At 37.2% G+C, this 133,695-nt stretch overlaps 1 protein-coding gene across 1 annotated transcript; it reads left to right on the top strand.

Annotated features, from left to right (window-relative positions):
• The first annotated feature begins 16,606 nt into the window (after positions 1 to 16,606).
• Positions 16,607 to 101,774, top strand: ENPP3 (ectonucleotide pyrophosphatase/phosphodiesterase 3). The gene is made up of 25 exons (XM_066373215.1): positions 16,607 to 16,750; positions 20,503 to 20,578; positions 26,825 to 26,947; positions 28,991 to 29,116; positions 32,302 to 32,362; positions 36,905 to 37,002; positions 41,667 to 41,746; positions 43,758 to 43,877; positions 44,428 to 44,537; positions 45,867 to 45,932; positions 46,641 to 46,713; positions 59,229 to 59,337; positions 60,988 to 61,116; positions 61,500 to 61,531; positions 66,334 to 66,461; positions 73,049 to 73,115; positions 75,677 to 75,764; positions 77,203 to 77,381; positions 79,613 to 79,664; positions 80,755 to 80,909; positions 89,032 to 89,167; positions 91,641 to 91,718; positions 92,599 to 92,731; positions 94,349 to 94,505; positions 101,520 to 101,774. Exons 1-25 carry the CDS (start codon positions 16,670 to 16,672, stop codon positions 101,688 to 101,690), a joined length of 2,628 nt encoding a protein of 875 aa, XP_066229312.1. The 5' UTR covers positions 16,607 to 16,669; the 3' UTR covers positions 101,691 to 101,774.
• Positions 101,775 to 133,695: the final 31,921 nt, after the last annotated feature.

The following is a 133,695-nucleotide window of genomic DNA, read 5'->3' as shown; positions in this document are numbered from 1 at the left end:
TTTAAATCATGCTTGCTGATGCTTTATTCATTGAATAAAAATTGACCATTCCTGCCCTGGCCAGATGGCTCAGTTGGTTGGGGCATCCTCCCAAGGCACTGAGGTTGTTGGTTCCCCCCCGCCCCCCGGTCAGGGCACATGAAGGAGCAGTTTGATGTTTCTGTCCCCCTCTCTCTCCCTTCCACACTCTCTAGCATCAACAAATAAAAATTTAAAAATATTGACCATTTTTAGAACTTCTTAATAAAATTTCTGATATTAATTTTAAATTTCTTTTCTTATTTATTGATGTTAGAGAGAGAGAGAAAGGGAGAGAGAGAGAGAAGAATCCATCTGTTGTTTCACTTATTTATGCATTCATTGGTTAATTCTTATATGTGCCTTGACCAGGGATGGAACCTGCAGCCTTGAGGTATAGGAAAGACGCTCTAACCAACTGAGCAACCCGGCCAGGGCCCCTGAAATTAATATTTAAAATTGATGTATAATCTATATACGATAAAATGAGTAGTTTTTTGAAATGCATAAATTTTAAATGTACAAGTTTGTGAATTTTGATAAGTGATCACATTTGTTTAATCATACCACTGTCAAGGTCTGCAATATGTCTGTCACCTCAGAAACTTTATGTGGTCTCTCTGCACTCAACCCTCCCCTCAGCAGCAAACACTTTTTTAATTTATGTAACGATTAACTAGTTTGCATGTGTTTGAAGTTTATATAATTGGAATCACACAGGATGGTATCCAGCTTCTTTTACACATTATATTTTGAGATCCACCATCTGTATTATTCCATTTTATGAATATAATACAGATTACTTATTGAGTCACCACTTGGTAGTGAGGACTTATAAGAACTTTAGTTTCATAACTTGTGAAACAATATTTGGATCTTCCTTTTACATATTGTGGGTGAAAAAAAGGGCTTCTATGTAAAGTGAGTACCTGTACCTCACAAGCTGATCTGATTATAAATTCCTAACTGGAAAGGTCATGATGGGTAGTCATGTCCCAGGCCTATAACTTTTATTTTTAATTATTAACTAACTTATTTATTTATTTATTATATTTTTTATTATTATTATTTTTTTGTATTTTTCTGAAGCTGGAAACGGGGAGAGACAGTCAGACAGACTCCCGCATGCGCCTGACCGGGATCCACCCGGCACGCCCACCAGGGGCGATGCTCTGCCCACCAGGGGGCGATGCTCTGCCCCTCCGGGGCATCGCTCTGCCGCGACCAGAGCCACTCTAGCGCCTGGGGCAGAGGCCAGGGAGCCATCCCCAGCGCCTGGGCCATCTTTGCTCCAATGGAGCCTTGGCTGTAGGAGGGGAAGAGAGAGACAGAGAGGAAGGAGGGGGGGTGGAGAAGCAAATGGGCTCTTCTCCTATGTGCCCTGGCCGGGAATCGAACCCGGGTCCCCCGCACGCCAGGCCGACGCTCTACCACTGAGCCAACCGGCCAGGGCCTTAACTAACTTATTTATTAATTTGAAAGAGAAAAGGAAGCATCATTCTCTTGTTCCACTTACTTATGAATTCATTGGTTGGTTCTTGTATGTACCCTGACTGTGTACTGACGTTGCAATTTTTGCACAAGATGACACTCTAATCACCTGAGCTACCCTGCCAGGGCTATAACTTCTTCTTCTTCTTCTTTTTTTTTTTGAAAGTAGCATCAACTTGTTGTTTCAGTTGTTTGTACACACATTGTTTGCTTCTTATACATTCCCTGACCAAAGATCGAGCCTGTGACCTCGGCATTTCACGACTACTCTCTATGCAGGATGGCTCTATCCACTGCACCACTGGCCAAAGCAGGGCTGTAACTTCTTTAACAAAAGGTTTTAAGTTAGACCTGTCCATTGTTCTTGTGTATCTAGGCTAAGATATATTTGAAATACCAGAAATAATACCTCTGGGAGGGAGTATCAACCCTCGAAAGAGCATATAATCTTGTGAACCATCCTGTAACCCAATCTCTACGCTGGTTTTTCCTACATTCGTGTAATTTTTCTTATGTTCCCTTCTTAATTTCAAATGCATAAACAAAGCTGCAAAACTAACTTTCTTCTGGTGTATGTCAACTTGTAAAAATTCTCTACAGATTTGGTCTTTTCTTTTTTTCATGGATTGAGTTTAGAGAGACAGAGAGGAAGTAAGAGAAAAAGACACGGCATATGTCATCAGTTTGGCTTGAATAAATTTTTATAGAAATTCTCTACAGGCTTGGCTATTTCTTACGTTGACAATTTTGAGCTCTGGGGCTGCTCTATGGAGCGTACCTGTGCCTTTTTGAGCCCCAAAGCTGCCTGCAGAACGAGCAGCACCCTTTATGCTGATTGTACTATTTGATAAGCTGTACTCCTTGCACCGCTACTAAATAACACTCTCTGTACTGTAACTGTGTGATCACAGACAGCCTTTCGGTTCCACAGGCCTGGGTTGACTTGGACTCGATGGCTGCTTAATCATATATTAACCATTATTTTCACTTCACCACCCCAGATGCTTGATCACTGAGTCAGCCAACCATTGAAAGTCCAGTGGCCCCCACTAGTCAGAAAACAAAAGATATAAGTTTATGAACTTATTACCTCTAGCAACCCATCTATTTGATCAACAGCTCCTTTTAAGTTTTGCCTTTGTAAACCCCTGCCCTATCCTCTCCGCTTTGGAGAGCATACTAGGTTCATACTAAGGGGAAAAAATCATTATCTGAATAAACTCTTTACATTTTTTTAAAAATATGTCTATATCCCCAGACTTTTTTTTTTACTGTGGATATTTATTTTATTTTCAATTTTTAACTGTTGTGTGTAAAGGTGTTATGGACATTCTCAAATTCCTTTAGACATATCCTCTTTTCCATTCAGTAAACCCCTTGGGGCAGAATTTTTGGGTCAGATGGTAAGTATATGTTTAACTAAAAGCTGCCAAACAGTTCCTCCAAATAGCATTAGCATTTTTACATTCTAATTCTACTAATGTAGAATTTGCGTTTCACTTGTTCCACATCCTTGTCAACAGTTGGTGTCAACTTTATTCCTTTAGCTTTTCTAATGGGAGTACAGATTCTTAGTGACTTTTTTTTTGTAGAGCATGCTGTCGACACAAGTACATCCAAATTTTTAGGGTTTTATTTTTGGGAGGATCAAATAATGTATGGTTTCAGTCACATTATTATTTGATTTTGTAAAGAGTTTTTACAAGCATTTACTTGAGCCAAAGGGTACATCTGGAGGCAGGATAGAAATAGACTGAAATAAGTGCTTCAGACAGTAACAGTTTTCACTTTCTTGTGTGCTTTCGAAATTAAGGCGGAAGATAAGGAAGGTGACAGGAAGGTGGAGACGGCAAGGCAGCGGGGATCAGATGACAAAATGGTCCAGATCATGTATCTCTTGAAGGTGTTCACACTTTTAGAGGGACGGGCCTGAATGGTGGTCACTTGTTAGAAGTGAGATCTGAACACAACAAAACCAACAACAAAATATAGAAGTGGAGCCTGAAAAAAAGGTATTTCAAAAGTGTGTTAATCTAGATGCACAGAAAAAATGGGCAGCGCTTGCTTAAGGCAAAGATAAGACATTAAGTAGAGAAGTCACACGCCCGGGGTGTGACTACTCATTATGACCTGCCCAGTTAGGAATTTATGAATGTTGGGTCAGGTCCAGGACCCCTCACCAAAAGCCTCAACTAGCCAGGTGGATCTTTAGGTGACCCAGTGCCCAGGCAGTTCCCGTAGCACTGCACCTGAGCAATCTTGATTGATGTCTTACCTCCTCCTGGCCCTCGGACAGTCTGCCAGTTAGTCACCTTCCCCCCTTCACTTACTGAGCAATCTATTGCTGTCCATTACTCACTACCCCCTCCATTGTTTAATTCTTCCATTGTTTAACTGCTATTGGTAATGGAAGTTTTCCCCCTACAGCGAGAAATACAGCCAAACTCAGTCCTACATAGGCTGAGGCTTTTCACCCTCTCGCTGCTGACACCACGAGGGTCTTAGCCCATCTGTTCACAGATGCATAAGTAAATTTCTTATGAAACTCATCAGTACTTGTGCGTCCCTCCTTTGGTGACCTAACAATGAGCAATTCATTTTGTGAGGTTACTTACCACAGAACCCCTTTTCTCATCCATAATATGAAGTACACGTCTTTTATTAGATGTACGTATAGTGAATGCTTCCTCCCTTTCTTGGCTTGCTTTTTCATTATCTTAAATAATGTCTTTAATAGTAGAAATTTAAAATTTGGACAAAGTACAATTTATTTCTAAAATCTTATCATTATTATTTTAGTAGCTTCTGAAAATGCTAGAATGAATTGATATATTTGCAATGAATAAATAAATAAAATATTGAAATTGTTAAGAAAGGTGTGGGTAGTATGCTGGGTACTGTGTTCTGAAGAGATAAGAAGCTGTCTTATGAAATCACTGACAAAATGAAAATCTCGTTGACTAAGATATCAGGGTTCATTGGTTTTTGAAGAGGGCAATCTTGACCTAGTGCTGGGGAGTAAGCCATTGCATAAGGATGGTAGGAATAGGCTAGAGGATGGTATTAGGGATTAAGGTCCTTGCTTCACTGAAGAATAAGAATGTTGGAAGCCAGTTCTATCTGGGTTTGAGAACAAGAAGGAAACTAACAGAACAGTTTCTCTGAGGTAAGGGCTAAAGATGGTGACCATAAAAGAAATGGAGATGACACAATAACTAGAAAAGTCTATTAAGCACCTATGTCAAGTTTGCTGGTGACCTGAATCTATGTATGTAGTTGCAGTTACACACACACACACACACACACACACACACTCACACTATTAATATAATATTAATTCTTTTTGTTGTTATAATTTTTCAAAGTACTGCTCACAAAAATCAGAGGATATTTTATCGCTTCATATTTATTTTGAAATATCCTCTGATTTTTGTGAGCAGCATATATATGTGTGTGTTAAAAGATGACTGAGTGTCGGACCTGTGGTGGTGCAGTGGATAAAGCGTCGACCTGGAAATGCTGAGGTCGCCGGTTTGAAACCTTGGGCTTGCCTGGTCAAGGCACATATGGGAGTTGATGCTTCTGGCTCCTTCCCCCTTCTCTCTCTCTGTCTCTCTCTCCTCTCTCTCTCCTCTCTAAAAATGAATAAATAAATAAATAAAAAGATGACTGATTCTCCAAAGCTCTTATTAAAAATATAATAGTCCTTGGCCCTGGCCGGTTCGCTCAGTGGTAGAGCGTCGGCCTGGCGTGCAGGAGTCCTGGGTTCGATTTCCGGCCAGGGCACACAGGAGAAGCGCCCATCTGCTTCTCCACCCCTCCCCCTCTCCTTCCTCTCTGTCTCTTTCTTCCCCTCCCGCAGCAGCCGAGGCTCCATTGGAGCAAAGATGGCCCGGGCACTGGGGATGGCTCCTTGGCCTCTGCCTCAGGCGCTGGAGTGGCTCTGGTCGCAACAGAGTGACGCCCCGGGGGGGGCAGAGCATCGCCCCCTGGTGGGCAGAGCATCGCCCCTGGTGGGCGTGCCGGGTGGATCCCGGTGGGGCGCATGCAGGAGTCTGTCTGACTGCCTCCCCGTTTCCAGCTTCGGAAAAATGAAAACAACAACAACAACAACAACAACAAAAATATATAATAGTCCTCTACCTAAATACTCCCCACCTTCAGCTCTCCCTAGAAGTTACTATTGTACTTTCAATTCTTTTTCTAAATAACGTTCTACCCCACTATCTCTTGCTGTTTCAGTTTTAGGGATTATATATTGACTTTTGTGGACAAAAAAGGTGCTCTAATAAATCATAAATTCCTAACTTCCCGGTGACTTGTTTGAAACTTTTTCTTAAATTTATCAATTTTAGAAAGAAAGGAAGGTAGGGGGAGAGAAAGAGAGATTGACATTAATTTGTTGTTCTACTTATTTCTGCATTCATTGATTAGTTCTTATATGTGCCCTGCCTGGGATTGAACCTATATATTGGGAGGTTGCTCTAATCAACTGAATTACCCAGCTAGGGCATGACTTCTTTAGTGAAAGGTTTTTAAGCCAGCTCTGTTCATTGTTCTTGTGCATCTAGGTTGACACGCCTTTGAAATGTCAGAAGCAATACTCCTGGTTAACCGCTATTAAGAAGCAAGTAAAATAAACAAACAAACAAACAAACAAACAAATAAATAAATGCATGAAGAAAAAAAGGAAGCATGTAGCCTTGTAGTTCAATCTCTGCCTTGCTTTCTCCCACCTTCATATAATCTTCCTTATATGCCCTCCTTCAAATTTCAAATACATGCAAAAGATTACAAAACAATCTCTCAAGCTCTTTAGATCTTGCTTCTGGAAACTGTCAGTTTGGGTTCAAATAAACTCATAAAAAGTCTTCACAGGTTTGGACATTTCTTACGTCAATACTTCTTACAATGTAAAATGAGTACTCAGTGTTCCCGCACACATCTCACATTTCCTCCTCCATCCATTCATGTATCAGAACTTGTTGGTTACATAATTACAGACTATTTATATTGTTTTGACTCTAGCTATTATTTACACATTCACAACACAGTGCTTTGTGATTCCATTTTCCTTTTCCATCCAACTTACTGTTTTGTTTTGGGAGTTAATATTTGTCTAATGTTTTTTCTTTGCCTAGTTTTGAATGTGCCTATCGCTAATTCATCCGAAAACCTCTGCCTGAGGTGTTAATCTCCTCTCAGGAAGTTCGGACACATAAAACATGCCCTAATTTTATCTTCCTCTTGGGATATCCCTTGGAACCCCTGCCCTCCTCTTCCTGTCGGGACCGGCTGTTTCCTAAACCGACTTCATGGCTACCATCCACGGACAGGGTCTGCTGATTCTCTTTTGTTCTCTCCTGTCTACAACTTTTGTTTGCTCAGTTTCGTGCCTTCCTCTTCCTCAATTTACCCCCTTGTTTGAAGATGGAGGAATGCATATTTTACATTAACTTCCTCAAAAAGACTATTTTTCTCCCAACATTTTATTTTGAAACAATTTAAACATAGAGAAAATTGAAAGAATTTTACAAATACGTACTGTAAACATTTTGCAACATCTGTTTTTCTGTCTCTTCTCTCTACTAATCGAATCTCTAAGTGAACTGTTTGAAAATTATTTACAGACATCATAACTCCGCCTCTAAATACTTCATCATGCAACTTCTAAAAGTCATACATATAGAACATGACTTTTTTTGTTGTTGTTGTATTTTTCTGAAGTTGGAAACAGGGAGGCAGTCAGACAGACTCCCGCATGCGCCTGACCGGGATCCACCCGGAACACCCACTAGGGGGCGATGCTCTGCCCATCTGGGGCATCGCTCTGTTGCAACCAGAGCCATTCTAGCGCCTGAGGCAGATGCCACAGAGCCATCCTCAGCGGCCGGGTCAACTTTGCTCCAATGGAGCCTTGGCTGCGGGAGGGGAAGAGAGAGACAGAGAGGAAGGAGAGGGGGAGGAGTGGAGAAACAGATAGACGCTTCTCCTGTGTGCCCTGGCCAGGAATCGAACCTGGGACTCCTGCACACCAGGCCAACTCTCTACCACTGAGCCAACCGGCCAGGGCCTAGAACCTGACTTTTATAACCAAGGTACACTTACCACACTCTGAAAATTTAGCATCAATACAATTCTCCTATCTGAAATATATCTGATGAATGCAGATATATTGGGGTGATGAATCCACAATACAATATACAGATAATGTATTATAGTATTTTATACCTGAAATCTATATAATTCCATTAGTCACTGTCATCCCAATTTAAGCTATATAGAAAACATATACATGCATATATATATACATATACATAAACATAAACATATATACATAAACATATATGCAAATAAATTCTGTGTATAATTTCAAATGTCCCACACAGACATTGCCCCAAAGCTTATCCAGGCAAGTGCATAAAACATTGGCAGAAACTATGCTGTAAACACAATTAGCATGGGTGATAGGACACATGCTCCTGCTACTCAACTATAGTGCTTGAGCTACTTATTTTTGTTTTTGTTTTTGAGAGAGAGAGGGAGTGAGAGGAAGATAGGTAGGGAGAGAGAGGGTAATAGGATCAACTTATACAGTAGTTGCTATCACTTTAGTTGTGCATTGATTGCTTCTCGTACATACCTTGATCAGGGCCAAGGCAGTGCCCCCTTGTTCAAGCCAGCTGGCCAGTGACTATGGGCTTTTCACACCAGAGACCTTTGGGCTCAAGCTGGCGAGCTTTGGGATTGTGTGGATGATTCTCTTGCTCAAGCCAGTGATGCTGCATTGCCAGGCTCATGCTCAGAGCTAGCAACCTTGGGGCTTTGAATCAGCAACCCCAGTGTTCTGGGTTGACACTTTATCCACTGCACCATCACCAGGCAGGCTTGAGTTAATTTTTAAGTCATGTAATTTTTACTAGAAATGTTACCTTTTAAGGTACTGTAATGGGCTGACTTCATATTCAAATGTTGAATTCCTAAACCCCAGTAACCCAGAATGTAACTATATTTGGAAATAGAATCTTTAAGAAGGTCATTAAGTTAAAATGAGGTTATTAGGGTGGGTCTTGATCTAATATGACTGGTGTACTTATGAAAAGAGAAGATTGTGACAGACAGGCACTAGACAGGTGAACACACAGAGTGACAACTGTGTGAAGACACAGGAAAAGAAAGCTATTTGCAAGTCAAGCATAGAGGCCTTTAGTAGAAACCAACCCTTGCCCTGGTTGGGTATCTCAGTTGTTTAGAGTGTAGTTCTGATATGCCAACATTATGAGTTCAGTCCCCAGTCAGGCCCATACAAGAATCAGTCAATGAATGCATACATAAGTATAATAATAAATCAATGTTTTTCTCTCTCAAAACAAAACAAACACACACACACAACAACAACAACAACTAGGAGGGAGGGAACCAACTCTTAATTTTAGACTTCTCACTTCCAGAAACGTGAGAAAATAAATTTATGTTATTTAGGCCACCCAGTCTTGAATGCCTTATTATGGCAGTCCTAGAAAACTGCTATAGATACTTTTTTGAATTTCCTTAAAAAATCTTATTATTTTCTCCTCCATTCCACTGGTACTTCATTAATATGTCTAGTAAAGCCCAAATCATATGTTATTATGGTTAGTAATGTCTCTTCTACCAGACTAAAGCTGTTTAGAGTAGCAAATACAGAAACTAAACATTTTTGTATTTAGACCAGGCATAAAATCTGGGGTTTGGTGATACTCAGTTATTATTTGTTAGTCTGGGTTGAATAAAGCCTCTAGAGTCCCATCATTTCATGGGTGCGGCTTTCTTTGAGGAAATAGCTATTTCTGAAATATTAGATGTAGAGAAAACATTTGGATCAGACACAAATTTATACCTCTGAGGTTATTATAATTTATAACAATTTGTTTTATTAGACATTTATAAGGTAAATTTAGACCTCCAAGATTATTTCTGAAACCACTGAATAACTTATTCAGCAGTTGTTCACTGAATGTCCTTTAGGTGCTGGCCATTGTGCTAGACACTGGAACAAAATGGAAAACGTGAACTAACCTACGCATTGTCCCCATGGAGTGGACGTGCCAAAGGGGTTCCAAGGTTCTGGCAAATAACCCAGTTCCTGTCAGGGTTCAAAGAAGTACAACGAACCCACAACCTGTACCTTCATGAAGTGGCACTTGTGGGACCCAGCCTTGGTGAACTCAGGTAGCATGGTGGCAACATGGTTTTAGGATGACTCTTCTGGAAATATCCCTAGAAGTTGAATTGTGAATGAGGCCTAAATGAGAACATTAAAAAGAAGAGTCTTCTAACCTTGAAAAATTTGGGGAAATAAATTTCTGAGTTGTGAATGAACAAGAAAAAACTGCTAAAGTCTAACACCAGTTGGGCAGATTGCTGCACTTGAAGACAAGTGAGAGAAGCATCCTCCGGGATCCAGAGACAACTTTAGAAATGTTCATTGTTCAGTAGAAAACCATTGTAATGCCACAGGAGACACCAAATCAAGTTTCTGATTTTATGAATCATTGAAGGTACTCATTGATGGTTCCAGTGACAAGGCAATGCGGGTTTCTTTGGTTAAATACATTAGTTGCCAAGTTTTGAAACTTGGAAGAATTGAGGGAGTAGTAGATCAGGGATCAACAATACTGCAAAGTGCCAGTTAGTAAATATTTTAAACTTTGTGGGCCAAGAGGCAACATCAATGATATTATGAAGGTATGTGTATGAAGTCAAAGATGTGTGTATTATATAGTAAGAGAGAAAACAATTTTTCACAAATTTCATTGATAAAATTCAAAATGTAATAATGGAGTATCCTTTTTTCCCCCTATTATTATATTTTCCCAGGGTTGGTGGATAATATTTTAATTGAGGATCAAAATTTACTGTTCTTTATCTCCATGTTGATTATAAATGGCATCCATGTTGATAAAAAATGAGATTTTTATAAATCTCAACTTGGAAAATGTTATTCACATATGTAGGTTCTGCAAAATACATCGGCATAAAAGCCTTAACTCTACCGTTTGTATGTTTAGTAACCCAGCCACTTTACTTATATTTCAACTCCAGGAACTTGGTCCTAGTCCGTGCCAAGACTCTGCCTTGTCTCTTTCTTTATACCATTGCTTCTAGGCCCTGCTTTGCCATTGCCAACACCAGTCCCACCCAAGCAGCTAGTTCTAGATTCAGTTTCAATGCTGGATCTCCACTTGCCAAGAACTAGCATCTGTTCTTCTTAAACCAGCTGCCTACCTGGTCAGATTTCTGCTTGCAAGGCATGCTTGTCAATCTCCCTGTAGGTTTTTCTGCCTTTTTCTCATGAGGGGCTCTTTTCTGTAGTTGGCCACCTGCCCACCCAAGCCTGATAGGCTATTTGAGATCTCCGTGCTTTGATTGACTCCTTCCTGCTGCTGGACCTGAGCCTACTATCCCCCCATTCAGTCTACATCCCCCCATGAGCCTACATCACCCCATTCAGTGTGTCTAGGTCCTCTGAACTTTCCCACTCTGGCTTATCCAATTATTTTCCATTTCTAGTGCTAGAACAAGAAAGGAAAAATTTATGAGATTTAAGGAAGTAGATGTTAGCAGGCCCCTGAAGCTTTCCCGAGACAGCAAGGAGTGAGTTTTCTGTGATTTTAGAAATGTTTCTTGAATTCTGTGGACACAGCTGTCTTGTAGAATATGAGAAATGTTTATAATTGGTGGGGGATGCAATGGAACAGTAGTAGCTGCCCTTCGGAGCACAGATGTGCTGGGTCATTACACACTAAAATATGCAGAGTGAAGGTTTCAGAACCCAGAAGGTGCAGATTGTTCTAAAGTTAATGGGGAAAGAATCATGAGGCTTCCAAGGTTCAAGTAACTTAGAAAGTGTAGGTTCAGATCCAGGTGACACAGGCAGTCTATTCTAAGGTCTAAATTGCACGGTGGGTGTGGATTTGACTGGTGTCCAATGCTCAGGTGAACTGAGAGGAATAGGTTTCTAAGACTTGAAAGACTCAAAAGAGGTTGGGGTTTAGGGTTCAGTTAGAGGAGTTTTTATATCAGAAAATATGACTAAAAACTGGGCAATGCCAACATCTCTGCTGTACGTTAGGTAGATTCTCTGAGATTTACTCACATCAAGACCTGAAAGACTAAGATATTTCTCCATTACATTATTCAAAGCTTAGTAATTTAGAGATATTATGAGATCATCTAAAAAATGAAGAGTTTGTTGTCAAGAGTCAATTAGCTTGTATATTGCAAGGTAAGACTATCAGAGGCCTCATGACTTTTTAATTTAATGTTTGTGTGTGTGTGCTCTCAGGATTGAATGGAAGTGAAGGACATTCTGGCAGTGTGGAAGGTAATGAATTATATAGTAAAAATATAGAGTCAGAGTCAGTGGTACCCTGGAAAACAGAGCTGGTATTGAATCAAGTGACATCTTAGAGAGTACCAAGAAGCATCATCTCAAAGTGCTGCTGGGGTATCAGATAAACATTCTGAAGTTCAGGTATAGCAAGTACTACAAAAAAATATCAAGGTGAGATGTTAAAAAATCAAGAAGACAGTCAGATGCCAGAACAGATTCTGGAGGTCCAAGGAAGATGGAGAGGTCAGAAATGAAGCAAAGTCTTAAAGAGAAGGAAAAATGTGAGGTGTTCAAGGAGCATGTCAGTCTGTGTTCTCCAGAGAAAGAGAAGCAGGAGAGACAGAGATGGCGATAGAGAGAGGTGAGAGTGCGAGAGGGAGAAGAATTGTCACACTTGATTGTGGTGGCTGGGCTGACAAGTCCCGAATCCATAAGGCAGGCTAAAGCTGTGGTGTTGAGACAGTTTATTTTTCTTTGGCATATTGTTATTGTTCTTAAGGCCCTCAACTGATTGGATAAGGCCTACCCACATTATTGAGGGTAATCACTTTTGCTTCTTGTAGATCTTACCACAATCTGTACTGAAACAGCAACATCCCAGATTAGTGTTTGATTAAATAACTGGTTACTAGAGCCTATCCAATTCCACACACAAAACTAATCATCACACAGGTAAAGGAAGGTAAAGCAGGAGCGCTGAGAACCAGAGTCAAGTCAGACTAGGTAGGTTGTCATAAGTGCAAATAGGCAATTAGACCCCAGAGACCCCCCCAAAATGAAGATGTGTGTCAGGTGACTAGAAAAATAGCTGAAAATCTTAGGAATCTCTTAAATTTGGGACAAATTGTTATGGAAGCTTGGCCTTCCTTTGAGACAGTCGATATGACACAACAACAATAATCACAGAATAACAGTCTAATGACCCTGAAGTGGGAGCTTGAAGACCTGATGACACCCCTCTCTTCTGAGGTATCACTAACCAAGGAGATATCGGGCAAGTGGTCAGGCACCCCTGGGGTCCTCTCACTGTACCTATGAAATGGGCAAGCTTGAGCATAATCCGGAGTGAATGTTTGCAGAAGAGAATTCAAAAGTGCATAACCCACTAAAAGCAGGGTTTATAATGACCTGACCACATAAAATCACTTAGGGATAGTTAATAAATACTACTGTCTTAGCTCCAGAATTAAAAAACAAACAAACACAAAACAAACAAACAAACAAACAAACAAAAAACTACTTTGTGTGCTTCTAAATTAATCCAGTTTGGAGAACAACTTGCCGAAGGTATTCAATTATGTTTTTGTTCATTTGTGGTATTTAAAGACCTGGTAGTCCATGGTGGTCCAAGAAAAGAAGTTTGAAAAATTCTGAATTAGGTTACCTTTATGGAATCTTCTATTTTTAAAACTACTTTCTTCTACTACAGCAACTAATGCAGATGTTCCCACTGGTTCGGCTCAGGTGCAGTTGATGAAGTGGAGGTGTTCTGGAATGAGGAAGTGAAAGGGGAAGAATAGCACAAACCTTCAAAGTCATAAAAGGAAACATGTCTCTTATGCTGCAAATTTTTCCCTTAGGGAGAAATAACAGAAAAACTTCAATTACAGGAAAAAATAATTTGGACATGATTTTTAAGAAATAACCTTAATGTTTAGAGAGAGACAGACAGACAGACAGGGACAGAAATGAAGGGAGAGAGATGAGAAGCATCAACTCATAGTTGTGGCACTTTTAGTTGTTCATTGACTGATTTCTCTTATGTGCCTTGACTGGGGGGCTCCAGCCAAGCCAGTGATCCCTTGCTCAAGTCAGTGATCTTGGGCTCAAGCCAGTGAGCCCACACTCAAGCCTGTAACCTTGGGGTTTTGAACCTGGATCTTCTGCGTCCCAGGCCAATGCTCTATCCACTGCACCACAGCCTGGTCAAGGGGAAATAGCCTTAATGTTTATACATCATTAGATATTAGGATAGATTCTTAATTTTTTTAACTGCTTTTAGAGTTAGAATTGCTTAGAACAGTGTTTTCTAAAGGGTATGCTACAGCACCCAATATTTTTATCATCTTCACTTTATGAAACACTTCTCAAGTTTTATTTGTCCAAGAAGTTTATCATAGGACTAATTTTCTGTGGAATCACACTTTGAGAATTACTGCCTTCAGGTCATTTAAACTATGAGATCTTAACACTCACCATTTATTATAATTCTCTTTGGCTGCTCTGCTATTAATACAGGTTCATTTGTTCTTTCTTTCTTTTTTTTTTCCTTAAGTGAGAAACGGGGAGGTAGAGACAGACTTCCGCATGTGCTCCAACCAGGATCCACCCAGCAAGCCCCCTACCTGGTAATGCTCTGCCCATCTGAGGCGCTATTTTAGTGCCTGAGATGAGGCCATGGAGCCATCCTCAGCACCCAGGGGCCAACTTGTTCCAACTGAGGCAATGCTGTGGAAGGGAAGAGAGAGATAGAGAGTGAGAAAGTAGGGTGGGAGGAGTGTAGAAGTAAATGGTCGCTTCTCCTGTATGCCTTGACCATGAATCAAACCCAGGACATCTGTATGCCTAGCTGAAGCTCTACAGGTGAGCCAACCAGTGAGGGCCAGGTTCTTTCATGATAAGCGCAGGTATCTATACAAATTTAAAAAGCCTGTTTAACTAGTTAATAAAAATAGCCTTGTATATGGGAGTTAAAGGACTTGCATTCCAGTTCCACTTTGGCATTGAGTAAATATTTGATTTCGGATAAATGAGATCCATCATTTAAATAAACAGAGCCTTATTATAGTCATCTACAAAGTAAGGTAAAATATTTGTACAGGATATTGTCAAGTTTGACATGAGATGATGTGTATAAAACATGTCAAATTGTAAACAGTGTAAAGTGCTAGACATAATTATCACATAATTAAGTACTTACATATAGGTGTAGCAGAGTTGGAATTACTACTATGGTTAAAGTACATCGGAGATGAAAATTGAAACCAACATGAGATATCATCACTTCACATCTGTCAGCATGGCTATCATCAATAAATCAACAAACAGCAAGTGCTGGTGAGAACGTGGAAAAAGGAACCCACATGCCCTGTTGGTGAGAATGCAGACTAGTACAGTCATTATGGAAAACAGTATAAAATTCCCTCCCTCCAAATTAAAAATGGAATAGCCTTTTGACGCAGCAATTCCATTTTGGAGAATATATCTGAAGAAACCCCAAACACTAATTTGAAAGAATTTATGCAATCTTATCTTCCTTTCAGCATTGTTTACAATAGCCAAGATCTGGAAACAGCCCGAGTACCCATCAGTAGATGAGTGGATAAAAAAGCAGTGGTACATTTACACAATGGAATACTACCCGGCTATAAAAAAAATAAGGAAATCTTACCTTTTGTGACAGCTTGGATGGACCTCCAGATTATTATGCTAAGTGAAATAAGCCAGTATGAGAGAGATAAATACCATATGATCTCTCTTATATGTGGAATCTATTGAACAAAATAAACTGACAAACAAAACAGAGATGAAGGCATGGCTATGTGAAGCAGACTGACAGCTGTCAGAGGGGCGGGTGGTTGAAGGGGGCTGGATGAAAAAAGGTAAAAGGATTAAGCAAAAAGAAACTCCATATATAAACATAGATAATAGTGCAGTGGTGACAGCCAGAGGGAAAGGAAGGTGGGGGTAAGTGGAGTGGGCAAAGTGGGGGATGGGGACAGAAAGAGACTGCTTGCTGGGCTCAGTTGGTGCACAATGCTATGAGCAGATGATGCTCTGTTAAGTTGTACATTGAAACCTGTATGATTTTGTGTACAAATGTTACTCCAATAAATTTAATTTAAAAAGTACATTAAACTTAATTTTTTCCCCCCGAAGTTAGAAGCAGGGAGACCAACCAGGCATGCCCACCAGGGGGCAATTCTCTGCCCATCTGGGACACCACTCTGTTGTGGCTAAACTATTTTAGCGCCTGAGGGGGAGGCCATGGAGCCATCCCTAGCGCCCCGGCCAACTTTGCTCCAATGGAGCCTTGGCTGTGGGAAAGGAAGAGAGAGACAGGGAGGAAGGAGAGGGGGAAGGGTGGAGAAGCAGATGGGTGCTTCTCCTGTGTGCCCTGACCAGGAATCAAACCCGGGACATCCACACGCCGGGGCCAACACTCTACTGCTGAGCAACTGGCTAGGGCCTAAATTTAATTATTTTAAAATTTATTATTATTATTTTTTTTAAAGAGGGAGATGAGGGAGAAAGAGAAGAAGGGAAAGAGAGGTATCAACAGAGAAACCTCAGTTTGTTGCCTCACCCATTCATGCATTCACAGTTGATTCCTGTGTGTGCCCTGCCGGGGTTAGAACCCGCCACCTCGGTGTATCAGGAGGATGCTCTAAGAGTCTAAGTGACTGAACTACCTGGCCAGAAAAAAACAATAGTACATTTTTAATGTTAGTTTTCCACTATAACATAAAGTTTTATTTAAATATTGAAACTCCTTGGATTTTCTGTAAAGAGGCCTATTGATTTTTTCTTTCTTTCTTTCTTTCTTTTTTTTTTTTTGAAGGCACCATTATCTACAGTCTACTGGAAATAAACTTTCATATCTCAACATCATTGTTACTTCAACTTTTTTTCTTCTCTCTTGACTGTCCAATCACTAACGGGCTGTGATCTTCCCAAACAGTTAAAAGTCAGTCACTTGTAACTCAAACAGTTTCTCTTTGCCAGACTAGAAAAAGGAAGGAGCAGGCTGTCTCTGCTAAAACAGGTTTCTGCAGCTAGCAAACAATGGATTCTCTGCTGACTACACAAATGGAAGAAGAAACTGTTAAGAAGAGCACTGTTAAGAAATATAAAATAATTTGTATTGTAAGTACAGTTTATTTTTTATTTTCATTTGACTTTATTGTAGTTTTGTGTCGAATACTAACTGTGTACTTCCTATTTATATTTTTGTGTTACTATTTAAGTGTAAAGTTTTAAGTAACTGTGTTCAGTTTTATGAGCAGTCTCTGGCAGTTAGCATTTTTAATCATATTTTACAAGTAAAAAAGTTTTAACAACAAAAAATAAACTCTCTTATTTTTCTTTTTTATTGAATTTATTGGGGTGACCCTGCTTAACAAATTATACAGGTTCAGGTGAAACAAATGGGTATTTAATCAACCTAAGAAGTCGGGATCTGTGGCCAAACACTGTGGCATTTCTTGTAGTATGATAATAATTACTTCCCAAGTTGCATTTTTATTGCATGAATATTTTAAGAGCATAAAGTGAGAAATTAGAAATCACTGCATCTTACATTCTTTGTTGGACTACTGATTTTATCCTGTTTTACTTTCTTCCTAGAGTTAGTCTCTTTTGCCTGTTTTCTTTCTTTTTCTTTCCTGTAAAAAAAAAAAAAAGAAAAAAGAAAAAAGAAAGAAAAGAAATAGAGAAAGAAGCAAAAGAAAAAGTTTTTCTTGAGTTTATTACACTCCTCTTTTCTTTATACCATCAAACTTTCAGGAAAAGGGGAGCTCTCTCTATTGCCTTGGTTTTCTTACTGCTCCACCATTCCCTGTCCTCTGGGCTTTTTTTACGGTACTGAAGTCACCCTTTTAAAGTCAGTCCTCCCGTGTCCTACTCTTGAGTCTTCATAACAGTACACAGATATCGCTGAGTATTTTCTCATTTTGAATTATTCTTTCCTTTTGTTTCCATCGTGGCATTAAAATTCCCATTCTTATGACTTTTCTCCTTCTCTGCATTCTTGGTTGACATCTTTCTATTCCATGCATAAGTCTTTCACCAGATCTTATCTGAAGATCTCGGAACAGTCTCATCTTCTTGTAAGAGTCATATTCTCAGCTGAGAATTCCAAGCCAGGTCCCCAGCTTTGATCTCTCCCTGAGTTTCTGTCATGTAAGTTCAAGTGCCTGCTTTGTGGCTCCTCATCTAGTGTGCCAGGCGGGAACCAATGGCATAATTTTACCGCAACTGTCCTGCTGCGGTTTTCTCCCAAATTCCCTAACTTTAGTTAATGTCACCACCATTGTTTCAAGGAATAAGTAAAACAGTGTGTGGAGGCATTGAGCCCAGTGATTATAATAAAATGAATCCTCAAGGTATTTTATTTATTTACCATCCTTGTGAGAACTTGGGAGCGACTCTTTTAGCTCTTATGCCATTCATTATATTTATCATATTTTATAAACTCAGGAAACTATAAATTCCTAGGGAGCAAAATTTATGTGCTGTTTATACCTTTTTGTATCCTTCTAGTGGTTTACTAGTAAATATAATAGAAGCTCAATACTTTATAACCATAGTCTCATGTTTCCAAATTTTAACATGTTTCATTTAAAAAATGTTAAGGTATCTACTGTGTTTTCAGTCAAGCTAAAGCCAAATGTTGAATTTTCCATTTCTGGAGTCCACTCTTCACTTTGTAGATAGCATAAGAGGGTGTAAGATATATATGCACCTCATCATCAAGAAGCTTATTCAGAATTAACATATTTAAAGTAAATAATTACACAAGATTAAAAATGAACTTTCTTACTCTCAAGTTTACAGAACAATGCAGAGAGCGAGCCATAGATACACAGAACAAGTACAAAGTCAGCTGGCTCTTGTTTATTTCTCCAGCAGGTTTGAATTGCCAAAGACTAAAGATAAGATGTACACCGCAATATATCAATATATCAACTTGTAAATCTATGAGGCAAGAGGTTTACCGTAGGACAGTTTCTTAGTGTTTTGTGTCTTTGTCGTATTCCTACTCTTGCTCACGGTGGCTTTTGAGCATCATAACAAGGAACTAAGTGCTAATGATGTTAGTTAATAACTATTTCTGTTCACCTTTTCCTCTCCATCTTCTGCACTGAATTAACACCCACTAGAAGGTTACTGACCCTAGGGTGAACTTGAAGACTTCATATGAAAATTGTTTTCATAATCTTTTAATATTTTCCCCTAATTGTTGACTTCACTTCTATTGTAGAAGTTAGATATATTGATTTTTAGCTCATTTTCAGAATGCAAACAAACAACAACAAAAAACAATCGTTTAGGCAGGTCTTCATTAGCTAAGCAAATGTTGATGTTGTGGGGTTTCTACTTTTTTTAAAAAACTTTAGTGAGAGGAGGGGAGGCAGAGACAGACTCCTGCATGTGCCCTGATGGGGATCCACCTGGCATGCCCACTAGGGGGCGATGCTCTGCCTATCTGGGGTTCTTGCTCCTTTGCAACTGGAACCATTTTTTTTAGCACCTGAGGTGACCATGAAGCTATCCTCAGCATTCCGGGCTAACTTGCTCTAATTGAGCCATGGCTGCAAGAGGGAAGAAGAAGAAGAGAGAGAGAGAAGTAAGGGGGGGGGGGGAGAGGGAGAGCTTCTCCTGTGTGCCCTGGCCGAGAATTGAACCTGGGACTTCCACATGCCAGGCCAATGCTTTACCACTGGGTTGTGTTTTTTTTTCTTTCATCAAAGTGATTTGTAAAAACAAACAAACAAACAAACAAACAAACAAAAACTACAGCAAAGGTTGTTGTTATTGTGCAATACTGCACTTTCCTATGTGATCTGTGCATCTGTTGCATTCATATTCTTTATGGCAATATGCATTATTCAGGCTCTATCATCCAGCATGCTTATCATTAGACTTAATGGATGGGGAAAGAGGTGAGTGGGAAGAATTCTCTTTAATTATATCACAATTTAACTCCAGTCATAGCATAAAGTCCACTACATTGAAGAGCTTTGTCAGCAGCAGTAATAATGAATGACACAAAATCTTTGATCACCCAGCTTCCAAGTTATCCTAAGTCATTTTGTTTAATCTGTAGATCAAAGCAATTTATGTACCAGCTACTTATTTGGACACTATATTTTTTTACATATGTTAAAGAGTTTCATTATCCTCTGATGGACAGAGTAGGGGGGGACACCTGCATATAAGAATGAGGTAGTTAACAATTTAACAGTTTTGACAGGTTTTTAGATCAATGATCTTCAAGCAAATGTCTAATTAAGAAAGAAAAATAAGCAAGGTAAATTGTTCCCATGGTTTCATGTGTTTAACTTAATTTGGGATTAGGCTAATTGGGATTAAAGTATTTAAATATAAAGATCTGTAATAAATGGCATTTTAAAATTCTTACCAAACCTTTTTCTTATTGTCGGGCATTAAAATTATGTAGTTCTATTATTGTGGAATCTGGTATCATATTAACCAGAATGCTGTGTGCCCTTAAAATTCACTGAGGGAGGCAGCTATCTGGATCTTTGTACACTGCTCACAAACACTGAGAGATCCCGGAACGTGCAGATACTCCAGGACTTTCAGCCTTTTGTACAGTGCATTTTCACCAATGAAATAAAAGCTGGTTTTGCATCTCATTTGCAAAATCAAACAACTTTCTTTGACTTGTTTGCTTTTCTGATGTTCTTGTTCAATAATAAAAAATAATCACATCTTTCTTTTTTCTATCACTTCATATTCATTTTGAAATATCTCTTAATTTTTGTGAGCAGTATATATATATATATATACACACACACACACATATATATATATATATATATATATATATATATATTTAAATTGTAAAGGTCACTTTTCATTTTTTGTAATAGGTTCTTCTCGTTTTGTTGGTGATTGTGACACTTGGATTAGGCCTGAAGCTTGGACTTAGGCAACTAGACGAGCAAGGTATACCCCTCAGCGTTTTCTCAAACATTTATTTCTTTTTTTCTCCTCATCTTCACCTGTTAATACCTGTACTCTACTCTCCCCTGGGGCCTTTCTCCCTTACAGGTAGCAGTCTCCCCTAAGTGTTCTTTCTCCCAACTCCACTTATCTGGAGCCACATCTGTGATTAGCATTACTGTCATTGCTGAACCTTACTCTTTGCCCTCCTTCCTCTACTCCTTTGAAAGACATATCATTCCAGTATTTTATCCTTATTTTTCCTTACCTTTATAGAGGACTTTGAACACTGGATCAAAGACTCCTGCCCTAACTCCAGCTCTAATCATTAATATCTGACAATAAACTTGGCATTAAGTCTTTATTGCTCCCTTCCTAGAACCTGCTACCTTTCCTGCATCATCATGTCACATGTGTATTGCTCTATCCCTGAAATCTCATGGTTTTTTGTTGAGTCAGTGCCACGTTCTTGAAATGTAGTTCAGAATAACAGATTCACATTTTTTTCTTTCATAAGAGACAAAGAAAAAATAAGAGATACATTTCCCAAAATATCAAAACACTTCACACCTCTTTTGCCATATGTCATTAGTCTGAACAGTAAATAATTAATTTACAAGTGATTATATATAAAAAGTACTTTTTATATTTTTGTTATGTATTGTTTTGGTGCTTTTACCAAGGGGAAGTATGAGGTCAAATGTTAAGTAATTTAATCCTCTTTTAATTTGGTTGATTAACTTCTAGTTTGACTCTAGTGGAGCAAGTTGTATCACTTCCTCATGAGGGAGATGGTTGGTGAGGTTAACTGACACTTTTCCAGTTGTGTTTTCACTTAAGAATTAACAAAAGCTTAGTACCTTTAGGGTAACGTGGAAACACAGTGTGACCAAAGAAGTGGACATTACCTGCAAAATCACTGTCTTTTTTGATCACTTGGCTATTGTGTTTCAACTCTAGTGGTATTATTCTGACGTTAGTGCACACAGGTAGGCATCATCTCTTGGTTATTTTATTGTACAAATTACAAATTAATGGCAAGAGGCATATAGAAATCTCTGAACAAAATCTCCAGCTCTTTGACTTTCTTCCTTCCATACTTCACCTACAGTTATTCTGTATTCATTTTCTCTTATCTCAGTCTATCAGCCCTTATGTGCATCACTCCCTTCCCCTCCCACCCAGGACACTGGTCCTTAACTCCAGCCCTTCTTTGCCAGTGTCCTTAACATAATCATCCCTTCATTCATTTACCACATCTGTCCCCTAATCCTCAACCCTGAACCATTTTCACCATTCTCTGCTCCAATTAATCCACTTGTTCTGGGCAATATATTATGTCTAGTGTTAGTTTTTAAAGTATTTTTTTTTCTAGTTTGAGTTTGTATGTGTTCTTACCAATTTATTGTTTTATGTGCACACACTATTTACTCATCCTCTTAACAATTGAGCACTGACTATGTGCTAGATACTAATATAATTAATGTAATTCTAGGTACTAGTCTAGTTAATGTTATTCAAATACAGTGGTAAAGAAACAAAAATCCTTCTGAGAGTTTACATACTAGCAGGGAAAACAGACAATAAAAATATAAGTCAGTAAAATATATATCTATAATATGATGAGAAAAGTGCTAATAAATAAATAAAACTATAAAGAAGAATTACAAAGTCAGGCTGGTGTAGAGCATGGTGTGAAATAACTTTTGAGTAAAGAGCTGAAGGAAGTGAGAACCAGGATATTTTGTAAAAAAAAAAAACAACAACCCAACATTCCAGTCAAGAGAAAACAACAAGTGAAAAAGCCTAAAGCAGGGGACAAGTTCCAGTTCAAGAATAACAAGGAGGACATTGAGTTAGAACTAAGAGGACTAGAGGAAGGGTAGTCATAAAATGAAATTAACTGAAGAGGAGCTAGATCAAAGAGGAAGGGTGAATAGGTCAAGGTATGGTCTTCAGCTTTCTTTCTGAGTGTGAGGGGAAGTAACTGGAGGTTTTAAGCAGAGAAAATGGCATGCTATGGCTTTCTTTTCATCATGATTACATAAGTGGCTATATCATTAATAAATGGCAGAGTGGGCTGACCTGTGGTGGCGCCATAGATAAAGCACGACCTAGAATGCTGAGGTCGCTGGTTCGAAACCCTGAGTTTGCTCAGTCAAGGCAAATACAAGAAGCAATAATAAGGTGATGCTTCCCTTCCTTCTCTCTCTCTTTTTCTAAAATCAACAAATAAAGTCTTAAAAAAATAAATGGCAAAATGAAACTATGAGAGACCATAGGAAATACTTACAATAATACAGAAAAGCTTTATGTCTTGAACTAGGGCAGTGGTTCTCAAACTTTTTGAAGTTGGGGCACATTTAAAATCCTACAAATAATTGTAGGTGCACTGTATACAAATTTCTGAGAAGTATGTTATAATAATTAAGTCAAATATTAAAGAAAAAATATATAAAGTCCAAGTGTGCTTTTATGGTAATTAAATGAAATAAATATGACAAAATTAAATTTATTCTGACATTAAAAAACATTTTTATGTTACATTTTTTGAGTTATGCTTTTTAGAATTCATAAAAGAGAGGGGTTAAAAAATAAAAAAAAGACAAGAAAGTTACCTTTTTAAATATATAGATACATTTTTAGTAAGATTTAGTAAATTCAGCAGGTCCTGGTGCGAATGTGTTAAGTATTTTTATTCTTGTGTCTATGAGAAACATGAGCCTAGCAATTTCTTGTCCTAGCAATTTCTTAAATGTTTGGGCATATATTTGAAAGGCAAACAATACATTGAAGAATTCCTCTCTTTTTACTCTTAATTATGTTGAGTGCAGAAAACTCCCACCATACATATCATCTTAACTTTACAGCAAACAAAGGATGGAAGAAACTTGCCTCCAGTCTTTCTGGGGACTATGGGGGGTAGTATAAACAATCCAGCACCACAGTTTAACAGCCTTTTGCAACCTAATCAGGCAAGTGAGGTGGGGGGTTGGGCAGACTGTCAGCTTACAGCCAATTCCCCAAACCTCTGTCCCCCCAAAATCTAAACTGCAAAAACCCTGTTGGTTTTCTGGTCCCCAACAGGCACATATTTCTCTGGAATACTATAGAGTGAACCAGTGCACACTGGTGCACACTTTGAGAACCACTGGAAAGGGGTAATAGTATTGTAACTGATGATACGTAGTTGGATTCTGGATATGTTTTTATGGGCTAGACAGATTTTATTGATTCACTGGATATGGAGTGGGAGAGGAGTTATGAATGACCTCAAGACTTTTGGCATGAATATCTGAAAATATGGCATTTTCATAATTAGATTGAGAAACAGTAGAAGAAGCTGGTTTGGGGAGAATATTAGTTTTGGATATGTTCAATTTGTAATATCTAGTAGATGTCCAAGTAAAAAAGTCAAGAAGATAGTTGGATATATGAGGCTGACCTTAGAGGGGAAGTCTTGGATGGACATACAATATGGTGGTTATCAGCATCATGTGTGGGATTTAAAGCAATTTGACTGAGGTATGCTAACCTTAAAGAATTAGGGAGATGAAGAGAAAAAAACAGAAGACTAGGAAGCAGTGACCAAGAATGCAGGAGGAAAGACACATGATTGTTGTATCTTGGAAGTCATATATGGAAAGTGTTTCAAAGGAGGAGAGTGAATGTAAAAAGGTAAAGGCCTTTTATGTAAATTGTACATAAACTTTAAAAAATTTATTTATTCACTTATTTTATTTACTGATTTGAGACAGAGAGAGAGGTAGAAAGAGACTAACATTGATTTGTTGTTCCACTTATTCATGCATTCATTGGTTGATTCTTGTATGTGCCTGGGCCAGGAATTGAATTCACAACTTTGGCTTATCAGGTTAATGCTCTAACTACTGCTTTCTAACCTGGCCAGGGAAGTACATAAACTTCTTTTTTCTTATGTTCTCACTGAATATTTTTAAAGATTCATCTAAATTAATATAGATGCATTTATTCAAATGTGTCTATCTATTTACTATGTAGTACTTTTTTACTTGTATCCAACATGGCATTTGACCTATGCCTTCTCCCAGTGTTGGGAACGCATGTTGACTTTAGTTCCTAATACTATATAAATTCTGTAGGTTCTCTTATGGACCTGTGTGAGGTTTGCTTTGTCATATATTTAAGAATTGTATTCATGAATCTTAGGGTTTACATTTTAATTTGAATAAGTAGTCTGAGATGATTGCTTTTTAGTTTACCTTACTCTCTTTCACCAGGCATTCCCACCAACCCTTGGAATTATTTGGCTCTAATTTTTGGCAGTATAAAGTTGGATATAGAGTGAAATCTTTTAGTTCAATTTTTGTTTCTCTGTCCTGCTGCTCCAATATGTGTTGGTTGATCTCTTGGTTTGTTTGATGTATTACCATCAGTGTTTCCATAGTCTCCCCATTGTACTGAATATTACTATTATTTTATTTTATTATTTTTTGTGACAGAGACAGAGAGACAGAGAGAGGGACAGATAGGGACAGACAGTCAGGAGGGAGAGAGATGAAAAGCATTAATTCTTCCTTGCAACTTCTTAGTTGTTCATTGATTGTTTTTTCATATGTGCCTTGACTGGGGAGCTACAGCAGAGTGAGTGACCCCTTGGTCAAGCCAGCAACCTTTGTGTTCAAGCTAGCGACCTTTGTACTCAAGCCAGGGACCATAGGGTCATGTCTATGATCCCACATTCAAGCCAGTGACCTCGTCCTCAAGCTGGTGAGCCCACACTTAAGCTGGATGAACCCATGCTCAAGCCGGTGACCTCAAGGTTTCGAACCTGGGTCCTCTGTATCCCAGTATGATGCTCTATCCACTGTGCCACTGTCTGGTCAGGCTCTTATATTTTTTGGATCTCTCTCTCTCTCTCTTTCTCTCTTTTTTACTACCTCATTTTGCTAAAGAACATCACTCAGTAGCTTCTTATAATAAGATGTATGCCACATATAACTTGAATTCTTGACCATCTAAAGACATTTTTATCATCCTAACCTAACACTTGATAGTTTGGATAGATATTGAATTCTAAGATGAAAATAACTCCTCTTTAAACATTTGAAGACATTATTTCCCTATCTTCTAGTTTCCAGTATTGCTTTTAAGAAATTTAATACCATCTGACTTGTGATCCTTTATAAATTGCCTAAGAACCTTCTCCAGAAGCTTTTAAGATCTCTATCCTTATTGATTCATTAGTGTGAGTTTTTCCCTGAGAAATTTGGTGGGCAATTTTGAGGTAATAATTATGCTTTTCAATTCTGGGAAATTTTATAATATGATTTTCTTAATAACATCATCTCCATTTTCTTTGTTTTTACTTCTTTTGGCATTACCTTCTTGTTTTAAGGTCAATTAAGTAGTAGCTTTAATTACATTCACAAAGCCCCTTTGCCATGTAAGACAATATATTCACAGTCTCAGGAATTAGGGGGAAGGGATCTTTTTAGGAACCATAATTCTTCCTGCCATGCTTTTCTAATGAATTTTTTATCACTGCCTTCACATTTTTATTTTGAAGAGCATCCTGAATGTTATTTTTCCTTTTTAAATTATAGCTTCCTTTTTTATTTTATGGATGCAATATCTTCTGTTTTCTGAGGCTCTCAATATTAAGTGTACATGTGTGTGTGTTTGTGTGTGTGTGTTTAACTATTATGCTCCCTACATTGCTTCATTTTCAACTAAGCTTTTTCTTCTTTTCTCTTGTTTGCTTTGGTCTTTGTCTTTATAGTGGTTGTTATTCTTCTATCTCAAATGTCTAGTAACCATCTATTGACATTGAAGTGTAAGACTTCTTCATCTTTTCTCATCAGCCATCTTCTATGTCATTCTCTGTGATGAAATCGACTCCTCCTAAATTCCTTCAGATTGTGATTCTTTATTCTATAATGGGAGGTGGAGTGGATGTAGTCACTGCTCCGTATCCAGACTTTCAATCAATTCCATTATATTTATATTTATCCTCTGCCTTTCCTTCCTATCCTCACTTAATAGTAGCTGTTGTCACTGAGTCTGGAATCGCTCTGGGGTCCTGGGGAAAAATCACTCATTATATTTATCATTATTTATCACTGCACGGACAAATCCACAATAAAAATAATTTATATTTCTGTCTGTCCTAGTCTGTGCTAGGTACTTCTTCTATGTGCTTCTTTGGTCTAGCTGTGAGATATTGGTTAACTTCTGAGTATTGGCTTCATTATTTTCTTCACTTGACAGGCAGCTGCAGGAGAAAATGCTTTGATTCTTCATATAGAGCACTGGATGGCTGCCGGTGCGACAAGGGATGCAAAGACCGAGGCAACTGCTGCTGGGATTTTGAAGACACCTGTGTGGAATCAAGTATGAATTTCGAGAACAAGTTCATTATCATGTTGGTTGTTCTGTCATTAATGCATATCCAGATGCTCACCACACACCCTTGTATATTAGTTTGCTAGGGTTATCACAACAAAGCACCAAGAACTGGGCAGCTTACAAAATGAGAGTTCATTTTCTCACAGTTCTGGAGGCTAGAAGTTCAAGATCTAGGTGTTGGCAGGGTTGGTTCCTTCTGAAGGCTGTGAGGGAGAATTCGTCCCATGACCCTGTTCGAGTTTCTGAGACTTGCCAGCGACCTTTGGAATCCATAGGTCTGTGGCAGCCTAACTCAAAGCTCTGCCTTTAGCATCATGTGGCACTCTCTCTGTGGCTTCACGTCTTCCCTCTGTGTATTTCTGTGTCCAAGTTCCTCCTTTTCATATGAATATCAGTTTACCTTGATCATCTGCAAAGATCCTTTTCCAAGGAAGGTCACATTCATAGTCATGGGGTGAGAACTTCAAGTTTTTTGGGGGGTAGAGTGGGAGGGTGGACACAATTCAACTCATAACACCTTGTGTACAGGGTCTATTATCCTTTCCCGCTTTACAATTGTAAGCACAGAGTCCACACTTTAGTTAATTGAAGTTGAGGAATGGCCGTTTTCAGCAGATGAAATGCAGTATAATTACGTAAGTTGCAGTGGAGTTCTGCTGTGACTCACTGTGTTCCCCCATGTATAAGATGATCCCATGTATAAGATGCACCTTAATTTTAGGGCCCATAATTTGAAAAAAAAAAAAAAATATATATATATATATATATATATTACATAAAGTTATTGAACTCAAATTTATTCATCATAAAGTTCATATAACTCCTCATCACTGTCAAAACTCCCATCCACTAGCTTGTCCTCATCTGTGTCTGATGACAAATCATTGTCTTCAAGAATGAGCTCAAAAACAAGTGCGAAAAGCGGGAAATGCAAGTAAAAAAACCAACAACCACTGTATAAGATGCACCCAATTTTTAGACCCCAAATTTTTTCCCCCAAAAAGTGCGTCTTATACAAGGGGGAATATGGTAAATTAATCCTCTTATTTAGTTTCATTCTCAAATTTCAGGCGCATAAGACTTATTTGGAAAGCTGGTGATTCTTGGCAATTCTGATGCAGTGCGCCACAGAACACGGCTAGGGAATCACTGTTCTCTCAGTGGAATGTTTACTTTCTGAAAGAATTTAAAGAAGGTGGAGGGGAGGGTCTAGTGGTTTGAGAAGAGGAAAGACAAGAACAGTGGAGCTCCTTACTTTATGCCTTCTGAAAAGAGTAAGAGGGGGAGGAATAACCTCGTCCAGATAAGATTGTATCCCCTTCACTTAATTGCCCCAAATGTTTGCTTTCTAAATAATGGGGAGTGGCGAACTCAATGCTTAAGGGAAGCACACAGCACTCATCCACTGAACATATTTGTCTTAAGCACAGGGCTGATGTGGATTTTAGTCACTGTTTCCTAGCTGGTGTTACCAGGAAGCAGCTGCAGTCCAGCCCCTTGTTGTTCTTGAATAGAGGTTTATTTAACTATCTCACGCATGAATGCTTAGCCTGGGGAAACACCCGCGGCAATTAGGGCGCTGACCTACCATTCCTGTGGTGCTCATTTAGGCGGTCCCCTGACCTGCCTGCATTCCTACAGACCTGACTGTGTTCCTATTACTTCTGTTGTCACTGGACTTTCCTTGCTGCTTGTCCTTAAACAAAGCGGGGCCAAACTGCTCTTGGGTGACAACAATCACTCAGGCAGTAGTTCTCTACCTTGGCTAGGGTACCTATCCTTGGGTGGTAACAGGGCCGGTGTTCAGAGTTCCTCCAAACTCAGAGGCGTACCTGCTAAGTAAACCGGAGCTGCAGCTTACAAAGCTGCAGTCCTCTCTGCCACCCGTCCCTGAAGAAGCTAAGTGGTGGGTGGGTCCTCATTTGTATTATGTATTTCATTTATTAATGCAGAGAAACCAAGAATTTGACTGTACAATAACATAGGGGTTAAGTTAAATGATCAGAACCAAACTGTGTAACTTTACAGCCCGAATCTGGACATGCAATACATTCCGCTGTGGGGAGAGCAGACTAGAATCTAGCCTTTGCTCTTGTTCAGACGACTGTTTGCAGAAGAAGGACTGCTGTGCTGACTACAAGAGTGTTTGCCAAGGTAAGCAGAAGAGGTTGACACATTGTCCTTTGTGAGTTTAGTGACCCTAGAACTGGCCTCGGCTGCAAAAAATTAAAACAAGCCAGAGAGGTACACCATATAGAAAAAAAGACAATCTGTGTTTACTATGGAAAGCAGTGTGGTTTGTCCACCACAGAGGAAGGGCGCTCAGAACATAGATGTCATAGGAGAGAAGAGAAAGCATACAGTTCTGCATCTGTCTGTAAGGCAAGGTCTTCTCCAGCCCATGACTATGCTAGACAAGCTTGTGGTTTGAGACAGCAGGTGGCAGATCCTATAAATTAAAACATCATAAAGAGGTTATTTGGCCCAAATATCCATTTGTGAAACCAATGTTATTGTTGAAACAACTGTGTCCTGAGTGGTTAAACTACTGATTTAGGACCCTCATGAGTTCATGCAAGCCAAGATTAGAGATTAGAATCCAGGTTATTCAACACCTGATTCTATCTGCTTGTCACTTTATAAGTGATGTCATTTTTTTTTAAATTACCAATCACTTGAACATCTGATTGGATTTCCAAAAATGCACATATACACACAGCAAAAAATGCTTCAAGCTTTAAATCCTCTTTTTCATAACACCATTCCCAAGTGAGCCAACTAACTTATACTTTTAATATTTTTAGATAAAAAAGAGATTAGGTTGAATTTTGACATTTTTAAATTGGAGGAAAAAGTTGAAATAGAAACATTAACTATATAATCCCTTAATAGAAAATAAATTTTATACTAATAGATGAATCAGTTTTTATATAAAGTATAATTGAAAATCAGCTAAAAAGGGCAATCAAAAAGGGAAATATATATAATCCTTAAATGGGATTTCTGTTTTTAAATGATAATTGTTTGGTATTTTTGAAATAGTGTTTGATATAATGATACCATTAAAAATTCCTCTAAATTCACAAAGGCAAGTGCAATTTCTAGTTAGCTTATTTCTCTAATAAATACACTGACCATATTGTCTCTGACCTCTATCCTCTCCTGATATCAACCCCAATTTTACAACTCAACTTTCTATCTAAAGACTAATTCTTAGGTCATATGATAATTTTTTTCTACTGAATTCATTGCATAATATTACACAATTTCACAGAAACAGAAGTAATGGTTGTAGGAAGTATTAAAGTTTACCATTACTACTAACTGGTTACTTTGATAGAGATAATCATTTTAGTTTATTTTTAAAACAAAAGTAAATATTTTCTCACTCTAAGGATTAACACATTATATTTAATGATGTTCAATGATTCTTGCCAAAATTATATCCTGAAACAGTTGTTTGAGGGGATTTTAATAACTTTTTTGTGTATGAAATCAGCTGGTCACTTTTTAAGTTTAAAATTTTCTAAACTTTATGATAAATTTCTAACATATGAGGCAGAGAAGAGTATAATGTTTTTCCATATATTCATTGTCTAGCTTCAGCAGTAATCAACTCCTGGCCAATCTTGTCTAATTGACAAGTATATTTTTCAAAAAGATGAAAACACATATCTCATGGGAATGTAAAGTGAACATAGAGTGTTAAGATTGCTCAAAGGGAATCAAAGAAAATATATATGAGACCGAAAGAATATTGGAATAAAATGACTAAAACTGTAAGTTTTAGTTTTAATTTAAATTTTTTTTCTTCTTTTTAAATTAAATTTTGTTAGATGACACTGTTTAACATAGTTATACAGGTTTCAGATGCCCAATTCTATAACAAATCTGTGTACACCATATTGTGTGTTCACCATCTTCCCCCAGAAAACTGTAACTTTTTTTTTTAAACTATAACTTTTGATGGGACAGAAATGATTTGCATTTCCATGGGACAGTTCATGTGCTATCAAACAATAATCAATTATATTGCTGTTAGTTTTTTACCAGTTAATTGCTAGTCTTATTAAGTTGTAAAATGAATAGTAAAGAATAAGCTAGATATTCGTATCTACTGCTAGGTAACTGGATAATCTATATGTGGGCTTTTTAGATAATTTCCAGTGTGACATTGAAATAAAATTTAGTGAGCAGTCTTATTTTCAAGTTTTGATTTTTTTTTCTTAGCAAAATATACTCTTTATTTTCCCCAAGTGAATTCTAGAGTTAATATAATTCATCTAAATATTTTTAATATGTATCTAAAAAAGATGAGGGTTTAACAAAATTACGATGTAATTAACATATCTAAAACATAGTTACTATCATTTGTCATCAAATAGCCATCAAACAAAATATTTTGTTTGTTTCATAAGACTTATTAAAAAGATTGTTTGAAGTATGATCCAAATAGATCCAGACATAGAAACTGGCTAGTATTTCACATCCTCTGAACAGTCATTTTTTTCCCTTTGCAATTTACATTTTGGAGAAATGAAGTGATTTGTTTTGTCGAGTTTTCCGGCCTGGGTGTTGTAGATTGTATCCTCTGTGATAGGCAGTTTGCCATCCCCTATATCTGCTGCAAACTAGTAGTTAGAACATGAAGGCTGTTCAGAGTCAGGTGCAGTTTACTTTGTAAGTATACTTCAGGGATGGTGGTATTATGTCCATCAAGAGGCCCATCTGGTCTACTGTTTCTTTTGGGAAAGATGTTAGCTATTGACAATCACTGCCTAATCCCATTAGGAGTTGCAAAGTATGACATTTATATTCTATCATTTATACGTTATTAATTAGCTAGAATGTTCCATAAATAAAAACATATATGGTATAACACTTATTTTTAGTTAAGATCTTAAGTATTTGTTTAATTTCCCCCAATTTATATAAATTGTTTTTACTGTCTCCTTTTCTGTTTTTTTTTTAATTGTATATCTATGTCTATTAAGCTCAATTTTTTTTCTAATAGAAAAAAATATTGTCCTTGAGGGTAAAAATACTACTAATAAAAGAAAAGGAAATTGTTCCTTTCTGAAAGCTAAAGGAATCTCTTTTGTTTTTCTTGGTAAAGATAGGCTTCCTGGTATTCAGTTAGTGCAGATTACTGATCTGTGCAAATCACTAGAGGCACTGACCTTACCAACATGTAAAATAGCACGTAACATGTTCTGGAAGAATTTACTCATTGGAGTGACACGAATTGCAGTTTGGAAAGATCATGTCCCCTGATCATTTGTTTCTCTTTTCTTGTCTGTGGCACAGCAGTCTAAAGATTTGGATCTTATGCTTTTCAGGAGAAACCCCATGGGTGAAAGAACAGTGTGGCACAGCCCAGACGCCTCAGTGTCCAGAAGGGTGAGCATGACATGGAGAATGCGTTCCTCTTTAACACATGGCACGTGGGAATGGAGCTGAGAGGCAGGATGAAATTTCTTTTACTCTGTTTACATTTCAAGCCAAAATAGTTAACAAAAGATCAGATTCTTTGTGATTCAAATTCATAAGTGACTTCTGTTCACTCTATTGTTTACAAAGCATTTTTATATTAACTTACTACATTTGTGTCAAAAAATGCCTGAACATTTGGTTGAAGTATTTATACTAACATTTCCAAGGTCCTATGGTCAGGACTAGAATTTAGATCTGAATTACTTTAGCCAGAACTCTTTTCTTTTCTTTTTTTTTTTTTTTTTTGTATTTTTCTGAAGCTGGAAACGGGGAGAGACAGTCAGACAGACTCCCACATGCGCCCGACCGGGATCCACCCGGCATGCCCACCAGGGGGCGATGTTCTGCCCCTCTGGGGCGTCGCTCTGTTGCAACCAGAGCCACTCTAGCGCCTGGGGCAGAGGCCAAGGAGCCATCCCCAGTCCCCGGGCCATCTTTGCTCCAATGGAGCCTTGGCTGCGGGAGGGAAAGAGAGAGACAGAGAGGAAGGAGGGAGGGGGGAGAAGCAAATGGGCGCTTCTCCTATGTGCCCTGGCCAGGAATCGAACCCGGGTCCCCCGCACGCCAGGCCTACGCTCTACCGCTGAGCCAACCGGCCAGGGCCCAGAACTCTTTTCTGTTAACATCTCGACACCTCAAAGTTATTGTTATTGAGGGAAAGGGAAGAGATTTGTCCACAGGAGGCCTCACAATGAGAGGTGAACCTTGAAGAATAGATGAGGAGGACTTGGTCAGGTGGGCACGGGTGATGAACGTATGAGGTGACACCCCTCACTCTCTCCTCTCCGTGCACCTCCTCCACTCTGTTATGACGGCGGCTTCTCCAGCTGTGCAGCCTTGGACACCCGCCCCACATCGCCTCCCAGGCAGGCTGGATTTTCCCTTTCCTTCAGTTGCCCCTTCTGCCCTTGACCTGCCTCACTCCTCTGGCCCTAGCAGTGGGAGGATGTCAGTGAGGTAGAAGATGGAGAAGGGAATATCCAGCTATTGGAGGAATCAGTGGAGGCATTTTAGATAGCTTTATTTCATTTTTTAAAAGTGTGTGTATCTACACACCGTATTCTTGTGCCACGCCGCTTTGGTCAGCCCAGCCTGCAGATCCAGCTGCCCTCTTCAGCAGCTTCTCAGTGTAACAGCAACACATTTGGAATGAAAAAAAAAAAAAAAAGACTTGAGTTTGAGTCTTGGCTTTGTCTGTGGGACTTTGCACTAGTTACTTCTCTGAGCTTCATCTATCAAATTGGAATAATAATAATAATACTGATAATGATAATGATAGTAAAGTTCAGGAGATTTCATGTGAGAATTATCAACAAAATATCATCTAGCCTATAGAAATGTTTTATCAGTTTATGTGAGCCAAAAGTTAGAGGACATTTCCGGAAGCAAAATCTCGATAGGTTGAGAAAATGTTCCAGAAAATGACAGTTTTGCAGCTTATTTTATACATTAGAATGAAAGGATAGGATGTAAGGAAGGTTACAAGAAATCCACTGGTGGTAGATTAAGGAGGTAGGAGCTTTGGATAAAACGCAAACTGGAGAAACACATACTTCTTTTCCATTGGTGGGAACAGGGTAGTTAATAATTGACATTTAGAGCACATAGTGATCTAGGTCCAGTGTACGAACAAGGTCCAGTGGTCTTGAGCTCTGGGCCTGTGGTTGTGCCTTTGAGGGGTCTAGAAAAGAAAATTATTCTGACATTTCAAAGATACTGTATTTTCCTATGTATAAGACACGCTTTTTTTTGAGGTCTAAAAACTGGGTGCGTGTTATACAGTGGTTGTAGAATTTTTAACTTGCATTTCCTGCTTTATTTGTGCTTGTTTTGGGGCTCATTGTTGAAGACGGTGATTCGTCCTCAGACACAGATGGGGACAAGCTAATGGATGGGACTTTTGACAGTGATGATGAGTTGTATAAATTTTATGAGGAATAAAACTTTATGTAATACATTTTTTTTCAAATTTCAAGCTCCAAAATTAAAGTGTGTTTTATACATGAGGAAATACGTTATGTAACCCGAAAGCTTAAGAACAATGCACAGGGTTCACAAGGTAAAGACTGACCTCTGCTAAGAAAGCAATAGGCCTGGAATGTGACTACCTGATAAAACCGGCTCAGTTAGGAAATAGTAATGAGATCTCCCTGTGTGGTTACTTTGGTCACTGTGCTTGTCAGACATTTATTTGTTGTTCCACTTATTTATGCATTCAGTGGTTGATTCTTGTATGTGACCTGACTGGCGATTGAACCTGCAACCTTGGTGTATTGGGACAACACTCTAACCAACTGAACAACTGGCCAGGGATCCCCAATTTTCTATTTTTACTTTTGAGATATAACTCATAGACATTGAAATGTTCACATTTATGAGTACTGTGTAATGAGATTTGGAAATTCAGAAACCTCTACAATCCCCAGACACAGAATATTTCCAAGATACAGAATATTTCTATTACTCCAAAAAGGTGCTTCATGTCATGATTTCTATCACCATAGATTTCTATTCTTAAATATTAGATAAATGGAATTATACCATGTTCTCTTGTGGGTTTTTTGTGTATATTTTTTCTTAACCCAATATTGTTGAGATTCATAAATGTTATTATTGCATGGATCATATCTCTCACATGGGCCTTTGTACAGCATGTTTTTCTTGCTTAAAACATTGGTTCTATGTTCTTTTTATATTATTTTTATTTGTTCTTTAAGGCTTGGTTTACATATCATATCTCCTGGAGAACCTACTCTAACTTTACAAAGATTAAATCTGACATCTTTTTATGTACTTGAATTCTAGCCCTGTACTCAATTCTAGCCCTTAGTCACTCTTGTTTACTTATCAATTTCATCCTCTATGAGAGCTATAATTCCTTTGCACTTTTATTCTCAATGTAAATGATTAATTTTTAAAATAAATTCATATTCTGGGAAGGCAAATAAACCTGTTTTCCAAACTCTCCTCACAGTCTCCTTTACAATGTGGAATTAGATGGCTCTGCTACTATTTTTTCTAGCTTCCCTCAAACACATTGAAAAAAACTGAAATTACTTTTCTTATTTTTGGCTGGTACCAGCATTCAGAATTTTCTTTTTAATAATATTGGGTGTTTGTCAGAATACTTAAAGACTTACTCTAACTAAATTTCTTGGAAAAGTCTGTTTTGTTCAAAAATTTCAAACTCTGAGATTAGAGTGGAAAATAATTTCCACATACTCACTTGCATGCACTCTATTTGAAATTTTAAACAAGTTTTCTGTGTTCATAATTGCTATTCTTAAGAGTCCTCAATTGGAATCCAAAAGACAGTAGAATAATTTCAACTTTAATAATTTTTGAGTTTGAGCATTGAATTCAGTAACCATTGCTTTTGTCTCCTTAGACAAAGCCAGGACCGTGAGAAATCCTGGCTCTGTACTCAATTCTAGCCCTTAGTCACTCTTGTTTACTTATCAATTTCATCCTCTATGAGAGCTATAATTCCTTTGCACTTTTATTCTCAATGTAAATGATTAATTTTTAAAATAAATCATTCTGGCAACTCTCTTTCTGGCTTTTAATGTTAGTGGTTTGTTATAGCCTAGGACCTCTCAAAATCCTGATGACTTTACTGCATGATATCTATTTTCATACGTGTTGGCTCCTCCTTTCTTCTTTTGTAGCGTGTTCATCTTTTTATTTTGATTTGTTTTGTATTTAAATATATCTTCTCCTCGATGGAAATCTGTTCATGAAATCTGTTCAATATAGATCCTCATTTCTGGTCATATTTTGTTAATGCTTTGCTTGCATGCTGGTAACATTTATTGTAAAACAACATTTAATTAGCCCCATGTATATCTACCATTGTAAAATACTAAATATATTTGAGGTGATGCAGTGTATTAATGTGCTATGTTGTAATGATTCCAAATTATTGGGGAGTGGGTTAGGGTCAAGTTTTGAGAGGTTGAGTAAATGCTTAGGGTTTAATAGTAAAGAATGAAGTTGACAATTGAATTTAAGTCTTTCTGAGGCCAAAACCCTTCTCTTTCCTCCTTAGCACACTGCCTGCTATGTCATAAGCTTTCAGGGCTAGAGAAATTTCATACATGGTATGCCTGAGTGTCATAGGTAGCCAATGTCAAGAAGTAATTAGAAATAAAGAAGGTTAGCCAAACTTATTTGAACTCTAGAACTCGAAAGGTAGTAGATCTCAAAGTTGAAAGTCCCAGATAATTTATGTAATACTGTGTTTTTTTTAAAAAAAGTCCATATTATTAGATTACTAAAATATAAGTACTGATTGTTAATGGAAATAACAATTTTAAAAAGAAAAAGAAAAACTTAACCTAGAATTGTTTTATCCTAAGAATTTTTTAAATTTAGAGAATTGTAAATATTACAGGAAAATGTTTTTTTACAATCAAAATAATGAACTAATTTTTCGTTTTCCATTTTTAGATTTGACCTGCCACCAGTTATTTTGTTTTCCATGGATGGATTTAGAGCTGAATATTTACAGACATGGAGTACTCTAATGCCTAATATTGATAAAATGAGTAAGTCTTCTACAATAGGAGGCATGCAAATGACAAGGACACCTAGTTAGTCAGTCTCCAGATGGTGCAACTCTCTTTCTGGCTTTTAATGTTAGTGGTTTGTTTTAGCCTAGGACCTCTCAAAATCCTGATGACTTTACTGCATGATATCTATTTTCATACGTGTTGGCTCCTCCTTTCTTCTTTTGTAGCGTGTTCATCTTTTTATTTTGATTTGTTTTGTATTTAAATATATCTTCTCCTCGATGGAAATCTGTTCATGTTTATTGTCTCAAAAGCAGCATTGATCAGACCTACTGGGTCATGGCAAGACAGATATAACTAGGAAAGATAGGATCTTAAAGAGGCCTGAGTAGACTGGACAGAGCCAACACCTACCAGTACTCCATCCAGTAGCTGAACATTCCAGTATCTGTGTCTGGTTCTGCAATGAAAGTACCTGGACCCTGGCTTTACCAGTTACTAGTTGTGAGACCACGGGCAAGTTGTCTCACCTATTGGTGCCCTTGTCTCTTCATCTGTAGAAGGGTCACTTCTACTGAGAGAATATGTATGTAGTGTACATTAGATGATTTTACCTAGTTTGTTGAGAGTTTTGTCATGAAAGGGTGTTGAATTTTATCAAACATTTTTCTGCATATATTATCATGTGACTTTTATCCTGCATTCCCTTAATATGCTGTATCACATTAATTGATTTTTATTATGTTGAAACATTCATATAGCCCAGAGATAAATGCCACTTAGTCATGGTATATGATTCATTTAATGTGATGTTGAATCCAGTTTGCTAGCGTTGTTGAAGATTGTTATGTCTGTGTTCATCAGTGATACTGGCCTGTAGTTTTATTTTCTTGTGGTGTCCTTGTCTGACTTTGGTATCAGGGTAGTGCTGATACCATAAATTGAGTTTGGAAGTGGTTCCTTCTCTCTAGTTTTTTGAGAGAGTTTGAAAATGACAGGCATTAATTGTTCTTTAAATATTTGTTAGAGTTTGCCACTGTGCCTCTGTGCTTTTCTTTGTTGGAATGTTTTTGATTATTGATAAAATTTTCTTACTAGTTATAGGCCTGTTCAGACTTTCTGTTTCTTCATGATTCAGTTTTGGTAAGTTGTTGTTTTTAGAAATTTATTCTTTTCTTCTAGGTTATCCCCATTGTGGAGTATAATTGTTTATAGTAGTCATTTATAATCTTTTTTATTTCTGGGTATTGGTTGAAGTGTTCCCTCTTTAATTTCTGATTTCATTGAAAAATAAATTTTTGCTTGAGCTGTGGTGGTGCAGTGGATAAAGCATCGACCTAAAACACTGAGGTGGCGGGTTCGAAATCCTGGGCTTGCTCAGTCAAGGCGTGTATATAGGAGTTGATGCTTCCTGCTCCTTCCCCCCTTCTCTCTCTCTTCTCCCTAAAATGAATAAATAAAGTCTTAAAAAATATTTTAAAAGAAAAATAGATTTTATTTCATAGAAATTTGTAGCTATTTAAAGATATATTGTATTTTTGGAGTTGATATTGTTTAATTTTGTTCAGTCTTTTGAAACTACTAAAATTGTTTTTAATCTATTTTACTTATTTCTTCTATAATATTAATTGTTTTTTCTTCTTTATTTTTCTTCTGGTTTTGTTTGTTTGTTTGTGTTTTGTAGTGCACATTTTAGAGAGAGAGGCAGGCAGACAGACAGGAAAGGAAAGAGATGAGAAGAATCAACTCATAGTTGTGGCACTTTAGTTGTTTATTGATTGCTTTTCAATGTGCTTTGACAGGGGGAGGGGAAAGGATAGTGGCTCCAGAAGAGCCAGTGACTCCTTGCTCAAGCCAGTGACCATGGGCTCAAACCGGCAACCTTTGGGCTTAAGCCAGCAGCCATGGGATCATGTCAATGATCTCATGCTCAAGCCGGTGACCTCAGGATTTTGTACCTAGGACCTCAGTGTCATAGGTCAAGGCTCTATCCACTGCTCCACCACTGGTCAGGATGGTTTTCTTTTTTTTTTCTGAGGTGTAAAGTTAGGTTATTTGAAGTTTCTTTTTTTTTTAAATGCAGGTGTTTATTACTATAAACTTCCATTCTAGTACTACTTTTGCTGCAATCTTTATAGTCTTCAGTTGTTTTACCTACTTATCCATTTAGTCTCTATTCTTTCTTATAGTTCATAGCTTCTATGGATATATGTTTACCTCATTTATATTTTCAAATATTTTGGTTGGTGCTTTGATTTAAAAATTGTTTTCTTAAGGAGTAAACTATGCAAATGATAAACTTTTAAAAATGCATTAAAGAGTTTATAGTAAAAAAAAAAACCCAACCAACCAACAACTACAAAACTCTCTTTTTCTAAGTCTTCCTAGTTTTTCTCTGGAGAAGCAACTACTCTTGTTGATTTATTGTGTGTTCTTCCAGAGTTATTCTATTTCATCCTAATTTAGATTCCTAACATCTGGAAAAAAGCAGTGGTAAAAGATCTTGTATTCTGTAAGTTCTATAATAGCTCTGGTTCAAAGGCAGGGGATCCAAAATGGTGGTCTGAGTCTGTGCTAGTCAGGAGGTGTGTCCAGTATAAGACACTTGAACTAAAGAAGTGTCATATTTTCACATTATACATACCATAGTTTGTATTTTATTTAATACTCTGCCTTTAGGCATTTAGGAATTTGATTGTGTCAGTCTTGGCTGGGTAGCTCAGTTTTGTCCTGATACATCAAGGTTGCAGGTTTAATCCCTGGTCACGTAACATACAAGAATCAACCAATAAATGCATAAATAAGTGGAACAACAATTCAGTGTTTGTCTTTCTTTCTCCCTTCCTCTTTCTTTAAATGCAATAAATATTTTTAAAAAAATTGACCATGTCACTCATGTACAAGGAAATAAAAACAGAAACTGACTTAATCTCTTTGTTTATTGTATGATGTTTTTCCCCACTTAAATTATTTTAATTATATAAGTGGATTATATCTTCTTTCATTTTCTAATCATATAACTTCTTTTTTTATATATATTTTTTAAATTTGTTTTTATTTATTCATTTTAGAGAGGAGGGGGGAGAGAGAGAGAGAGAGAGAGAGAGAAGGGGGAGGAGCAGGAAGCATCAACTCCCATATGTGCCTTGACCAGGCAAGCCCAGGGTTTTGAACCGGCAACCTCAGTGTTTCCAGGTTGACGCTTTATCCACTGCGCTACCACAGGTCAGGCTAATCATATAACTTCTTAACAATATTAGATGTGTCTTTCCGTGAGTGAGGATAAGATTTCTCTATTGGCAGTATTGACTAAAAAAAAAAAAAGGCATTTTACTCTTTAATTATACCTTCTGAGTAGTTCCTAGAGCAGCCCTCAAACTTAAGTATATCTTGGGTTGCTTATTAAAAATGTAGATTTTCTTTTTGAGCTCCTTTTTCCTCACTTTCCACCCAACCCTTCATCCCCAGCAGGCCTTACTTAATAGGCTTGATATGGATCCCAAGAAAATTCTGAAAGAAGAAGTTCCTGGATCATATCGAAACATTGAACTAGAGGCTGTGAAGGAGACTAACTCCAAACATATCTGAGAAAACATTCATTATTTCAAGCTGCAAAGTTTGTTAGTTTCTGGACAACAATCATTTGCACTTTTTTATTGTGACCTAAGTAGAACCTATTATGGTGAAGCTTTCTTTTAGAATAGAGTCGGCAGGATTTTAGTATGAAAAACGTCTTATACTTCACTGCTACAGAGGAAATAGCAAAGCTCTAATGGTTCTGACCTCCTTCAGCAGGGTTATTACACAAAAAGAAAACAACAGGACAATTGAAAGCAAAATTAATGCCATGCTTTGTGAAAAACATATTACAGGAAACTTCACTTACCAAATGGAAACTGTACTGAAAATAATTAGCTCATTTTGTAAACATTACTATGTGACATGGGCTTATTCATTTATACAAGTCAAATTCCATTTTAGTTACCAAATAGTTGTGTTGACTTTTGTTACATTGGATACTTTACATATAAGAACTATTAGCTGAGATGTAAATGTTATATAAAAACTCCAATGTAATGATTTGGGCCAGAAAGAGGAGAGCAGCAAAAGCAAACAAAGCTGCTGTGTATAATTTAAATGTTTAGCTCAGTGTATAATTTGAATGTTTAGCTTAGTAAGTTGTGGCCCATGGGCCAAATCCAGCCTACCCTACCCATTTTTGTATAATCTGCTGAATGCTAATAATTGTTTTAAATTTTTGAATGGTTAAGAAAGAGAATATTTTGTGTAAAGTAAAATTTATGTAAAATTCAAATTTCATTAGCCATAAATAAAGTGTTATTGGACCACGGCCATGCTTATTTGTTTTATCTTGTCCGTGGATGCTTTTGGGTCTCAAGAGCAGAGTCTGAGCTGTGGCAATAGGGGTCATAGGGACTTGAAAAGAATAATATATTTGTTATCTGGCTCTTTACAGAAAAAATATTTTGTGGATTTTTGACTTAGCTCAATCCTTTCTTAAAAATAAACATTTTTTGGAATAGAGGAATTCTAGGCATCAGAATTTCAACCTCTGCCACCTTCAATCCACTTGTTAGTTTTCTATTCCTCTGGGAAAGTTTTCTGTTCAGATTTTTAGTTATCCAAATAACTTCTGAGGCAGTAACAACTCCTTAATTTCTCACTCTATGTTGTTGCAGAAACATGTGGGATTCATTCAAAATACCTGAGATCTGTCTATCCAACCAAGACCTTTCCCAACCATTACAGCATTGTCACGGTAAGTGCTTGGCCCTTGGAAGACGGACAGGCCACAAACAGGCAACTGACCACACGACCAAACACGCTTAGATAGAACCGGGAGAGTCCATGACCCACAGTTTACAAGCACACGTGGTTATATTTTGTGGCATAATTCAGACTAGGAAGGATCAGCATGAGGCCAATCCAGTGGTAGGAGGTGATAACTTTGAGTGAGTTATCAAAAGTGAGTCTAGGGACTAGGGTAACTCACTTTTGTCAGAGGCCTGGTAGCCTCTTGGCCATGAGAAATCTCATTCTCCTCTGATCTTTTGATTGCTCTGCACTTATCTGAAGGTCTGCTGGGAATGGTAGGCAATAAGTGAGGACAGTCACTTTGATGTGGAAAAGTTTTTCTTTCCTAGTCCTTTCATTATATTTAACTTGATAAAGTTTCTGTTTCATAAATAAATTAATACTGGTTATATTTAGATAAAGCAAGTAAATTGTCTTCAATATATGAAAAGACATAGTGAAATGATCAAAATGAACTCAAGGGAAAATTAAGTTATTTGACATTTATAGATTTAGAACACTTCTTAAAGAGACCTCTGCCTCAGCCTTTATTGCCAAAGCCATAACTGAGTTTTTTACTCTTTTGCATTTAGTCTTTCATTGCTGTAGTACAGTAATTATACATTATTCAAATTATAATCCTTAGGTAATTATATGTGTGTATGTGTACACATATATGTGTTATATATTTACAGAGCTTATATGTGCAGATTCACCTACTTGTTAAAAGCTTTTTGAATCCCAAATCAGTACTTGTGATACATTCAGTCATTTGAAAGCATTCATAGAGCAGCAAAAAATTCGAGTTGCCCAGCTCATGTGTTCCCAGCTGAGGTCTAGCAAGGTGACACCCCGACTCCTTGTTTTAGCTCTCAGACTGTAAACACTGTTTTCAGAGTCTGTTGTCTACTTAGTGCCATGTTTTTTGCATGTTTGTGCTTTTTGTTGGTATTTTGCTGTTTAAAATGTCCTTCAAGTGTGGTGCTGAAATGCTGTTAGGGTTCCTAAGAGCAAGAAGGCGGGATGCATCTTACAGAGAAAACATGTATGTTAAATAAGCTTCTTTCAAGCATGAGTTATTGTGAACAACAATACATATTAAATAATATATATTTAAACAGAAATAAACATAAAGCAAGATTAAGTATTGATCAGTAGACAAAACTGTTGTGACCAGAGCCTCACAGGAACCTAACCTTGTAGTTTCCCTAAGAGCAATGGCATAGTTATTTAGTGTTGACAACAACTTCATACAACACACTGCCATGAATAAAAAAAAAATCGACTGTGTATATATAAAAATATTCATCAGAATATATAATATATACATTTGTGTATATATAGATAAGAAAGTATATATTATAATTGCTATTGATTGACTAAATATATGTATTCATATTCATATGTATTAATGTTCTGAAATATCTGAAAGTTATTAAAACTGCATGGGATATCATAGATATTCAATGAAAATGTGTAGAATGATTAAATAAATATTTGATTGGATTGAAAAGGATAATTGAATTGATGGATGGATGGAAGGGAAGATGACTAGAGACTTGGAAGGCTTTCTTTTAATATGCTAGTAACATACTTCAATCCATTAGGCAGGGGAATTTGATACTTAAAAGTTTCTATGTAGTAAATTTCTTGATATTATTGTCAATATAACCAGTTGTTCATCTTTACTGTAATTTGAGAAACCTTAATTAACAAATAGTTATTAATCACACAAGGGTTATAGTAATACCATCAACACAAACCATCTAACTAATATCATTCATTTGTTGCTATGGGTCATGGTGGAAATAGATATATATTGTGAGATCAGATTCAGGGGTTTTATATTAGAATGTATAGACATTCTTCCAAATCATGAGCTCTAGATCTTTGCTATTTCAATTTAGATATTTCAACTTAGATATAATAGTATATGTTATTTTATCTTAAATCCTGTTTTGAAATTCTTATTTTAGGGCTTATATCCGGAATCACATGGCATCATTGACAACAATATGTATGATGTAAACCTCAACAAGAACTTTTCACTTTCTTCAAAGGAGAAAGACGACCCAGCGTGGTGGAAAGGGCAACCAGTATGTAGCATTCCACACATGCCACCAGCCACCAACATAGCCTCCATTTCCCAGGGAGAGGGTATCCCTCTCCTCTCCTGGCTTTGAGCTTTACATTATCTTTCCAATTTTAAGGATGGGGAAGGTGCGAGGTAGGGGGGAGAATTAACCTCTATTTATAATCTTTTAAATGTTTATGATTGTTCAACTAAATGACCTTCTGGTGAATCTTGGATTTTGTATTTATAAACGTATCAATCTAGAAACTACTTGGAAAGATTATTTGTTATTTTTCCTCCCTCATTCTATTTTGTAATTCTTTAAAAGGAAAAGAGAAACTATAAGTTTACCAATTTGAAAAAAAATGATCTTCTTTCTTACCATCTTACTATATTTTTGATTTTTCAGGTGGATCCCTGGATAATTATATTTTTTAACTGCAACAGAGACACATTTTAACAACTAATTAAAATGTGAAGCTCTTAATATCATGTGGTTTTTCATAAGTGGCACCATTTCTACTCAAACTGAATGTCCTCTTGACTTGTACTTAAATTTTCTCTTCTTATAGATCTGGCTGACAGCAATGTATCAAGGCTTAAAAGCTGGAACCTACTTTTGGCCAGGATCAGAAGTGGCTATAAATGGCTCCTTTCCTACCATATATGTACCTTACAACAGGTAGTGAAACCCTTGCAGATATGACCCCATTTCAACAAGAATGATTAGCATCTTTTTTTTTCTTTTTCAGTTTTAATCTTGATGGTGATTCTGTACTTCCAGTCTGGGAGCCCAAATTCTCAAAGTCATCATTGATTTCTCCTCTTACTCTCCTCATCCAGTCTGTCAGTAAATGCTTGTAGCTCTGATAGAAAATATGTGCTGTCTGAGAACTTTGTATCACTCCAACATTAGCACTCTGGTTTGAGCTGTCATCATCTTTGGCCTTATTATTTTTGTTGCCTCTTTATGTCTCCCTGCTTCTATGTTCTTGTCCACTAAAAACTATTCTCAATCTACCAGCATGAATCTGCTTAAAAAAACAAAACAAAACAAAACAAAAAAAACAAACAAAAACAGACAGGTCCATCCAACTATAATACTCTTTTGCACCTAAAACTTGGAAGGCCCCCTTTTCATTCCGAGTAAAAGCCTCCAGGCCCCTAGGTGGTGTGTATGACTGCACTGTTCCTCATCCCACCCCTCAGACCTCCTCTCTCACTACTTCCCTGGTGCTCACTCTGCTTGAGCCTCACTGCCCTTCTCAGTGGGCCTGAGGACGCAAGGCTTGCTGCCGCTGTTGGGGCTTTGAGCTGCTGTTCCTTCCATCAGAGGTCATCTCACTCCTTGCGTCTCCCTGGCTTGTTCCCGCACTTCTTTCAGGCCATTGCTCAGCAATTACCTTCTCAATTTTGTCTTAGTCTGATCACACTGAGATTTGAAATTCCAAACCACCCCACCTGCTCATCTCTCTCTGCTCATCTCTCTCTTTTTTGTAGCATTTTATTTTTAGTACAATATATAATTTATGTATGAAGTTTCTTGTTTATTATTTGTCTTCTTCTGAGAGAATGTGATCTCAAGGAAGAAAAACATCTTTGACTTGCTCTCTCCTCAATTCTGTTCAACATGGACAAAAAGTGTTTGACAACAGAAGTTTATAGAAATGTACAAAAGAAAGAAAGAAATATAGAAAAGAAACTAAATGAATGGATACTAATTACTGATCTTTTATTTTATACTTGGGGGAAAATTAAAGGACATAAAGATGAGAAGGAAAGAAAACTATACTGAATTTATAGCGAGGCTATAAATTTTGTTTTGTATTTCTATATGAGTTTAATTAAGAACAGGAATCCCTTTCAGTAATACTGAAACCCTATCTGTATTTTAATTATATTTGAACACAAAATGGATATCTAAAACTATTAACTTGCCTTTCTGATAAGTATCTAATAGTATTATTCCTGATTTGATTAATTTAAAAAAATTATTTATTCCACTTTGCAGTAGTGTCCCATTCGAAAAGAGGATCTCTACATTGTTAAAATGGCTGGACCTGCCCAAAGCCGAAAGGTAACATCAGAGGAGTGTGGACACAGTGGGATCTTTCTGGGTATAAGATAAAAATTATTTCTTTACTTTAGTGACCATCTTTGAAAAAGAAACGATATTTTCTTGTAATTGGCACTTTCAAAGAATTACTCCTGAGTGCAGTTGACTTTTTGCTCTTGAGAATTGGTTGACATTGTGGGACGATAGAGAGAGAGCAGAAGCTATATCACAGAACCAGCTGTGGACTGAGAGCAGAGTGTGAGTGGGCCTGAAACTCAGGCTTCAGCACTGACTCCGGGAGCCCACAGTGCCAGCACAAGGTCGTAGCAACAGGCTGGAGGTAGGGCATCGGGAGGGAGCTCCAGGTCAATAGTGCATCAGAACCAGACGAGGAAGGGATGACCAGAGTGGGCGAGCAGAGCCAACGGAAAGTGAGAAACCTGGAACTATAAATGGTTGAGGCATACCAAGGCGTCTTAACAGCAAGAACAGACAGATCTTTTTGTTACTGAGTCAGATCTACACTTCCATCTGGAAAGTCTTATTTAATTTCCATTTGGAGATTATCCCTGCTGGGGCCAAGTGGAACCTCTGGACCTGGATGAATAGAAGAAAGCCAGAGAAAATAAGAAGAAAAATGCCACAAAGTTCTAGATTTACAAAATTCCCAAATCCAACCTATCGTTTATGCCAAATTAATGTCTTTCTGTGTTTTAATTTCACCCTAAGACCCAGTTTTTATACACTATATGTGGAGCAGCCTGACTCTGCAGGACATAGAGCTGGACCAGTCAGTGCCCAAGTAAGTAGTTTGTTTCTTTGTTTATTTTAATATATAAATGTCAAATCATAAAACAAAGTGGTATTCTTTAATTCCTACTGCATACAAATATATTTCATATATACATGAGAAGATAAAAATAGTTAATTCTGAAAAGACTATCTGCCTTATTTTCTTCAAAATAGTTAAACATCTAAAAAGGGTATCAAGCCTGACCAGGTGGTGGTACAGTGGATGGAACATCACCCTGGGATGCAGAGGACTCAGGTTCAAAACCCTAAGGTAGCCAGCTTAAGCTCAGGCTCACCAGCTTGAGCTCAGGGTTGCTGGCTTGAGTGCGGGATCATAGACATGACCCCATGGTCACTGGCTTGAGGTCCAAGGTAGCTGGCTTAAGCCCAATGCTGTTGGCTTGAGCAAGAGGTCACTCACTCTGCTGTAGCCCCCTGGTCAAGGTACATATGAGAAAGCAATCAATAAACAACTAAGGAGCCGCAATGAAGAATTAATGCTTATCATCTTTCTCTCTCCCTCTCTGTCCCTCTCTGTCTCTCTCGCTAAAAAAAAAAAAAATCAACCTTATTAACCACATTTTGGTTCATTTAGTAAACAGTTATTGAATACTTAGATGTAGCACTGTTATTTCATGTGATGAAAACATCAAGGCTAGATATTGCATGGGCAAAATTCAACATGTTTTTTTTGTTTTTGTTTTTGTTTTTTTTTTTTATAAATAATTTTATTTTTTTAATGGGGTGACATCAATAAATCAGGATACATATATTCAAAGATAACAAGTCCAGGTTATCTTGTCGTTCAATTTTGTTGCATACCCAACACCCAAAGTCAGATTGTCCTCTGTCACCTTCTATCTTGTTTTCTTTATGCCCCTCCCCCTCCCCTTTCCCTCTTCTTTTCCCCCCTCCCCCCCGTAACCACCACACTCTTATCAATGTCTCTTAGTTTCACTTTTATGTCCCACCTACGTATGGAATAATGCAGTTCCTGGTTTTTTCTGATTTACTTATTTCACTTCGTATCATGTTATCAAGATCCCACCATTTTGCTGTAAATGTTCCGATGTCATCATTTCTTATGGCTGAGTAGTATTCCATAGTGTATATGTGCCACTTCTTCTTTATCCAGTCATCTATTGACGGGCTTTTTGGTTGTTTCCATGTCCTGGCCACTGTGAACAATGCTGCAATGAACATGGGGCTGCATGTGTCTTTACGTATCAATGTTTCTGAGTTTTTGGGGTATATACCCAGTAGAGGGATTGCTGGGTCATAAGGTAGTTCTATTTTCAGTTTTTTGAGGAACCACCATACTTTCTTCCATAATGGTTGTACTACTTTACATTCCCACCAACAGTGGATGAGGGTTCCTTTTTCTCCACAGCCTCTCCAACATTTGCTATTACCTGTCTTGCTAATAATAGCTTATCGAACAGGTGTGAGGTGGTATTTCATTGCAGTTTTGATTTGCATTTCTCTAATAGCTAAAGAAGATGAGCATCTTTTCATATATCTGTTGACCATTTGTATTTCTTCCTGGGAGAAGTGTCTGTTCATATCCTCTTCCCATTTTTTTATTGGATTGTTTGTTGTTGAGTTTTATGAGTTCTTTGTATATTTTGGATATTAGGCCCTTATCTGAGCTGTTGTTTGAAAATATCATTTCCCATTTAGTTGGCTTTCTGTTTATTTTGTTATCAGTTTCTCTTGCTGAGCAAAAACTTCTTAGTCTGATGTAGTCCCATTCATTAATTTTTGCCTTCATTTCTCTTGCCTGTGGAGTCAAATTCATAAAATGCTCTTTAAAACCCAGGTCCATGAGTTGAGTACCTATGTCTTCTTCTATGTACTTAATTGTTTCAGGTCTTATGTTTAGATCTTTGATCCATTTTGAGTTAATTTTAGTACAGGGGGACAAACTGTAGTCCAGTTTCATTCTTTTGCATGTGGCTTTCCAGTTTTCCCAGCACCATTTATTGAAGAGGCTTTCTTTTCTCCATTGTGTGTTGTTGGCCCCTTTATCAAAAAATTATTTGACTATATATATGTGGTTTTATTTCTGGACTTTCTATTCTGTTCCATTGGTCTGAGTGTCTATTTTTCTGCCAATACCATGCTGTTTTGATTGTCGTGGCCCTATAATACAGTTTGAAGTCAGGTATTGTAATGCCCCCAGCTTCATTCTTTTTCTTTAGGATTGTTTTGGCTATTCGGGGTTTTTTATAGTTCCATATAAATCTGATGATTTTTTGCTCTATTTCTTTAAAAAAAGTCATTGGAAGTTTGATGGGAATTGCATTAAATTTGTATGTTGCTTTGGGTAATATAGCCATCTTGATTATATTTATTCTTCCTAGCCAAGAACAAGGTATATTCTTCCATCTCATTATATCTTTTTTGATTTCCCTTAACAATGGTTTATAGTTTTCATTATATAAGTCCTTTACATTCTTTGTTATGTTTATTCCTAGGTATTTTATTTTTTTTGTTGCAATCGTGAAGGGGATTATTCTTTTGAGTTCGTTCTCAATTGTTTCATTGTTGGCATATAGAAAGGCTATTGACTTCTGTATGTTAATTTTGTATCCTGCGACCTTACTGTATTGGTTTATTGTTTCTAGTAGTCTTTTTGTGGATTCTTTGGGGTTTTCGATGTATAGGATCATATCATCTGCAAAAAGTGATACCTTTACTTCTTCTTTTCCGATATGGATGCCTTTTATTTCTTTGTCTTGTCTGATTGCTCTGGCTAGAACCTCTAGTACCACATTAAATAAGAGTGGAGAGAGTGGACAACCCTGTCTTGTTCCTGATTTAAGGGGGAAAGCCTTCAGTTTAGTGCCATTTCATATGATGTTAGCTGATGGTTTATCATATATGGCCTTTATCATGTTGGGATATTTTCCTTCTATACCCATTTTGTTGAGAGTCTTAAACATAAAATTGTGTTGTATTTTATCAAAAGCCTTTTCTGCATCTATTGATAAGATCATGTGGTTTTTGTTCTTTGTTTTGTTGATATGGTGTATTACGTTAACCGTTTTATTTATGTTGAACCATCCTTGAGATTCTGGGATGAATCCCACTTGATCATGATGTATTATTTTTTTAATATGTTGTATTCGATTTGCTAGTATTTTGTTTAGTATTTTAGCATCTGTATTCATTAGAGATATTGGTCTGTAGTTTTCTTTCTTTGTGCCATCCTTGCCTTGTTTTGGTATGAGGGTTATGTTGGCCTCATAAAATGTGTTTGGAAGTATTGCTTCTTCTTCAATTTTTTGGAAGACTTTCAGTAGAATAGGAACCAAGTCTTCTTTGAATGTTTGATAAAATTCGCTGGTATAGCCGTCAGGGCCTGGACTTTTATTTTTGGGGAGGTTTTTAATGGTTTTTTCTATTTCTTCTCTACTGATAGGTCTGTTTAGGCTTTCTGCTTCTTCTTGACTCAGTCTAGGAAGGTTGTATTGTTCTAGGAATTTATCCATTTCTTCTAGGTTGTTGAATTTAGTGGCATAAAGTTTTTCATAGTATTCTACAATAATTCTTTGTATATCTACGGTGTCCGTGGTGATTTCTCCTCTTTCATTTTGGATTTTGTTTATATGAGTTCTTTCTCTTTTTTCCTTGGTAAGTCTTGCCAAGGGTTTGTCAATTTTGTTGATCTTTTCAAAGAACCAGCTCCTTGTTCTATTAATTTTTTCTATAGTTTTTCTGTTCTCTAATTCATTTATTTCTGCTCTGATTTTTATTATCTCCTTTCTTCGGCTGTTTTTGGGTTTTCTTTGTTCTTCTTTTTCTAGTTCCTTAAGGTGTGAAGTTAAGTGGTTCACTTGGGCTCTCTCTTGTTTGTTCATATATGCCTGAAGTGATATGAACTTCCCTCTTATCACTGCTTTTGCTGCATCCCATAGATTCTGATATGTCGTATTGTCATTTTCATTAGTCTGTATATATCTTTTGATCTCTGCACTTATTTCTTCTTTGACCCATTCATTTTTTAAAAGTATGTTGTTTAGTTTCCACATTTTTTTTTTTTTTTACAGAGACAGAGAGTGAGTCAGAGAGAGGGATAGACAGGGACAGACAGACAGGAAAGTTTCCACATTTTTGTGGGATTTTTTTCCTCTTTTTTGCAGTTGAATTCTAGTTTCAAGGCTTTATGATCAGAAAATATGCTTGGTACAACTTCGATTTTTCTGAACTTGCTGATGTTGTTTTTGTGGCCCAACATATGGTCAATTCTTGAGAATGATCCATGTACACTGGAGAAAAATGTATACTCAGTCACTTTGGGATGAAATGTCCTGTAGATGTCTATCATATCCAGGTGCTCTAGTGTTTTGTTTAAGGCCACTATGTCTTTGTTGATTCTCTGTTTGGATGACCGATTTAGAGCCGTCAGCGGTGTATTGAGGTCTCCAAGTATGATTGTATTTTTGTCAGTTTTTGTTTTTTGTTTTTTGGTTTTTTTTGTTTTGTTTTTTATTTTTATTTTATTTTTTTTATTTTTCTGAAGCTGGAAACAGGGAGAGAGTCAGACAGACTCCCGCATGCGCCCGACCGGGATCCACCCGGCACGCCCACCAGGGGCGATGCTCTGCCCACCAGGGGGCGATGCTCTGCCCATCCTGGGCGTCGCCATGTTGCGACCAGAGCCACTCTAGCGCCTGAGGCAGAGGCCACAGAGCCATCCCCAGCGCCCGGGCCATCTTTGCTCCAATGGAGCCTTGGCTGCGGGAGGGGAAGAGAGAGACAGAGAGGAAAGCGCGGCGGAGGGGTGGAGAAGCAAATGAGCGCTTCTCCTGTGTGCCCTGGCCGGGAATCGAACCCGGGTCCTCCGCACGCTAGGCCGACGCTCTACCGCTGAGCCAACCGGCCAGGGCTGTCAGTTTTTGTTTTAAGATCAATAAGTAGCTGTCTTATATATTTTGGTACTCCTTGGTTTGGTGCATTTATATTAAGAATTGTTATGTCTTCTTGATTCAGTGTCCCCTTAGCCATTATGTAATGGCCATTTTTGTCTCTGAGTACTTTTGCTGTCTTGTAGTCAGCATTATCAGATATGAGTATTGCTACACCTGCTTTTTTTTGGATGTTATTTGCTTGGAGTATTGTTTTCCAGCCTTTCACTTTGAATTTGTTTTTATCCTTGTTACTTAGATGAGTTTCCTGTAGGCAGCATACAGTTGGATTTTCTTTTTTAATCCATTCTGCTACTCTGTGCCTTTTTATTGGTGAGTTTAATCCATTTACATTTAGTGTAATTATTGATACTTGTGAGTTCCCTATTGCCATTTTATATCTTGCTTTCTGTTAGTTTTGTGTCTTGTTTGATCCTTCTCTTTCATTTTTCTATCTTTTGTTTTTATTTGGTTGTATTCCATACATCTTTCCTCTGTTGCTATCTTTTTTATCTCATGTGCTTCTGTGGTGGTTTTTTCAATGGTGGTTACCTTTGAGTAATGAAAAGGGTCACTACCCTGTTCATTGTAGCGAACTATTTTGTGAGTACTTTTGCACTCCATCGTCCTTTGCTACTGTTAATCTCCATCTTTTCCCCCTCTTTCTTTTTGTTGTTGTCACAGTTTAAATTTGGTTTTATTGTGTTCTTCTTGGAGCTTTTACTTGTGGCTCTGTTTTTTTTTTTGTTCTTTGTATCTGATTGGAGAACCCCCTTTAGTAATTCCTGGAGTGGGGGTTTTCTGATGATAAATTCCCTCATCTTTTCTGTATCTGTGAATGTTTTTATTTCTCCTTCATATTTGAAGGATAGCTTTGATGGGTATAGTATTCGTGGCTGAAAGTTCCTCTCTTTCAGGACTTTAAATATTGGGGTCCACTCTCTTCTAGCTTGTAGAGTTTCTGCTGAGAAATTTGATGATAATCTAATGGGCCTTCCTTTATATGTTGTATTCTTCTTTTCCCTGGCTGCCTTGAGAATTTTTTCTTTGCTGTTGGTTTGTGTCAATTTCATTATGATATGCCTTGGAGTAGGTTTGTTGGGGTTAAGAAAACTCGGAGTTCTGTTTGCTTCTTGAACTTGAGGCTTTAGTTCTTTCCACAGGCTTGGGAAGTTCTCATCTATTATTTGTTTGAGTATGTTCTCCATTCCATTTTCTCTCTCTTCTCCCTCTGATATACCTATTATTCTTATGTTATTCTTTTTGATGGAGTCAGATAATTCTTGTAGGGCTATCTCATTTTTTAAAATTTTTGAGTCTCTTTCTTCTTCTCTCTGTTGTGCCTTAAGTTGCTTGTCTTCTATTTCACTAATCCTCTCTTCTATCTGACCTGTTCTATTAGCTAAGCTTGTTACTTCGTTTTTCAGCTCGTGAATTGAGTTTTTCATCTCTGTTTGATTTGTTTTTATAGTTTCAATTTCCTTGGACATATATTCTTTGTGTTCATTGAGTTGTTTTCTGAGCTCCCTAAATTGCCTTTCTGTGTTTTCTTGTATTTCTCGGAGGATTTTTAGGATTTCTATCTTGAATTCTCTGTCATTTAGCTTTAAGGTTTCCAATATATTAAATTTTTTTTCCATAGATTTTTCCTCATCTAGCTGTGTTACCTCTCTTTCTTTTGTATCCATGATATTTGATTTTCTCTTCCTTAATGGCATCTGAGGGTGGTTTTGTTGATAGTATTAATGAGATTTAATAAAGAATAAAAAGTTAAAAAAATAAAAAATCGAAAAGAGTTGTTTTTTTTTTTAAAAAAAAAATTAATAATGAAATAAAGAAAAATAAAATAAAATAAAAATTTAAAAAAAAAGAAAATTATTCCCCCCCTCCTTTTTTCCTCTCCTCTCCTCTCCCCTCTTTCTTGAGAAAATCTTATGGTGAACTGTGAATTATAACAAACAATGCCTGTAATGGAGGGTCTGAATTGGGGAAAAGTAATAAAGGGGCAAAAAAAAGAAAAAAAAAAGAAAAAAGAAGGGGGTATGGACCCACAAAAAGCAAATAAGGAAAAAATTTGGGTCAAGAATAAAATGATTTGCTTTTAGGTGTTGGTTGACTAAGAGTTATGATGAGAGGAATAAGAGGGAAACAGAAAAATGGGGGGACAAATTAAAAAATTACTATTGTATTTAGTGGAACAAGAACTAGATAAAATGGAGAGCCAGGGATGGGAGCACTGCTAGTGAGTTAAAAAGGTGAAGTAAAAAACCCCCAAAATGCCACAAACATAAGTTTGAGTCCCAGATGAGATAATTTGTTTGTTAGTGAGGTTTGAATGAGAGGAGATGTAAAGGAGAAAGGAAGAAACTAATATAGAGGGAGAAAAGAAAGAGAGCGAGAGGAAAAAAGAGGGAACCACTAAAAGGAGAAAAAAGAGGAGAGAGAGAGAGAGAGAGAGAGTTAAGGGTTTTGGAGTGCAACCCTCATAGAGAGAAAGGAAGAGGAGAGAAAAGATATTGGGGGATGTAACACTTATGGGTAGTGTAGTTCAAGGAGAGGAGAGAGTAAGACCAGCAGAGAGTTAATTGGCCAAATTGGAGGAGGAAAAAAAATATCAAGAATGAAGATAAGAGAAACAGACGAACAAATATAATAAAATGGGATAGGTTATAGAGTCTGCAGATTATTCTTGATTTTGAGAAGTTATCTTCTTGCTTTTTCTTTTCTCTCCCTCTTCCTGGTCGGTGACTCTGTACCCCGGGTTCTGCCCCTTTGGCATGCTCAGGTAGAGGTTTGCAGTTGATAAGTCTCTATGGCGATGTCATGTATTGTGCTTTAGTCTCGTTGGCAGTCGAGGCTCATTAGCATTTATAGGCTCCGACAGTGAGAGAGTCTGTGTTCCTGGAGCCTTTCTCCTAGTCTTTCCTTCCTCAATTAGTAGCCTGATAATCCAGCTATGGGGTTGCTGCTGCCTCTGCCTGGATAGTAAGAGGCTCAAAGAGCTGGCAACTCCCCACTCTATTTCTACTCAGCACAGGGCTCTGGGTAAGGCTCAGTCAGTCAGAGCTGCTAGCATATTCAGGCATGGTTTCCGCCCACTCAAAGACCTCTGGCTCTGCCACTCTGTCCGGTAACACAGGCGGGCGCCCACTTCTGGGGCGCTTGGAGGAAACTCTCGTTCACTATCTGCGCGCGCAGACCAGGATATCCTGGCAGCAGTCTCACGCTCTGAGTGAAACCCCCAACCGCAATGAAAAGTTCCTACGTTGGAATTGGCTCTTGCTCCGTCCCTGTGCACAGCTTTTGCAAGGTGCTGGGGCGGCCCGAGATTCTGCTTTGGCCCACACAAAGGCCCCTGACTCTGCCCCTCTGTGCGATAACACGGGCGCACACTGCCGAGGCACTCGGAGGAATCTCTCGCTATCTGCGCGCCCAGACCAGGATATCAGCCCGGCCGCCGCGTTTCCCTCTGAGTGAATCCCCTACCAGCACGGAAAAGTTCCACCATTGGAATTAGTTCTCACTCCATCCCGTGCATGGCTTTCCCAGGGCGCTGGGGCTGCCCAGAGATTCCACTTTCGGCCCACACAAAGGCCTCTGACTCTGCCTCTCTGTGGGGTAACACGGGCACCCACTCCCGGGGTTTAGGAAGAAATCTCTCACCCACAATCTGCGCGTGCCGACCAGGAGATCAGGTAAAATGGCTGCCCCGTTTGTCTTTCTTTGTTTCGGTTTGGCGCGAGTGTTAGCTTGTATTGCCCGGTTGCCACAGGAACAGTTTTTCCTCGGCTTGGATCTCCATGCCACAGCCTGGTTCGGCCGTTTGTGCCACAGCCTGGATCTATTCACCCCCTTTGCCCTCCTCAGTTTCTATATTCACAGATCCCAGAGAAAGCCGCCCTGTTTAGGTTAGCGAGGAAGGTGGAGCATTTCTTACTCCCTATTTCCTTCGGGGTTTGGTTATATATTTAGCCAATTTTTCGCTCGACCATACCTTCGGGTGTATTGCGAAACATCTGGAGGCTCCAAGGATAGGTTTTTCTGTTTCTGGTTGAAGATCTTGTTGAGTTTTGGGGGATATTTATCCGTATTGCTTCCTACCCCGCCATTACTCTGATGTCATCATCTCCTCAACATGTTAATGTAACCCATTTCACATGAAGTCATCTGCAAGTCCATGGTGGGTTAACCAGCTGTCTATTCATGCCCAACACCCATTTATAAATACCTTGGGATTGGAGCTAATATATTATTGCCTCAGGCAGAGTTATTCCCTTCCTGGTCTTCCATTGTAATTGAAGTAACCTTTTTTAACATTAGTTCATTCACTATCTAAACTATTCTGTTAAGCTTTTACTACAGAAATATAGTTCAATGTTACTTAAAAATAAAAAAAGGTGGTCTCTCTTCTAAAATCCACTGATGTAAAGCTGTAAAAGCCCTCATGAATATGGCATGTCCCCCCACTGTGGAAACTCATTTAACAATTGTCCTCAATTGGAACGCAAGCATATTTATTCTGGCAGCATGACTTGGCTCTTTATCAAAAATGCCTTTTCTCTTCCTTTCCATTAAGCCAAAATGATTTCTAATTTAAGGCCCAGCTCATTCTTACCACTTGAACCCTTTGTCTCTTTGTATTCCAATACCACTCTAAACGGTAGCACAGGATTTAACACTTAATCAGGTTATTCTGACAGTGAATGGCTCAGTAACTATCTGAAGCATATTTACTTTTTCTCCTTTACTATTTTAATTGTTATCCATATCTGATATAATTCATCACTTTAGAAAGTATGCTATAATCTCTATTTATCTGACCCTTATAGTTGACTTAATTTTAGGCACCATTTTTTCTTTTAATCAGTGCTCTAGTTTAGCACCCCCAAAAATGTTTTAAGTATAATTATGAAAAGTGCTGCAAAGGAAAAAAAACCAAGGTGCCACGAGAGGTCTTTGAGGAGGTCCTAAACGAGCTGTGTGGGATGAGGGCTGGGGCTGGTTAGAAGGTTCTCTTCTGAATAACAGAAGGAAAAAAGTTCACAAGCAGCCTGATCAAAGATGGAGCTGAGCACATTAGAGCAGGGGTCCCCAAACTTTTTACACAGGGGGCCAGTTCACTGTCCCTCAGACCATTGGAGGGCCGGACTATAAAAAAACTATGAACAAATCCCTATGCACACTGCACATATCTTATTTTAAAGTAAAAAAACAAAACGGGAACAAATACAACATTTAAAATAAAGAACAAGTAAATTTAAATCAACAAACTGACCAGTATTTCAATGGGAACTATGCTCCTCTCACTGACCACCAATGAAAGAGGTGCCCCTTCCGGAAGTGCAGTGGGGGCCGGATAAATGGCCTCAGGGGGCCGCATGTGGCCCGTGGGCTGTAGTTTGGGGACCCCTGCATTAGAGGATCACAGAGAATGAACAAATAGGCAGACAGGTGAAAGGACAGATGGCTAGACAAATTGACACTATGACAACGGGAAGAATAATAACCGCCGCTAACCCCTTTGGCTGGGCTAGAGTTGGGGTTGGCATTCAGTCACTTAACATTCAGTAAAATGTGCCTCCTGTGGAGGGCGTACTTCGTGAAGACTGTGCTTATGAAGGCTGGGAGGAGGTCGGCTGCCCCGTCCCTTTCCTGGAGGGGCACACGCTGTCCTGGGGAGGCAGTCACAGGCACAGACAATTTCAAAACTGTGAGAGTCCAACAGAAGCCGAATGCCCCGATGCTGGGCAAGGACAGAGGTGGGGGGGGCCTCTAAGTGTAGTCGGAGGAGTCTGTAGGGTGACTCTGTGAAAAAGGACAGAACCATGTCATGACAACAGGTGGAAACTGGCTCTCACTGGCAAACCAGAGTGGATGGTCACCCTAAGAATGAGGGTCAGGAAAACATCTTGGAGTTGATGGGTTTATCGGTAGATTAGGATGGTTGTGTTCAAGTGCTTCTCTGTCCCTTACTAATGGTGGGACCATGAATACGTTACTTAACTTCTTTAAACCTCCAATTTCCTTGTCTCTAAAACTGGAAGCTCCTATAGCACCACTCATGAATGAGTAAAACTAACTTATATCTGAGTTATTAATTAACCAACTTATTAAAAACTCTTTTTTTTTTTTTTTTCCGAAGTTGGAAACGGAGAGGCAGTCAGACAGACTCCCGCATGCGCCCAACCGGGATCCACCCGGCATGCCCACCAGGGGGCGATGCTCTGCCCATCTTGGGGCGTTGCTCTGCCACAATCAGAGCCATTCTAGCGCCTGAGGCAGAGGCCATGGAGCCATCCTCAGCACCTGGGCCAACTTTGCTCCAGTGGAGCCTTGGCTGTGGGAGGGGAAGAGAGAGACAGAGAGGAAGGAGAAGGGGAGGGGTGGAGAAGCAGATGGGCGCTTCTCCTGTGTGCCCTGGCCGGGAATCAAACCCGGGACTCCTGCACATAAGGCCAACGCTCTACCACTGAGCCAACCGGCATGGGCCTTATTAAAAACTCTTAACAGAAAGAGGCTAATATAATTCTTTTTCAAAACAGAAAAAAAGGAGGTGGGCAATCCTTATTATTATGGTACTAAGAGAGATGAAATATTTTCCCCTAAATCCATGGCTATTACACTTTCTTATTCACTGAAAAAAAAAAAAGTGATTCCATTTAAAAGTTGTCTATTTAAAACTTAAGTCAGTTCAATGTACTATACTGGTAAACTGTAGAAAAATAAAAAACACAAAAGAATGGACAATAAATAAAAATAAACTCCAAATTACTATTTAGAGACAATTGCTCTTGGTAGCACCTTGATCTTTCTTTTTCACTTTCTTTCCATTTGTGTTTACTAAAAAATGCTAAATAGATTTTTTTTAAAAATCAGGATTATGCAATATTGTATTAATAAAAAAAATTTTAAAGTGTGGATAATTTGATTTTAATTTTTTATGTTTGACATTGTACTGTAATCATTTTCCTAGGCCATTATTTTTTTAATGCCCTTGTTCTTTAAAAATAATTTTTTAATGGCTGTCATGAATGCCCTCTTAAAGATATGGCATGATTTTTTCTTTTTGAATTTAAATTCTAACGCAGTAATATGATGATTAGCTTTGTGTGTGAATCTCTATTTGTACTATAAGTGTTTATTTAGGACAAGTGTCCGGAAGTGCAATTATTATAGTATAACAGGATGTGCTCCCTTATAACTCTCTGATTACACATCATTTTACTATTGCATGATCTTCCCGAATGCATGTTCACACTTAGGTTCACAGAGCCGTTTCTGTAGGTCCCCCTCCCCCCCCACTGGGAGTATCATGAAAACCTCTGCTGCAGTTGAGTAATGTTTGTTGAGTTTGAACAATTTTCGCAGATATTTACTGGACAGTAGTTCGTCTTCCTATGTAGAAAACACGGTTTAATTTTCTGTCTATAGAAATTTAGGGAATTGGTATTTGGTAAATGTGGTAACCTGGGTGCTGGTCTCTGATGTCTATTTAAAATACGAGCAATTTCAGAGAAGAAAAAATATATTTAATTTTTACTCAGATAAGAAGTTGGTTAATTAAACCTTAATTCAGGAAGACAACCTTCACTTCAAATTTTTTTTTTCCCTGTAGGTTATTCAAGCCTTACAGTCAGTAGATAATGCTTTTGGAATGTTGATGGAAGGTCTAAAACAGCGAAACTTAGACAATTGTGTCAATATAATCCTTTTGGCTGATCATGGTATGCTTTCTTTTTAAACAAATTATATTTTATCATTGATTATAGCTTACAAAAATAATAGTGATATATTAAAATCTGTACTTCTAGACCCAGAAGTTGCTGAGTAAGCAAAGAGTGAATTTTTGGATAAACGGTTATGAATAAAGGACTAAAATTTATATTTGTAGTTTAATTATTCTAACATTTCTTCTGAAAATCCATCCATACAGTTATGTATGTATGTATGTATGTATGTATGTATGTATGTATGTAAAAATAGAGTTAGTAGTACTTAATGGATGTGGTCAGATTATTATAAAAAAGTGGTTTTGGGGGAAGCTTCTTATCAGCAGGTGATTCGTTCCTATAGATTCACTATAGTTTGCAATATTTAGTTTTATCATGTACTGTGGATTACTTCTTAGTTATGTGAACAGAGTTCTATAAAGTCCCTGTCACTTCACATCTGTCTATCTTAGGTAAACTCCTTTATTATGCTTACCCTGAATGTTAAATAAGGAGGACAATTGCCACACCTTCCAACCTCTCACACAATTTTAAAGTACTCAGTCATTCAATATTTATTTTTATTTATTGATTTTAGAGAAAGAGAGGAAGAGGGGAGAGAGAGAAAGAGAGAGAGAAAGGGAGAGAGAAAGAGAGAAAGGGAGAGAAACATTGCCTTATTTTTCCACCAATTTATTCTTGGCTGATTCCTGTATGTGCCCTGACTGGGGATTGAACTTGCAACCCCAGTATATGGGAAGGACACTCTCACCAACTGATTCACCTGACCAGGGTCAACAAATATTTTATAAGTGCTTACTTATTTAATGTAGAGTACTTTATTACTTTATTAAGATATGGCGTATTCAAAAGTGCAGAAAGCAGTAATGGACCCTTTCTGGATAGAATGGCCAGAACTGTCTTCCCTGGGCGGGTACTCAGTGCTCTCCAACAGCTATGGAGGACCGGGTAGTGGGGAGAAGAGGAAGGGAGCATGTCTGCATGACTGTTGTTTATATTTTAGGACACAGATAAATATGAAACATGGTCATTTTAAACATTTCTAAAAAGATTCCTTAATCCTTGGCTTGCTGTTTTAAAATTAAAGGAAATATTTTAATGCATATCATGTTAAAAGAAATTATAAAATATAAAAATAAATATAAAAAAGAATAAAAATTAAAATTTAGAGAAGTCTGAAGAATCTTCAAATAAAACAGTTTAACAACCAAATTGACTTTAGAGCATTTGCGGCTATATAGTTCAATAATACACTTATGAAACATAAATACCCTCCAGCATTTATTCCCTTCCTGTACTGTTTTGTAAAACAATGCATGTTACTTTTTTAAAATTTAAAAATATAGGTACAAATTAGATATTATAAAATCTTATTTGCTTCCCACAGAGGATTTTCTTCAAAATGACTTGAATTAATCCACATTGAACAAGTGATCTATTTATATTTCCTGTCTAGTCTTCCCTTATAACACGCGCCTTCTCCTTCACTGCCGGGATTTTCAAGGTCTACCATTAAGGTTTTCAGTGCAACTTTGTTTATGATCTATAATATAAAATGTCTCCTATTTGACAGGATTAAAGACAACCAATTGCAACCATCTTTATACATTCAGTGTACATTTTTTTTTTTTTTTTTAATTTCAGGAATGGCTCAGACTTATTGTGACCAGGTGGAATATATGACTGATTACTTTCCCCAAATAAACTTCTACATGTATCAAGGGCCTTCCCCCCGCATCAGAGCTCGTAATATTCCTCATGACTTTTATAGCTGTAAGTATGAAGATATCCATACAGGGGAGAAAATAGTAACCCTGAAAGTAAACAACCATGGCCCCCTATTCTGAGGGTGTAGGGGTTCCCAGGCCCCTCTTCCGGCTTCTCGGGAAGACCACACTAAAGCAAATGAGAAATTCCCATGTTGAAGTTCAGTCAGCTTAGAAAGGCTATAGTAATACCCAATACTGTTGAGTTAAAATATAGTCTACTCCATTCTTAAATGTTGAAATAATTTTTGCTTAAAATAATTTTTACTTAATTTAACAGATCATAATCATTAATAAATGTATGTGTTGAATTCACCTGAGTTGTTCACATTTTTTTGTAGTTGTCAAGTATCAATTGTAATGTGATTTATATATCTCTCTTTTAAACAGTTAATTCTGAAGAAATTGTTAGGAACCTCAGTGTAAGTATATAGTCTCTTAACACATATTTAAGTTAATGTACTGTCTTTAATCTGGGTCTCAAGAAATTTATATTTTATATTTCTGGGTCCAAGCCACTTGTCATTGATTTTTAAAACCTTTTATATATGCATATCAGTTGCTTTTGTTGTAGTCGTTTACATTTTAGAGTTGACACCAGCACAGGAAATTAGTGTGTGGTAACAGCCCACTGACTCCTAGTTTTCATTGAATGGGCTGACACTTCATTCAAAGGGGCCATGTTAGTGAGCTTCAGGCAGCCTCACCATCAACATTTTTTTGTATATAACTTTTTTTAAATTGATTTTCATTTATTGTGTTTACATAGATTCTAGTGTTGCCCCGAATACATCCCCCTCCCCCATATTCCCCTCAACATCTCCCTTGCCCCCCTCCCCATAACACCCTCCCCCCTTCCCTTCAGGTCGATCCCATCCTATCATCCCCTTTCCCTCTGTCCTTTTTCCTCTGGCCCCTTTGATCTCTCCTCTGTCTCAATTCCGTTCCTCAGGTCACAGTGTTCCTTGGATTCCTCAACAAATGAGTGAAGTCATATGTTATTTTTCTTTTTCTGCCTGGCTTATTTCACTTAATATATATAATAGTTTCCGTGTCCATCCATGTTGTTGTGTATGACTTAATATCAGAACATAGTAAATCACAGAATCTTACAGATCTTTATGTACAGATCAGAAAAATCATCTCTTTAGCTTCTAAATATAATTAAAACTGTTTCTTGTTGGTTCCCACATCCCAGACCATATGAAAATGAGCAGGGCACATTCCGGAGAGCTTAAAACAATTTGAATTTGCCAAGGTGGGGTTCACTACACTTAGAAAGACCTGAAAATAGTCTTGTGTGGTAGTTTTAATAGTTCTATATATATTTAAAGTATATTCATAAATATATATTGCCTGACCTGTGGTGACGTGGTGGATAAAGCATCGACCTAGAACACTTAGGTCGTTGGTTCAAAACTCTGGGTTAGCCTGGACAAGGCACATATTGGAGTTGATGCTTCCAGCTCCTCCCCCTTCTCTCTCTCTCTCTCTCTCCTCTCCTCTCTAAAATGAATAAATAATTTTTAATTAAAAAAATATATATCTGCTATATTCATATATTCCAACTACTATATTCATGAGGTTTTCATTGTTTGGAGTAGACCTAAATTTTTAAAAGTGTAGTGATATGCAATTATAGTAAGAACTTTTAGGATAAAATGTGAATGTTAAAGATACACTGAGTGAAGATTAAACTTACTATAACCTAGGATCCATTGCAAGTTTGAAGTAGGAATGACCACTACAGCAAAAATCCTTTAGAGTATTAATTACTCTTTTTTTTTTCTCTTACACTTTCTAATATTCTGATCTTGAATAAACACGATATTCTACCTCTCCCTCTACTGGTGAAGAGTATACATGCAGTCAGTGTGCTTGTGCTGATTGGTGGGTAGTTGAGATTTTTTTCAATTTGTGAACTCTCTAAATCCATGCATTGTTTTCTTTTTTATCCCTTACTTCATCATCTGTATAGCTGAAGTCTTGTTGGTGAGGTCGAGACGGGAAGAATCTCAAATAATCCCACGGATACCGGAGATTAAATGCCACAGGTTTTGGAAATCCATGACTTGGCATCATAGATAAGGACTGAACCTGGAGCTACAGAGCCCCACCAAGATGGCTAACATTAGGCTAACAAAGGAATCCATTATTCCCAGGAACACATTTCTGGGAATAATGTACTAATACAACATTTCCCATACTGCTGTTTGATGGCCTATATTGAGCTTATATTAGACAAACATAACCAAATACAAACTGGCCGCTCAGTAAATTCCACGACATTCTGGTGGCATGACAGATAACAGCATCAACTTTTTGCTTAGGATAAAATGACCGAAATTTTATTACAACTCCAGTGTCATTATCTCAGAATCTCGAGTGCAAAAAGTAATCATTGACTTCTTCAGGGGTTAGCAGTGCACCTCAAATTTTCTTGAGATTTACTCTGACTACAGACTCTGCAGCGAGGAAAGTGTGACTTGTCTGATGATCTGTGGTTCTAACGGGCACATTGGGCACATTCTAGTCTCTTGTCATTTTGAGAGAACTGCATGCTCAGCAACTGCCATGGTGCCCTGGCCTGGAAGTTACAAAAATATTGGCTTAAAAAAGAAAGAATAAAATAAATAGATTTTTTAAAGCAAGTAATAATAAATGAAGAAGTAGAAAAGTAAGTCTAGCAAACTAAGCAAAAACAAACAAACAAAAAAACAAAAAACAACCTGGCAGGAATATCTGTGCGACAAATATCTCCCCACTTTTCATTCTGTAACGTACTTTCCCCCCCAACTTTCTATATTCCTTTTAAAACTGTTTTTGTTCAATTTCATAGTGTTTATTATTATTCTTATATAAATTAAACATGAGATAATAGTGACACAGACTTAAAGTATTCATGAGATTATTGAAGCTTAAAATAAATGAGAAAATTAAGGAGAAAAAAATTTTCTCCATGTCTATGTAAGAAACATCCAAACCCGTAGAGCAGGGGTCGGGAACCTATGGCTCATGAGCCAGATGTGGCTCTTTTGATGGCTGCATCTGGCTCTCAGACAAATCTTTAATAAAAAAAATAATAATGTTAAAAATATAAAACATTCTCATGTATTACAATCCATTCATTTCCTACTGCTCATGTTCATGGTTGCGGTGGGTGGAGCCAATCACAGCTGTCCTCCGGGACAACACCAAATTTTTATTGGATAATGTATACGTACACGGGTCGTTGTATGGCTCTCATGGAATTACATTTTAAAATATGTGGCGTTTATGGCTCTCTCAGCCAAAAAGTTTCCCAACCCCTGCCATAGAGAATTTGTAAGAGTTTATTTGAGCCAAAACTGACAACAGTTGATGAATAGCAAAAATCTCAAGTGCTTTGGAGAATAAGATTATTGGCAATTTTTTTATACATTTGAAATTAAGGAGGAAACTAAAGACGATTACAAAAAGGTGGATAAAAGCAAAGCAGGGATTGGATTACAAGATAGTTAACAAGATTCTGTGCTCTCTAGAGGGTAGTTTTATTTATTTGTAGAGTGTGTTAACCTAGATGCACAAGAACAATGGACAGGTCTTGCTTGAAACACCTTCACTAAAGAAATTATATGACTGGGGGATGACTAACTACGGTCACCTGCCCAGTTAGGAGAATATGATTAGATCACCCTGTGAGGTTACTCTCTGGAGAATTCCTTTTTCATTCGTACTTATATTCTTACCTGTATTATTTTTTCTCTCTTCAAAAAGCTCATGTAAGGAAAAATAAGTTCCTTCATAGTCTACTTCTCATTTTCTTGCTTTTTATACATGAATAGATATATATGAGTTTGATTTTGATTTTTACATATTTTAAAAATATGACAGCTAGGTACAACAGTAATAATTAAACAAACAACATTTCCTGTTTTTGAGAAATCCATGAATATTTTACAAATAGTGAGACTGTACTAGATGTAAAAAACTACTGACTTGATTTGAAAATTAAGCAAATATAGCTTATTTAAAGTGTAAATTAAGTCAATTGTGAAGGGATTTTTGGTGCAATTAAGGTGATTTACAATTTTTTACTCATCCTACTAATGTAGTATGTACTTATCATATATATTTTGGACTCAAAAGTACCATTTTAAATCAAAACTTATCTATCCAACTCAAAAAAGAAGAAAAAATTTATGGTAGGTAAAGATAAATATACATGAATAAAGTGAACATCAAACAATATAATTTATATTACATTTTTAATTGCAAACTAAATATTGTTGCAATAATAAAAATCCATAATTATGGAATGAGACCACATTTATAATAGATTTAACATTTTTGTTGCATTAGCTAAGTTTATATCTTCTTATTTAAAAAAAATGCTTAATAAATTTTCTTAGGAAGTAAAGTTGTTGAATTAGCTTTCACAGTTTATGTGTCATGAAGAAATAATTTATTTGAAACAAACAAGTATTGTGAGGATGTGGAGAAAAGGGAACCTTCATCCACTGTTGGTGGGAATGCAGCTTGGTGCAATCACTATGAATACTATATGAAGATTTGTCAAAAAATTAAAAATGGAACTGCCTTTTACCCAGTGATTCCACTTCTGGGTATAGAGCCGAAGAAGCCCAAAATACTAAAATGAAAGAATGTATGCATCCTGTGTTCACCGCAACATTATTCACAATAGTCAAGATGTGGAAGCAATCCAAGTACCCATCAATAGATGAACGGATAAAAAAAATGGTGGCAAAAAAAAAAAAATGGTGGCACATATATGTAATGATATATTACTCAGATTAAAAGGAATAAAATCTTATTGTTTGTAACAGCATGGATGGCCCTAGGGCGTATTATGCTAAATGAAATAAGTCAGACAGAGAAAGACAAATACCATATGATTTCACTTATATGTGGAATCTAAAGAACGAAACAATCCAGCTAGAAATAGACTCATAGATACAGACAATAGACTGAGAGTTGCGGGGAGAGGGTAGGGTGAAAAAAGGTGAAGGGATTAAGAATTGCAAATTGGTAGTTACAAAATAATCATAGAGTTGTAAAATACAGCATGGTATTAACATGTATGGTGCTAGGTAGGTACTTGAAATATCAGGGGATCACTTTATAGAGGATATGATTGTCTAACCACTATGCTGTACACCCAAAACTAATACAGAGTGACATTGGATGTAAACCATAATTAAAAAATAATTTACCTCTTTTTCAGTGTCGAAAACCTGATCAGCATTTCAAACCGTATTTGACTCCTGATTTGCCAAAACGACTACACTTTGCCAAAAACGTCAGAATTGACAAAGCTCATCTTTTGATGGATCGCCAGTGGCTGGCTATGAGGTTTGTGTGTCTTTTTACTTATAATACTTGAACAACCATCTTTCATTATAAATTTACTTGCCCTTACCCATCTATTATGGCCATGTACATTTTTTTAAGCATGACATATTCTTACCTTTCACATGCTATCCAGAACTTCTGTGTTTGAAACAAGTGTTCTCAGATTGCGGGTTTTAGCTTTCTAACCTTCACGATGTAGCTGAGAAGGAGGAATACGGCTGAGACGGTTCGCTGGCCCTTCCAGAGACTATCAGCACCATCACATTTGCCCCCCGCCCCCAATGTGGTCTCCTTTAGGCAGCAGGCAGGATATGAAGACGCTATCAGTTGTCTTCCAGGCTGGCTCTTTAAGATCTTTGCCATCTTTGTGGTTTTTATAAGGGAGCACATTAATGGCTGTAAGGCCAAGCCAACCAATTGGTTGTCATATTTCTTTTTCTCTAGTTGTAATTGTAGCTCATGTTGATCATTGAGCATTTGTAAAATATGTATTTAAGGAAAACTAAAATCATTCTGAATCACTGCATCCCCAAATAACCAATTCGTTCATTGATTTAACAAGATTTTATTGGTGCTTGCTGTGTCCCAGACCTTGTTCCAGGCATTTGAGGTGCAGAAATAGAAATGATTCCTGCCCTCCTCATCAAATGGGGAAAACTGATCATCAGCCAGTAGACATATAAATACACACTTGCTGGTAGTCTAATGTTTTCTATCTTAAAATTTTTATTCCAATATTTTTTCTATGTACATAAGTGGATATAAATAGAGTTGGATCATATTCTGGTTTTTGGCCTTATTTCTATGCTACCTAATGCCAGGGGAAATACAGAGGATAGTGGGATTAGAGTGGCTGGAAGGTATGTTTAACAAAGAAACAGGAGGCAAAGGAAGTTGGGCTCTAATACAAGTGTGTGCAGATGAAGAACTGGACATTTGGCAGAGCCTATTTTATAAGGTACTAGGAAAGCCAAGCAGGTACGTTGCTAGGCCAGAGTGTGCAGTTTCACACCCGGACACTAGATGGCACTGGCCTCTCTTTTTGAGACGAGTTTAATAACCTTTTTGTGCATCAGTGGGCTATATTGAGGCTCAGAACAGCATTCTCTAAAAGGAGGTTAAAATAGGTGAACAAAATTAAGCTTTATTAATAGTAAACATGTAGGATTGTTAGTAATATATGTATGTAATATATAAATAAATATATGTCCAAATATGGGTAAGTTCTCCAAATAGTTATTGTTAGGAATATGAGATCAAAGAAGTTAGGAGACCACTGGTACAAATTAGTGTCCATCCATCCCATAACATGACCTATGACTTATAGAAAGAGAGCCCAGCCACCACAATACCTCTGGGTTTCATGCATTAATACCCAGTCTCAAATTATGAGCTTTGTACATTTAATAGTTAGCAGCAAGATTAAAAAAAAAAAAAAAAAAGGCAGCAGCCAGGAGGCAGGGGTGTGTGTATTGAAGACCTGACTCTGCAACTCTAATAGCTTGTTGTGAGAACTTGGACAAACTGTTATCTTAATTATTCTCATCTGTAATGCAAGATGAGCCCAGTTTGATTATTTTCTTGCTGTTAGCATGCAAAGTAACTTACACATAGGAAATGTTTATGCAACCCAGAACAGAACACCCAAGGGTCTCATAAGAAGAAGTGTGGGCTCATTTTATCTTCAATGCTTAACACCTGAGTCTCAGACTACCCCTTTTCTAAATTAAAAAAAAAGTAGACAGTCCTTTAGTCATGGTAGTCAATTTTTATTATTTTTTATTATTTTTTATTTATTTTTTATTATTTATTCACTTTAGAGAGGAGAGAAAGGGAGACAGAGAAGAGAGAGAGACAGGGGGGAGGAGCTGGAAGCATCAAGTCCCATATGTGCCTTGACCAGGCAAGCCCAGGGTTTCGAACCGACGACCTCAGCATTTCCAGGTCGACGCTTTATCCACTGCGCCACCACAGGTCAGGCCGGTGGTCAATATTTGATAATTAGATTAGGTTCCCATTTCTAAATTACTGCAAATTCGTCATATAGTATAATCTATATTGTCTTTATTATCATCCTTATTTTTCCCAAAGTGTGTTAGATTTTATTAATTTTGGGAAACCAAATTATTTGGAACTATAGTTGAAGCATTTAAAGTGCCCTATCAGAGAAGCATAAATAATAACTTTTTATTTTATTGGAAAGAAGCTTTATATTTATTAGAAGCTGACAGATACGTCCCTGGCACCTTTCTAAGAAATGGCAATAGACACAGTTTCCTCCCCTAAAGATCTCAGGGGACAACAGTTGTAATCCAGTGGAACAACTGCTGCACTAGGATCAAGTACAGGCACAGGTGTGGTCAGAGAATGTCCTGGTCAGCATGATTCATACTCTGTGTTTTAAAGACTCATAATGAATTAGGCTAAAATGCTGCCATGCACAGCAGATCCGCCCTGTGCATTTGCGTAGTCTGTGCATTGCAAGAGGCACTCAGCCAAAAAAGATGAGTGGGAGCAGTGAGGTAACCCTCCCTCAGCTCACCAAGCCCTGACATGGGCTGTATCTGCAGGAGGAAAGGAAATATTTCTCTTTGCTGAAAGGCACCCATCTGCTTGCCAAACCTTGAGCACTGCCAGGCTGTGTCTTTTCAGAGATGGTTCTTTCTCTAAACGCTCCTCCCAGAACAGTGGGGCACCTTTTGAAAGCCAGCAGCAGCCCTGTGGCAAGAAGTGAAAGAAAGAAAGAGTCAGGTTTCCAGGCAGAAGAACTAGATTTCAGCAATGGCAAGTAGTCCTGTATCCTTCAAGCGCAGCATGAATGAAGCTGCATTCTGCATGAAGGACTTTATCTGTCCTGGCTAAGGAGTGTGACTTTGACCAGGAAAAGAGTAAGAACACACTGGACAAGGTGGCTGGAGGTGTATATAGTGGGATTTACATTTCAGAGAGCATACTCCAGCTGCCACATAGAGGAGGATGATCAAGTGAGTGTCAGGGAGGCCACTTAGGAAGATGTGAAGAAATCCATTCTTTAGTGTTACAGTAGTCCCAGTGAGGCTGTGGAGCAGTGGGGGAACAAAGGAAAGACTAGGTAGGTCCATATTACCAGGAAAGGAGTGATTATAGTGAACTCATAACTCAGATAACAGGCTAGTAGTTAACAGCAGTTCATCATGTTCTGTCCCACATTAGTATTCATTAAGACATGAATTTCATTTTCCGCAGTGGTAAATCGTGTTAAATAGGCTTAGTGGTGTGAGTGTGTGTATGTGCTTTATGGACAGAGTCTGAGTTAGATAAACTAGGACATTTGTTCAGATCAGAGGTGATGAGGATCTAACTTAGATCGACAGCAGTAGAAGAGCAAAGCAGGAGAACATGATGAGGAAGATACTACAGAGAAAGATAGGACTTGGAAACTGATTGGGTATCAAAGAATCTTGCTACTTTCCCATTCGTGTTATTACCCAGCTTTGGCAGAGATCTTGACTTTATTAATTATACATGAAGAAGATAAAAAAAAAAAGAATTAGTTCCAAAAGATTTCATATAGTACTTGAAAGTTGACTAAATTATGACAGATAAAATCAACTCATCTTTTCCAAATGACAGTTTCTGTTTTTCCATATGTGATTTCCAGCACCAGATTAATAGTTGGAAACATGAGCAGAATAGTTAAAAGAGCAAGTTTCTAAAGTTTTCACTGGCGATGAGAAATAGAGCTTATTCAAACAATATATTTTTTATACTTTGGTTCCAAATAAAGATTTGTAATATTTACTAAAGTTTTTTAATTGAGTTGGGTTAGCAGTGAGAGTTTTTAAAAAACACACAGATTTTTCTGAAAATAGAAAGATAAAGAAAGGATTGTTTTTAGAAAAAGTTTCCAATGACTTGGTTCAAATGACCTTTTCTTTCTTTCATTAATGAATATGCTAGCTTCCCATAGACAATTAAAATCTTCATTATCCCTAATCAGATAGTTCCAGTAATCTTTTTATTTATTTATTTATTTATTTATTTATTTATTTATTTATTTATTTATTTATTTTTTAGTTCCAGTAATCTTGGGGAATCAAATATCTATGCAGTAAGGAAAAAAATAGTTTTTAAGCAACTTTTACCTTATGCTAACAATTTTATTGGAACTTAGTAAGGTAAGGACATGACCTGGTACCGAAGGGTCATCAAATGTAAACCCCTTATGAACAAGACTCCCCATACTCCCCTTCCTGCTAGCACTTAGCCTCTTCTGTCCTTCTCTCTTTTGGATAGAGTTGAGTGTGGCCTGCTCAGTACTGTGACTTATTTATTTTTTTATCTTTAAGATTTATTTTTATTTAAGCTGAGTAAAAGTCAGTTATAATTTTTTTTTTAAAGTTGGTTTTTTAAGACACAAAGTCCTGCTCACAGTTTAGCCTACAATTTAAAAATGAAAACATTGTGTGTGTGTGTGTGTGTGTGTCTGCGTGTGTGTTTGCCTTGGGAAGTGGGAAGTGGTCGAGTGGGGAAGCAAATAAGAGAAATCTTTTAAGGCCAATGTTTATTTTATTTTATTTTATTTTATTTTATTTTATTTTGTATTTTTCTGAAGCTGGAAACGGGAAGAGACAGTCAGACAGACTCCCGCATGCGCCCCACCAGGATCCACCTGGCACGCCCACCAGGGGCTACGCTCTGCCCACCAGGGGGCGATGCTCTGCCCCTCCAGGGCATTGCTCTGCCTCGACCAGAGCCACTCTAGCACCTGAGGCAGAGGCCAAGGAGCCATCCCCAGCGCCCGGGCCATCTTTGCTCCAATGGAAAGGCCAATGTTTAGAAATAGGAGTCTTTTATTTTTTTTCCTTACGAGACCTAATTTAGACTGGTATAACATTGTTGCTTTAAAAAAAAAATCAAGGTTCATTGATTGCTATTTCATTTTCTATATAAAAATTAACTACTTATAAAATTACTGAGACTGCTCAATTCAAACATTAAAATGTGAAAAAGTACTCAAAAGATAATTAAATTTGAAAAGTCATTCAAGTAATAGAGCAACAGCCCATGGAAGAAAATCTCAAAAGTTAAAAATAAACTCTTGAGTTTATAGGATATCCTGGCTTGTCCTTATCAAGTATTATTATTATTATTATTTTTTAATAATTTCATTTTTTAATGGGCAACATCAATAAATCAGCATACATATATTCAAAGATAACAAGTCCAGGTTATCTTGTCGCTCAATTATGTTGCATACCCATCACCCAAAGTCAGATTGTCCTGTCACCTTCTATCTAGTTTTCTTTGTGCCCTCCCCCTCCCCCTCCCCCTTTCCCTTTCCCTCTCCCCCCTCCCCCCGTAACCACCACACTCTTATCAATGTCTCTTAGTCTCACTTTTATGTCCCACCTACATATGGAATAATGCAGTTCCTGTTTTTTTCTGATTTACTTATTTCACTTCGTATAATGTTATCAAGATCCCACCATTTTGCTGTAAATGATCTGATGTCATCATTTCTTATGGCTGAGTAGTATTCCATAGTGTATATGTGCCACATCTTCTTTATCCAGTCATCTATTGATGGGATTTTTGGTTGTTTCCATGTCCTGGCCACTGTGAACAATGCTGCAATGAACATGGGGCTGCATGTGTCTTTACGTATCTTATCAAGTATTATAATTAACTTGCTTTGAGTATTATTTATTCATACTTTTATTATATTTTACTGGACATCTCTGCCATAAAATGAAAATCAATACTTTTTCCAATTCCAAATATTTATTCTTAAAGCAAATTACAAAAAAAAAAAAAAAAAAAGAAGCAAATTACATATTAATTAAACTTAATTCTTAATAACACTACAAGCCCTAGCTGGTTAGCTCTGTGATAGAACGTTGGTCCAGCATGTGGATGTCCCAAGTTTGATTCCTGGTCAAGGCACACAGAAGAAACACCCATCTGCTTCTTCACTGTTCTCCCTCTTACTTCTCCTTTCTCTTTCCCTCCTGCAGCCATGGCTCAATTGGAGAAAGTTACACCGGGTGCTAGGATGGCTCTATTGCCTTTGCCTCAGGTGCTAAGAAGAGCTCAGTTGCTGAGCAATGGAGCAATGTCCCAAATGGGCAGAACATCACCCCCTAGTGGGCTTGCTGGGTGGATCTTGGTCAGGGTGAATGCAGGAGTCTGTCTCTCTGCATCTCCTCCTCTCACTAAATAAAAATAAATAAATAAATAAAATTTAAAAATTATGCTATAAACATTAATGTGTAAATGTACAGAAATTGAACATTTAAATGAAGACAAATTCTTTTTTAAATCTATGGCTTTTTTGTTATCCTTTTGTCAATGTCTAAGAATAAAGGCTTTTGGCTGTTCTTTGTAGATCCTGGAATTCTCTTTACTTCTCTTCTACCATTCTGTTTGTTTCTGTAGGGTTATATATTTTAGCATGAAAATAACTATATTCTGTTGTTGACAGAAAAATTTACTTAACATAAAAGCAGAAGTTACAGAAAAATTCACTAAAACCCAATTTGCAATAAGATCTCATATCAAGAGATTATCAGAGTGTAATAATATATTATTATATCGTTTCTTTATAGGAGTAAATCCAGTGCAAACTGTGGAGGAGGAAACCATGGTTTTGACAATAAATTTAAGGCCATGGAGGTAATTTTATGCTTATTTTTTTAAATGAATATTTACTGAGCACCTACTTTGTGACAGGTAATGTTCAGGACTCTTGACTACATGTGTAAACAAAAGAGATCAAGATCCCTGCCCTCATGAAGTTTCTTTTTCCCCCCTCAAGGGGATACAGACAATTGGCATAATTAATGAATATAGTATTTGGTATGGTAGGGGGTTAGTGTATTTGGAAATAAAGAAAAAGTAAAGCAGAGTAGGTGAAATTTAGGGGAGGTTGTGGTTCCATGGGGGCAGTACGAAGCTTTAAGTAGGGTGGAGAGGATAAGATTTATTAAACTGATATTTGAACAGAGACTTTAAAAAAGTCAAAGAAATATCCTTTCAAATACTAGAAGACAAGTGTCCTAGCAAGAGGAAACAGGCCGTGCAAAGGCTGTAAGGTAAGAATGTGCCTGATGCGTTGGGGGCGTGAGAGCCTTTGCAGACTACTGGAAGGCTGTCAGACTGTGGCAGCAGCTGATTGGAGGGGAAGAGGTGAGAGTTCAGTTGGACATGTTAGACTCAAAATATTCATTAGGCCTGTAAGTAGAGATATTGTGTTGGCAATTCAAGGAAAGGTCTATCTGAAGATGAAAAATTGACCTGTAGGTGTATAAATTAATTAAAACAGGGGTAGTCAACCTTTTTATACCTACCGCCCACTTTTGTATCTCTGTTAGTAGTAAAATTTTCTAACCACCCACCGGTTCCACAGTAATGGTGATTTATAAAGTAGGGAAGTAACTTTACTTTATAAGATTTATAAAACAGAATTATAGCAAGTTAAAGCATATAATAATAATTACTTACCAAGTACTTTACGTTGGATTTTCGCTGTTTGGCAGAATAAATCTTTATAAAACAACTTACTATAGTTAAATCTATCTTTTTATTTATACTTTGGTTGCTCCGCTACCACCACCACGAAAGCTGGACACCCACTAGTGGGCAGTAGGGACCAGGTTAACTACCACTGATTTAAAAGATATGGAACTAGATAAGAGCCTCAGAGATTAAGTGTAGGTAGAGAGGAGGACCTAGAACTGAGCCCTTGGCACTATTACTTGAAAAGATTGAGAGAAAAAGAATTACTAGCAAAGAGACCTAGAATTAGAGCCAGCGAGGAAGGAAGAAAGCCAGTAGTAGCATGTGGTGTTATATAAGCTCAGGAAAGAAATACTTTGGAGGTGTCCAATATTCCCCCACAAGGAGAAGTTTATGATGTTTGAAACCTGATCGTCTTGTCTAGTTCCATTTGTAACACACACACACATACCCACACATCCTTTTCAAATAGAAAAAAATGCGTTAGGCTCTTTTTTTTTTTTTTTTCTGAAGCTGGAAACGGGGAGGCATGCGCCCGACCGGGATCCACCTGGCACGCCCACCAGGGGGCGATGCTATGCCCATCCGGGGCATCGCTCTGTCACGACCAGAGCCACTCTAGCACCTGGGGCAGAGGCCAAGGAGCCATCCCCAGCGCCCGGGCCATCTTTTGCTCCAATGGAGCCTCGGCTGCGGGAGGAGAAGAGAGAGACAGAGAGGAAGGAGAGGGGGAGGGGTGGAGAAGCAGATGGGCGCTTCTCCTGTGTGCCCTGGCCGGAATCGAACCCGGGACTTCCTCACGCCAGGCTGATGCTCTACCACTGAGCCAACCGGCCAGGGCCAAATGTGTTAGGTTCTTTATGAATATACTGCTTCTTAACATTGTCATCATGAGTTATATGTCTTGGTAAGAATTTTAAAAATCTCTGGTGACAGAGAACTTCTCTGTTAATTAGGGTACTATTTGATAAAATAAGTTAATTACTGCAAAGAAAACCAATGCCTCCAATTTTTTGTTGATTATCTTGGGAAATAAATAAGTAAGTAAGTAAATAAATAAATAAATAAATAAATAAATAAATCCTTAGGACCAGATAAGTATTTATGTTTGATAATTTTCTTCTAGTTGTTTATAATCTAAAACAATTAGATCTGTTATGAAGAATATAATTAATTCATTAATAGAAATAAATACTTAAATCTTTTTATACTAAAAATTTTAAGGGATAGATATTTGAGAAATCAGTGAGTTAGTACAAATTATGCAAAAACTTAATACTCAATAACTTCAACATTTTTGTCGTGTTAACATATTTGAGCAATAATAGGAAAGAAATATGAAAATAATATATAATGACATATAATGAATTTCTAATTTATTTTGTCCAGATATTATAGAATTCTGCTGACTTTGGTTGCCCAATGTTGCTTGTATTCTCCTAGTCCTAGGAAGTGAGTGGAAGCTGGCAGATTTAGAAAAAATAAATGTAGAATAGATTATATTTGATTGGAATTGGTACAACATCACAGGTGGAAATGCTGTAAAAGTCATTTTAAAGAATGACTTTACAGGTTAGGTTAGAAATCTGTAAAGAAATCCTTACAGAGGCCTAAATACAAATAGAATAGTTGTAATGGAAAGATTTTATGTCATTTCCAACATCTGTCTTTAAGTTCAGATGACATCTGGTAATAATAGTAGGATTGTTTCCACCCAGGCTCTCTTTCTGGCACACGGACCCAGTTTTAAAGAGAAGACTGAAGTTGAACCATTTGACAATATTGAAGTCTATAACCTAATATGTGGTAAGTATATATACATAAGTTCAACAGCAAAATGTGGATATAATTTATATATATATATTTATATATAGATTTCAGAATATGTATATATTCTGAAAGTGTTGCTAAATTGAATCCCAGGGCCGGAGGCTCTGCATTAAGAAAACGAAAAGTAGAAAATAATTATTATTTAAAATGATTCATCTTTAGAGTGAATTCTTTTTGTTTTTCTAATAGTGCTAGACATTAGATCTCAGGACACCAGCTTTTCTGTTAGTTAGATACTATATGAAAATTTAATTTAATAAAACTTAGATAGCTAGAATTATACTTGCAACTTTCAAAGCAGGAAAAATACACCTAGAAACACAAGTATTCTCTTGTAATCACAGAGAAAAAAGCTTCTGGCATAAAAGGAAGGATAAGAAAGTCCTATTTGGAGAGACACCTGTTATTATTACCTTAAGTAATAAAGGTTTAAGGAATCTAACCTACCTTTCTGTTTACAAGCTTTCCTCAGACCATTGTGTTAACAAACTATTTATGTAAGCAAGGCAATGAATAAGTTAGCTTTAGGAATTCAGACATAAACATGCTTACAATTGTTCATCTTAATCTCGCCAAGGCCTATAGTAACTGAGTATGACTAAGAAACCAAAAAGTATCTATTTAAAAATAATGTGTTGTTGCCTTAACAATTTAAATTTTTGGTTCCCAAGGTGAGTTTGCAGTCAGGGCTGCTGGTCCACTATAGGGAGGCTTAGAATGAGCCAGGTAGGATTCTAGTTCTAGGAGAGGGTTGTTTGGTCATACTCAGCAGGAGCCACTTAAAAGTCTATGTTTGTAACAATAACAAAAAAAACCCTTTTGTATATTCTGCTTTTATAGAAAAAAGTTAGAGAAAGTTCTCTAAATATTAAACAAAATTCACTAGTTTAATTTTTTAAATTTTTATTAATTTTAATTTATTGGATGGATTTAAAGTATTTCACTCAATATGACACCCTCACCAAGCACCTCCATGTCCCCCATGACACCCCCTTTGTCGCCCTCCCGAACTCCCTCCCCCTTCCCTCTGGGATTTGCTGTCCTGTTATCTCTATCTATGTGTTATGTATGTATAATTTCATTTGTTTTACCAAAAAATGTGCTAATAAACCATGATATGCGTAAGGAACAAAGTGTTTGTTGTAGCGATTGATGATCCTTGTGTTTGGAGAAAAAGAAACAGTTCCTGAAAGTTTCTGCCGCCTATCCACAGCAACTCTCCCTGGTCTCTAGAAAGACTAGGTGATGGAGACTCTGGGGAAGTCAGTAAACCAAGTGGCATAAGCAGTTTGTGACTGCATCAGAGCAGAGCTTATTAAAGGAAGCGAACAGTGGGTGTGTTCTTCCATCTCCTACACGGATGTTGTTGCCTTCCAATTTAAATCCACTTTGAACTTATTTTTTTTTAAAACAGATCTTCTACACATTCAGCCAGCACCAAACAATGGTACCCATGGTAGTTTAAACCATCTTCTGAAGGTGCCTTTTTATGAGCCAACCCACGCAGAGGAAGTGTCCAACTTTTCTGTTTGCGGATTTACTAACCCATTGCCCACAGACACTCTAGATTGTTTCTGCCCTAATCTACCGACAGTAAGTAGTAACTTCATGTATCTATAGGAAATGTAAGAGGGAAAGCTAATTCATGAGCAAGGTTGGCTGGCAACCAGGTTTGTGTTCTAGCCTGCATATTTACCAAGTAAATGGACTTGGGTTCACCTGGGAATGAGAGATATACATTAAGTATGTAAATTTGCTTTGGAAACTGGAAAGCATTATTTGGAAATTGTTAATTCTCTTGAGAGCTAACTGTTTTTAATCATTCAAAATAGTAGAATCTTAGAACTTTTATTGAATTTCCTCATAAACCATTTCTTCTATAGCAGGGGTCCCCAAACTTTTTACACAGGGGGCCAGTTCACTGTATCTCAGACCGTTGGAGGGCCGGACTATAAAAAAAACTACGAACAAATTCCTATGCACACTGCACATATCTTATTTTAAAGTAAAAAAACAAAACGGGAACAAATACAATATTTAAAATAAAAAACAAGTAAATTTAAATCAACAAACTGATCAATATTTCAATGGGAACTATGCTCCTCTCACTGACCACCAATGAAAGAGGTACCCTTCCAGAAGTGCCGCGGGGACCGGATAAATGGCCTCAGGGGGCCGCATGTGGCCTGCGGGCCCTAGTTTGGGGACCCCTGTTCTATAGCTTAAGAATCAGATAGTCGTGGATGGTTATTTAGAGCAGAAATGGCTGGGAGGGTGCAGGGATTGTGATCTAGGGTCGAACACACCCATGGGCATAGGTGCTGTGGAATCCATTCAGGAGAAAGCCTAGCATTCCAAAGGTAGGTATTCCTTGGATAACAGCGGGAGAGTTCCTTCAGGCAGTGCTCGGAGGCTGGCTGACAGACAGTATGGGGAGGTTCCTTCTAATGGGTCTGGGGACTTGCTGAATTCAGAAGCAGAACTTTAGATTCCAGGAGACTTTCAGAAAGGTGAGATTCCAGTGTGAGGAGGGGCCCTCCCAGAGGCAAGGAGTCAGAGCAGGAGCTCAGAATACAAGGACCAAGCCTACGTGTGAGATTGAGAGCAATGGACCATCTTCTAAAGGTGCTTTTTTATGAGCCAACCCATGCAGAGGAAGTGTTCAACTTTTCTGTTTGTGGATTTACTAACCGAAGATTTCAGAATGGCTTTGGAGCCCACTTATCAGGAGTCTATGAAGCTAAAACTAATGTCATTTTGATGCCAAGTTCAAAATGTGGTTGTAGAACTAAATAAACCAGCTGCTGACCCAGGTACGAACTATTCCTTATAGCCAGGAGTCAGCAAAAACTTCATATTCTCTAATTCTCAAAATGACATTACACTACATTACTAAATAAAAGCATAAAATAATCAACAACAGCAAAAAAAGGCTTCAAGGGACAAAAGTCCTGTCAAGTTTCCCAATAACAAGCAGACGCAACAAAGATCAAAGTGAGCATGTGGGTTTTCTACTTGCTGCTCCATATACTTCAATGGAACTTCCATTAAAAAAAAAAAAAAAAAAGTAAGCCTGACCTGTCATGGTGCAGTGGATAAAAGCATTGACCTGGAATGCTGAGATCACCGGTTCAAATCCCTGGGCTTGCCCAGTCAAGGCACATACAAGAAACAACTAGTATGAGTTGTTCCCATACATTGCCCCCCTCTGCACATCAATAAATAAAATCTTAAAATAAAAAGAACAAAAGACATTACAAAGCAAGTGCTTTAGCCTCCATTTTAATGATCAAGAGGGCTCAGAGAAGTTAGCTAATTTGTCCAAGGTTTACAGAAGCTTGGTCTACCTACCTGCAAGGCCAAGTTCTCCTCTGTAAAGAATGCCCTTTGCTATTCAAGGGGTGGTCTCAGGATCAGCAGGTGTATCACTCACAAGCTGGTTAGAGATTCGGAATCTCAGGCCCCACTGAGTTTAGACTTGGTGACTCAGCATCTGCATTTCAACAAGGCCGCCCAGTGAGCTGTATGCAGATTAAAGTCTGAGAAACCTTGGGACACTTTCATCTCCATTTAGTAGTTAATTCTAGCTGTGGTCAGAATGTTTTGCCTCATTATCAATGATATGATTGCAAACTCCCACACAACAGTATCCCGAAGAATAGTACTGTATTTCTAAGTAGGTGGCAGAAATGGAACTTAAAGTCAGTTTAGTCTGGCTTCTTTGTTCAGTAGTAAAACACTCACGTGACTACTGCAGAAATAATCTTGATCATTTAAAACGTATGTAATTACCTTAACTTTACCCCCTCCCCACTGTCTTGCAGAACGCTGATGTAGAATCCGTGAATACAATGCTAAAGCTCACTCCAGATGAAAGTAAGTCAGCAGAATGCATGTTAAGTCTTTGATGTTTTGACCTAACAAAACACAATTATTGCCTTTTGGAATTCTTCAAAATAAGGTCTCAGGGACTTTTGTTCATGAAGATATTATTACCAATGTAAGGAGGGGGAAAAAAACCCACAAACCAAACCCAGAACTAATAACAATAGCAAACATGAGGTAGTCACAATGGTTCCAAAAACATAATAGATTCCTTGCAATGGTTGTGCTTCATCTAGTCCTCTATTTCCTTTATTAGCTGTGAACAGACCAAACCACCTAGGTTCAGTCCTACTGCTCCCTGGCTGTGTAACCTGGGCCAAGATCACCTGACCTTTCTATGCCTCAGTCTCCTCTATGGCAAGGATATCCACATCACATAGTTATAAAGATTAAACAAGTTAATCCGTGGAAAGAGTTTAGAACAGTGCCTGGCCAACAGCAGTATTATTAATATGTATTATCTTCTGAGTATTCTTGTATTAAACTTACTAGGCCTATTTCATCATTTATAAATGGGTATATTTGTTATGAAAATTAAACGACTTAATAGGGGTGTGTACTTAGAACAGTACCTGGCACACAGTATGAGTCAGTTGTATGTTGGTTGTCTGATAATCTTTGTATAGTCGGTTGAGTGTTATTCCACAGCACAAATACCCCACAGGACTTCTAACAATCAATAATTTATGTATTTTTAGATTACAATAGCAAATAAGTAAAAAGAAATACATTAGGACATACCTATTTTAAAATTCCAATATTTTTCCTTTGACAATTATTAAAGTAGATCATTTTTGTTATAAAGTTTGTACATTTGATTTTGAGATTTTATCATTTCAAATATGTCCTGTGAGTTGTTAACTGCTTGGCTAAATTATATATCTCAGTCTTTAGTTTTGTAATCTGTAGAATGGAATAACACCACCTACTTCATAGGGCTGTGGTAAGTATTAGAATGGGTTAAATATATAAAATATTTATCAGAGTACCTGAGACATAATAAGCCATCCAAGAATGGTAGTCATGCATAGAAGCATTTGCTAATTTTACAAACATTTTTGTTTTGTTATTTTTATTTTAGTAACAGCGACAGAGAAACTGAATTTGCCATTTGGGAGGCCCAGGGTTATGCAGAAGAACAAGGACCACTGTCTCCTTTATCACAGGGAATACGTCAGTGGGTTTGGGAAAGCTACCAGGATGCCCATGTGGAGCTCATATACAGTCCCCAAACCGGTAAGTCCCTGTGTCCATTCATCCACACAAAGTGAAAAAATTTGTAGTTCTCTAATATTCTGAGACTTGAATTTTGATTCCTGTGTCTTGTAAGACAATATCCCAGGTATTGCTTAAAAGTATTTATAGATATAAGTGGGTGCAAAAAAGGAACACATTGTATTTAGCCTGCAGAAATTGTTTACAGGCCAGTTGGCCAATTGGAAAGGCAGGTAGAAAAGAAGATTTCAAAGGAGAAGCAACAGGAAGCACAGAGGCATACTCTGTTTGGTACATTCGTTGTATGGTGAGTATACCTACAAGGTGATAGAAACTAGAGTATAAGGACCTTTGTATTTATTTGATTATTTAACAAATACTTTCCTATCTGCCATGTATAATGGGAGGCACAGTGTGAATAAGAGGTCATTTTCCCTGAAGGATCAGCACTCCAGGAGGTTGTGCTAGACTGGCTTGCATGTGTAAGTGTGCTTTGTCACAGATCTCTCCAGACTGAGGTTGAGAATCCAGTTGTTTAAATTCTCTTCCCTCTTCACTGTCTGGCTAAATTCTTTTCAGTAAATGGCAGGGACATTAGGAGACCATAAGAAATTAAATGCTAGATTTCCACCTTATCCCACATACAAAATTAAATTGCTGGTAGATTTATAGACTTTAATTTGAACAGCAAATCTGTAAGTTCCTTTTTGCATATCTTTATAACCTTGAAATTGAAAAAGATTTCTTAGGACACAGAACAACAAAAACAAAAGCAACAAAAAATCAACAGAGGAAATTGATTAATTTGACTATATCAATGTGGATGGGACAAATATCTTCATTGCATGTAAGAAACAAGATGAGGATAAAGAATAGTAATTCGGATCTAGAATAGCTAATAAGTTTCTACCAATAGAAAGAGAATGACAAGTGTCTTAATAAACGAGCAAAAGCTAGAGGCAAGCAACTAAACCTCATTAGTAATCAGAAATGTAAATGAAAACAAAAGTCAAAGTCTGCCAATAATTAGTTCAAACACTCTTTCAGGGCAGGGATGGTTTCATTTTATGTATCTTCAGGACATTGGAGTTGCCCAGAAATGCTTAAAGGATGAATGCATTGGACGAATTAATCCCAACCATTAGTTGCAAAGACTTAAAGACAAAGGAGTACTTTCAACCAGACGAGTAAAAAACCACCACGAAGCTGTTTTTCTTTTTATAGAGAAAAGCTTAGTATTTCAGATCCAAAGATGCTAAGCCTCAGCCCATTACTGATCTTGCTACAAGTACAGAGGTTCTATTTCTTTATGGAAAGGAAGCAATTGGTTGTATCTGGTTTATTTATTTTAGTTCCAATTCAAGATATTTTGGAGAAAATAACCATCGTTTTTTCACTACTAATTAGAGCTTTGTGTGTTCTGAAAGCCAACTGTGCTGCTGACAATGGCTTAATTGTGGTCAGTGGTGGAGCATCACTAATGTTGATTCCCAGTTGTGGGCAAATATTTTAGTTACCTGAGTTCATATGTATGGTTAAGGGTGACGGGGTTTAGGACAGGCTTTCCCAAGAGATACCACTTTGGCTTGTGAATTATTTTGACTGAAGGCGATAGAGACCCTGAAAGGCTTCTGAGAAACTTTTAGCTCTCTCTTAAAGAACTTAAATTAAGGGCCTTGCCCATAATAAGAGTTCATTGCATGTAAGAAACAAGATGAGGATAAAGAATAGTAATTCAGATCTAGAATAGCTAATAAGTTTCTATTTCACCTGAAATAACTTTTATGACCCATCTACAAAGCAGGGAACACTTCTAATTAGTGAACATCTACTCTTATCCCGTGAATGACCTTCCTCCCCTCTGAAGTCCCAAGATGCCTCACTTCATTCTTAGCTCAGAACACTGTATATACCTCATCTTCCCTTTCTGTGTCTGAACCTCTTGTGTATGTGGGGTTCCCATACATATGCAATTACATCTGGTTATTTTCTCTCGTTAATCTGCCTCATGTAGATTTAATTACTAGAACGTAGACGGGTAGAGGAAATTTTCTCTCTCCCCCACAATGGCAACATCACTTTCTTAATATGCACAATGTTCAGTTGTTTATGATTTTCTTCAATATAATATGAAACATACTATGAAGCATACTATGAAACAGCAATTTGAAGTTATTTATATCTTAGAATAATTACTATTTGTTTTTTTCTTTTGAGATAGGGCAATATATTCAAGGCCAGTCTTACTCAATTCTCTATTTGGAAAAGTCCAGGTACCAGGATTGTATGGAATGTTCATACTTTTAATACTTTTCCCTGCTCCCTGGCATTCCTGAATTTCTATGAGTTTTAGTGAAAACCAAGGGCGGAGAAATTTTAAGTGGACTCACACTAGGGGTTTAGTACAATTCTTTTTTGTTATTGTTTTAAAACTAGCTTCTTTGTTACCAAAAGTTCCTGTCCTTTCACTGATCCCACAAAACTACTTGTGTATTTCTCCCTACATGTGACAGGATGGAATTCTAGCAATTTTCTGCTTTCTAATTCAGAAATTACTCTGTTAGTATGTTGTGGCTCAAGAAAATTACATACAAGGATGTTTTGAAATTCACATAAAAATGTTGTAAATCAGCTTTGTGTTTGAAAAATCAGACTTTAAATAAGCACATTTTGGAACATGGGCCCAATTGGCTTATGCCTCTAAGTTTTATGGAGCTTTTGTTTTTCTGTGGTTTTGTTGGGTTTTTCTAATTTTTGTTGTTGTTATTATCTCAGAAGAGTTCTGGGGAAATAGTTGTGATTTGAAATCATGGTTCTAAAACTGTTTTAGAACCAGTAAGATTGATCAGACTATAAATGGATTTTGCTTCTGGGCCAACTTAGTAGGAAGATGTGAACTGTTCTTTCTGTTGCTAGGTGAAATATAGGAATAAGAGCTGAATTTAAATTATTATTTAGAGTCTATACTGTATACATTTTTTTATCTTTTCATTTTTTTAATTGAACATATTGGAGTGACATTGGTTAGTAACATTATGTAGGTTTCAGGGGAACAATTCTATAATATCTTCTGTATATTGTATTGTGTGTTCACCACCCCAAGTCAAGTTTCCTTCCAACCCCTCTTTATCCTTTCTTACCTCCTACACTATACTTTATAAGTTTAATATGAAATCATGGGCCTTTTCAGAGAAGAAAATCTAGAGTATTTTGAAAAATGTTTCCCTTTCTCTCTCTTTATACGTATATATCACCCATATCACTGAATTTTGGAAGGGGACTTTTTTAATTTAGAAAATTAAATTTAATAGGGTGACATTGATTAATAAGAGTACATAGGTTTCAGGTAAGCATTGCTATAGCATTTGAAGTGTTGATTACGTTGTGTGCTCATCGCCCAAAGTCAAATCATTTTCAGTCATCGTATATTTGTCCTTCTTCATTCCCCACTCTGCACCCTGGTAGCCACTTTACTTTTATCTATGTCCATGAGTCTCATTTTTATATCCCACTTGTGTGAAATCATATAGTTCTTAGCTTTTTCTGATTTACTTATTTCACTTAGTATAATGTTCTCAGGGTCCATATATGTTGTTGTGAATGGTAATATGTCATCATTTCTTATGGCTGAGTAGTATTTCGTTGTATTGTATATATGTACCACATCTTCATTGAATTTTTTTAAAGTGATTTTTGTTTCTAAAGCTTGTTAGCATGAATATTATCAGTTCTGCTGGCGCAGTGGATAGAGTATCGACCTGGAATGCTGAGGTTGCCAGTTTGAAGCCCTAAGCTTCCCTGGTCAAGGCACATATGGGAGTTGATGCTTCCTGCTCCTCCTTACTTCTCTCTCTCTTTCTCTCCCTTCCTAAAATGAATAAATAAAATATTTACAAATATTATTAATTATGACCTAATTATATTTGGTGAGTCTTTAAAAACTTGGGACATTATTGTGTATTGTAAATGTTTTTATTTTTACCTATAAGAAATATTTTTCCCTGTAGAAAAATCACATCACATGACCAAAAAAATAACTAAAATGTATATCATTTTATTATTCTACCATAACTATCTAATCTTCAATAACTTTTAGCTTTTACATTCAGTCTGCAAGGAAAGAGGGTCTATAACTTCATTGGAAATAAATTTTTCCCCTATTCAAGTTCTATTTCATTTTCATGCCAGACTAGAAATGCGAGCATTCTCACATTCTGTCTGTGCTCATTATCTACTTCTCTTAAAGAATTTTGAGGCCCTGGCCGGTTGGCTCAGTGGTAGAGCATCGGCCTGGCGTGCAGGAGTCCCAGGTTTGATTCCCGGCCCGGGTACACAGGAGAAGCGCCCATCTGCTTCTCCACCCCTCCCCCTCTCCTTCTTCTCTGTCTCTCTCTTCCCCTTCCGCAGCCAAGGCTCCATTGGAGCAAAGTTTGCACGGGCGCTGGGGATGGCTCTATGGCCTCTGCCTCAGGCACTAGAATGGCTCTGGTTGCAACAGAGCAACGCCCCAGATGGGCAGAGCATCGTCCCCTGGTGGGCATGCCGGGTGGATCCCGGTCAGGCACATGTGGGAGTCTGTCTGACTGCCTCCCAGTTTCCAACTTCAGAAAAATAAAAATAAAAACAAACAAATAAATAAATAAATAAATAAGAATTTTGAGAGTTAGAGAGTTCAGATTTTACCCGTTTTTAATTTCTATTCATTGTTTTCTTAACTTTCTATCCCTTGGTTTAAAAACCTTTAAGAGATTCTGAAAAGATGGCAAGATTAGGGTTGTTTAAGTGGGAGGAGGGCATGGGTAATCCAAGACTCAGAAATGATGTGACCCTACTTCTCGTAAGGGTTGCCTAGTAAATAATCGAACCTTTGTAAAGTTCACATGCTGTCTTCTGTAGTCTTGATGCACTTATTATATTTAGGGATTCAAGTCTGGTATGTAAATAACAAGGTTTTCAGTTAGCATGAAGCACATAACCTTCTATAGTGCTTTCTGGTTAATACCATCCTGGTCCATTTCCCCAATTTAAAGTCTATGCCACTTTGAGAAAATAGTAAACATTTTTTTTCCAACTAATTGTTGGAGCCCAAATTTTACCAGTGCAGTCATATTCAAAATTATAATAAACTTCCTTCCTTAACATTTTTATCATTTTAACTGTTGAATACAGCCTTTTCGTTTTCCATACATTGTGGAAAATGTATCTATAGCTACATGTATGTATTATACATCTCTTCAAGTAAAACTCACTAAACACGTGATGTGTTCAAGTAAAATGATAAAGATGTGTGGTAGGAAACACCAGCTCACAATAATCTGGATGGGACTCAGTCAGCAATCAATAGTCTTGGTCCTTTCATTTTACATCTTTATGTGGCCATTTATGCCAATAGAAGAAACTTAATCATGCCAAATTGTTTGCGATGATATATTTTTTGAAAGAATATAAACCAGTGTTTTTAGCTTTCTGGTGTCTGCCACCAGGAGAGTGAAATAAAAAGTGAGCACTAATCCACTGCTCCTAATACAGATATCTTCATACTTCTTGATTTCCTTCTTGTTTTAGTGGATTATGTCACTAAGAAGCTTCCTGAAAAAAAGAAAAAAGACACACTTCTAAGATGTTGTGTGTCTCAAAAAGTTCTACCTATATGCTTAATTGATGGTTTAGCTTTAGAATTTTAGAAATAATTCTTTTTTTTCAAAATGAATAGGACATTAGGCTTCCTAGACTGATCCTCTAATGTTTTTATATGTTCCTTACATTTTTCCATCTCTCATCTTTCATTCGACTTTTTGAGAGACAGCTGCAACTTTATCTTATAGATCTTATTGAATATTTTATTCCTGCTATTACAGTTTTAAATCTCAAGAGCTCATTTTGTTATCTCTTTCCTTTTCTATTGTTTTCTTTCCTTCTGTGTGGATGCTATAAATACTCCCATCTCTCTGAAAGTGAGCTTTTCTCTGCTTTCTGTGTTGTTTCTTTTTCTTGTTGGTTACTCCACCCACCCCCACAAAATGTCTGGTGGTCTGTGGTTGTTAGCTCATAATTTAATGGCGAAGCACTAATCTGCATGTCTGGGGCTTGCTAGCTGATAAGCTTTGCTGTAGGTTGGTCAGGATAAGAAACAGAACTTATGTTGGGGACCTCCTTATTGTAAGTATCTAGTTTTTCTTTCAGGCTGGTTTATTTTCCAAAAAGGGACACTTTTTATCTAACCCACAGTATAAGAATGGCAGCCTACATGCGAACAATGAGACCGGGGGAATCTTACCATTCAGTGTGTAGATTTTCATTTAATTCCATTGCTTTCCATATAGTGCACCTGTTATCAAGGGTGTCTTGCGTCCTTTAGTCTGATCATCCCTCTGGTTCAACCTCACCAGCGAGTGAAGATTCTGTTTAGATTGCTTTACATTTTCAATCCACCTTCTTCTTTCCAGCCCTTACACATCCTCCTGTCTTTAAGAGATGCCAAGTCTGGCCTTGGGATTCTGCACTAGAAATTTGCTTCTTTGTGCTTTCCTCAACCAGAGACCTGTCGTTGTGTTTGCTAGTCTCCTAAGTCAGGTTACAACTGTAAACAAATATGTTTACCTGACTTGGACTCCCAAAAGTTTCTTATCATCCCTTACATATCTTTAGCATTACTGGGAGCAGAGATAAATGGTTCAATCAAGGTGAGAGGTCTACTCAGCTGCATTGTAGTGTTTTCGAGCTGCACTGTTGCAGTATGTTAGGGCAGTGGTCCCCAACCTTTTTTGGGCCACGGACCAGTTTAAGGTCAGAAAATATTTTCACGGACCGGACTTATGGTGGGACGGATAAATGTATCATGTGACCGAGACAAGCATCAAGAGTGAGTCTTAGACGGATGTAACAGAAGGAATCTGGTCATTTTTTAAAAATAAAACATCGTTCAGATTTAAATATAAATAAAATGGAAATAATGTAAGTTATTTATTCTTTCTCTGCGGACCGTTACCGTATGACCTGTGGACCGGTACCAGTTCGCGGCCCCGGGGGTTGGGGACCACTGTGTTAGGGGATCTATTCCACCTGGTGTTCCTTGGCTCCCCTTCCCTTCACCTCTGACCTATTCTGTGGGGTTCTCTGTCTAAGAATATAGCACACAGTGTACGTTGCTTTTTCCTTTGTGAATTGACCTTATATTATGTATTTATTTCCTCCCCGCTTTATTGAGATATAATTGCCTTATAACATTGTGTAAATTTAAGGTGTTTAATATGAAGGTTTGACAAATGATTAATACACACATTTTAGACACCATACCTAATTTTCACTTTTAGCACAATGCAGTAAATAGAGGTAGGATGTCATCATTTAATATTCTTTTTTTATTAATTATAAAATTTGTTAAGAAATATATATGTTGTAGATAGTTGAGGACATATAAATCAAAATATCTGGAAAAAATGAGTAGTAAATTGTTAACTTATGATTATATGATAATCAAAATATGATGACAAATTTAATATTATATTACCTTAAATATTAGAATTAGACAGCACATTTATAGGATGCTTACTAGTGAATAAATGATGGTATTAGCTTATAAATAAAAGTTATAAAATTTTTTAAATTTCTTTATTTCATAATGAATAAAACATAGGTACAAATTTATTGAAATCCCAGAGCAGGTAAGTTTAGACAACTTACAGTTTCTCTGAATTAAAATTAGGTTCATCAGAACTTTTACCCAACTGAAGAATAATATTCCTAGTTCAAAATGAATTTTTTTAAGTTTAGATTTTATTTTCAATTTTTATTTGCAAGTGCAACATGTATCTGTACCTTACGTTAGATCCTGAGAAGGATTTTGGTTTTTAGCAGTAGCTCCCATTACCGCTCTGCCCTCAATATTTGCAGGTTTCATTCTGCAAATATTCCTTCCCAAGGTGCATTTGACTTGCTGCCTGGTGTCCCTAACCAGCAGGGAACCACAGAAAACAACATTACTGAAAACATCCATTCTCACTGCTTGCGTAGACCTGATTCACTAAGAAAATAGGAAAAGGTTAAATGAAAAACATTCTAGGGAAGTTACAAACCATATAAGGTGATGGGTGAGCCACAGCTGTGGGCGTAAGTTTTTTTTTCTTTTTCTCTCTTTCAACAGGGAGACACATCGCCTCTTCCTCCCACTGTCCCAGACTGTCTGCGGGCTGATGTCAGGGTTGCTCCTTCTGAGAGCCAAAAATGTTCCTTCTATTTACCACACAAGAATATCACCCACGGCTTCCTCTATCCTCCTGGTTCGTATAACTCATTTTAGAGCAGCAGCTTAGAAAGCTCTCATCAGCTGGATGTGGGCATGTGCCTTAAACATATACTCGCCAGTGAAACCATCTGCTTGGGCTAAAGGAGCTGCCCAGGAGGCTTCCAGTGGTTGTGGGCTGGCCCGGAGCAGTGCAGCAGCTATAATAAAGACTAATAAATTTTGCAGCGGGAACCACACATCAGCTCTAATCTGGTCCAGATGTTCTGAAAGTTCGGCAGGTTTAAGTTTAATTTTAAAACCGATGATTCGTTGGAGAGGGACACAAGCGTCTAAAACAACATTTTTTCTGGCCGCTGCCCAACCAAGCTGAGGACTGCGTGGAGAAGGCAGCTGCGCCCGTGGCAAGAAATCCGGCCGAAATTCAGGCCTCTCGCTCACGCTGTTTAGCCAGCAGTTTGAAACTATCGCTTGAGCAGCCAAAGGAACTTTTTTAAGTTTTTTGTTTTTTAGAAAGCATCTCTCTTGAAAACGTGCAAAAGCCAGTGTGATTTTTGTAAAATTCATCTCTCTTCCTTGCTCAGGAGGAAATGTCATTTTCATTAACTCGCCTATGAGATGTTCAACAATTTCAGTTTCTGGGAATGGGTTTACTCCTGATATTTGGCTTCATTTTTCTGGAAGCCATGACCAAATAGGTCAACTCAGAAATTTGTAATTTAAAGATTCTGAGATTTGCCCTTGCCAGGTTCTCAGTGGATAGAGCCTTGTGCAGACACTGAGGTTGTGAGATTCGATCCCTTGTCAGGGCACAGGCAGAAGCAATCAATGAGTGAACAACCAAATGGAAAAACTAGGTGAAACAATGAGTTGATATTTCTTTCTCTGTTTTTTTCCTTTCTCTCTATTTCTTTCTCTTCTTCCCTCTCTCAAATCAATAGGAAAAAAAAAGACTGAGATTTATAGTTAGGAGCAAAAGGCTTAATGACACCAAGTAGCATTATAATGTAAACTTCTAACAGAATTCGGATAAATACATTGATATATCTTATTAAAATATCTAGAGACAATCAGAGCTATGAAACTTATGCAAACCCTAGGATAAACCTTAAATACTTGCAACAACTTGTTAATAAAAAAATGTAAATTGGCATATAAAATTGTATCTATTAAGCTATGGAATGTTGGGTGGAACACATAAATGGTTTGTCTCAACAAAGGAATGAAGTTATAACTAACAGCTTGTCTAAAAAACATCAACGATAAGATGATACTTCTAAGTCTACTATAAATTCTGTTAAAAAATCCATAAGAAACTAATTCTTGTTTCTCTCTAAAAAGTGGGTAATGTTATATTAACCTCTCAACTTTCAGGACTTAGTTCAAAAAGTAGAAAAGATTTACAGGGGATCTGAGGACCATGAACAGCATGTGAAATCTTAAGTTAAAAACCAACAACTTATACTTTCCTTGCCTGTTGGTATCTACCCATTGGCCTTTCATTTAAATTTTAGTTAATATACTCGAGGGTAGTTTGAATATAAAAAGTATTATAATACATATTTACAGGCTCGCAGCTTTTTTAATCCTCACAATACTTCGGTGAAATAGACGTCATGAGATCAAGGAAGCCCAGAGGGACATAGGGCTTTGCCTGAGGGGCTCAGCTGGCAGGCAGTGGAGCTGGGTTCCAAGCACACACGCCCAGCATGCACTCTGCTGGGCCGCACGGCCAGGTGTCCTCAGAGCCAACCATTTGTAGCATCATCAGCAGTCTTCATTGAGTTAAAACTGATTTTCTTAAGAAAATTTTATTTTAGAAGAGTGTTTTAGAATCACATTATTATGTGATATTATTATTATTATTCCATAACTCTGCATTCACATAGGTATTAGAGTTGTTTCTTAGAGCTGGTGTCACAGACTTGGTAATCTAAAAACAACAGAAATATAAATACATGCTGTTGCAGTTCTGGGGCCAGAAGTCTGAAATCAAGGTGTCAGTAGGGTTATGCTCCCTCTGAAGAAGAGGACATGAGAATTCTTCTTTACCTTTTTCCAGCTCTGGGAGGCTCCAGGTGTTGCTTGTCTTGTAGTGACATCACTCTGCCTCAGCTTCACATGGTCTTCTCTCCTGAGTCTCTCAAGCTTCCTCTCTTCATAAGAATACCAGTCATTGGACTGAGAGCCCACCCTAAATCCAGGATAATCTCACATTGAGACCCTTAACTTAATCATGTCTACAAAGATCCTGTTTTCCTACCTATCACATTTAGAAATATAGGAAGGTTAGGACTTGGACATACCATTTTGGGGGTCACTATTTAATCCACTACATGTGTCAAGTGCATAAAACTGCCTGCATTATCAATGGCCCCTATTGGAGAGTTCTTAGTATTTTTATTAGTATTGTTCATTTTCATTAGCATGCAATAGTGATTTATTTGCCTGTTATATCGTATGCCATATTTTCTCATAGCTAGATTTAATAAAGTTTATTTGTTTTGCAGCAAACAACAGAACTTCTGATAGTCAAAATGATGCTTTAATTACAAGTAATTTGGTCCCTATGTATGAAGCATTCAAAAGTAAGTATATACTTAGATTATTAATTTACAAATACCTACAGGACTCTATACACTCACAAATTAAACACATCTTTTATTGCAGTTTGTTCCTGATATTGAATCATCTTGTTTTAATATCTTAAATATAGGAATAAGAAGGATCTCTAAGATAATTTCTTCTTAATTTACTTCACCTTCAAGTGATGACTAGCTGCTAGAATTTTGATAATTTTTTTTGTTAGCCTAATTTAACTGTAAAGACCTATTCACAAAACAAAATTTTACTGACACTCACCATAAGAAAATAAAAGATGTTTATCCCTACAGGCATAAGGCAGGATATGTTCCCCTCCCGCAGCCAAGGCACCATTGGAGCAAAGTTGGTCTGGGCACTGAGGATGGCTCTGTGGCCTCTGCCTCAGGCGCTAGAGTGGCTCTGGTCGCAACAGAGCAATGCCCCAGATGGGCAGAGCATCGCCCCCTGGTGGGCGTGCTGGGTGGATCCCGGTTGGGCGCATGCGGGAGTCTGTCTGACTGCCTCCCCATTTCTGGCTTCGGAAAAATACAAAAAAAAAAAGAAAGAAACAAAAAGAAAATAAGGCAGGATATGTGTTCTGACCATTGTTTAACATTCAATCTCTCCAAAGCAACTCAGTCCTAAGAAGATACAGTATTTGGAGAAATATTTCATTTTAATTTCAAGACTGCACTACATTCACAACAAAAAACTATTATCAATGTGGTTATTTTTGTTTCATGGACTATTTTGAAGAATTACCCAATCACCACTAATAATTATTGAAGTAACATTTGATGATATTAAATATACTTGTGTATAATAAAAATATTTCTATGTTTTATACAGATAGATATTTTTAACACCTTATTCTTCTTTTCTTAGAAATATGGGATTACTTCCACAGTGTTCTTCTAGTAAAACATGCCATGGAAAGAAATGGAGTAAATGTCGTTAGTGGACCAGTATTTGATTATAATTATGATGGCCATTTTGATGATCCAAGTGAAATTACAGAGTAAGTAATTTGAAGCCAAATGGACTTTTTGGTTTACTCATTGGGTACTATGAGGGAAAGCTTCAATATTTCAAATAAAGCTCAGTATTCTAAATATTACATAGTATATTTACATAAAGATGTCATTATTGACTGTTTTTAAGTAATCTACCTAAATATTTAGGAAAAAAATTCATTTGGCAAAAATTTAAACTAATGGGCAAAGAAATGATGATGTCTAGGAAAAACTTAGTAAAATTTATAGTTGGGAAATTTCTAAACTAATGAGCAAAGGAAAAATGTGATTTTTGTAAAGGTTAAGGAGATGGGGAAACACTGTACTATTGATAAATATAGAACCAGTCCAGCAATAAATTAAAAAGAAAAAAACAAGTAGTGACAATTCATAATAGTGGCTAATTTATAAAAGTATCTCCCAGGAGAAGGTCCAGGCTTCATGTAGAAAACTAGTCCTACCTAACTGTACATTTCTGTACTAAAAATTTGGTTGTAACAGTTTGCTAAGAATCACCTTTGAATGCAGCACACAAGAATAGAAAGATATAGATGTTTTATCCATTATTTCTCTTTATTATCAAAATGTATAAATGGCCAAACTACCCAATCATATCATCTAACTCTAGATTACATGAGTAAAGCAATGATTTCTGCCTATACCTTCTGATAAAGTAACATATATGACTACAATGTGCTGGGCTCTTTTCTGTTTTGTTTGCCTTGGCCTTATTTCAGTGTTTATTTAGCCTATATTTCACAATTGAATAATTGTAACAAACATTTTGTTAGCACTTTACTACTTGCTAGGTACTTTTCCAAGCACTTACATATATTTCATTTAATCTACAAAATGTCTTTATGTTAGATTCCATTAGCCCCCATTTAGAAATGAGGAAACTGAAACACAGAGAGATTACTTGCCTACATTCCACAACTAGTAAGTGGTAAAGCCAGAATACAAAGCCAGACAGTCTAGTGCTGAGTCCACGTAGAAACTCTAAGTCATAGTACATCACTCATACCAGCTCATGTCCCTTTCAGAGGACTCATACTAATAGCTTAACTTTCTTTTGCAATTAAAACTTTCAAAAGCACTTCCGTGTTTGTTATTTGAAATGAAAAGACTGTTATGTCAGTTGCATGGATTTATCCCCATGCCTACAGTGTGAAGTTGTTACATAGGATCACCTCCACATCAAAGTTTAGGAAACTTAATAAGTCACAGAATGTTAGAGGATCAGAACGCATACAAACACCCAGTAGGAATGTACAGCCAGAGTTCAAATCTGGACTTCTTCCGCCTCTGCTCTTAGAGAAGGTCTCTAAGAGGCATAAAGTCAACGAAACTAAGAAACACAGGCGACGTAATATCATGCTCTGCTTTTCTTTGTATTCTAATATTTCCCCATAATATTAAAATAACCAAGCTTTGACTTACATACATCTCTTTTCTGGCTGATTGATGTCTAAAACTATGTGATACGTTTTTTGTACTTTTTATTCATATACTTTGTTTTATTATATTTTTACTTTTGCCTTTCTTTAACAATATATACTGATATTTATCACCTTTAGAAGTAAATGTATAATAATGCCAAATCTTTTCAATTATGTTTTTAGATACTTAGTCAACAACAGTGTTCCCATCCCAACACACTACTTTGTGGTGCTGACAAGCTGTAAAAATAAGAGCTACAGCCCTGCCACCTGCCCTGGAAGGCTGGATGTCCTACCGTTTATCATCCCTCACCGACCCACCAACGTGGAGAGCTGCCCTGTGAGTATGCACCACAGAGTCCCTGGGACCTAAGAAAGTGACTAGTCAGGAGCTCATCCGGGACCTCAGAAAACTGACTCTGACTACAATATGTAGATTTTTCAGGTTTTTCTTGAGTAGAGTTGTACTAAAAATAACCTCACCTAAAAACTTTTTCTTAGACTATTGATCTGTATGTAATTAGAATCAATTTAAATATGTATGTGCTTACATGAACATGTATTTATATATGCTTATCTTATGTATTTTATTTATACATTTTATTCACATTTACTAATAAGAGAAGGGGTGAGATCTTATTAATATTTTGATTCTGAACACAAACTTTAAGGTTCTGTCTCAAAGTTGATGCTAAATTAATGTATATTATTAAGATTTTATTTGTTGATTTTACAGAGAGAGGAGAGGGTGGGGGGAGAAAGAAGTATCAACTCATAGTTACTTCATTAAGTTGTTCATTGTTTACTTGTCCTACGTGCCTTGTCCTGGCAAGGCCGGAATTTCAAATCGGCCCCCTCAGCTTTCCAGGTCAACAATACTCACTACCTTCACAGGCCAAGCAGAGATTAATATTTCTTGAATGAATATGTAAATATAAAAACTTCACCAACTTGAAATATGAGGTCTGAAATTAAATATACATATATATAAATCTACAAAATAAATTAGTTCAAGTAACATTCCTTTTCTAACATCATGTATTAATTTACCTCAAAATTATTTTGGATCAAGGCAAATTTTATGTAAATAGTTACTTCAACTTGCATATATGTTCTTTTTAGAAAAGAATATGTATCCTGATAATTGTGTTTTACTGAAGTTACTCAAATATACTGAGCACCTACTAAGTACACAGTACTGTAGTAGAAGTTTTTTAGACTACACAAGGAGGAAAACAATGTCTCACGTCTCAAGGAGTTCATATATAACTTCGATATATAAATGAGATACATAAATGAAATATAAATAAAGATAAATGAAACACACATACATGGGTCAGTCTGTAATATGAGAAGTCTTTATCAAATTAAAAAGTAAGCCTGACCTGTGGTGGCGTAGTGGATAAAGCGTTGACCTGGAACACTGAGGTCACCGCTTCGAAACCCTGGGCCTAGCCTGGTTAAGGCACATAGGGGAGTTGATGCTTCCTGCTCCCCCCCCCTTTTCTCTCTCTCTCTCCTCTCTGAAAACTGAATAAATAAAAGTCCTTAACATATAATTTTTAAAAAAGTAAGAGATGTCACAAAGTTAGGATTCATTGACAAATAACAATCTAATGTTTCAAATTGAAAACACGTTTGGCTGGAATAATTGATAAAGTTTACATAAAATGTGGTGGAAGTAGGTAGGGCTGGCCCCTGAAGGAGGGGCAGCATTTGAACTGATTGAGAAGATTAAGAAGAATCTTCCAAGAAGGGGGCAAAGAGTGGAAAGGATTTGGTAATTCATTGGATATAAGAGCCAAAAGCAAAGGAAGACTTAAAGATGAATCAGAGATTTTAAATGTAGATAATTAGAAAAAAGAACGAGGGAAGTTAGGAATGAAAACTATTTGGACAGGTAGATCAAATAATTAAGTTCAGGCATGTCAAGTTTGTAGAAATGGGCATTCACATAGAAAATTCCATAAATTCTAAAAGACTGGAAATTAAAGCTTAGGTTCTAGACCAGACTGGGATTCATCGCTGTTTTTTCAGGTGTTCACCATATAAATGACTTCGCTATATTATGTACTATGGGAGACACACATGCATAAGATGTAAATTCTATCAAAAAGGGCTCATAGTCTAGCACTCAGAAGCCTAGTAAAATAGAAAAAGAGGTTAAGTGGCACAAAGTGGCATAGACCAAATTGCTGTAGGATTTCAAAAGAAAAATACTTCCTGGCAGAGAAAGTGACATCTTAACAGGGTCTTGAAGATAGGACTTGAACTTAAGTGTTTGAATGGTCTTCTAGTGACTAAAGATAAAGGGCAAAGGTTAGAGGCCACACAGTGGGCCACTCATAGTCCTCGAGTGAGAGTTTCCAAACAAGATGTCATCAGGAGATGTTGTCTAGTCGAAGCTCTTCTATTTTTCTTGTCACATTTTTATTTAGTTTAGATGAAGGTAAGCCATCACCCTTCGCTTCCTCCTCCAGTGGCAGACATCCAATAGAAAGAGATGGTGCTCTTTACCCTGAATCAAGAGTAGATAGTTGTTTATCACAAGGGTTTCAGGTAGCCATTATGGGTTGATTAGAATGAATGTGCAAAGAAGAAACCATTTGCTAACCCTGGTCTAGGCCCTTATCACCTTTTATCAGAACTTTTGAAAATGAATCTTAAGGGGCTTCATTGTCTTCTGCCTCCCCTCCTCCCCTTCACCTCTACACCACTACCAACTAACTTAAAAATCTTTGATTTTCTACCTTGAATAAACAAGGAAAAACAAACAAACACAAATCTCCTGGCCAGTACACACTTCCCTTCAGTTCTCCCTTGCAGACCTAAGTTATGAGAGAACTTCTGGACCAGCCTAAGTCTTGCAATTACTTGAACACATCTTGAATTTCCTTACCTCAACATCATTGCTCATGCTCTTCTCTCCTCTAGAATGCCACCCCCCATCTGCTAAAAATTCCATTTATACTTCAAAGTAATGTACAAATGGTATAAAGCCTTCCCTGATCATTCAGAGTGGAGATGGTCTCAAAATCATCTCTATTAGACATTTTCTCTATTGAGTAGGAGGACATCTTCACTAATGAATTGGATATTATCCAGAATTTTAAGGATTTTGCAGTATAGTAATAAGGATATAAAATATGTAAAGGTATCTATAAGACATGCAATGAGTAGAAAATAAACTTAAACCAAGCTGTTATGACAGAAATTGTGACATTTAATAAGACATGACTGTCAATTAGATATGGGAGGGGGGAAAGGCAAGATGTGAGAGAGCCAAAACTGACTGAAAATTTAGGCATGATTGGCCAGGAAATATATAAGACAAACAATTGTTTTGGGAAGGATGATTTTGCTCTTGATTGTCTTTAGATTGGGAAAACTAGTTGGATACCTAGGAGGATATATGAGAAGCAGTAAAAAAGGAACTCAAGTGAATGGGTTTTAGCCTTGGAAATCCTGCATTCAGTTGTTGAGTTAGCCTCTTTGGGTATATAACTGAATGTCATTTTCCTCATTTTTTTTTTGTTGTTACAGAGACAGAGAGACAGAGGGACAGGTAGCGACAGACAGACAGGAAGGGAGAGAGATGAGAAGCATCAATTCTTCATTGTGGCACCTTAGGTTCTCATTGATTGCTTTCTCATATGTACCTTAACCAGGTGCTACAGCAGATCGAGTGGCCCCTTGCTCAGCCAGCGACCGTGGTTACAAGCTGGTGAGATTTGTTCAAACCAGATGAACCCGTGCTCAAGCTGGCAACCTTGGGGTTTCGAACCTGGGTCCTCTGTGTCCCATTTTGACGCTCTATTTACTGTGCCACCACCTGGTAAGGCTCATTTTCCTCATTTGTATAAGGAAAAATTCACCACTTTCATGAAGTTGTGAGAATTAAATAAGATATTTTGTATAAAATCTTAAGAATTCTCAATAAATTGTGGCCATTATAAAGAAGTCACTTCTTATGATGAAGTTAACATTCTCACTTTAATATAAAGTGAAATTGTATGCAGGTAAAATCCCCTATAATTAAATTACCCTGAAAGTACAATGCACAAACTATACTATACCTTACTAAGTCCAAGTCAGCCAATATATTCTCTGGCATTAGAACAGGTAATTGTGTTGTAAGCACACAATGAAATAGTTGGCTTGCTTTAAAGAGCACGTTGTACAAAAAATCTGCATCTTAAACCAGTCTAATCACTTAATCTGAGGAAGTATTTCTATTCTCAAAGGATTAAGGGAACAGACACCTGTTGTAGAAATGATAGATTCATAATTCCACCTCACATTCAATCTGGGGAACTAGATTCATATTGCTTTATTTATTTTCTTTCTTCCCTTGTCCCTTCCATCTTTTCTGTCCTCCTTTTTCTCCCCCTCATTTTGTATTATTAGATTCCTATCAAATAAATGAAATGTTACCACAAGTTCAATTGACTATCATTATAAGTTACTCAGCAAATCTGAGACAATACGGGTATGGAACTTGGAAGAAAAATCAGAACTGTAGAGACATATTTGGTATTAAGCCATGGGAGTTAAGATCAAATTGAGAGAAATATCTATACTTCCAGAATAGAAAAAATTAGAATCAGTTGAAGAAATAGGAGATACCATCAAGCAAATTAGCCATTAAAACTACAAGAATAAAAAGAGAAACTTTCAGAAGCTTGGGGTTATCAACTAATCGAAATATCAAAAAGAAAAAATCCACTCAATTAGGTCTTCCTTGACAAAACAGTTTCATCAGTGTGATAGTAGCAGTAACCAGCCCGGAAGTGGTTAAGGAGAAAAAGAGGTTAGAGGAGAAAAAGATCGAAACTGAAATGGCCTCACAAAACGAACAAGTGAGTTCTAGTTGGAGGGTATGAGATACTTTTTATTTGTGTAACAGTTTTAATACATATATAATAAAATGTATATAAATTGATTATATATAGTCAAAAGTATATATTTAAATATAGTTTGTAAAATTGGTACGCCGGCAAGCTGCACTTCTGTTGGGAGGCACTGGTACCACAGGAGCTGACTGTAGCTGACTTGTGCTCGGATTGGTTGGTGCTGGTGAACTCTCTAGTATAAAAGAGCTGGCGTGCCACCCCTGCCTGGGTATAGTTATCTGTTGTACTTTAAGAAGATTTAATTTCAATTTAAAAGAAGGCAGACTGTCTGGTGTTCAGTAAACATTTAGTTGGATAGACACCAAATAAGCTAACAGAGAGATGAATATTATAAACCTAGTGGGAGAACACTTTATGAAAAATGTAATAAAATATTAAATTCTGCTGAAAAATGAAATAGTAAAGGCAGGTGATGGGGAGAATGAATTATAATCCCATTGGAAATATGTGCTTTAGTCAGTACACTGCATATTTATTTGAAAAAAATTAATTCACATCATGAATCTCACACAGAGAAATGCTTTCAAGGTTAAAAACAAAAATTAATTTCCTCTTTTACTTCCTCTGGCTCAAATACCCTGTTTTAAGCATGCATATTTAAAAAACAAGTACACCACTGTGCTAAAGTCAAATGTTATTAAAACACTCATCTAATTAAACAAACTTGTAAGCTTTCTTACTTTTAAAAGTTTAACTGAAAATTACCAGTATGATATGAATATTAGAAAATTAATAAATATGGAATTTCATCTAAATTACTGATCTTACTTTTACATAGTAAAAAAACCTGTTAAAAATGAAATGGCCAAGAAGAATCTGAAAAGATACCTACCTGTAATAACGCCGGGATTAAACACCACTTCACATCATGGTTTGGGAAGGTTGTAGGGAAACAGCCAACGGAAGTGCAAATTCGTATAAACTCTTTGGGGAGTGCTAGGTTTATATCTTGTAAAGTTAAAATTGCATGGACTCTCTGACCCAGAAATTTCATTTATTATGCTAGAAACTCACGTTCTTGAACACAGGAGGCATGTGCCAAGTCATTCATTCTAGTATTATTTATAATGCCAAAAATATTATCAGTGTGGCAATAAAAAATAAACTGTGCTACCACAAAACGCAGCTAAAAACAGGTGTATTAATTAGACTGAGATATATCACTATGAATAGATTACAAACATAATATTGCCTAAAAAGAGTAATTATCAAATAGCACTTTAAATACCATTTATGTAAATTTGAAAACTCATAAATCAATAGTACATATTGTATATTGATGCTCAGTAAAAGTTTAAAAACACAGACTGGACTCACAATGCATGCAACAATGAGTACTGCAGGGGTAGTCAACCTTTTTATACCTACCGCCCACTTTTGTATCTCTGTTAGTAGTAAAATTTTCTAACCGCCCACCGGTTCCACAGTAATGGTGATTTTTAAAGTAGGGAAGTAACTTTACTTTAAAAATTTATAAAGCAGAGTTACAGCAAATTAAAGCATATAATAATAATTGCTTACCAAGTACTTTATGTCGGATTTTCGCTAAGTTTGGCAGAATCAATCTTTTTTTAAATTTATTTATTTATTGTTTTTTACAGAGACAGAGAGTCAGAGGGATAGATAGGGACAGACAGACAGGAACGGAGAGAGATGAGAAGCATCAATCATCAGTTTTTCGTTGCGACACCTTAGTTGTTCATTGATTGCTTTCTCATATGTGCCTTGACCGTGGGGCTACAGCAGACTGAGTAACCCCTTGCTCGAGCCAGTGACCTGTATCCAAGCTGGTGAGCTTTTGCTCAAAATGGATGAGCCCGTGCTCAAGCTGGCGACCTTGGGGTCTCGAACCTGGGTCCTCCGCATCCCAGTCTGACTCTCTATCCACTGCGCCACCGCCTAGTCAGGCAGCAGAATCAATCTTTGTAAAACAATTTACTATAGTTAAATCTATCTTTTTATTTATACTTTGGTTGCTCCGCTACCACTCACCATGAAAGCTGGTACACCCACTGGTGGGCGGTAGGGACCAGGTTGACTACCACTGGGCGGAACATTGGAGACTTAACTTCATTTGTAATATTTTATTTAAAAGAATTTATATCTGAAGTGGATATAAAAATGGCAAACTTGATGACTTTGTGGTGGTCTATATTTGTAATAATATACTTTGTACTGTTGTTTTTCCTTATATTTAATAAACAACAAAATTTAGCTGTATTAAATATAGATGTAAGGTAGTAAAAGCCACAGGAATAAACAGCGAATTATTAGGTTGTACAGCTGAAACTAACAGAATGTTGTATATCAGTTATACAAAAATTTTTAAAAAGCACAACAAAAATCACAGAGAAAAGAACAGCTTCTAAGTAATGAAAGATGTTTTTATTAATGAAAATCATGCCCCATAGAAAATAGTCTTTTTTCCCCCTCCTTTTTAGGAACATCAACCAGAAGCTGTTTGGATTGAAGAGAGGTTGAAAGCCCACGTTGCCCGAGTCCGCGATGTGGAACTTCTTACCGGGCTTGACTTCTACCAGGAAACAGCACAGCCTGTCTCTGAGATTCTGCAGCTAAAGACGTATTTGCCCACTTTTGAAACCATTATTTAGCTAAATATATAAAACAGCTTTGGCAAAATGTAAATGATTTTTCTGTTGAAGAATCATAAAATAAAGTTTTCTATTTTTCCCTAATTCTTCCGAGAGCCATGTTTTATTATTTTCATTGTTCCCTCTCTCTTTTACTTGTTTTGAAAATGTTATTTTAAATTTATATATATATATATATATATATATATATATATATATTTGCAGAGATTAGACTATGTTATACCTTCTTTATTACATTTATTACCTCGTTTATAAAATTTGGCTATATTTATCCATCCAGAATTATTTAAACGAAATGGAGAATAAGAGAAGTAGGTCTCACTTCGGAATTGAATCCATTCTAAAATCAGTGCTGTCTTATAACTTCTTACATTTGGCAATTAGGCAATATTTATTAAAAATAAAAAATACACATAAAGCTCATTCAGTAATTTCACTTGTAAAAACTGTACCAAAAGATATACTTTACACAGATGCATGAAAACACTGTATTTTCCAGTAGCAAAGAGCAGAAAACAAGCTAATAGACTGGTTGAGCAAATAACGGAATTTGTTTTAAACAAACTTTGGAATATTCTTCCACTACTCCAAAGAAATAAATTGATCTATCCATTAATGTATGGCTATTATTAAGTGAAGAGAAAGTGGCAAAGTAGTAAGTATAGGATGCTACCGTTTTTCAGGGGTCAGCAAACTTATTCTATAAAGGATCAGATAAAAAATATTTTAGGTCGTACAATCTCTGTTGCAACATCTCAACTCTGGCATTTTATCAAGGAAGTAGTCATTGATAATATGCAAAAGGAATTAGAATGGCTGTGTTTTAATAAAACTTTATTTACAAAGCATATGGAGTGCTAGCTTTGGCCATGTGCTGTAGTTTGTCAACCCCTGACTTACATAGTAAGTTGGGTGCAGAGAGGCAGGAATTAATAGTAAAAAGAAAGCAAAAGGTAAAGGTCTTGTTTTGTGCTCCCTTTGATACTGCTTAAAATAAAAAATACCTTCAGTCTGGTTGTCGCTTTAATTTTTTAAGACGTAGTTATCAATCAAAGAGATGTCAGTGCTTATTTGATGGACAAGTGCATTGGTCAGCCTTTTGGATTATCAGACTAGCAAAGTTCCAGGTTCTTCTCTGCTATAAAGACCAGTTCTTCCAGGGGCACAAATGTTGCTGGTGCTAAAAACCCTGTGACCCGTGCTTCAATAAAAGACAAACAATTTCCATCAGGATTCCAATTGAATTATAATTATTAATCTTAACTAATTGAAATGGTAGCTTAATATCTTTGTATTTCTCAAAAACATTTTTCTCCACATGCAGGATTTAGTTTTAAATTTTTTTCAGTGAAAAATATACAATACAGAGAGATTGGAAGACAAGACACAGATTGGAAACTATATCCAACTTTGTGGTGAGATCTTAATATCCTGTATATAGATGAAATTCCTCCAATCAATGTCCCTCTGCTCCACTGAGGCCTCCACAGTGGAGGATGGTTTCAACCCTGAACGGAGTTTAACTCTGAATGCTCTCATTGCTTCTGAGTTTCTCTGAAAGCATTTAAATTATTTTAAAAATCATTTTCAAATGGTTATTCAACACAGAAATAAAAGTTTCAGCCAGAGAAATATTAAAGTAACTTTTTTTTTTTGCATAGATATTGTGTGATATTCTATTTTCCTTTCATATACTCATTTACCCATTAAAAAGAAATCTGTTGACTGGATAAAGAAGATGTGGCACATATACACTATGGAATACTACTCAGCCATAAGAAATGATGACATTGGAACATTTACAGCAAAATGGTGGGATCTTGATAACATGATACGAAGCGAAATAAGTAAATCAGAAAAAAACAGGAACTGCATTATTCCATACGTAGGTAGGACATAAAAGTGAAACTAAGAGACATTGATAAGAGTGTGGTGGTTACGGGGGGGGGGGGGGGAAGGGGGGAATGGGAGAGGGAAAGGGGGAGGGGGAGGGGCACAAAGAAAACTAGATAAAGGTGACAGAGGACAATCTGACTTTGGGTGATGGGTATGCAACATAATTGAACGACAAGATAACCTGGACTTGTTATCTTTGAATATATGTATCCTGATTTATTGATGTCACCCCATTAAAAAAATAAAATTATTATAAAAAAAAAAGAAAGAAATCTGTATGTGTCAATTTATTAGGAAGGAAGGACACCAAGGATATAACAGGTTATGGAATTTCAGGGGATTTACAATTGCTACTTTTTAAATTGTAGTAGGTAGCCTATTTTTTTTATAATGAGCTTAGAATACATTGTAGCCATTGTACCTATTTACCAGCCAGTACTTCAGTGTGTATTTCCTAAGATCAAGGACACTAACTCACACTACCACTGTCAGGAAATTCAATCTTGATACAATACTATTACAGTATTTAATATGTAGATCTAATTCAAAATAGTCTCATATTTTCATTTACATCCTTTATAATTTTCATCATAGATCCAAAACAGAATCATTAATTGCATTGTTTTCTTTTTCTCTTTGATAATGTACGACAGTTTCTCTGCTTTTACCAAATAGTGTTGACCTTTTTGGAGAGTCCAGGTGACTTATTTTGTAGACTGTTCCTCAATCTGGGTTTGTTTGACGTTTCCTCATAATTAGGTCTGTGTGTTGCATTTGTGGAGGAGCGCTGTGTCAGCGATAAAGCGTCCTCAGTGCTTCATATCTGGAAGCACAGAGGTTCGTTCCTGCCATTATTACTGATGTGAAACTTGATCACTAGGTTAAGTTGGTTTTCACCAGGTTTCCCTTCTAAAAAGGTAGTATTTTTGCCTTTGTAATTTATGTTATTTGTGGGGAGTACTTGAGACCCCATAAGTATCCCATTTCTCATTAAATTTTTACCTCCTGGCTTTAGTATCCATTAATAATTCTTCCCTGGTTCAATTTTTACTATGAAGTTGCAAAAGAGTGATTTTTAATTTATTAGCATTCTATTGTAAGGAAAAGCATTTCTTTCATATTTTTGTTTGTTTATTATTTGTTAGTTATCAGTATAAATACCAATGGATTAAAATATTCTGTATTTTTTTTGGTACTTATATTGCCCCAGATTTGGCTTGTGATGGCTCAATGGGCTATTGTATCCTTTTTGACATATGTTCATCATTTTTTGAGCACTTACTTACGTTTTGGTACCAGAAACAAAAGTGTTTTAGGTTCATCCTGCACTTGCCCTGTGCTGACTCTGGATCAGCCATTTCTCCAAGGAGTCCTGGTTCCAATTAGTGGGAGCTGGTGCCCTAACACGTCAGGGCTTATCATTGCAGCCAGGTCCCTTCAGGCAACAAAAATACATTGATATCTGTATCTCTTTGTCTATGTCTCTCTGCTTCTATCTATGACTACATGTATAAAAAGCAATGAGTTCAATTACTATCCAGTACTACATGGTTCTTTCTAATCTTTCCTTATTTCATAATTATATTTTCATTCATCAATATATTTATTCATTTGCTCAATCCTACAATATAGGAAGGTAGAAATTGCCAACCAATACTATGGAGAGAAACTAATCTACTAAGTAGAATTCAAGAAATATATCCAAGTTCTTCATGACTCTGGATTAAAAATTCATAGTGAGAATTTTGTGTTCCAAAATTAAAGAACTAGATGGTATTATGCTAAGGGAAATAAGTCAGACAGAGAAAGATAAATATCATATGATTTCACTTATATGTGGAACCTAAAACAAAATGAACAAATAGACAAAAGAAAAACTCATAAATACAGAGAACATTTGGATGATAGCCAGATGAAAGGGGGTTTGGGAAGATGGGTAAAGAAGGGGAAGAGATTAAGAAGCAAAGACTGGTAGATGCAAAATAGTAATGGGAATGTAAAACAGCATAAGGTTTATAGTCAATAATATTGTAATAACTATGTATGGTGTCAGATGGGTCTTTGATTTATTGGGTTCATCATTTCATAAATTATATAAATGTTCAATCACTATGCTATACACTTGAAACTAATATAATATTGTATGTCAACTTTAATTGAAAAAATTTTGTAAAGATTTGAATTAATTTTTTCTCCCTTCAGTGTAGTTACATTACTAAGAGGTTTTCCCATTCTTGTTGAGTCAATTTTATTTTTTTGAGTATGTGAAATGTTAGTATGGTCCCCAAAGTTAACATCAGATTAAAAAAAAAAAAGACACTTAGAATTGTCCTCCCTTTCTCCATCCAGTTCTTTTCCATTTACCCTGTGTAGACAACTAATGTTAATTTCTGGATTATCATTCCTTCATTTATTATTGAAAAGTAAAAAGATACATACTTAAACATTTTTCTTTTCTTACACAAAAATAGATACTTGTTTTTCTTTAGTTTGACGCTATGTCCTGGAAATCACTCCATATAAGTTTATATAGATCTTCTTCATCCTATTTATTGCTGCATAGTACTCCATATGGATGTATCATAGCTTTTCTTTCATAGTTGTTTTAAAGACTTTTTTATTTATTTATTTTTATTTATTTATTTATTTATTTTATTATATTTATTTATTTATTTTTAATGGGGTGACATCAGTAAATCAAGAAACATATATTCAAAGATAACATGTCCAGGTTATCTTGTCGTTCAATTATGTTGCATACCCATCACCCAAAGTCAGATTGTCCTCTGTCACCTTCTATCTAGTTCTCTTTGTGCCCCTCCCCCTCCCCCTTCCCTCTCCCTCTCCCCCCTCCCCCTGTAACTACCACACTCTTATCAATGTAAAGACTTTTTTAAAAAGAAGTTTTAAGTTTACAGTAAAATTGAGAAAAAAACAACAAACAAACAGATTTTCTATATATCCTTCACACTTAAACATCCATAGCCTCTCCATTATCAACATCATTTACCAGAATGGTCATCTTTTTTTCCAAGAATAACTATATGAACACATCATAATCATCAAAAGTCTATAATTTACCTAATTCATTCTTGGTGTTTCACATTTAACAACTTTAATTATCGATCATTTTAGCATCATATGGAACCTGTCCACTTTCTCGACAATCCTCTGTGCTCTGCTTATTCACCTGTCTCTCTCCCACTTCCTCCCACCATTGGCATTCACTGTTTTATTGTCTCCATACCATTTCCAGAGTGTCCTGTAGTGGGAATTATAGAATATATAGCCTTCTCATATTGGTTTCTTTCACTGAGTGATATACATTTAAAGTTCCTCTGTGTTGTCATGGCTTGGTAGCTCTTTATCTATTTTTTAGTGCTAAATAATAGTCTATTGTCTTTCACCCACTGAAGACATCCTGGTTGTTTCCAAGTTTTGTTACTTACCAATGGAGTTGCTATAAACATCCATGCACAGATGTTTGTGTAGGCATGAGTTTTCAGCTCCTTTGGGTAAATACCTAAGATCATGATTGTTGAATTACATGGTAAGAGTATGTTTAGTTTTGTAAGAAATTGTCAAACTATCTTCACAATAGCTGTACCATTTTGCACCCCCACCAGCAATAAATGAGAGTTTCTGTTGCTTCACATCCTCACTAGAATTTGGTGTTTTCAGTGTTCTGCATTTTGGACATCCTAACAGTTGTGTAGTGGCATTTCATTGTTTTTGTTGTTTTTTTTTTTTTTTAAGAGAAAGGAGTTACATATAGGCAGAGTCAGGGATGCACTGCATGCTGACTCATCAAGTGATGCTGGCTCTAACAGGGCAGGCAGCACAGCAACACCAGAAGGGGGCCTCCCTCAGCCAACCCAAGAAGGGTCAGTGGTGACACCAAATGGGCCGTTGGAAAAGCCTGGCAGTGAAAGTAGCCAAGAGTGACACCTGGGGACATCAAGCTGAGTGCCAGAGACTATGTTAATGCACCCTACTGGGGAGATGCCAACTCAGCCTAAACCAGAGCCTGCACCTGTACCACTAGCTGTGCAGGGAGCTCGCCGCCCAGGCAGGCATAGCTTTCAGCTGAATCTTGAAGGAAAAGTGGGTATATTAAGGTGGGGAGTTCTTTCTTGTTTTTTTTGTTTGTTTGTTTTTGTTTTTGTATTTTTCTGAAGTTGGAAACGGGGAGGCAGTCAGACAGACTCCCGCATGCGCTCGACTGGGATCCACCCGGCATGCCCACCAGGGGGCGATGCTCTGCCCATCTGGGGCATCGCTCTGTTGCAACCAGAGCCATTCTAGCACCTGAGGCAGAGACCATGGAGCCATCCTCAGCGCCCGGGCCAACTTTGCTCCAATGGAGCCTTGGCTGTGGGAGGGGAAGAGAGAGAGAGAAGAAGGAGAGGGGGAGGGGTAGAGAAGCAGATGGGCGCTTTTCCTGTGTGCCCTGGCCGGGAATCGAACCCAGGACTCCTGTACGTCAGGCCGACACTCTACCACTGAGCCAACCGGCCAGGGCTTTCATTGTTGTTTTAATTTGCACTTCCCTGATGTCATATGATGTGGAGAACCTTTTCATATGTTTCTTTGCTATCTGTATATCTTCTTTGGTGAGGTGTCTGATAAGGTGTTTGGCCCATATTTATATCAGATTGTTTGTTCTCTTACTGTTGAGTTTTAAGAATTTTCTTGCATTTTTTGTCAAATTTCTGATCACATCTGGATTTTTCTTTAGGAAACCACCCTCCTGTAGTCCTTTACAAACAAAAGCAGAACAATTCTTAATAACAGAGAACTAATCCTCTTTTGTTTAGTTTTAATTGTTTAGTATGTTAGACTTTAAGAACTAACAAGCGCTCAGTACTAGGCCTGTGCTAAGGTTTTGGCTTTTGTTGTTCTTGCCATCCATCTCATGTTAGCCTCTTTGTATATTTTGGATAATGGTCATTTCTAAGATGTGTCTTTTGCAAATATTTTCTCCCAGTCTGTGGCTTGTCTACCAAGTCTCTCGTTATTGTCTTTTGCAGAGCAGAAGTTTTTAATTTGAATGAAATCCAACTTAGCAATTATTTCTTTCATAGATTCTGCCTTTGATGTTGTATCTAAAAACTCATCAACAAATTTAATTTCATCTTGATTTTCTCCTATGTTATCTTCTAGGAGTTTTATAATTTTTAATTTTACATTTAGGTCTATGATCCATTTTAATTTAATTTTTGTTAAGGGTGCCAGTTCTGTGTCTAGAGTAATTATTTTGCATGTAGCTGTCCAGTTCTTTTAGCATCACTAGTTGAAGAGACTATCTTTGCTCTTTTGTCTAAGATCAGTCGACTATATTTATGTGGGCCTATTTATGGGCTGTCTAGTCTGTTCCATGGATCTATTTGTTTATTCTTTCATCAGCACCACTTTGTCTTGATTACCATAGCTTTATAACTTTACAGTAAGTGTCGAAGTCAGGTAGCATTAATCCTCCAAACTTGGTCTTATCTTTTACAATATCATGTTGGCTATTCTGGATCTTTTGCCTGCCTACATAAACTTAGAATGGATTTGTTGATATTCATAAAATAACTTGCTAGGGTCTGACCAGGTGGTGGCGCAGTGGATAGAGCATCAGACTGGGATGTGGAGGACCCAGGTTCGAGACCCCGAGGTCGCCAGCTTCAGCGTGGGCTCATCTGGTTTGAGCAAAGCTCACCAGCTTGAACCCAAGGTCCCTGGCTCCAGCAAGGGGTTACTCAGTCTGCTGTAGCCCCACGGTCAAGGCACATATGAGAAAGCAATCAATGAGCAACTAAGATGTCACAACGAAAAACCGATGATTGATGCTTCTCATCTCTGTTCGTTCCTGTCTGTCCCTCTCTCTGACTCTCTCTCTCTGTCCTTGTAAAATAAATAAATAAATAAATAAATAATTAAAAAAAATAACTTGCTAGGATTTTGATTGAGACTATATACAGTGGTACCTTGAGATACAAATTTAATTCATTCTGTAACCGAACTCGCAAGTCAGTCAACTCATATATCAAACTGCCGATACTGGACCCATGCGCCAACGCACCAACTAGAGGCAGCTTCCCGAATCACAACTGGTATCTCAGAATTTCGCTCTGATCTTGAACAAAAATACAGACCAAGTCACAGCTCATATCTTAAAAAAAAAAATCCATATGTTGGTCTGTTCATATCTCAAGGTACCACTGTATAATCTATATATCAAATTGGGAGGTACTAATATTCTGATGATATTGTCTTTCTATCCATAAACTTGGAATATCTCTTCATTTATTTAGTTATTATTTTATTTTGTTCATCAGTTTTATAGTTTTTCTCATTTAAATCTTGTACAGATTTTGTTACATTTATATCTAAGCATTTTATTTTAAGGACGCAAATATAAATGTTACTGTGATTTTAATTTCAAAACTCACTTGTTCATTATAGATATAAAAGAAAGTGATTGATTACTATAAATTGATCTTATATCTTGCAACCTTGCTATAGTAATTTATTAGTTTCAGGAGGTTTTTGTTATTGTTGTTGATCCAAATTTTCTACATGGACAATCAGGTCATATATGAACAAAGACATTTTATGTTTTCCTTCCCAATCTATATGCCTTTTATTTCCTTTTCTTGTCTTACTGCATTAGGCAGAACAACTTCCAATATAATGTTGAAAAAACGGGTGAGAGGGAGCATCCTTGTCTTGTAATTGATTTTAGTGGGAAAGTTTTTAATTTCTCACCATTAAATATGATGTTAACCATCACTTTTCATAGATAGTCTTAATCCAGCTGATGTAGTTTCCCTCTATTCTTAATAAACTGAGGTTTTTGATTGTTTGTTTGTTTGTTTTGTGGGGGTTTTTTTTCCGTGACTGAGTATTTAATTCTTTTAAATGCTTATACTGCATATTGATATAATTATGTGGTTTTTCCTTTTTAGCTTGTTGGTGTGATGGATTATATTAACTACACACATATATATCTACAGATATATCTACAAATATATCAATTATATTAACTAAGTACATATAAAATATATAAACTATCACACATAATTGCATCAATCAAACATTGTAACTATTATACCTTATTAACCCATGGGCTTTGGGCATAACTTTCCTTTGCATGTAATTTTTGAACATGAGATTTGGGGAAATGTTACTTTGGTTCAGATTAAAATATTTCTCCCTCCTCCCAGGGCAACTTCAAATTTTTTCAGGAAAATACTTGTATTTTAGGCATTTAGAAAATCCTTTCCATCAGAAAGTACAATTTATTGAAGCAAGTAAGAAACTGACTGTTTGGCATTTCAGTAAATACCTTGATGTTTTACAAATTTGTATGTAAGACATATGTAGCTAAGAATTATTGAAGACTCATGTGGGTGATGAAGAAACCTCACCCCTCTTGAGTTATTTTTTTACTTTTGGACAATAGAATTATGTTATCTCTGGTGATAAAACATCTTTTCTTTTTATTCTGCTGACATTGAAATATCTGATTAATTAAAATTTTGACAAGTGTTTTTTTGCATATATGATCATTTAATACAACAGCATTTCTTATAATAGAAAGAAAGACCACATATTATTGCTAGGTTTACTTATACATATCCTGGTAAGAAGCAGATAAGAAGGACATTTTTGTGAGTTCCAATGTTACTGAATCAGGGGTTACAATTAATTCTTGTTTGTAGAAAGAGAACTTTCCAATCTCAGTGAGGTCAGCTAAGGCCTTGGGAGCAGACTTGGAAAGAAGGGAAATTCTAAATGTTGGCTTATTTTGCAGACTTAGTTAAAATTCTGGAAATTTATTTTCTCAATTCATTTTTTTTTTAAAAATAAACTTTCAGGGTTTTTAGTACCATAGTTGGAATTAAAGTAGCTCAGTGTCTGTTTTAGAAAATATCAGAAACAAATGAGTTTTCTGGGCAAGTAGAAGTAGACAGGTAGGGACAATGGAGTAAAGGGGTGCACATATTGATGTGCCAATCATTCTTCTTTAAGCCACTAATTTAGTGGGAATTTAGTATAAGAATGTCCGTCAATGTTTGATCGTTTAGGAAGAAGTCAATGGAATTTCTAGGAGTCTGTATTTCTGCTTATAGACTGGACTGATCTTGATGCTATAAAACTCATCTGGTTTTGGCCCCAGAGTTTATTTCCAAATTACATTTGGGTTCTTTGAAAACCCTCTTGCCCTAGGGAAATCTCCTTCCTTCCTCCACCCCCATCGCCCCCGCATCACCACGGCCCCACCACCACCACTTGTCATCTGTTTACTTAGGGAGGGCTGGGCATGGGAATGGAAAGAGGACATAAACTGAAACAGTTTTCAAAAACACAAATAAGGTTGTTGAAAGACACGACTTCCTTTTTACACAGCACCCTTGGCAAACCACAATCACTCCCTCAATCAGTGGACTTACGCTTGGACAAACTTCCAGACAGGAACAAACCTCAGCCTTCCAGTGACAGCGAGTTCGTGCCGTTCTGACTTGTCTTAAACCCACAGTGTGAACGTAGCTGGATGACAGCTGGTCGAGTCGACACTAGACTTAGAACGAGGCTGGTTCTGTTATCCTGAGATACTAGGTTTCTAAATGTGCATATTAAAGATTCGTAGGTCTAGAAGAAATCTAGAGGGACCAGCCAATCCATCTCTTAAGGTTGACACTACTAAAGAATAATGCCTTGTACCTCTGTGTCTCAAAGGGATGAACAAAGACCTTAAACGTATTTTTATATTTCTTGAAATTAAAAAATTTTACCTCATAATTAATAATTAGCAGTGTCTTTTCTATTTAATGTGATACAGTGGTACCTTGAGATACGAACAGACCAACATACGAATTCTGTAAGATACAAGCTGCAACTCGGTCCATATTTTTGTTCGAGATCCGAGTGAAATTCGGAGATAGGAGTCGTGATTCAGGAAGCTGCCACTAGTTGGCGTGTTGGTGCCCGGGTCCAGTATCAGCAGTTTGATATACAAGTTGACTGACTTACGAGCTCGGTTACAGAACAAATTAAATTCATATTTCAAGGTACCACTGTATATGTAAAGTTTTTGCATAATTGTATCCTAAGGAATCATCATTTGTATATTATGAGTGATAGTATATTGATAAGAACATGAATTCTTACATTACAAGCACCAGGTTTTAAATCCTGGCTTTTTATTTTTATTTATTTGTTTGTTTAGTAATATTTATTTTTATTTTTATTTTATTTTTTATTTTTGAGAGAGAGAGAAAGAGAGAAATGGAGAGAGGTGAGAAACATCAACTTGTAGTTGTGGCACTTTAGTTGTTCATTGATTGCTTTCTCATATATGACTTCACCAGGGAATCCAGCCAAGCCAGGTGACCCCTTGCCCTAGTCAGTGATTTTAGGCTCAAGCCAGCAAGCTTGGGCTTCAAACCAGCGACCTTTGAGCTCAAGCTGATGAGCTTGTGCTCAAGCCAGATGAGACTGTGCTCAAGCCAGTGACCTCTGGTTTCTGAATCGGGACCTCAGTGTCCCAGGTCAGAGTTTTATCTACTGTGCCAGGCAACACTGGCTTTTTAGCTGTGAAAACTGGAACAGATTTCTTAAACTGTACAACTTGGCTTTCTCATCTGTATAAAGGGGATCTTTTAGTAGCTACCTCATAGAGTTGTGGAGATTCAATAAGTTACAGATATAGAGTATGTACAACAGAATCTGTAAAATGGTAGCATTGACCTCTCTCAGTCATATAAAGAACACTCTTTTTAAACTAACCAGGCAGTTCCTTCTGCTTCACTTTGGCTTAGGCACATCTCTGACTCAAATGTATGATCTTCTCCCTGTGATTTGGAGATTTGACTTGACTCCTATATTTCCGGCTGGGGTGAGTTAGTCACCTTAATATCCTCCATCATGGTTTGTGGTTGTTCCTATCTTTAAATTTGGCCTGCCTTTATTATAATCCTTATTCATTGGTAAGGTTTAAGAATATTTTTGTAAGTTATGACCACATTAGCAACTTATGAAACAAAAAGGAACCATGATGTGGTAAATCCTGTTACTCTGGGATATTGAAAAAAAAAACAAATAGATTGGTTACAGTGCTCAGACCAACTGGCCTTTGCAATACTGTAGATTCATATTCTTCCTATCTCTCTAGATCTCATTTCAGAGAATGAGTTCACTCTGCAGAGAGTGCGTTGACTATCACCTAAAATTCTGATTTCATCATCTCATGACATTTAAGCAGAGTTTTCCACAAATTAAAAACAGGAATTTAAAATGAAATCTTTAATTCACTACTTTGATACTAAATGTCTTCTTTTCTTGTTGTCCTTTTGAATCTGAAGCTACTTTTACTTAGTCAATCAGCAACATGTCTTGGCTATTCAGGATCTTCTCATTCAATCTAGTTATTCAATTTATGCTTATTGAACTCCTACTATTTTCCAGGTATTATTCTAGGGGTTTTGGATAATTATGAACAAACTCAGCAAAGATCCCTGCCATTCAGAAATGTATATCCTAGTAAGAAAGGAACAATAAATAAGAAGTACAACAAATACAATTAAATTGTATGTATTAGGAAGTGGTAAGTGTTATGGAAAAAAGAAAAAAATAAAGTAGGATAAAAATGATGAAGACAATGGGTTGTACAGATGACAAAGGCACATTTCAAAAAAATATGAACCATGTGATCAAGTCAAGCTTTCTTGAGAAGTGAGATCAGAGCAAAGACTTGGAGGAGAGGAGATGTTACCAGGGAGATAGATACATGAAAGCCTCAAGACACAGGCCTGGTGTGTTCAAAAAGCAGTAACAAAACCAGCATGGCTGTTAGAAAACAATTATTTTCCTCTTTTATCTCTCACAACTATTTTTTGGGATCTACTTTAAGAATAAAATATTAGCCCTGGCTGGTTGGCTCAGTGGTAGAGCGTCGGCCTGGCGTGCAGGAGTCCTGGGTTCGATTCCCGGCCAGGGCACACAGGAAAAGCGCCCATCTGCTTCTCCACCCCTTCCCCTCTCCTTCCTCTCTGTCTCGCTCTTCCCCTCCCACAGCCAAGGCTACCCTGGAGCAAAGTTTGCCCGGGCACTGAGGATGGCTCTGTGGCCTCTGCCTCAGGCGCTAGAATGGCTCTGATTGCGGCAGAGCGATGCTCCAAGATGGGCAGAGCATCACCCTCTGGTGGGCATGCCAGGTGGATCCCGGTCGGGTGCATGTGGGAGTCTGTCTGACTGCCTCCCGTTTCCAGCTTTGGAAAATAAAAAAAAATAAAAAGAATAAAATATTAGATAAAGGAGATACATATTTTTAAGTTGCAACCAACTTTAAAAAGTAATCAATATTTTTCTGTTATTATTATGTTTCATAGGTACTTTGAGTCACCTTGTCCCAAAATAAATTCCCTTTGTAGGCAGAGACAAATGATGAATGGGGTATATCAAGTTCTAGCTGGCAATAACAAGTCTGTTAGCAATAATCCCAAATATAACTGCGTTTTACCTCCTAGTCAAATTATAACGACTAGGATAAGCTATATGAAATTGCCATTCTTATAACTCAAAAACTGTTAAACATTTTCAGTTTTATATGATTTAAACTACACTCCCTCTTGGTAACATTAGAATAGCACAAAGTGTGTTGATTGCCAGAAACATACTTGGAAATGGTCATATTTTATCTTTTGTAATGGAGTTATGATTGCTTTGTGAAACATTTTTTCAGCTTATGCTCTATATCAAACATTTTCACATATCTCTTTATTAAATTCTACAATCTTCCATTTTAGTTGAATTTATTGGGATGGCACAATTCCACAATCTTTTGATACAGGTTTAATTATTCTCAGTTACATATAACTGACAAGAATGAAGTTTGAATCATTTATGAGACCACAAAGTTACTAGAATGCGGAGCCAGGATAATATACATTTTCTTTGACCCCAGGTCCAGTGCTCATTCTATCTTCCCACCATTACAGTGCATTACTATTAATTAATGCAGATATTTAGGGAGATAGGAATTGCATGATTCAAGTCTTACCTTTAAGAAGCCTCTCTAGAATCCAGCTAAAGCAGTGCTTCCTAAAGCGAATCCTGCGGAATCTTACTCTCCAGGTATGATAACTAATGTTACGAGTTAACTGGGTTGGACCTATTTTGGATGTTTCGAATAAGATTTATATTTAATTTGGTGGACTTGGACAAAGGTAGATTGCCCTTTATACTGCAGATGGGTCTCATCCAATGAGTTAAATAGACTTAGTAAATAGAATAAAAGGCCGACTTCCCCAAGCAAGAGGGAATTTTCCATCAGACTGCCTTTAGATTTCATCTGCAGCATCATCTCTTCAGACTTGAACTACATATTTGCTCCTCCCTGGAAGGAGCTATATGTACATATGTATATACACAGACATATATAGTAAGCATAAATAATACATACACATATAATAAGGTACTTTTTCTCCAGAGAACCTTGGTTAATAGACTCAGAATGCTTCATTACAAAAGGGTTTATATGTTTGAAAATTTCTAAGCATTATTGGTCCTTTGGAAATACATATAGTATACAATAATATTTCAAAAGCTCCAAGAAATTTTTTGGTTAAAAAAACCTTTTAATTTAATTAGAAACAAAAGGTACCAGCAACCTATACATAGAATACTAGTATTCTAAAGAATATACTTTGGGACGCAGTCCTACCCAGCCTGTGGAGCCAAGTCTTGCAGCCATCCCACGAGTGGGATCCTCCTGCAGGGGTGGCGGGAAAGCCCAGAATCTGGCGGAAACCCGCAGCTGAGCAAAGGTGCTCATCTCTGCCCTCAGGGCCCAGCATAACGCCACCCGTGGGGGCAGGACAAAGGCCAAGGCCACCAAGGCTTGTACACCCGAGCACAAGATCATAGCCACTTCCGTGAAGGAGAGGCGGAAACCACAGCAACAGCCCCAGTGGGCAGGCACCGGCAATGCCCATAACTGAATGTCATAGGCAGCAACAGCAGAGGGGGTGGTGGGCCTGCAGACAGACCCCACCTAGGGAACACAGAGGCCACACCCAGTGGACTCCAGTGGCCAAAACCTTCTTTTACACAGACAAAATGAGAAAGGCAGAGAAATGCAACACAAATGAATCAAGAGAAATCCCCAGAAAAGGACTTGAATGAGTCAGATATAACCAAATTACCAGATGCAGAGTTTAAAATAATGATTGTTAGGATGCTCAAAGATATTAGAACAACAATAGATGGTCATTACAAACACTTAAATAAAGAGATAGCAAATATAAAAAAGGACATTGAAATAATAAAAAAGAATCAGTCAGAAATGATAAATACAATATCAGAAATGAAGGACACAATGGAAGCAATTAAAAGCAGGATGGATGAAGCTGAGAATCAAATCAGTGAGTTGGAGGACATGATAAATAAAGGCACAGAAGCAGAGCAGAAAAAAGAAAAGAAACTCAAAAAGTCTGAGGAAACTCTAAGAGAGCTCTGTGACAACATGAAGAGAAATAACATCTGTATCATAGGGGATCCTGAAGAAAAAGAAAAAGAACAAGGGATAGAGACTTTGTTCAAGCATATCATAGCTGAAAATTTCCCTCAATTAAGGCAGGAAAACATCTCACATGTTCAAGAAGCACAGAGAACTCCATTAAAGAGAACCCCAAAGAAATCAATACCAAGACACACCATAATTAAAATACCAAAGCTAAGTGATAAAGAGAAAATATTAAAAGCTGCTAGAGAAAAAAAGACTATCACCTACAAAGGAGCCCCCATAAGGATGACTTCTGACTTCTCAACAGAAACACTTGAGGCCAGAAGAGAATGGCAAGAAATATTCAAAGTAACGCAGAACAAGAGACTACAACCAAGACTACTTTATCCAGCAAGGCTATAGTTTAAAATTGAAGGAGAAATAAAAAGCTTTCCAGACAAAAAAAAACACAAAAACACCCTCAAGGAATTCACTACAACCAAACCAATGCTGCAAGAAATGATAAGGTGCCTGTTGTAAACAGATCAAAAGAGAAAAAGAATATAATAAAAGAGGAATACAGTTTTAAAGAATAAAATGGCAATAAACAACTACATATCAATAATAACCTTAAATGTAAATGGATTAAATGATCCGGTCAAAAGACATAGGAGAGCTGCATGGATTAGAAAACAGGACCCATACATATGCTGTCTACAAGAGACACACCTTAAAACAAAAGATGCACATAGGCTAAAGATAAAATGATGGGAAAAAATATTTCACGCAAATGGAAATGAAAAAAAAAAAGCTGGGGTAGCAATACTTATATTAGACAAAATGGACTTTAAAACAAAAGCTATTGTAAGAGATAAAGAAGGTCACTACATAATGATAAAGGGAGCAATCCAACAGGAAGATATAACCATTAAATATCTATGCACCTAATATAGGAGAACCTAAATATATAAAGCAGACTTTGATGGATTTAAAGGGCAAGAACAATAGCAATACTATAATAGTAGGGGATTTCAATACCCTACTAACATCACTAGATAGATCCTCAAGAAAGAAAATTAACAAAGAAACAGCAGACTTAAAGGACATACTAGATCAACTAAATTTAATAGATATCTTCAGAATCTTTCACCCTAAAGCAACAGAATATACATTCTTTTCAAGTTCTCATGGTACATTCTCTAGGACAGATCACATGTTAGGGCACAAAAGCAGTCTCACCAAATTTAAGAAGATTGAAATCATATTGAGCACTTTCTCTGATCACAATGGCATGAAACTAGAAATCAACTACAACAGAAATACTAAAAAATACTCAAACACTTGGAAACTAAATAGCATGTTATTAAATAATGAATGGGTTAACAATGAGATCAAAGAAGAAATAAAAAAATTCCTAGAAACGAATGATAACGAGCATACATCAACTCAAAATTTATGGGACACAGCAAAAGCAGTCCTGAGAGGGAAGTTCATAGCATTACAGGCATACTGTAAGAAGCTAGAAAAAGCTCAAATAAACAACTTGACCCTGCATCTAAAAGAACTAGAAAAAGAACAGCAAATAAAGCCCATAGGTAGTACAAGGAAGGAAATAGTAAAGATCAGAGCAGAAATAAATGACATAGAAGCTAAAGAAACAATACAGAGGATCAATGAAACCAGGAGCTGGTTCTTTGAAAAGGTAAACAAGATCAATGAACCTTTAACAAAACTCACCAAGAAAAAAAGAGAAAGGACTCAAATAAATAAAATTAAAAATGAGAGTGGAGAAATAACAACTGACACAAGAGAAATACAAAATATCGTAAGAAAATACTATGAAGAACTGTACGCCAAAAAAACTAGACAACCTAGATGAAATGGACAAATTCCTTGAAACATATAATCTTCCAAAAATTAACCTGGAAGAATCAGAAAATCTGAACAGACCAATTACAACAAATGAGATTGAAACAATTATCAAAAAACTCCCCTTCTCCCAAAAGTCCTGGGCCTGATGACTTCACAAGTGAATTCTACCAAATATTCAAAGAAGATCTAACTCCTATCCTTCTCAAGCTATTTCAAAAAATTCAAGAGGAAGGAAGACTTCCAAGCTCCTTTTATGAGGCGAGTATAATTCAGATTCCAGGGAAAGACAAAACAAAGAAAGAAAATTATAGGCCAATATCCCTGATGAATTTAGATGCTAAAATCCTCAATAAAATATTAGCAAACTGGATCCAGCAATATATGGAAAAAATCATACACCATGATTAAGTGGGATTTATTCTGGGGAGGCAAAGCTGGTATAATATTCTCAAATAAATCAATGTGATTCACCACATAAACAAAAGTAAGGAGAAAAACCACATGATGATTTCAATAGATGCAGAAAAAGCATTTGATAAAATCCAGCACCCATTCATGATCAAAACTCTCAGCAAAGTGGGAATACAGAGAACATACCTCAACATGATAAAAGCCATCTATGACAAACCCACAGCCAACATCATACCCAACTGGCAAAAATTAAAAGCAATCCCCTTAAGATCAGGAACAAGGCAGGGGTGCCCCCTTTCACCACTCTTATTCAACATAGTTTTGGAAGTCCTAGCCACAGCAATCAGACAAGAAAAAGAAATAAAAGGCATCCAAATTGGAAAAGAAGAAGTAAAACTATCATTATTTGCAGATGATATGATATTGTATATAGAAAACCCTAAAGTCTCAGTCAAAAAACTACTGGACCTGATAAATAAATTCAGCAAGGTGGCAGGATATAAAATTAATATTCAGAAATCAGAGGCATTTTTATACACTAACAATTAACTGTCAGAAAGAGAAATTAAGGAAGCAATCCCCTTCACCATTGCAACCAAAAATATAAAGTACCTAGGAATAAATTTAACCAAGGAGATTAAAGACTTGTACTCAGAAAATTATAAAACATTGATAAAAGAAATCAGGGAAGATACAAACAAGTGGAAGCATATACCATGCTCATGGTTAGGAAGAATAAACATCATTAAAATGTCTATATTACCCAAAGTAATTTATCAATTCAATGCAATACTGATTAAAAACCAATGACTTACTTCAAAGATATAGAACACATACTCGAAAAATTTATATGGAACCAAAAAAGAACACGAATAGCCCCAGCAATCTTGAAAAAGACGAATAAAGTGGGTGGTATCAGACTTCTTGATATCAAGGTATACTACAAGGCCATTGTACTCAAAACAGCCTGGTACTGACATAAGAACAGGCATATAGATGATTGGAACAGAACTGAGAACCCAGAAATAAACCCACACTTTTATGGACAACTGATATTTGAACAAAGGAAGTAAGAGCATACATTGGAGTAAAGACAGCCTCTTCAACAAATGGTGTTGGGAAAATTGGACAGCTACCTGCAAAAAAACTAAATCATCAACTTACACCATTCACAAAAATAAACTCAAAATGGATAAAAGACTTAAATGTAAGCTGTAAAACTATAAACATCTTAGAAGAAAACATAGGCAGTAAGCTCTCTGACATCTCTCGCAGAAATATATTTGCCGATTTATCTCCATGGGCAATTGAAATAAAAGAAAGGATAAACAAATGGCACTATATCAAACTAAAAAGTTTTTGCACAGCTAAAGACAATAAGAACAGAATAAAAAGACAAATGACACAATGGGAGAATATATTTGACAATACGTCTGATAAGGGGTTAATAACCAAAATTTATAAAGAACTTGTAAAACTCAATACCAGGAAGACAAACAATCCAATCAAAAAATGGGCAAAAGAAATGAATAGACACTTCTCCAAAGAGGACATACAGATGGCCAATAGGCATATGAAAAAATGCTCAACATCACTAATCCTTAGAGAAATGCAAATTAAAACCACAGGCCGGTTGGCTCAGTGGTAGAGTGTCGGCCTGGCATGCAGAAATCCCGGGTTCGATTCCCGGCCAGGGCACACAGGAGAGGCGCCCATCTGCCTCTCCACCTCTCCCCCCCTCATTCCTCTCTGTCTCTCTCTTCCCCTCCCACAGCCAAGGCTCCATTGGAGTAAAGATGGCCTGGGCGCTGGGGATGGCTCCTTGGCTTCTGCCCCAGGCACTAGAGTGGCTCTGGTCGCAACAGAGCGACGCCCCCTGGTGGGCAGAGCGTCGCCCCCTGGTGGGCGTGCCGGGTGGATCCTGGTCGGGCGCATGCGGGAGTCTGTCTGACTGTCTCTCCCCGTTTCCAGCTTCAGAAAAATAAAAAAATAAAAAAAAACCACAATAAGATATCACCACACACCAGTCAGAAGTGCGCTCATTGACAAAACAACACACAATAGGTGCTGGCGAGGATGTGGAGAAAAGGGAACCTTCCTGCACTGCTGGTGGGAATGCAGACTGGTGCAGCCACTGTGGAAAACAGTATGGAGATTGCTCAAGAAATTAAAAATCAAACTGCCTTTTGATCCAGCTATACCACTTTTAGGAATATACCCCAAGAACACCATAGCACTGTTTGAAAAGAAGAAATGCATCCCCATGTTTATGGCAGCATTGTTCACAATAGCAAAGATCTGGAAACAGCCCAAGTGTCCAACAGTGGATGAGTGGATTAAAAAGCTTTGGTACATATATACTATGGAATACTACTCAGCCATAAGAAATGATGACATCGGATCACTTACAACAACATGGATGGACCTTGATAACATTATACTGAGTGAAATAAGTAAGTCAGAAAAAACTAAGAACTATATGATTCCATACATAGGTGGGACATAAAAATGAGACTCAAAGACATAAACAAGAGTGTGGGGGTTACGGGGTCAGGGGAAGGAGGGAAAGAAGGTTGGGGGAGGGGAGGGGCACAAAGAAAACCAGTTAGAAGGTGATGGAAGACAATTGGACTTTGGGTGATGGGAATGCAGCATAATCAAATGTCAAAATAACCTAGAGATGTTTTCTCTGAACATATGTACCCTGATTTATCAATGTCACCCCATTAAAATTAATTTTTTAAAAAAGAATATACTTTGGTAAATGTGGAGGAATAGAGCCAAATTGTGTAAACTAATACCACACAGAAGGACCCGCCAAGTGCTTTAGGAAAAGCACAGGCAATAGTACATCCCAGTAGACAGAGTTCTTGTAACTTACTGCACACATTATGTGGGGCTCATTTTCATGCATAAAATGAGACAGTTTAATAGTTGTTGTAAGGATTAGGTGACATACATAAAACGTGCTTAGGAAAATGAAAACTGCTGCTTTTATAATGTTTCTTGCTCTGAAAATTACCATGAGCTTATGTAGCTCAATGTGAAAGAACTTAGACTAGTCTTAAAAATTAGATCGCCAATAAAGAATACATTTTATAGAAAATATAAAACAATTCACAATTAAAAAAATATAATTATTTGAACCACTGTGAACGTACTATCATAAGACACATTGCAAAGTCAGTTACATTGTTGGCAAGAAACCTAGTAAAAAATATGGCTGATGTATTTTTTATTTTGTTTTGCACCTTAACTTCAGAACTTCAAGTGCTCATGATACATTCTCTAGGATAGACCACATGTTAGGACACAAAACGAGTCTCAATAAATTTAAGAAGATTGAAATCATATTAAGCATCTTCTCTAATCACAATGGCATGAAACCAGAAATCAACTACAATAGAAAAACTGAAAAACACTCAAACAATTGGAGACTAAACCCATGTTATTAAATAACAAGTGGATTAAAAACGAGATCAAGGAAGAAATAAAAAATTTCCTTGAAACAAATGAAGGTGAACATACAACAACTCAAAATTTATGGGACACAACAAAAGTAGTCCTGAGAGGGAAGTTCATAGCATTACAGGCATACCTTAAGAAGCAGGAAAAAGCTCAAATAAACAACAAAAAAAAATCATATATCATGATCAAGTGGGATTTATTCTGGGGAGACAAGGATAGTTCAATATTTACAAATCAATAAATGTAATTCATCATATTTAATAAATGGTGTTAGGAACAAAACAAAAGAAAGGATAAAAATCACATGATAATACCAATAGATGCAGAAAAAGCATTTGAAAAAATCCAGCACCCATTTATGATCAAAACTCTCAGCAAAGTGGGAATACAGGGAACATACCTCAACATGATAAAGGCTATCTATGACAAACCCACAGCCAACATCATACTTAATGGGAAAAAATTAAAAACAATCCTCTTAAGATCAGGAACAAGGCAGGGGTGCCCCCTTTCACCACTCTTATTCAACATTGTTCTGGAAGTCCTAGCCACAGCAATCAGACAAGAAGAAGAAATAAAAGGCATATTTGGAAAAAAGTAAAACTATCGTTATTTGCAGATGATATGATATTGTATATAGAAAACCCTAAAGTCTCAGTCAGAAAACTACTAGAACTGATAAATGAATTGGGCAAGGTGGCAGAATATAAAATTAATATTCAGAAATCAGTGGCATTTTTATACACCAACAATAAACTATCTGAAAAAGAAATTAAGGAACAATCCCCTTCACTATTGCAACAACAAAAAAAGTACCTAGGAGTAAATTTAACCAAGGAAATAAAGAACTGTAGGTGAAAAATTATAAAACATTGATAAAAGAAACCAAGAAAGGTACAAACAAGTGGAAGCATATACCGTGTTTATGGATAGGAAGAATAAACATCATTAAAATGTCTATATTACCCAAAACAATCTATAAATTCAATGTAATTTCTATTAAAATACCAATGGAATACTTTAAAAATGTAGAACAAATATTCCAAAAATTTATATGGAACCAAAAAAGAACACGAATAGCCCCAGCAATCTTGAAAAAGAAGAATAAAGTGGATGGTATCAGACTTCTTGATATCAAGTTATACTACAAGGCCATTGTACTCAAAACAGCTTAGTTCTGGCACAAGAACAGGCATACAGATCAATGGAACAGAATAGAAAACCCAGAAATTAACCCATGCCTTTATGGTCAATTGATATTTGACAAAGGAGGCAAGAGCATACAATGGAGCAAAGGCAGTCTCTTTAATAGTGTTAGGAAAATTGGACAGGTGCATGCAAAAAAAAATGAAACTAGACCACCAACTTACACCATTCATAAAAATAAACTCAAAATGGGTAAAATACTTAAATGTAAGTCATGAAACTATAAACACTTTGGAAGAAAACATAGGCAATAAACTCTCTAATATCTCTCGTAGCAGTATATTTGCTGATTTATCTCCACAGGCAAGTGAAATAAAGGACAGGATGAACAAATGGGACTATATCAAACTAAAAAGCTTTTGCACAGCAAAAGACACCATGAACAAAATAAAAAATAACCCATACAATGGGAGAACATATTTGCCAATACGTCTGATAAGGGGTTAATAACCAAAATTTATAAAGAGCTTCTAAAACTCAACACCAGGAAGGTAAACAATCCAATTAAAAAATGGGCGAAAGAACTGAATAGACACTTCTCCAAAGAGGATATTCAGATGGCCAATAGGCATATGAAAAAATGTTCAACATCACTAATCATCAGAGAAATGCATATTAAAACCACAATGAGATACCACCTCACATCTGTCAGAATGGCACTCAACAAAATAACACACAATAAGTGCTGGCGAGGATGTGGAGAAAAGGGAACCCTCCTGCACTGCTGGTGGGAATGCAGACTGGTGCAGCCACTGTGGAAAACTGTATTGGGTTTCCTCAAAAAATTAAAAATCGAACTGCCTTTTGACCCAGCCATCCCACTTCTAGGAATATATTCTAAGAATACCAAATCACTGATTCAAAAGAAGATATGCACCCCCATGTTTACTGCAGGATTGTTTACAATAGCCAAGATCTGGAAACAGCCCAAGGTCCATCAGTGGATAAGTAGATTAAAAAGTAGTCATACACATACACAATGGAATACTACACTTCTGTGAAAAAGAAGGAAATCTTATTTTTTGTGACAGCATGGATGGACCTGGAGATTATTATGCTAAGTGAAATAAGCTAGGCAGAGAAAGAAAAATATCATATGACCTCACATATATGTGGAATCTAATGGACACAGTGAACTGAGGAATGGAATAGAGGCAGAGGCGGGGTCACAGGGACCAGAGGGACAGCAGTCAGAGGGAAGGGGGATAAGGGGATGGGATCAGAGAAGGTAAAGGGATTAGTGAATGTATATATACATAACACCGATATAGCTAACAAGATAGCAAATCCTTGAGGGAAGGGGGGAGAGAGTTGGGGGGAAGGGGGTATAAAAAGGGACATGGGGGTGGGTCGTTAGGGAGTAATATTCAGTGGGACACTTGAATCCATGTAAACATAATAAATTAAAAATTAATAATAATTTTAAAAAAATGGCTGATGAATTTTTTATTTTGTTTTATACCTTAACTTCAGAACTTCTGCAAACATCACTGCTCTTAATAAAAGTAATTTTGGAGTCATCACATTTATTTAGATGACTGTGAGCAATTTGAGGGTAGAAACCTTATCTTTTTCACCTTTGTATCAGTAACTACCAGTGTGACTGAGACGGGGCTTAGTAATGCTGAGTAAACTTATCAGTTCCCATTTAAGCTTTTGTTAGAGAAGTACTAAGCGTTTCGTGTGTACTGAACTATGCTTAAGAGACTTTAGATGTAAGGATGCAATGACATGATTTGTCCGGCCATCTATTTAAACCTGACTGAGAACAAATTCTGCTCCATTTTACTCTTTCTTCTAACTCATGCAGTTCTTTTTCTGGGATCTCAAGAGATGATAGTTCCTGAGACCTGTTGGTTTAACTTTGGAGTGAAGATGCTGATACTGGGGGAAGGATCAGCAGTAGGAGAGCCTGGGGCGATCCAGAGCAAACTCTCCTCCATCACAGATCTGCTGGGAAACATGTATTCATCGGGTTAGACTAGGACAGCTGTGCAATGTGGCCACCTCAAACAGGGTGGGTGGTGTAGGTTTTGAGAAGAGATGGCAAATGAAGTAGTCAAATGCTCAAGCATAAAATTGCCATTGCCTTTATTTTAAAATAAGAATAGCCTGAGTAATATGCAAGCATAAATTTTGAAATCCCCACAGAGCAAGGATGAAAGTGGAGGAATTAAACTCTCTTATGTTTCAGAAAGCAGTAGGAGAAAAACAGCATACCACACCATAAGACTGGAAACCAGTTGTCTGGAGCTTTGAGCAGTGCCAATACGTAGAAAAAGTTTCCATATAATTTTAATAACCAAGTAGAGTCAGAGTGACTCAAAACATGTCTGGAGTTTAGACTTATTCGATGGAAACTTTGTAGGCTGACTTTTTCTCTTCTCCCACTCTGACTTTTACAAGCCAGAGCCCACATACTTGGAAAGAGTAAGTGGGCAATTACTAAACGGTTGCTCGGTGATGGTGTAAATAGTTGGGAAAAAAGCTTGAATTTGGATTTATGACAGCTATCACAGTAAGTCTTATTCTCACGTTGTAGACAGTTTGATATACTAATGGGACACATGGCCGTTGAAAGAAAGTGGAAGTTTGCTACGTATTTCCAATGAAAATCCATTTTGATCAGTCAAATGTGTTACACAAAAGTATAACAAAAAATGTTTAGGTTTTCAAAAAAGTTTTCTTAGTAAAATACTTAAGACTCCATGTGTTCTCAGGAGCCAGTGTAAAGTGCTTTATGTTTATGAGAAGGCAGTCAAGAGAGGACTCCTGCATAGAGGGAACGTAAGTCAAGGAGCCCCAGTCGGGTCACCGGGGGCTGAGGAACTGGCCTGCTCATTTTCATCAGAATCCAAAGCTCAGGGCAAAGCCAGGTTCAGAGCAGAAAGGAAGGAGTCCGTGTCACAAGATTTTATATTTATCCATATGTGTTTCTGGACATGGGACTATACTGTATATTTATCTATCTGGTGAAAATAATATTCCCTTAACTGCAGAATTCCACCGACACTATCAGCAGCACACATACAGCTGTTTGGCTGGGTGACTATTTTGATAAACTGCTTAAGATGAAGCATAAAAATAGTCACAGGCCAGACTTAACCAACATGAGCTGTGGATCTGTTTTTGATTGCGGCGGTTGTGGCTGTTGTTTGTGAAAGGTGTTGCTGGTGAGCTACCTGGATATCTTTCAGGTAACTGAAGAATTCAAGCAGAAGACTGGATGTGAATGTTTAGAAAATAAAGAGAATTATTCAACTAGCAGACAAGAGAAGGGACTACAAAGGCAAACAGGAAAGATGACCTTTTATTAAGTTTTTCTATGTGATTTGTAATGTGATTTCTTTTCCTTATTTCCAGTAGAAATCCTCAGTATAATTGGTTATTACTCAAGAATACATAGTAGTGCTGGGGTTTATTCGGTGGTGTGGCAAAAGCTGAGTTTGGCTTCAGAGTAGGCACAAGATGAGAACAGAAGCCACATGAGATTTCACACACATCTACCTCACCTAGACTTTTTTTTTTCTTTTACAGGGACAGAGAGAGAGAGTCAGAGAGAGGGATAGATAGGGACAGACAGACAGGAACGGAGAGAGATGAGAAGCATCAATCATCAGTTTTTCGTTGCGACACCTTAGTTGTTCATTGATTGCTTTCTCATGTGTGCCTTGACCTTGGGCCTTCAGCAGACCAAGTAACCCCTTGCTTGAGCCAGTGACCTTGGGTTGAAGCTGTTGAGCTTTTTGCTCAAACCAGATGAGCCCGTGCTCAAGCTGGCAACCTTGAGGGTCTCGAACCTGGGTCCTCCACATCCCAGTCCGACGCTCTATCCACTGCACCATCGCCTGGTCAGGCTCACCTAGACTTTCATAGCAATCCAACCATTAACTGAAAATACTGTTAAGATTATCAGGTTACCTGCCGTTAATACTTTTCTTCCAAATTTATAATGTTGAAGCAAAAAGATGACTACTTTCTTAGGTAACAAATGTATTTTCTACTCTCTATGCTTTAGGATTATATCTATATGTCACTAACAAAAATTTAAACACGTTAAACTCCTAATGGAAAAATAAGATCATGTTGCAAATAAATATTGTGGACTCTTCAGTCAACAGGGAAATTGGGGTGTAAAGAGAGATGAGTTAATATATTTTCACTAAATGTAAAATGTTATCTTTAAAACAAATTTTGAAAAAACAACATTTCTTCATTTTTCTTGTTCTAAAGCTATAAATGTTTACCATAAACACGGAATACAGATAGGCAAAAGAAATAACACTCAAAATATTATAGTACCAAGCTGAGCAAATCACTGCTAACATCTGGATACATATCTTTCTAGTGCTTCTTGTACAAGGTTATATTTTTCATAGAGGTTTATCTGTCTCTTCTATCCAAGTATTGTGCTAAGTGTTCTACATGCAATATTTTATTAAACCTCTTTTTATTCTATGAGGTAAGTGCTATTTTACACAACTGGGAACATTTGGCTACACAGTATTGCCTTTGGGAGTTCTGCAAAGAGCAGTCTTCTTATTTACCCAATGACAAATTACATGGGTAAACTTCATGGTCACTTTATGTTACAGTACTTACCATAACCCTAACTGTCCAGACACGGCAAAAGTTGAAAATTTTTGCAAAGATATTTCAGGAATATAAAGCAATCCAGACCAAAGCCAAATGTCTCAATCCACCGAGGAAAGAATTCGGGAATATCTAAAGTACAAAGAATTCTCTATTTATTGATTGGAATATAGAAAAACACATCCTCAGACTTGGCTCATTTTCAAATATGAAAGTGTTAGGATCGTCAAAAAAAAAAATCCCAAAACAAACAAACAAAACAAAACAGAAAAACCCCTGAGTCATTCCAAATAAAATACTCAAGGTTGTTGTATTTGAATGTTATATATTTTTGGTATATTTGTTAAAACACTGAGCATTACCCTAATTAATATAGTTATTGATGATAATTATGGTTTAAAAAATGAATGTAGGTGACAATATTCTGAAATGAAAATATGATATGGAAAGTAAGACTTTCCAGCTTTCACAGTGATGTATGAGTTTATTGTGTCTTAACAGACACATTGTATATCGGGGACAGCGAAAACTTTGTTGCAAATGAAGTTGTTAAAGGTAAAAATCTCTGAAAATATGAGTCATTTGCCAGACTTCCAAGAAACCAATACTCCTGGGTTTCCTTACACGTGGTGATTCACTCTTCCAGGATGCTCAAGCAGATGTCCGGGAAAGTGGGTGGCAAAGACGAGAAATCAAGAGCAAGAGCAAGATTTAAAGAATAGAATGTGTCTTATTTTACACATTGGTGTTTCTCACCTGAACGCATATCCTTGGTATTTTTGTCCATTTGGGGGAATTACCTGATCTTTTGTTTTTTCATTTCTACTCTATGATCAGTGCTAATTCACTTTGAGATGGAAGTTATCGGGAACCATTAGGACTACTGTGAAGGTGTAGGTGCAGGTGTGTGTGTGTGTGGGGGGGGGGTGAGTCTTTAACTACATTTTTTATGTGCTTGCTCTAGGAAGCAGTTTTGAAAACTATCTAACCATATTAGAATGACTCTTTATAAAATGTATTGCAGCCTTCCCTGCTCCTTTAAACAGGTTATTCTACACATAACCAAATATTTTCCTAAAGCCCTTATTTATTTTCATGAACATAAGTGCACTCTGCCCCTTGGTCAGTCTCCTTTTTTATCAGGGGTCAGGAACCTATGGCTCATGAGCCAGATGTGACTCTTTTGATGGCTGCATCTGACTCACAGACAAATCTTTAATAAGAAAAAAATAATAACATTAAAAATATAAAACATTCTCATGTATTACAATCCATTGATTTCCTACCGCTCATGTTCATGGTTGCGGGTGTCACAGCTATCCTCCGGGACAACACCAAATTTTTATTGGATAATGCCTAATGTACACGGGTCGTTGTATGGCTCTCACAGAATTACATTTTAAAATATGTGGCGTCCATGGCTCTCTCAGCCAGAAAGGTTCCCGACCCCTGTTATATATATATATGTGCTTGCTCTTCATTTGTGTTTTCTATGGCTGTCCCCCACCCCCACCCCGGGCCGCCACTCTCCCTCCAGCCCCACACCCACCACGTTCTCTCCCTTGGTTTCAGAAGGTTGAACAGCACTTCTCTCTCTGCTGTTGTGTAACCGCTTAGACCAGCCCTGCCTGCCACTTTTTTCATTTGCATAATAGAAATTGTGCTATGAGCTGAATTGTGTTCTCCCCAAAATTTATATGTTGATGTGCTAGCCCCTTATGCTTCAGAATGTGACACTATTTGGAAATAAGGTATTTGCAGGTGTAATCAAGCTGAGATAAGGGTATCAGGGTGGTCTTTAATCAAATATGACTAGTATTTTTATATGAGAGAAATTTTGGACACAGATACTTGCAAAGAGGAGAAAAGGTAAAGTCAACCATCTGCAAACCGAGGAGAGGCCTGGCCAGATGTCCCCCTCACAATCTTAGAAAAACCAACCCTGCCAACACCCAATCTAAGACTTCTAGTCTTCAAAACTATGAGAAAATGAAATTCTGTTATTTAAACCACCCGGTCTGCACTACTTTGTCATGACGGCCCTAGCAAACTAATACAGGTTGAATTGAAAATCATGTAACCAAATTAGTTAATACTATAAAAAAACTAACTATAAATACATTTGAAAGAGTCTAAGTATATCTCTTATAAGTACAATAGTTTTTATGAGCTTTACGATATAAATATTGACTATCTCGAGTTCTAGTCATTCTATACTGCCTCCTTAAATGTGAGTTTTCATTCAGTTATTTTATTCAATCAATTAATATTTATTGAGTCCTCTGTATGTACCAGACATTGTGCTAGATGTGACACAGTTAGGTGTTGGTACAGTCCCCCAGCAAGCTTACAAACTCAGAGAAGAAGACAGTCATGTAAGAAACCAGTTACAGTAAAGTACTACAGATGCATAGGTTGTTTGTGAGGTTCAAAGGAAGAAGTGACTTATTTTACCTAGAATCTCTTTATAAAGATGATAATTCTTGAGCATATAGAAGGAAAAAAAAAGACATTAGTTAGGACATACTATCAACTGAGCTGTGTCTCCCCAGAATTCATATGCTGAAGCCCTTACCCCCAGTGTAATGGTATTTGGAGATGAAGCCTTTGGGATTTATTAGGTTTAAATGAATTCAGGAATGTGAGATCCTTATGATGAGATTAATACCCTTATAAGAAGAGGCAATAGAGAGCTTACCCTCTCTCTCTCTCTCTCTCTCTCTCTCTCTTCCTCTCTCTCATATGATTCAATGAGAAGGCAACTGCCTGACCTGTGGTCATGCAGTTGACAAAGCATCGACCTAGAATGCTGACCTGTGGTGGTGCAGTGGATAAAGCATTGACCTGGAACACTGAGGTCGCCGGTTCAAAACCCTGGGCTTGCCCGGTCAAGGCACATATGGGAGTTGATGCTTCCTGCTCTTCCCCTTTCTTTCTCTTTCTTCTCTCTCTAAAAATGAACAAATAAAATTTTTTTAAAAAAATGGGAAAGCAATGGTCTATAAAAAGAAGAGAGTTCTTACCAGACACTGGCCATGCTGGAATCTCAATCATGGACATCTAACATCCAGAAATGTGAAAAAATAAATTGCTATTGTTTAAACCACCTTGCTTATAGTATTCTGTTATGGCAGCTTAAACTGATTAAGTAGGCAAGAAGCACAGGTTATAGAAACAGACTCAAAAGGAACTCATAGCTAGAGGGTATTTATTCATTAATTCATTGGTTCAGTCACTTACTCAATTGTTCTATTAATATATACTGAACACCAACTATGTGTCAGAAACTGTATTGAACCCTGGAAGTTCAGTGGTAAACAAGTGAAGTCTCTGTTCTCATAGAACTTTACATTCTAGTGAAAAGATAGATAATAAACTAATAAGTAAGTAAACAGGTTGTAAATTTTCAGGTTGTGAAAATGCTATCAAGAAAAGAGACAAGAATGAGAAGAAATTCAAACTTAACAGGGCATTCTGTATTTTTATTTGTTGAATTTGTCAACCTGAGTTAGAAAGCACAAGGACAAATATGAGGCAACTATTGTACTTGGTCAAAGAGAGATTGCAAGGGCCTGAAAATGTAGGAAAGTGGAAGATCGAGTAGAAGAGAAGGGATGTAATAGTTGATTACTCTGGAGGGATATGGAACATAAAGGATGGAAAGGGAAGAGTCAAGAGTGACTTTAAGCCTGACCTGGTGGTGGCACAGTGGATAGAGTATCGAACTGGGATGCAGAGAGCCTAGGTTCGAAACTCCGAGGTCGCTGGCTTGAGCGCGGGTTCATCCAGCTTGAGCACAGGGTTGCTGGCTTGAGTGTGGGATCATAGACATGACCCCACAGTCGCTGGCTTGAGCCCGAAGGTCTTTGACTTAAAGGCCAAGGTTGCTGGCTTGAGCTCAAGGTCGCTAGCTAAGCAAGGGTCACTTGCTCTGCTGTAGCACCCTGGTTAAGACACATATGAGAAAACAATCAAGGAACAACTAAGGAGCTGCAACAAAGAATTGATGCTTCTCATCTCTCTCTCCCTTCCTGTCTGTCTGTCCTTATCTTTCCCCCTGATTCACTGACTCTGTCACAAAAAAAAAAAAAAGAGTGACTTTAAGTTTCTGAATTAAGTGGATACATTGACTTTTTTACAGGCGCACAAAGAAGTACATATTTGGGGGAAGGAAGGAATTAGATTTTGGAAATGTTGAATTTAAAATGTCAGTGGCCCATTTAGCAGGTAATTAGAATTTCAGATCTGGAAGTCAAGAAAATTCTGGGTTGCTGATTGGTCTGATAATGATCACACAGGAAGTGCACATTGGGGTAGGAAAGAAAGAAGGTCAGACATTATGATAATTCTGATATTTAAAGATCAAGGAATGGAAGAGGCACAAAAAGAAAGAGAAGCAAGAGAATGTGATAACATCAAAGGAAAGGAAAGTTTAGAAAGGAAGGTAGTGACTTCCCATTTCCTGTGATAAGAAGGACCAGCTAATCTGAAAACATCCATGCTAAGTAATATCTAGACATATTGTATAAAAAGATGGTAAACATATTTTAACCATGTAGTTAAATTTGCAGAAAGTAAGAGATATTCCCAGGGTCTGGACACAGACAGAGAACCCAACACCTGAGTGCTGAGTGTGTGAGTTTGTTCTGTTACATCCCTGGGGAACTTGCCATTCTGAGGAGAGTTTCTGTGAAGGAACAGGAGGTGAGATCTTGTAAATTAAAACAGTTAGAAATAACCTACATGAAAAGGCATCTGTATAAACAAATTGTAGTATGTACATACAATGTAATTGTAAGGCTAGTGGCCACTGCCATGGCCGTGCAAGTTCTCACTGGATTCGGGCAGATGGTAAAAGAACTGTGAAGCCAGAAAATGGTGGGCTATTCCATTTATTAAAGTCTCGTAAAGGCGTACAAGTGAACAGGCAGGGAAGACCGCTTCCCTTTCTCTCTCCCGACTCTCCGGATTCACAGCCCCCCCCCCCCAAGCCTCAGCAGGGCTCCCAAGCCCCTCAGTGGGTAAAGTGTCAACTTGGAATGCTGAGGATGCCGGTTCAAAACCCTG

Source organism: Saccopteryx leptura, chromosome 3 (assembly GCF_036850995.1).
Source record: "Saccopteryx leptura isolate mSacLep1 chromosome 3, mSacLep1_pri_phased_curated, whole genome shotgun sequence".
NCBI classification, from domain to species: Eukaryota; Metazoa; Chordata; class Mammalia; order Chiroptera; family Emballonuridae; genus Saccopteryx; species Saccopteryx leptura.
This window is presented reverse-complemented; position numbering and strand designations above follow the sequence as displayed.

Coding starts and splice junctions, on each gene's coding strand:
- ENPP3 (XM_066373215.1), top strand. CDS start 16,670: ATGGATTCTCTGCTGACTACACAAATGGAAGAAGAAACTGTTAAGAAG. Junction 44,538..45,866: donor ATATATGTACCTTACAACAG/GTAGTGAAACCC, acceptor TCCACTTTGCAG/TAGTGTCCCATTCGAAAAGA. Junction 75,765..77,202: donor AGTCTATAACCTAATATGTG/GTAAGTATATAT, acceptor TTTTTAAAACAG/ATCTTCTACACATTCAGCCA.